Source organism: Sparus aurata, chromosome 8 (assembly GCF_900880675.1).
Source record: "Sparus aurata chromosome 8, fSpaAur1.1, whole genome shotgun sequence".
In the NCBI taxonomy this organism is placed as follows: Eukaryota; Metazoa; Chordata; class Actinopteri; order Spariformes; family Sparidae; genus Sparus; species Sparus aurata.
In genome coordinates this window covers 27,437,749-27,581,927 of record NC_044194.1, presented here as the reverse complement: position 1 = coordinate 27,581,927, position 144,179 = coordinate 27,437,749, and the positions used below count along the sequence as shown (strand labels likewise).

The 144,179-nt window shown below is 40.7% G+C and overlaps 2 protein-coding genes across 3 annotated transcripts in view; both read left to right on the top strand.

Moving 5' to 3' along the window:
• Nucleotides 1-4,731, top strand: part of hsf4 (heat shock transcription factor 4) — a 20,553-nt gene extending 15,822 nt beyond the window's left edge. Inside the window, exons 12-13 of the mRNA XM_030424987.1 lie at nucleotides 3,052-3,150; nucleotides 4,212-4,731. Of these exons, the coding sequence (XP_030280847.1) occupies nucleotides 3,052-3,111 (60 nt within the window). The 3' untranslated portion in view covers nucleotides 3,112-3,150; nucleotides 4,212-4,731. The remainder of the gene's footprint in view (nucleotides 1-3,051; nucleotides 3,151-4,211) is intronic.
• Nucleotides 4,732-28,314: 23,583 nt separating this feature from the next.
• Nucleotides 28,315-133,069, top strand: gnao1a (guanine nucleotide binding protein (G protein), alpha activating activity polypeptide O, a). Of its 2 annotated transcripts, none has more exons than XM_030425148.1 (8): nucleotides 28,315-29,156; nucleotides 30,056-30,098; nucleotides 53,734-53,875; nucleotides 97,311-97,471; nucleotides 110,090-110,218; nucleotides 112,821-112,950; nucleotides 119,938-120,091; nucleotides 121,413-128,207. In XM_030425148.1, the coding sequence occupies exons 1-8, from the start codon at nucleotides 29,039-29,041 to the stop codon at nucleotides 121,598-121,600; spliced, it is 1,065 nt and encodes a 354-aa protein (XP_030281008.1). In that variant the 5' UTR covers nucleotides 28,315-29,038; the 3' UTR covers nucleotides 121,601-128,207. The 2 variants fall into 2 exon arrangements, with proteins under 2 accessions (XP_030281008.1, XP_030281007.1); XM_030425147.1 differs by lacking the exons at nucleotides 119,938-120,091; nucleotides 121,413-128,207 and adding exons at nucleotides 128,934-129,087; nucleotides 132,592-133,069 and having other exon boundaries at nucleotides 28,329-29,156.
• The last annotated feature ends 11,110 nt before the right edge of the window (nucleotides 133,070-144,179 follow it).

Below are 144,179 nucleotides of genomic sequence, written 5' to 3'. Positions count from 1 at the left end.
GACTCACTGTGGATCTTATGTAGCCTGTATCGTGACTCCCCTTGTGCACAGCTCTCACCACCAGCAGCTGTTGTAGCAAGAGTACATAACAGCCTCATAGTAAACACAGTACCTCTCCAAAAATCTGTATTTTAAAGAATGCATTTAACAGCTGAAGCAGAGAGGAGTACTTGTCTGCATGATAAGCCGTGTAAAATCTGTCCTCATTAGTGACCTTGAACGTCAGACAGCAGCTAGTTCCTTATTAGTACTGTCCAAAGTACTGATTATATCGTTGCATCCTCGCGAGTGTTGCAGAAGACAATCGCTGAACTCTCTTGACCCTTTCATCATCATGAAAATGTTGTCACAAGAGTGGTTCCTTTTTAAAGACAAATGTTTGCCGATTGGAGAATATCTCTGTCAGTGCACTGCAGTGCCTCACTGTGAGTGTGCTTTACAGCAAATCTACCACTGTCATATCTTGCTGCACTTGTTTGTGTTCATGAGGAGCTTATGAAGCTGTTAACAGAAGGCAAGTATGTCAAAACGGCTGGAGTGGTCTGTGAGGGAGCGGGGATCCATCGCCGAGACTCGATTGAATAATCCATTCAAGAAGGAAAAGAATATAGACAATTCAGGGCGACGAAGAGGAATGTAAAAATCTATTTATGTGCATTTCAGATAAACAGTCAATATTCACTGAACAGCAGTGGGTAGAAACGTGCATTACTTCTCATTGTCTCTAAAAGATGCACACAGTTTGGACGGAAAGTTGACAAATTTTTTGACCTGTCGCAATGACTTCCTCTTTGCGACCAAGAAACAGTTGCATCACATACAACCACAATGCGAGGTTATGACTGAGGTTGCTCGCAGTCACATGTTAAGTTGTTGTGTCCCCCCTTTTCTGAAGAGGCAGCTGGATTTGCGATCATGAGATAGCTCTGCCCTTGTGTCCGACCCACAGTGGTTTGGATCAGTCAGTATTCTGTGAAGAAGTACTGTGGTTTAGGTGTCACGACATCAAGAGAAGTGACTGTCTATAGCAGAAAGAGGAAAGAGGCTCCTCTGCAGACCGGCTCTTCTGTCATATGGTTCGTTGATCTGATTGGTTGAAGTTAGCCCTTGTTGTACTGTGATAGACTGATGGTTCATCAGATTAGATTGCCTTTGCTTCCAGCCGTTATGCCAAACAACGGCAATTGTCTCCCGGCTTTAGATGCATAGTTCATAGTTCAATCAAACATAAGAATGGTGTCGATATTGTCTCAGCAAAAAAGTTTCCAAAATGTCAAACTAATACTTTAAGGATATGAGAGGCACAACTGCTGGAGGAGAATTACAACCACCAGAGAGATGTTTCACAACCTACAAATCCCAAATTGTTCTCAATAATTACTTCTTAATAGAACATTGGTAGATGTTTTATTAACTACAAGAACGTCCTAAGAGCCACTTCCTGTCGAATACCATGAATACTCACTCGCCTGATTTTCACTTGAATCTTAAAATTCATGAAACTGTTCATTGATCTCTCCTTTGTCCTTTTCCACGGGGCACATGTCTGACAGAGAGAACATTTCACTGTACAGCCACGCTGTTTTTAGAGTCTTCCTTGTAATTCCTCACTTTTTGTGGCTGCTTCTGTAAAGGTTGATGCATACCAAGAAATAAGTCATTATCCTCCCTCCTCCTGAAAGGCAAATTTCTTGATGCTTACTGCAGTATCTTATCTGAAGGAGATCACGTCGCTCCTTTATCTCTGTTTGGTTTTGTTTGTGCAGCTGACAGTCACCACTATTCCCAGTAATTAGAGAGTGCTGCATTTTTTTCCACCTCCGCTCACAGTCTGCGTGTGCCTTGTTTACCCCATGTTTTAGAAATTCGTCACACTTTCCGAGCTATTTACCCAAAGTTGTTCAGCAACCATCTTGAGGAGCGTCTGCACTACTTGAAGGTCTTTTTTGCTCATGAGGGAAAATATGATATGGGAGGCAAGCACTGCAGCACACTGGTGCTTTCACTAAATATATATCCGAGTCTCGTTAAATCTTCCTCCTTCCTTTGGCTGACTATATTCACATAATATTACTCAGACTTTTCTGTGTTTGGTCTCTCTCTCAAGTGGTTAATTCACAGGCAATTATTTCTTTCACCATCTTCTATTCTCTCTGTCCACAGTTCTTACTCGACAGTCTAATCCTAATGTACTTTCTTCCCCTCTTCCTCATGTTCCCTGCTTGTGCTGCCCTTCTCTCTCTGTTCTTCATTACCATTTCTCTTTCACGTTGACTTCCTCTCTGTTGCCTCACCGGGCTACACTTCCTTCAGAGAGAAGTAATACACACAGAGAACTGCTAACTTATTCATGTAGTTTAACAGAACTGACTTAATGCAAGAAGATGTTGTGGTTAGAACAGAGGAATTTCAAATGTGTTTTAAAGATGCAATATGTGAGAATTAATTCATTAAGCTGTCAAATTCATACTCAAAACAATAGGGGGCAGCAAATCACCAGCAGAACTGCTAACTGTTGCTAGCTCTAGCCATCAGCTGTAGCTGCAGTTAGCTAGTTAGCTTAGTTAGCAGCGGCTAGCAGTCTGGACTGAAAACTTGGAGCACTTGAGAAGTGTTGGTGTTTACACCGCTAGGAAAGGAGCCTTGGACCGAGACAGACTGGGGCTAGATGGTTAGCATGGCAACTTCGTGGACGTCATAATATCAAAACTGTTATTTCTTTGCATTCTGTTGATGATTTTAGTTACCGTTTGAATGTTTTCAACTTAGATTCTTACATATTGCACCTTTAATATCCTTTAAGAGAAAAGACCTCCGGGGTGTGGTTTGGAATCTCTGGTGAGCACATAGCCAGATGATCACAACCAGGGCTCAACTCCTATGTTAGCAACAAAACACAACTAAAGCGCTGAACCAGGGTCAGTTGTTGAACTTCATATTGTAACTCCTAACCCTAACATATAGAAAACAATAGATGCAAATGTTCTTCTTTTTGTTGTAAAATGAAGGCTTGGACATTAAAGTACTGCATGTGTGTTTTCTCCTTAACAGTACATGTTCCAGAATCAGGAAGCAGAGGCCTTTCCAGCTACTGGCTGTGAGGAACAGTGATCGACCACTATGCTGTGGACATACTCTCTGAAGTAGAAGGTAACAATCCTGTGTCTTCATGTTGTAGTGAAGTCATCAGTAGCTTTTCCAACAGTGGAGGCCACACTTGTCTTCCAGTGCTATGTCATTTAAGGATAAGGCTGGTATATATTTGTGTTAATATCAACAAATACCAATAACAACACAACAATTATTTAGTGTTGTCTTTAAATAGTACTAAATTCTAATGTCTCGCTTTAAATACATTCAGACTCCCACCTGCCTGTGGCACCCAGCCCATTACTTCTGACCAGAGACATACATCTATAAATAATCATTGGCAGAGAATCTAGCAAGGTCAAGGCCCTAATACAGATGCACAAAGTCAACAACAAAGGCAATAGTAACCACAAATCCACTGTGCAAAACTATAACATACATTGCCATTTCCATAAGATACAGAGATACAAAAATGTCATTGTAGAAAATCTTAACGATACTGTTCTATAGGATGACTTGGATATAGTCCGGTGTTCATGGTAACAAAAGAACTTGTCAGACATGACATCTTCTGGAGGACCTGTTATTGGATGATTATTATTTAGTCAGTAGCTACACAAACTGAGACAAAAAAGTTCTGCTTGCCACAGATATGAAGGTCATTTCAAAATGAGGTCCTTTTATTTTTCAAGGAAATAACAAAATAAAATCCACAATATTTACACAAGAACTTCATTTCATGACACATATTAGTCATGAAATCACCTATTTTATATTTGATTTGTAATTTATGTCTGCTGTTTTTTGGAGTGTAGAAGGGATCATTGCACTACCACTCTGTGGAAACAAATAACTATTGTATAAACACAAGTATCCGTAAAATGTAATCCTAAATCCTTAAACTGCACTTAACTTATACCAGTATGGGCTTTAATGAGTGTGCTATTTTGGTGCTTTATTGAAAATGTTATCCTCACTTATCCTTACTGATGAAAACGCATAGAAAAAGTTACAGGTGAATGAGTACACTGTTGTTTTCCTCAGCTCCAATCCCCCATGTGTAAATACCGAGGTGCTGTGTTTGCCTACAGACTGTCATCTCTTCTCATTTCTCTCCTCAGGCAACAGAAGCTGCTCTTCCCCTCATTATTCCACTCTGCATCAGTTTGATCCCACGGCACTGCCAGGCTGTATCTTACACATGCCTCTATTTTCTTTATTAACATCCATATACCTACAAATTGCAGCGATGACGAAGCCTGTATGCTTATATTACCTGGTCAGCTGACTGCCAGTGGGCCTTTGAGCGACCAGCGCTGTGGGCACGACCGCTGCCTGCGCAAAGAAAGACGCTGGTCTGAGCTTTTCATAGTTACCTAAACAAACAAGAGTGTTATGACATGATTACATCTAGACTCCAATATTAAGCCAGCTGGATGCAGACGGTGCATTCTTGGCTCCAGCACTTTAGTCTTTGTGTGAGAGGGAGTTCCTGCTTGTGGAAGTGACTTTTTCTTCCTGTATAAAGAAATCTATTACGGATGTACAGATGAATATTTTTATTATTTTAACCTTATAACAAATATACTGTATTTGTATCCAAGAGAAAACTTTGGCAAAAAAAAAAAAGAAGAAAAAAAAGGTCGCTGTGAAAAAAACACACATTTGGAGGCAATGTAGCATATTGTATATTAGCAGTTATGTGATTATTTTCATTCTGTGTACAAGGGTGTGGAAAATTCAAGGGCTCCTCATACACTTCAATGCATTATGTGTTGAGGTAGATCAGAGGTGAGTTAGCCTTCTGTGATATGAAAGCAAAGATATGGATTTAAGCCACTCGTAAAATCCATTAGGAAAGCTTTGGTTTTTTGAAGCACATCATGCTAGGAGGTTTCACACACCCATCTAATGTATCTTTGCACAGGCCTAATATGTAGCCAGAGACTTAGAGTTCCTTCTCTTCTGTCCATTTAAATGTGAAGTTTAAAGGAAATATTTAAGGATAGACTTCTCATTTGACAAGACCATGAACACCACTGCATTTTTGCACAATCTGTTCCACTAGTTATATATAGTTCTGACAGCAGGTCATTTATTTTCTGTTTGTAGATGACCAACACTTTGTTGCTCTACACATGCATGTCTAAAGAGATACTGGCCTCAATAACAGGGTTTTTTTTTTTCTTCTAAAACTCGAAGGCAAAATTTGACATGAGGTCTTTGAATGTCAATGCTGTTTTCATTTGGAAACGAAGGCCACATGTTGACTTAAGACTTGAGTGTGCATAGAACGTAGGAACCCTGATGAACAGTCAAGACAGTGGGATGCTGCTTTTAATACTTTGTAAAAAAAAAAAAAAAAAAAGACAGAAAAAAGAAGAAAAAAAAGAAAGAAAAAGGAAAACTCAACTGTCCAGGAGCCAGTCTTTAAAAAGATTTCAGTAAGGTTGGCTGCATTTTATTAAACGTATGGTGGGGTGGTTACTTGAGAATTGAATCTGTTATAGAACCATGAAAATCTGCTCAAAAATGCAGATTATTTCTCTGGATTACTAAAAGATAATTAAAAACTGATAATTGAGTTTAAAATTTGATGTCAGATATTAGTCTCCATCACTGGTTGCAGGCAACAGTTTAATGGTAAGTTTAGAGCTCAGTATTCTTCTGGGAAACTACCTGGAGATAAGTTGAATCGTGCAATACTGTACAGATCTGTGAGAACTCACAAAATTGCAATACATGGATGACCATAGGAATGTAGGAAACAGCAACTATGAGTGGTGGACTGGAAGACACCATAGTAAGATGCACTGCAGAAGACAATGTTAGCCTGGGAGTCTAAAAGCCGTGCTAGCTCTTTACACTGAGTCGGACAAAAGCCTCAACTTGTGGTATCAGTTTTTGGGGGGCACATGCTAGCAATCGCTACGGTGGCTGCGCACGTAGCTACAACATTACCCGTTAACACAAAACTATAAATGCAGCGATAAAGGAGCAACTAGTAGGATATGGCCAGAATTTATGACATTTAATTTCTGAACTGACATTAACAACGGGGTGTGAAGGAACCATGTTGACGTTGATATCGTGCTTCTTGTAAGTTAACAAAAATAGTCACAAACTGTCAAGAAAGGAAACGTTTTCCTCACCAAGTTTCTTTCTTTTACTGAGCTAAAAGGAGCGTATTCAGCATTAAATCATTAAACTCACATAATATAAAAACATTCTTGGTTTATCTTTCAACAGTCCACTCTGGTTTTGTTGAAATTCAACGGAGTAATGGGCCTTTCGGACACACTGCTGTTTGTGCAACTTGGTAATGTGAGTTAATTGCTACAGCCAAAGTTAGCTACAGCTATACTGAGGAGCAGTTACTGGTTATGCTGCCCCCTATAAGTTTGGAGCTAATGTGAAATTCTGGCCATTTCTTACAAATGACACCTTTACGAATGCAAGTCAGACTAAAAGGATTTGAACCAAAGACCAGCCAACCAGCAACTCCATCGTCAGAGCAAAGGCAAAAAATCAGGGCGGTTATTTGCAGTAGTTTTTTTATTTAAGGGCTAAGCATTGCATTTTCTTGATTATGCACTTGTGTAATTTTTTTGTGGACAGCCACTACTACTTACGTTGACTCCAACTACTATAACATTCTAATGATCAATATTTTATATTACCGACTACTGAGTTCATAATAACTTTGCATTTAGATTTGGAAGCGTGTGATTCTGCTAAAGTTGGAGAAGAAATTTCTCAGACAATGACGTGATTGCAATTAAGGTTTTCCCGTCTGCATCAAGAGGAAGAAAGTGAAATATCCAAAGAAAGACTAGCTCGAATGACTGACGGTTTGACAGTAAGTGTTATCGTGTAGGTTTACATCACATTTTATTGAATCTGCCCACTTAAAAAGCTACTGCAATCTACCCCCTGCCAGGCTGACATTGCTGCGACAGACTTTCCTTTCTCAGTGCATACTTCGGGAAGAAGGGAGAAAAAGCAAGCTGTGGTGTATAACAAGTGAAATTGCACTAAAAATCACAGTTGTATGATATTTGAGAGTATACAGTACATTTTAGACATAGCATTTATTCTTGTTCCTCATGATAATATGAGTGTTAATGATTTTTTTTTTTCAAGGAGTGATGAATACATACATTCAGTTGCTGTTGTGTTCTTAATTTATTCTGTTTTCCATTTTAATCATTTGCACTGGAAATGAACAGATGTGTGTTCAAATGACATTTATGCTTGTCAGGATTGCAAATAGATAAGGAAGTATTTTTGTTAACTGAGTGAAAAAAAAAATCTCTGCTGTAACAAAGCCTCGCATCCCAAAAGCACTTCTGCACTACGAGCGGACGGCAGCAGACCGACGCATGAATACATGTGTCACGTGCAAATCAACAAGAAACGGGCAGCAAAGCAGCCTTTCTTGTCACAACAAAGTGCACCTGCTGTCAGGGACGACACGCGAGCGATCATAGTGCTCAGATGCTTTTGAAAGTGGGCCACATCCTGCTAAAAATGTGAATTATTTTTAATGGTTTTTTGCAAAGACTAAAGTGTATTGTTACAGAGAGTCAAAGAATTGAGCATGTATTACATTACTGTGTATGAAATATTTAAGTTGTTAAACAAATAAAAGTGAAATAAAACACACTAACGGCCATTTTGGTTACTTTCTTTGAATGAGAACGTGAATCGCTGCACATTTACTGTCTGCAAATGCATGTCCTCATGCGACCAACTGACCAATAGCTAAACCGCTGCTTCGGACAACAATTTGTCCAGCTTAACACTGGCACAGCTTTTGATTTGTCCACATGATGAAGTGATGTACATGGGGCTGTAGTGTGCTACGATCTTAAACTGTCTTGTTGCTGTTGTTTCTGGAACATCATAATTAATGTTGCTCCAGGACCGTAACTGAAACTGACCAACATGTTTCTGCAATGTCATTCTGTAGCCTTGCCACTCAGGAAAAAGACTGTAAAAACAAGCACATAAGGGAAGTTGCCCCGAAAGCAGAATTGTTGTGGCCAAGATCCGTCCCACACTAAACTTGTCGTTCAGCCGGCCTACACACCACTACACTGCCTTGCATTTCGCTTACAGTATGTCACTAAACCAATATTTTTACCTCAGCCAGGTGTCAAACTTTCAGATTTAAAAAATAAAGGATTTTAAACATACATAAAAACAGGTGGATTGAAACCAACACGATGTCTTGTCTGTCTGTGTTTCATACTTTGCTTTGCTTTGTCCATCATTTTTTCATTCCGTTAATTGAGTTGTTATTTTATTTACTTTGCCTTTACTTAATGCTCCAATGTCCAAAACCCTTTTTGGAGTGGCACTGCAGAAATAAAACCATTATCTCCACATGACGTCTGAGGATGTATAAAAGATCCTGAACCCAAACACCCCAAACAACGGCTGAAAAGGAAAAAAAGCCTACACAAAATGTGGCTTTCATTTAGGAATGCCAAATATCTTTTGTCCTCCTTGTGGCAACGACTATAATTTAAAAACTGCCAACCTAGATGGAAGCTCGCTTTAGATTGATCTGCCAGAGTGTGTACGTGTGCTTCCTGAAATTCGGAGTGCTTATGCTCCGTGTTTAAATATGAATAATGTTATCAAATGTGTATGTGAGAGCTTTTCACACCGCATATTCTGAGTCCTGGTCTTAAGAGCTGACCCTGGGATTTATCTTAACACCTTTTTACACACACATCATTAACCCAGGGTTAACCTAAGCCCAGGGCTTTATGTTTCACACAGCACTTCTGCACGGATTCCACAGGACCTCTTCGCCACTGTGTTCAACCATCATGTTTGTGAGTTCTGGGTAGTGACCGAAAAGAATGAGACCGCAGATACAAGTGGCCAAAAACGCATTTTCTTGAAGGTTTTATGGGCCCGTCCAACTGGGAGGAGCCCCTGGGGTAGACAAAAAATGGCTTTAAATATTATATATAATGACACAGGACTTCATGGCAAAGACTTGAGAACTACTTGTGGCTTAGAAAGCAATCATTTTGCCCAACCTCTGATTGACAGTGACGGCAACAAGCTCATTTAAACATCTCTTCTGTGCCACCGTTCCCTCACGTATGGTTGCCATGTTGAGGTCTTGAATTAAAAAACACAAAATATGTGGAGGAACCTTCTGGTATATTTTTTAGAATGAATATTCCTTTCAACAAAATATGAAAAGACAGTGGCATTATGGTTTTATATGCCAGCCTCCCAACAAAGATTCTTAAGAGTTTTAAACCTTTGGAAAATTGGGCATTTCCACTTCTACTGTGGAATTTAATGTGCGATCCAAAACATTAAGGGCTGTATGTGTGCAAAGGCAAAACACACACACACACACACAGGAAGTATATTTGTTGTAAATCTTATTATCTCTCCTCTTAACTTGCGTATCTCTTCGTCTTGTCCTCTCCTCGCCTCGCAGTGGCTGAGCTGCGCTGCTCTCCAGTTACAGCTGCGATGTAACACATATTCCATTTGTGAAGCCTGCAAATTAGATTTCAGCCCTTTTAACCAGCCATCAACCTGAGAGTGTTGGCGTGGGAGGTCACCGTCTAACATTTTCTTACAAGGATGATGTCAGAGGAAATGTCTCTGAGGACTGGCCCGTCAGGTATGAAGCCAGATACAAGAAAGTTCGACTGAATATCACTTTTTAGACTGTTCCTTTTTTTCTCGTTCTTTTTAAATGCATCAATTTTTCAGATTTTTTTCAAACTGTTGTTGTTATCGGCAGCCTTGTTTTGAATGTTTTGAGTGTTTTTATTAAATCCACCTCTCATGAGGTCGACCCCATTACCTGTTATTATTGATGCTATTTATATTTCTTCTCTTAGAAAACCTTTTATCAATCGTACAGTAATGTCATTCATCTCCGCCTCTCCCGATGATTCACACAACAAAACCTTTGTTCTTTTCTGGCACTGAAATATTCCAACTAGTTTGTTGGAGCCAGAGTCTGCCGAGCAGCAGTGTGTTGGAGAATATTCGAGAAGTGTGACCTGGAAGATGCTTTAATATGTGTCTTAGATGTTTGACCTGAGCAGTTTGTTGCTCATAACATCTCTTGGTTTTACATTTGGATTTTATGTTGATGAAGGTTTGGAGTCATCCAGTTGCCTACGACGCAGCACTTCGATATTGATTTTATGTTGATTTTATTGATATTATTGATTTAGCCTTTCCTTTGTGTTTGAGTGTCGGTCAAGTGTAAGTCCTTCTCATGTATTGTAGCCTGCATGTCTTGCACTTTGTTGTTACATTTATGACCTTGATACCTCTTTTCCACTTCCACTTTTATCCCCCTTCAACTTGAAGGTGTTTAAATTGTGTGGCTGTTCTAGACTTTCAAAATTTAATTGGACCTAATAGCTCAATTTATGACAGTGAAAGTCGCTGGGTTTGTGATGCTCAAAAGCATTTGTCCACCGCTTTACAGCGGCTTCATTCACAATGGGTCTATTGTTGTTTTCTCCTCTGTTACATCAGTTTCCGGCGTTTGTGAAGTAAAGTCAGTGACGTGGCGCTTCAAATAAAAAAAAAGATCACAGGTGCAGGACACAAAAATGAAGGAAGTGGGATGAGAAAAGCGGTATAAGACTTGCTTAAGAATCTGTGGCACACACCAAAGCTGTGGTGGATATCAAACTGCTGAGCTGAGATCTGATTAGGCTGAGCATCTTTGGTTCCCAGAGAAAGTTCCCAATAAAAGTTGTTGTGATGTCATCTTTCTTTTTGGATGTCAGTGTTACCTTGACGGATCAGCTCTAGATAATTTACTTGTGATTCAACTGCAATAATGCAATCTAAAATGTGTTTAAAAAAAATTTAAATTTACACCAAATTACCACATTTGTCCTACATTATTTTATTATTTTTATCATTTTTTTGGCCACTTTGGGACAGCACAACAATCCAATGTGTAATGTGCTCTCTAACAGTTCCCGAGGGCAGTCGGACTGCGTAGCACAGGACCACATGAGGGGAACAGAACACTGGGAACACCAGGTGAACAGGTAGTAGACACAAGAGAATACAACTACAGAAAAAAAAAAAACTAAATTAATACAAATTAAATCAATTGACAACCAGAAACGAAAACCACCACGATTTGATGAGAAGTGTTAAAAAATGTATCACAGATTACTGATAATAATACAATAGTCTAAAAGCTTTCTTATTATATATCTTGATTATATACATGTACATGTATCATTGTATTTATATTTAGTAATCTGGTGAATTCTGACTGATGAAATTTGAATTCTGAATCCAAGAATTGCTTAAAATTTTTCTTCAGTCACGCCTGCATAGTGCCTGTACTCCAACATGCTCCGCTTCGTTTACTTGTTTTTATTGAGCATACTGTATCATAGGCGCTCGCAGTATAAATAACTGTTGTTTCACTTTAAGTCTAAAGTGCAGAGGGTGATATTTGCTAACCAACAGTTTCAGCTCTGCCACTAGCAGAGCAGGGCTGGATGTGAGGAGTTATTATTAGACCTTTAGAAAAAGCTTCTTAGCTTTCAGAAAGTGAGCTCTTTTCTGAAAATAAATAAATAAATTTTTTTTGGGGGGGGGGGGGGGGACTACAGCCAAGTGAGAAATGATAGTCACGTCTGAAAGTTTTCTATCTCATTGAGTAACTCTGTCTCATGGCCTCCTTTGTCGTTCCTCTCATCTCCTCTTTCCTCTCCTCATCCCTCAACTCCTTACATACAAATAGCTTTTTTTCCCTCTTCTTCCCTCCACAGCCATCTCCACTGATTTCCGTGCCCCCTTTTCTTATCCAGCCCCCTCTGCCACCCTCTTCCCTCCACCACTTCCTTGTCACTGTGGATCAGCCCTCCTCCCTATTTCCCCTCCAATTCCTTCTTTTCTCTGTTGTCGCCTTCACCTTTCACCGTGCTCGCTTCCCTTCGCAGCTCTTTTGCTCCCCACTCACTATACAATCCCTCCTGCACCCTCTCCTCTATTTCTTCATCCACTTCTTCTCTTCTTCTCTCCTCCTCCTCGGTCCTCCCTCCCACCTCCACACTGCTGCATTATTCAGACTGAGTGCTATCTGGAATGGCTTGTGTTTTCCCTGAGTACCTCTCCTCTCATCGCGCTCCATGGAGCATCACACTGGAGTTTATAACCCCCTCCCTGCGAAACCCCCGACTGCCCCAGACACACACACAAATAACACACACATGTACTGTACGATCTGTCAAACTCGTGAATTCACACACCTCCAGATTCTTTGCATTCGGGTGTTTTCCTGCACGTACCAAGAAGAATGTAAAGAAGTCGGCGCACTTGTCTTGTCACACATGCTCCTCACTTCTCTTCTCCTTTCTCTTTCTTCCCCAAATACCAGCCAGTGGTCCTCAGAGATCACTGAAGCAGCAGCTACAGGCAGATGCAGGGCCAGACTACAACAGAACAAGGCGTCTTTTATTCATAGCTACCAGCAGCACCACGCTGAAGCACATTAACTACAGGCGCCACAGTCTTACAACACAGAGCAGGGACAAGGTTCTGGACTGACCACAATAAAAAAAAGAAAATGGAGAAACATCCCTGCAAATTTAATCAGTGAAAAAAATAAAAAATAAAAAATAAAAACAGGGGGGACTGAATGGAAATACAAAGAGGTACAAAGAGTCGCTGAGGAGTTGCCTCAGTGGATATTCCTGCATCTTTAGTGATGTGTGCAGGTAAAGGAGGAGGAAGAGCAGATATGAGAGGGGGGAGAGATTAAAACAGTTTGTGAAATGAGCATGTGTGTGTGTGTGTGTGTGTGTGTGTGTGTGTGTGTTGTGTAACATTCCCCACGTTTTACGATGTATAATCAGAAGTGGGAGTAAGTCACAAGCAAGTCCCAAGTTACTGTGGTGAGACTCAAGCATGACATTACTTCATCTGTCACCACTGAGTCTCATCAGATAGATTTTCATCAGTAATAGTGATGGTTATGCAGCGTTTATCCGTCTCAAACAGCCACATTACTTCATTGCTCATTAGCCGTAAGCTAGCGCTAGCAGGCACTGACGCACACCAAGGCTTGTTTGCCTGCGTGTTAAAATTCAGGTCGACTCTGAGGGAATTCAGCACTCACCAGACACATCGGTACTCTCTCTTCTTTTTCAACTGTCCTCTCTGAATCTTATGCATTTCCCTTCCAGCTCCAGACGGCAGTCAACATCACAGAATATTAACATTAAGTTCACCTCTGTGGATTGTTGCCGCAGTCCGGTTGATATCTGGTTGATATTTATATCTGCCCAAAGCCAAAGTCAAGTCTTAAGTCATGAATGCCAGTCAAAGTCAAGTTTTTTAATAAATGTCAGTCAAGCAAGTCTCAACTCCTTAATTTGGCCTCCAACTCTGTGTCTAATATCAAGTGCAGAGATTGTTTTCAATGAAACATCCATAGTGATGAAGTGTCTAATTTTGAAATCACAAGTGTTATGGGAAAGACAGAAGGCCCTCTGTGCTGCTTTTAAATGTTTGCAAAATGTTTTGGCAGTCAGCTTTCTCTTTCCTCAGCAACGTGACCTCTGTGGCACCTCAACTATCTCTCTGTTCTGACAGGTATGCTTTTTTTCCTTCATAATTTTTGTCTAACAGCTGTGCAAATGACCTACATGGGACACAAATGAAAGATATGTGCTATGAATGTTCTTGGAAATAAAGTCAGGTTTAATGGTAGTCGTGGTGCTGATGATGCGACTGGGGCACCAGGGTTGAAACTCTTCTGCATTTTTCATGCAAAAAGCCTTTTTATAGCAGAGCTTGAGCTGTGAGGATGCAAGTTATAACTGCCAGTAAAGTGGAGTTACTGACGTCAAACAAGACTGGGATAATGATGGAATAAGAGAAAGGATTGGCCCCAAACTCTGAATTCATATACTGAGCTGTATTATTCTGATGTACGAACAATTTTACTATATATTTATTTTGCATTATTGTCACATGAAGTTGGAAATAAGCCATTTCACAGTGACTTTGTCATTGGATCATCAAATGGAGACGATGATACCGAAGCCCAATTTGTTTTTTAAAAGAGTCCACAGTGTGAGTCACTGTCAGCCACATGGCCATTGTCAATTTCAGCAACTGATAAAGATAAACAAAGTTAAAAGAATCACACAGAAGCCCTATTTTTGTAAACTCTCTCCACACAGATTGAAAAAGAGGCCATTACAGCAGCAAAAGGGACAAAGTGTGCGTTTATTATTCATCAGTCTCAATTTGAATGTGAAGCCCTAATCATATTTTTCCTGAGAAACTACCATTGGCTTAATGTGGTTATTTCTATACAGTAAGGATTCTGTGGGGGCAGCAATGGACCCCCCTTAGCATTACTTACAATTACAGAGCAGAAGTTTTTGCATTATCAAGTAAACAGACAAAACTTTTAATTTAACACACTGAGTCAAATTAGGACACAAGGAAACAGTTTACGGTTAACAAGTGGGCGGGTGTATGTACAGTATATGGTTGTATTTATATACATATAAATACACACACACATGCACACACACACACACACACACACACACACACACACACACACACACACAAACAATGAACATATTGACAGGAAAATTCCCAAACTCTTCACCAAAGAACAAAACATATAGTTTTATTTCACACATTTCTGTTTCCTCTGCTAGGTGTACCGTGCCTCTTGTCTATTGCCCAATGCAATCTGGGAAAGGCTCCAGTCCATGGGGTCCTGGACAGCGAAAGTGAATGAATAAATGAATGAATGAATGAAAGAATGTTTTTTTAAGTGATTTTAAGTTTAATGTCATAGAATAATGTAATATTCTATAGCAGTGTTTATTTATTTATTGGTGACTCAGATCCTAAATATGCATGTAACAGGCTCAACCCTACACCGTCCCACCCCATAGAGGTGGGAAATTGTACCTCTAATTGTAAGAATCTTCGCTCTGTCCGATATTTGGAGAGGAATTGATTGTCATGACAGTTCATGAAATGATTTTTTTAAATGCATGTAAGTGTTACATACATGTTTACTTCAACATACATGTTTTTAACACATAGTCATGACATAATTTGTTTTGTTTGTAGTTAGCACCTGACAAATTGTTACAGACCTGGGATCTGTAATTACCACAGTGGTGTTGCACTCTGACTGCCAATTTCTGCATGATGGTGCTTTAATCAAAATCTAAAAGGCTCTGACTACTCACTCCATGGATAGCTCACAGCTGTCTATTAAAGTGTAAAAATGAAAGCTCAGATTACGATATAGGAAGTTGCTGACTTAATAGACATACTCTTGAACATAAAGCTCTAGTTCTGTTCTGCATGTGTTTGCTGTGACTTTACTGCATGTTTATCACACAAATACTCTGCAAAGTCTCTTTGAATGAAATTTGTTTGAACTTGAGCTATACAGTATAGTCAAGCACGATAAACCACCCCATTATATCTTCACCCTTTTCTCCTTCCACACACACACACACACACACACACACACACACACACACACATACACACTTGTGCATACACATCATCGCCCATTGACTGTTTGCTGTTGGTGTGGATTAATAGGGATTACACTTCATGGACACATGCTTCAGTGCCTTTTGGGGGTTTATGTGTGAATGCGTGTGTGTTTTATCTTGTGTCAGTGTGAGTTCCAGCCTGTAGCTGTCTTACAGCTTGTATATGACTGCACACTGCTTGTATTTATATTTGGCAGCCTGCGTCATGTCTATAGGTTGGCAGTGAGGGGTCTGTAGATGACAGCGAGGTGCTAAACAAAGGCTAAAGTGCCTGTGACATTCTGCTCTGTCTCATCAGTTTGACAGTCACCATATTCGGAGAACATATCGCTGCTGTCATATGAAAAAAGTAAATATCTAATCCATAAGAAAACAGATTTGTTTTGAATTAGCTGCAAAGCATATCTGACTTTAACATGTAATCCTTCAATTTATTTCAAAGCATGAACATTGTCCCGGGCCTTGAAACAGCATTGATATATGAGTAGCAATGAAATTAATGAAATATGTGTGTGTGTATTTGTGTGTGTGTGTGTGTGTGTGTGTGTGTGTGTGCGTGCATGCGCGCGCATGTGTGTGTGTGTGTGTGCTCATGTTTACTTGTGTGTTTAAAGTCCACTGGAATTACCCCTGGAGCTTTTACTGTTCACTTTAGCATGTTCCATACTCTGAAAAACGCCCCCAAGTTCAGGGTTAAATACATTGAATAATATCTGCAGGAGTGAATGCACTTCTTTTTGCAGGGCATACTGTATAATAAATACTCCTGACATTGAGCCAGGCCACTATACGTAGGTTTCACTGAGTCTGCTAGAGACAAAAGGCCATGTTAGGCTATCTGGGCTCATACTAACATTTGTAGGCAGGCTCATCTTCATGTTTGACATGAGGGCTCTGGCTTTTGTCAAGTATTTTTATGGGATTTTATGGAGTGTGTGTCTTGCTGTCATATCTTTACACAGCCACAACTGCATGTTCAAGTTCCCCCTTTTTTTTTTTATCTGCCTTGATGTTATGGCTCTCCTTTGATACCATTTAATTGCTTTATTCTCAAAGTCTCTGCTTGTGCTTTTAATTCAGACCTTGAAAATTAAAGGAGAGTTCCAGTTATTTGTCATGAAAGCCATTTTGGTAATACTTAACACTGAACACACAACCATCATGAGTAAATGGCAAATCTTTAGTTAATCAAACTTGTTTTACCGTTTAAAATAAATATATATATATATACCATTTAGTAAGTACTTGCTTATTGTAAAGTTGCAAGTGATTTTTATAATACTGTGTAAATGGTTAACAAATACTAATGAATAATTAATAATAAAGTTTAATTAATTATACATTTACAGTTTATTAATGATCATTTTTACAAAGTGTTGCTGCCATCTTTATTGGAGCTATCTCTTATCCATCCAAATATAGTGTTACTTCATTTTGTGATGACATGAGGCTGTCATCTCTGATCGCTGTTGTTTTTATTGTGGACCACGGCTTGCTACCCTTGCGGACACGAACAGTGCTTTTTGGGCTGCTGCTCTTGTCAGTACACATTCTTTCCCATTTTATTGAGATCAATCCTCTCTTTCAGACAAGCAGAGCTTTTCCCCTTCATTTCTTACCTTGAGAATGTTTCTGTTTTTGACTCCATCATTTTTTCCCCCCCCAGCTATTCCCTGGAGGGCATCGTGCTGTGCATTGTCAGTCAGTGGCTCAGCCTTTCTGTCTTATCTGGGTCTGATGCAGAGTCAGGCTGTACTCCCTGGTAATGTCATGATCTGAATCTTGATGAATTTAGTAAAAAAACAGGAATATCAAACAGGATGTAAGCCAGTTTTAAATTCTATCTTTGAACATCTGTAATATAATATGACACTTTAACCACATGGTCTTTACTGTAGTCCATGCTATCTTCTCTTTCTTTTAACACTCTCTGAAGGTGTAGTCTTTATTATGAAGTTAGTTTTTAGAGTTTTCAAGCTGCCCTTTAAGTCCTTTTCCTCTTCCATATTTGAAATAAATATTGTCTTAATTTTAAATTAGAAAAAAGACCCTAAAATCAGCTACAGTAGATGGAAAGAATACTGTTTTAATGACGGATAAAAAAGGAAAGTAGTGATTGCTGAATAATTAAAGGTGGTTTTCCCAGTGCCCCATTTCTTTAGCCTTGTTTTCTAAAGAAATGAGGCTTTGTTTTTTGAGACAACAAGTGAATCAAGCTGTTATCATGAGAAAACAAAAGGTCCTTTCCTCTCGCTACTTACAGTTCATCAGGGAGGAGTTCCATGCCAGCTACATATATGCTGCCTTGACAGCTGTAGCAACTGAATTACAATACAAACATCAGAACATTATTGATCAGTGTATCAGATACTTCAATCCTACTTACTGTTTTAAACTTCTTTGAGAATCCTTTTAGTTGTAGCCTACTGGACAGTAAAACATCTGTTTACATCAGATCACAAGGGAAAACATTGTTACAACAACTGCCGGAAGTGCATACATAGTTCATATGGTTTGCATTGAAAGAAAAAAACGTGCAGAAACTGAGTCTTAAAACAAGCTGTCAGTCACCATCCTCAGCAATGATGAACCGACAGCGTGTTCAGAGTAGAGGTGAGAGTGATAAAAAAATATCATTTTTTAAACTTACAGCATGTAAAACATATAATGATACAATACGATACGATACGATACTATACGATACGACACGATACAATACAATACGATACGATACGATACGACATGATATACTCGTACATTGTCCCTGTATGGAAATATGTCTTGGACTCAGATGCTGTGCACATGGAGTTGCCTGTAAAGCAGCCTTTTCTAGCAAACCAAAGATACAAGTATAAACCTGAAAATGACCATAAGTAACCTTTTTTTATGGAAATGCAATTTTCAAAAGTACAATACTGTTAGATTCCAATATTATAGCTAACACAGTCATAATCAACTGTTTTTCTTGGTAGAGAGTTTTTACATACTGAATATATGTTTGACTATTTCTCATCTTATGCAGCATTGAAAATTCACATTGTTGTGTTGAAGTAGTTGTAGTTCTGATCTAAATGTACCTGTGACATTGCCAGACCATAAGGAACATGGCATTTTATGTGGATCTCTTTAAAAAGCAATTCCAGTGGTGTATTAGTGATGTCGTTAGAGCTTGAATGCCATGAGGGCAGCAGAGTGACTTACTCCCCCAAATGAAGTTGCTCTCTGGCTGCACTGCTGCAGCCTTTACACAATTAAGTTGTTAACCTTTAATCCTAAATGCTGACTCGTGAATATCACACCAAAGAAGGCCATTTTATACACAGAACAGCATTTGGTTACAATTACGTTTAAACATTTAACATAAACCACCTTAGTGTAGCATAGTATTTAGGTCACATGAGAAATCTTTTGCTGAAAACGGAAAACTGTGTGTCAATAATCTCCATCTGTTTAATTTGTAATGGCTGCTTTTGTAGCTGAGGCTGAGGCTCCTTCAGCAGTAACAGGCAAACATACAGTATCTTACTGCTTTTTCACAAAATGTGACCACGCAGCAGTGTTTGTTTTGCCAAGTAGCACTGCCAGATGTAAAGAAAGCAATCATTTCCAAATCCACACACCAAGTACCCCACATGCAAAAGGATTAATCGTGTGAATGAACAACAGATGATAATAGACATTGTTAACAACTACAGAAGAAACACACATTACATAATCAATATTGTTGTATTTCTTACGCAAGCCCAAACAAAACCAATACAATACAGTAGTGGTGGTTGTGTTGTAGGCAAAGACAAGCACTGTACATCACAACTATCCAATAGATCTGGTGTTATTTAAAGAAATGTCTGTAATAGCTCCACAACTTTCCACGCTGTCAAACCAGCTGCACTCAGGAAGCAGGAGTAGGCGTGTTGTTTTTGCAGGCCCACACAGTGCAGTGGCCCCACATCAGTCAGGCCTTTGGTGCTCCGTTTGATTGTTTACCACTGTAATAACTGCTTCTCTAAAATGGAAACACCTTTGTGGAGAGAGGAGTGACATTTTGCTCCGCTCAGCACCTTGTAATTTGAAATCCATAGTGCTGAGTGCCGAGTTGGCCACAGCCACAGTCAGAATACCCCGATACCTTCAACATGAACCAAACTTAAGAAGTGAACTTTTACTTCAAGCACAAAAAATTTTATTTTAGTTGACAGCAGACCAGAAAGTTCTCAGAGGCTGGTCATCTCTAACCCCAATGCCTATAATCAGTTGGAGTATGAAAGGACAAGTTCACCTAAAATAAAAAAGATACAGTCATTATCTACTTACCTCCATGCTGATTAGAAGTCGGGCCAAGTTTCATAGGCCACAAATCATTCCTTGAGCAAAACAGCATTGCAGCATTCTCCTAAACGACTGACAGAGATGGAGACTTGATTTAAAATGAAAAAAAAAAAAATACAACCAAAAAACATAACAACAAATAAAATGCAAGTAGTTGCTGAGATATTTGTTTTTTCCGCCCTTCTTTCAGGTCAATGGATCACTGAAAACATTAAGATTCGTCAATGGGGCATCATGAATGTCTGTACTAAATTTCACGGTAATCAATCCGTTGATTTAAAAAATCAGATAGCATCCAGTAGTCATTAAGAACAAAAGACAATCAACTGGTGACACTAAGGAAAAGATAAGGGGCTCACCACAGTTGGTAGGATTTGTTTAGGGACCATGTAAACCATTAATCTATTAACTGTTGAGTTATATCAGTTTGGACCAAAGTGTTGGACTTGGACTCTTGGATCCCAAGAGCCATGGTTAAAGATTGTCCAAATGTAGTTCCGCAAAAGTTCAATCAGAAAACCTTTATTCAAACAACTTTATTCAGATTTTTTTTGATTGCAGATCAATCAGCAGATTAAAGCCATTTACACTCCTTGCTCCACTGCCTTCAGCTGTCATTTCAGAGACACGTTGGTGTAACCCAAGTTCGCCCCATTCACCTTCAGTTTGATCAAATCTGGCCATCCCTGGGTTCTTTTAGTGAGTTAATCAGAAGCTCTACATGTCTCCAGACAAATTTCACTATTATTAGGAGGTTGTTCCTGTGTGGCTCATGGAGTTATTTAGGACATCACCGCGGGGTCTGTTCCCAAATGACTCTATACTCTATCTCCTTTAGGATCAGTGTTTGGTATCTGGGGGCATCTTTTGCAAATTGCAACCAATGGAATACCCCTCCCCTCAGCCTCAACCCTCCAAGTAGGTCATAGAACCTGCAGTGATTGCTAAAATCGTGAAAGGCACTCATTAGAGCAAGTGTTTGGTTTGTCCACTACCGCAGAAACAGGGTAGTGCATAATGGTGGACAAAGGTCACAAAAAGACAGTGATTCTTAGTCTCAGGTCTTTATACACTAAGGAAAACATAACAATGAATATATTCCAGTCCTGCCAAAACATCCCCCTAAATCCTACACAGTGGACCATAAACTTTTCCTGTTGTACTTCTTCCAGCCCTTTTTTCAGTCATCTCTCTGGGTTGAAAGAAAGATCCATTAATTAAAATGTATCAGTATAGAACTTTGGCTGCAGGTTTTCATTCTAACCAAGCAAGAACACACCTGACTAGACTTATTCAATCAACTGAATTGTCTTTACACAGTTGATTTGTTGAATCAGGGTCAGTTGATTGAGTCAGGTGTGTTCTTGCTTGGTTGGAATGAAAACCTGCAGCCACAGCGGCCCTTTACTGGATCAGTTTGAGACCACTGGTATAGAATATGTTTAATCACCTCTACATTTACAGAGCTGAACCACTGCAAAAACAACTGTTATCACAACCACATGTGTTGAGACCATTTTACTAACTGCCACCAAAAAGCAGTTACCATACAGAATATCTCATGAACAGCAAAATAAATAGCTTTGATAAGCAGATATACTCTAATAATAAAAGCTGTTGAGGTTATCATGAAAGCATGAATATGGTCATTTAATTTAAATTACAATGAAACTCAATTTAAAGATGATTAATTACAGCGCCTTATCTACTGTGGTTCTGGTTTGCCCTTATAATAAAATGGCAGCGCTCTGTGAAAGGAGTTATCTCACAACGTTTACATGTATTGTTTATTTCATTATTCAGTTTGCTTTAATAGAAACCGTCTGGCTTGCATCAGGGAACAAACCCCCAATAACGTCATTTCATTTATTTAATCGTGTTAAGATGATGAAATTATAATCCTTGGTCAGGTCATCAGGTTATTTTAGAAGCATTTAACACAAATTTGCCCCCACTGCTTGAGCAGCGCACACCCACACACAATCATCAGATGCATGGCTGGTGGATTATTTTTTCGTTTAAATTCAATCTAATCACTTTACATCACCTCATTTTACCGAACCTTTGAACTTTTTATGTAATGATTTCAAAAAATATTTTTTAGCCCAAGGTTTTAGGCGCATACACACTGCTCAAATTTAGTGACAAAGAAACAAAAGCTTTAATAATACAGTAAATTATCGGAAAATATGCGTGTTTGCTTTCTTACAAAGAGTTAGATGGGGATCCATAACACTGTCATGCCCGTACGGCTAACATGAACAAGCAGGTGGTTAATTTAGCATAGCCTGGCCTTAATAGAATGGCTCTGTGTGACTGTAACAAAATAAACCTACTGTACCATTACAACTAAATCTCAATATTCACGCATCACCTCTCATTTGTTTAGTTTGGACACAAACAGACGTGTAAAAAAAAAAGGGTTGGTGTTTAATATGTGAGGAACTATTTCATAGTGGGTAGCACTGACTTCCTTGAGTCTCTGCTGTTTCCCTGGCAACCTCACAGTGAGATAAAAAGCTGCTGTTAGATGGATTTCGCTACTCCTCAACAAAGCCAGGCTAGGGTGTTGCCGCTGTGTATATCCTTTCTGTTAAGCTAAGCTAACCAGCTGCTTTTCGACGGTTAGTATTTATCCAACAGCCATGGAAATGCAACCAATCTTCTCAGGACACATTCAAGTCATTCTTTATCTTCACCTCTTCTTTACTGTCTGTTGAGTTTATATACTCAGTACTGTCAGTGTATAAGATGTCATCACAAACAGCATTAGGACGTCTCTTCCCGCCTCTGCACTGCTCCATATCAGTTCCCTTTTTCCCACTCACCACTTCTTTAGCCCTGTCTTCACTCTGCCACTGTTGAATCCAGCTCTTTCCATCTTTGATGCTGTTTCTTTGAAAGCCGCAGAATGAGGAGTGCAAATTACATCCTAACACTTCCAGTTAGCTCTCACCCCACACTCTGCTTTCTGCTGGGTGCATCGGCCAAGAGCCTCTTTGCTTTCTGGGCGATTTAACACCTAACCTGTTTGGATTTTTGATAATAGATACGTGATTTTAACATGAAGCTGAGGAAGGAATCAATCTGTCACCAAGCTGTGTATTTACTGTAAGTAGAATAACTTCATGGTTACACATATATGCACGCCAGCACAGGTATTTTCCCTTAGTAACTGCGGTACTTAAGTTTTACTTAATTTTTTTTACTTATAGTTTAACTTTCCTTTTTCCTCACACAGAACACGTTAAGTTTACAATGCTGATGGAGGCAGACTTTTACTCCTACTTGATTTCAGACAGAGGTACACAATGAGCAGTTACTGTTACTGAAGCTACTGTTGTAGTACTGTGTATAATGTGATAATTAAGCTAACACTAGCTCCGTGAGTTGAGAAGGTATACTTTCTCTCAGAAAAGGACTTGATGGCTACATACATGGTAACAACTGACTGTGGCTAAAGCTAAGTGTCCCTGGTAAAAAGTCCCCTCTTGATAACCGACATAGAGGATAAGATAATAAAGAAGAAATTGTGAAGAAGAATTGTGTTGCAGTATAGAGCTACTTTGTCTTATTAGGTAGTATGTTTAGACTGTTCTTTTATCCTAACATAATCTCTGTTTGGCTACTTCACTTATTTTTTAAACAATTTTTCAGATTCATAATCAACCAGTGTGTTTGGCAGCACAGTTTTGTGTCCCGAATCAGGGGATCCCACCCCAAATCTGACTCAACACTGTAGTTCTTGAACTAAGTAGACTTGCAACACATCAATGATGTGTTGTGTTTGTGTATGTGTGTGGGTGTGGGTGTGCTGCTTGTGTAACAGTTACCACAGCCTGTGTTTTTTAACGGACTGACCAGATGTGACAAAAGGAAGGAAGAGAGAGAGCTGGTGCCCCCCCTTATATCAGTAAAAAGCAGTTGATGGATGATACATACTGAAGACACAAACCCCTTACATATTCTAGAGATGGGATGAATAGCTGCAGTTGGACTAACGAATGCTTCAGAACATTGTGAAGTTGTCATACATGGACCAATTAAAGCTCAGCTGGTGTAGACAGCGTCAAACTCCACAACTTTTCCGACAACGTGCTGGAGTCAACACAAATGTCACACAAATGTATGTTTTAAACTGAAATTTGGAAAATCTGTATGTAATGATTTGTTTGTTTTTTTCCTGAGGTTCTACCTTAGTTGCAACATAATGTTGCAGGATGTGGTACTGTACCAGTTAGCCAATGTTCAACGCTTGACTTCCTGCTCCAGTGTTTTGTTCACTTTGGCTCGCTGCTGTTTCATGCTGGGCAGGGCAACTACATTCAGCACACCCTACAGCAAATGTGTGGGCAGAAGACCAAAACAATGAAATAAAAGCAGATGGGGTTGTGGAGGTACATATTTATGATATTGCTTGCAGTAAAAACATAGCAATGTCTTTTCTTTTTCTTTTTTTATCAGAGAACACAATCCTGTCTGCTTGGATCCTCCACTATGTATGGCAAGTACCACTGGTGTTCGTGTGGTGACATGAAGAGAAGGCAGGCTATTACCAACTGCATAATGGACAGGAAGTTGGCTAAAATGACGAGAAATCTTTACGCTGATCTAAATCATTTTGAGATCAAAAACATGGCAGGCTGTTACAGAGCACTTCCATTTCAAACAAGATCTGATCTTTTGTGATGCCACAGATGTAATAAGTGAGATGGTGCTAATGCAAGTTTGGTGCCAGATATCGGCAAAAAGCATGAGTTTTAAATGTAGCTATTAAGAGAACGGTTCCCTGAAATCCATTTTATCCAGTTTGGACATGAAGTCATTAAAAAAACACACTAACTAAAGCATTGTTTTTTCATTTTATTTTTGATCATTAAGTCACATTTCACAGAAGAAAGCCATGGCCATATTAAGGAGTCAAATGCTGCGAAACTCAATTAGTGCACTACAAACATAAAGATCATTTATATTTGTGAATGCGATTTAGATTCAAAAGCAGAATCAAAAGTACTGAGCTTGAAGCTTTTGAAGCAACACTGAGTAGTTACATGTGGCATACTGTATGATTCACATTAACCAAACAACTCCGGAAAAGGGAAAGTAGCCAATTCAATTCAATCCGAAGGGGCTTTATTGGCAAAAAAGTTTCGACAACAATATTGCCAAACCATCTGTCCAAACACACGGACAGAACACAACAAATAACAACATGAACACCAACACATTTATATTAATGATATCTACAGTATATCTTGTGTGTGTGTGTGTGCACGTGTGAGGAAATATCTCAACCAATAAAAGTCTTGTGGCTATGTAATGGAAATGGAAGTGTTTGTCTGAGATTTTGGTAAGGACTCACAGGGTTGGTTAGAGATATTTCTGCAGAACATTAGCGGTAAGTGAAATATTTTCTGTGAAAGCCAATTAAAGCCAATTAAGATGATAGAGGAGCCTTCTAGTGCATATAGATAGATAGATAGATAGATAGATAGATAGATAGATATATATATAGATAGATAGATGTTGATTGTGATAATGGCCTTTTATTGGTATACTATCAAACTTTAATTGGGATAATCATAATTATTGGGACTCCCTTTGTACATATGCTGAGCCAAATGGATAGAGTGATTGTATATAGACAGCAACTCAATCAAAAGACATTATTGAACAGCTGTTCCAGTTACAGGCAAATTCAATGTCTTTGCAGAAGAAAAAGAAGATACTAAGAGTGTCCGATGTGGATTAGAGGATTCTGTTATATTGTATCTGGCTGCACTAGAGAGCCTATTCAGATGAGGGATGTCAGCATGATATGGCAACCTTACTGTACAACTCTAAACTAAGCTTGCTCCTCGGGTGCTGTCAATAATGGAACAGTGATTGGTTGGGGTTTGGCACGAGGTATATTTCAACATCATTGGTTAGTCGCCAACCGCAAGGGGAGATGGGATAACAATGGCAGCGCCAACAACACGAGCAGAACATGCTGCTGCATGCGACTTGCCTAAAGACCCCCCGCTGTGTAAAGCCACTTTTGATGGTTGGAGATACCAATGTTACAAGTAATGTAACTAGTAATGTAACTAATTACTTTCTTCAGGGAGTAATCATGTAATGTAAGGCATTACTATTTTTGAGAGTAATGTGTAATTTGTAATATATTACTTTTTTGAGTAACGAGCCCCAACACTGCTGAGGGTCTATCATGTCTACTATCACCCCTGAACCATGAACTACATTTTCAGTTACTGCAGGAGACATTTGACCCAAATAATCAATATACTGTGCGTCATCAACACCAACATGGCCATGACCTCGGCATAGAAAAAGTATTACCAAAGGTGAAAATCAACACAAGTCTGGCCATATTGACAGCTGCAATGATGTAATGTTGGAGTTAGTCAGTTCTGTGAGGTAGCTTATATATGAGACCAGCTCTACAAGGTTTTGGTTACAGGTTTTATTGAATGCTAAATAAGACAATGTCACTTAGCCAACTGTTTTGTAGCCTTTTTAATACTGTGCATTCATACTAGGACAAACTGCAACTCACTCCGTATAAAAAAATTATTTTAGATTGATAAACATCATGGATGTAATTCCTGGCGCAATTCAAACAGGATAAACAAATTATTTGTCTCTCGTCATTCATACATACAAATGGTTTTCTGAAATAAGGTCCAACAGTGGTTCACTGGAAGTTTTTTTTTTTTTTTTTTACATATTAATGAATGAATAAATGAATGAATGAATAATTCAAGACAAGATGATTCTGATTTCATGATCAATATACCTGCCTACAACTGCTGTGTCTGCCAGTGTTTGAGTCATACGCATAATCTAGACACTTCACGTGCACAGACAAGTTGCGCGCATAGACACTTCATCAAGTTCAATCATCTTATTAGAGTCAGTTGGAAGAGACGGTAATGTTAAACCATGTCACAAAAAAGGATGTATCCCTCTGGTGTCGAAAAGAGAAAGAAGAAAAGGACAGAGGAGGAGAAAAAAAAGGAAGACAAAGGTATGTTTGCATGATTATCTACAGTATGTTTTGTCAGTATGTTTTGTGCTCACTTTAGGTAGCAGCTAATCTGTCACTGTACAATTTAAAAAGTAACATTATAGTGTGACATTTGTGTCAATAATTGTCAAGTACAGATGACTCTGGAGCTGGGAGGAGGGGCCCCAAACCAAATTCTGCTTAGGGCTCCCAAAAGGCTTGGGCCGGCACTGCCTCTTCTCTATGGTTCCTTAGCACCATCTTGCTTTGCACATTCCACCTGCTGATGTAGGCCACATGCTGTGGCTGATAGTTTTTAAAAGTTTTGAGGAAGTGGACCTTTTAGAGTACTGAAGCTACTTCCTTCCGGTGTACCCCAAGGGACCTTAATTCGGAAAAGTTTTGCATAGTAGTGAATGGACAAAGACAAATACATTTTGAACCTGAGTTGTGCCATGAACTACACATATGATGCAAATTTTTCAATTTAAGAAAATCTATTCAATGTAGTTCACACTTTACCAACACCAACATGGCCACCAACTCGGCACAGAAAAGGTACCAGACGAGATGAAAATCAAAAACAAAACGTGTCATATTGATAGCTGCAATTATGTTGGTGTTGGTGAGAATCACTGAGCGGTTAACACAAAAATAAATGGTATTTTACTTTGCTTACAATGAACAGCAACTTTCTTGACCAGGAAAATCAAGTTTTAAATTGACAAAGACATCACATGTGTAGCTCATGGCACAATTCAAGCAGGATCCAAAATCATTTGACTCTCTCCAGTCACTACCATGCAAACTTTTTACGGAATAAGGTCCCGTGGATAAAACTTGAAGAGGATGACTTCAGCTCTCTATTGTAAAAACTATTTCTAAAGTCTGCGATATACTCTGAAGCTCTTAACATTGTGTTTGTGGATAAAACTAATATTTATACAATTAGTATTGTTAAGATTTATAAAAATTCATTCAGAACATTCATGGATGTAACTTCAGAGTTGGATTTCGGACTTGCTACTTAAATAGCTAACGATGCATTCGAGGCTGCCTGTTCGTGTTTTCTTCAGGTCTGATTGGCTAAACGCCTGCGACCGCATAACATTTCTAAAGTTGGTAATATTCATGCGCTAATAAAAAAAAAAAAACACGCACGCGAGTCACACATGTGTTCGCCAGAGGCTACACGTGTAGTTTTTGTGGCTCTTGACCCCAAATAAATTATTTTTGCAATATTCCTTTCTAATCTTTTAACAATGAGCCCAATGTTGGACTGTTGGGGTCCTATATAACAGTGTGCCACCAGGCTGCGCCACTGGGAAGCATGGACGCTCTCCCTCTCCCTTTTTTTCACTCTTCTGACGTCACCAACCTGCAATTGAACGAATGAACTACCGAAGGACCGAGTCCCCCACCGGAGCTACCGGGAGGCAGTGATATTACAGAGCGAGTCCCCGCCGCCCGGAGGAGCCAAACCGAGGAAGGTCCACTGTCAGCCGCTGAGAGAAAGCCGTGCTGGGATCAAACGATGCTCACCGCCGCCGCCCAGTAACACTGACTATCGACGACCGGTGAAGAGGAGAACCGTTACCGTGATTTACCGACAGAAAAACAGAAGACAGACGGAGCGCGGACGGACGGACGGACGGACGTAAGGACAGACCACCGAGAACCACGCTCGAGAAACAACTAATCTGCGGTGGCTCCATCGTGTCGTTTCTGCGCTGTGGATCAGACAGAGCGGATCCTTGATTTTAAATGCTGTAACGGTGCCGTGTCGCCGGCTTGAGAGCGAGAGAGAGGGAGCTGCCCAGAGAGCGAAAGAAAAGACACACAGGGATCGTAGAAGGATCGAAGGCACCGCTCAGAAAAAAAAGGAGGAAATTAACCAAGAGAGAGGGGAAAAAAAGGGAGTAGCGACCTGCGTTGTTTCCACGCACCAAGTTTTCATTGAAAAACCAACGGTTCCCTTTGCATTTCTGCCGTGGATCCCGGTATCGGTAACGCATTCAAGCTGTGTTCTCTAACCATGGGATGTACTCTGAGCGCAGAGGAGAGGGCGGCTCTGGACCGGAGCAAAGCCATCGAGAAAAACCTCAAGGAGGACGGTCTGACCGCGGCCAAAGATGTGAAACTGCTGCTGCTTGGTAAGAGAAGTCCCCACCGTAGGGCCTGTGGAGCCTCGGCAGAGACATGGGGAGGGGGTGTAAGGTGTGGTGTGTGTGTGTGTGTGTTTGAGGGAGGGGGTTGAAGATGATCATCAGTGAAGATAGTGGTGGCAATAAATGGAAAAATCGTGACGTCCAACCCAAGCAGTAAAACTTAACAATGTGAACAGAAATCCATTTGAATTTTTGAGCAGAAAAGGCGTTGATGAGCTTGATTTCTCTCTCTCCAAACACACCCTGCCCTTTTTATTACATCACTTGTGATGTGGCCACCTGCTACAGTATGATTTAATCCCTTTTTAAAGATGTGACAGGTGGGTGAAATGTTGTACAGCCTAATTAGATGTGCAGGATCAGTCAGTGTGTAGGTAAAAGGTGGGAATCAGAGATGATAGCTGCAGATGGATTTCAGGGAGAAAAAAAAAAAAAAAATGGCAGTATGCAGCAGTGGAGGGCCACAGGCAGCACAGGCAGTGTTGGTTCATTGGTTTTGGCCTGAGAGATTGATTCATTGACTTTGTGGGAAAGAAAGTAGCCTGTAAGTATTTAATCTGTCTGACTGCAAGCGAACAGATGGGGGGGGGGGGGGGGGCAGGAGGAATAGGTGGAGGGGAATGCTGAAGAAGAAAGGGTGCAGCCACTTTCCCCATCTATTTATCTCCACCCTGCTGCTGCTGCTGATGTTCTTGTTCACTGAAAAAGGCTGATTCTTTCTTTCTTTCTTTCTTTCTTTCTTTCTTTCTTTCACCTCCTCCTCCTCCTGTCTCTTTCTCTCTCTCTCTCTCTCTCACTCTCTCTCACTCCATCTCACACACACACACACACACACTCACACATACACCCTGTTAACATTGTCCTTCTTGTCTCTTCTCCCTCAGGGGCTGGAGAGTCAGGGAAAAGCACCATCGTCAAACAGATGAAGTAAGTCTCCGATACGCACGGCCTAATAATGCTATAGTGCATATGTGTGTCCCTCTCTCACTCCTCCTTCCTTTCTCCCGCTCTCTCTCACACACACATACACACACATATGGTAGATGTACAGCCTGATGTCAGAATGAGTCTACAGCTGTAGCTTGATATCACCTCGACTTTGTCATGTTTCTTTTCTTGGAAAATACCTGACTGTTGACCCCATAGTACCCCTAACCTCAACCCTAACAGGCCATGTCCAACATCTGCCCAAGCGTCAGTAATTCAATGTTTCTGATATCTGCCGCTGCTCTGTGTGGGTGGAGAGATGGAAGAGACCGGGTGTGGGAAGAAAAGTGTGCAGGTGCCGTGATTTCCCGCTGTTATTCATGGACGTTTTATAAAAAGGGGGCTATTTCATACAATGTGTGCTGTGGTGTCACTGTCATCTTCACAGTAGTCCAATTTTTTTTTTTTTTTTAAAGCTGCTCTTCCTGCATTAGTTAAACGGTTCAGATTTGAGGTGTGGCTGTGTCTCCAGACCTTGTTAAAATAGATGGTAATCCTGGTTTAGATGTTAGTAATCATGTTGGCGTCAATTTAAGATCACTTATTAGTTTTACTCGCGCGTTTTTGGTTTTAGTGTTACTATAGGGGGGCAGTAGGATACTGGATTAGGATACAGCCTCAGATCTACCCACACCCTTGTGCATTTGTTGTTCACTTTGACCCTGCTGATATGGTATATACTCATTTTAAATCAAAAGCCATAGTAATACTTTGTGGAGGGGTTAGTTTGTGTAGACAGCATGGAATTATTCAATATTTTCCACCTACCTTAACGAAAATGTGTGATGATATTCCCACATGAGTCACTACTACACTTAAGTGTATCATGCTAAGTGTAACTTCACCCTAAAATGAAAGTTTAGTCATTATCTACTCACGCCCATGCCGGTGAAAAGTCGAGTGAAGTTTCGTGGTCCACATTTCTGGAGCTTCACAGCAAAACAGTGAAACAACTGTAGTAGAAGTAGTAAATGTGGACTTGTTGTAGCTCTTCTGGCACAATCCAAGTCTTGTAATTCACACCTTTTTTTTTTTAAAGCCAAAATCTTCACAGTAGCTGCTAAGCTAAAATGATCAGTGGCTCCCTGTTTGCAGTGGGTGCTAGAGTTTGACTTCTTGACAAGGGTGTAAATAATGTCCTTTCAAATCAATTTGCGATCTCATGGCTTCCAGAAACCTGGCTTATACCAGAGCTATATGGAGCTATTTTAATTTCTTAACCCCTCTACTTTAGTTGTTTAGGACAATGCTCCAACAGTGTTTTGTTGTGATACTCCAGAAATGTTTTGACTATGAAACTTCATCCGACATTGCATCTGCATGGTGGTGAGTAGATAATGACTGAATTTTCATTTTTGGGTGAAGTTATCCTTCGAGCAACAGTTTTTGTGACCTTATCCTATTTCTATTTTGCTGCCGTGTAACTAATAGAACTCTATTTTTTAGAGCTGAAACAATTGCATTGATAAGTTGATCACCAGAAAATGTATCTGCAACTGTTAGTTATAGTTGTATAGTTGTTGTTACTCGTTTAGGGTTTTTTTTTTTTTTTTTTCCCCAAGAAAAAATTTAACATTTAGAAGATTTATTGGTGTCAGCTTCTCAAAGGTGAGGATGACCTCAATTTGACATAGCTGGAAATTGAATAACTTTGGGTTTTGGATTGTTGGTCAACCATAACAAGACGTAAAGTAACTGTGGGCTTTAGGAAATTAACATTACTCAAAATACCTTTAGCTGCGCCCCAAAATCTGAAAGAGAGAGTTTTTGTTACGACACCGTCAGCCTGTGATATCTTCATGTAAATACTACGTGGCCTGTTAGCTGTGTCAATGCTTACTGACTACCCAGTCCAATATAGCCCAGATAAAAATGCCTCCAAGTACTGCTGTTTTACTCCTGGAGGGACTAAGTTTTGTATTTAGCACCGAGTTCAGTGACTTCATTAACGCTGTCTGTTTTTTCCCCTCTTTTTGGTATCGTTATAATGTCATAATGATACTCCGATGGGGACTTATCTGTGGTGCTGGTCTGAATGATACTTTAATAGTATTTTATTATTTACTCTATCACTGCAGCAATCCTTTAATATATCTACAGGATTTAATGTCGGTTTCTTTTAAGGTCAGCTGCACATCAGCTGGTGCATCCATAGTACATACTCAGCCCCTCCCCCGTCATATTATCAGTAATCCTGTCCTGACACATGGTTTTTCGTCAATCTCTTCTGCTGTGTCATTTTACAGACGGCAGAGTGAGTTTTAGCTGATAATAGGCTTTGGTTGTGGACATATTGTGACATATCCAATAAGGACATGAATCAGTGGATCCAGATGAGCCTGTTTCTCAGCTGTTAATGGCCACTCCAGCAGCACAGAACATTGTGCACACTCGCTGACCAACACTCCCAGTGGGTTCATTAAATGTATACAGCAGGCCATAACCTTTCAAGCAACTGAATACACTGAATGCATTGGACCATTGTAAATCAGACGTTTATGTGACAGAGAGTGATGCTTTGAAAACGCGCTATAGAAATGCAAGTCCCTTTACCATTCACACGATGCAAATAAATGTTAAGTGACGGCAGTCCACACAGGTGTAGGCCTATTAAGCTAATATTACAGATATTATAGGAGGTGAACTGTAAGGTAATTGCTGCTTTCTGTTTTACTTTTCATACATTGTCACATGAAAGACACACATGTACAAGTTCACTTCTGTTAAATGAATTGTACAGAGAGAGCTTGTTTCCTTTCAGCCGGTTAATGGCACACTCACTTCTTTCAGTCATTCCAGCCAGGCCACCTCCACGTTTCTTTTGTCTGATAATAGTCTCCAAGCTCTTCTTGCTTATGCATATTAATGAGTTGATTGAACTGCATCTGACAGACAATACTGTCTTTTAATAGTCGCAAGGTTTTATTGGATAAACTCTTATCCTGGATCAAGGGTAATGTGAGTGAGACAGTGCGCCCCAACAAAAATCTCTGCGTGTTCACCATGTCTGACTCGTTGTGCCGATGTCAGAAGCTTCACACCAGGCAGAAGTTTATAGAGTGCCGTATAGTGTGACTGCAGGAGGGGCAGATTTGGCTTTAACAAAATATACTAGTGTGTTTCTTTTAAAAAGGACGTCTGACATTAAAGAGAGGGCAGCTGCTGCTCAAGTGGTGGACAGCGCCCTGCCAGGGAAGCCTTTACTTTCCTGTTCAGAGACGCTCTGCTATTTCCGGAACCGCATCAGAGGAGTGGAAAGCCCTTACTGCATTTTCTTTCACAGTGCTTTGAACATCTGGGGTGTGCTCAAGTGACCAATTGTGTGTGTGTGTGTGTGTGTGTGTGTGTGTGTGTGTGTGTGTGTGTGTGTGAGAGAGAGAGAGAGAGACAGAGATGAGTGGATTAGATTTAGATGTCATGGTGTGTGTATATGGAGCTGTGCCACAGCTGTGTATGGTATCTCAGTGAGTGGAAGTAAGGAGTCTATTAACACTCTGTACAATCCAGTGGAAAATAACTGCAACTGCACTCACCTTAAGTTATGAATCCGTTCTATAGGCTCCTTTCGCAAAGGAACCGTACAGATTGTAAAGCCCCTTGAGATGATGCAGCTTGGGATTTTAAATACAGCTGACTTGACTTGAATTAAGGAAACTAGTTTTGAATTGCACTGTGGCTAAAATATTTGAGCGGACAGTACACGTTGTGTCTCCTCAAACTTCTTTTCTTGGAAACACCGATTAGTTTCTGAGAGCATGAAACCACCGAGTAACAAGAACTCATGACAAAGCACATATGATATCTCTCTAGGGGCTACTACTTTGCTGTGTGTGCGAGGGACAGCAAGCGATGGGGAGACACAGGACTGAGAGTGGATTACAGTTGTGCATGGGTGATTGAAGTTTCAAGGTGTTAAGCCACAGCATAGGCTAACATAGAGCTACTTCCGTAAGACAAGAAAGGGGAAGGGATGACGAAGCGGAGAGGAAGACTCGTGACTGTGCAGAAATGGGGCATCTAAAGGATAAATGATTTGCAGGAGAAATGTGAAGGTTCGTTTGCACACGATACATATCAGTGAGTGTAGTATTTGGGCCAGCAAACCAAGGAGTCTCGGTCATGTGTGAACAGCATATATCTATCTCATGCATAGAGCTGTCTGTGTGTGACACCATCTGTTTATGGTGTGTGTGTGTGTGTGTTCAGACGTGTGCAAAGGTTATCTCATTGCCCAGCTGTCAAACTGACAATGAATCATATATTGCAGTGTTATTTTCATATATTTGAGCAGAAGCAAGGAAGCGCTGCCTGGCACAGTCACTGAAAAGTGGAGGAAAAGATTAGAGGTTGTAGCCAGTGCGACCACTTCCCCTTTGTACTCGTCTAATAATGTGTGAGTTGTTTGCTCTCTGCCCTTAAAGGCTTCGCCTCCAAGGAGTAGTTCTGTAAGGGCAAACTCCAGAGACTGGTGTAGTTTTACCAGCAAAGACATGAATGATTCCTGGTAGACATGCCCAGAAGTCATCATTTGTTTTATAGCTCATTCGCTCATTGGCATGTGAAAGCTTGCTTGATTTGTGACTAAACAAGCAATTAAACAAAGACGGAATATTATACAGTTTCAAACATCAACTCAGTAGTTGTACTAAATAAGGAATGAAATGTTTTTTTTCATGTCGTACTCATTCCCCTTTTTCGAAATAAGTAGCCTGTGTTGAACTCGATCGCGAAACGTAACTTAGCCTGGGTAGTTTTCAAGGTGTGCTGCCCTTAGCTATGTTCTTCCTTGCTGAGAGTCTAGCCTAACATTAAAAAAACATTAAAACTAATTTAGTTAGATAGTTATTTATTGCCATTTTGGTAAACAGATTACAAAGGCGCAACAGCGGTTTTTCCCCAGGAATTTAAATGAGACGCTGAAAATAGCTTAACAAGAAGATAAAATGAACTGAAAACCAAAGTGGGTCATACTTCATAATCTAATAACTTGCAACTAAACAAATGTTATATTCATAACTCCAGGTAATCATTCAAGCCCGTAGTCTTAGTAAACCATGTTGAATTGAAATAATGAACTAATGGATAACTTCAACTGAATGAAAATGTGGTGTTGCTTTCTTTGTGTTGATATTAGTGCATTTTGTTGCACAAATAATTGGTTATTTTTTGTGTGTAAACACAGCAGCATAAATGACACAATAAGTACTAATAAGGGTTTAAATGCAGTTGTGCATTAGCTCTGGACGGCGCTCTCAAGAGGTTGAAAAAATAACCCTTATAATGTCATCAGGCTTATCTCTACTTAAGCTTGGAGATAACAAATTTATACCAGGACGAAACTGGGGCATTATGTTTGAAAGACATGGGTGTTGAGCTGTTCAGTTGAGGGAAGGTGTAATGAGAAGTGCTCTGAAGTCGCCCTTTTGGAAACGCAAGATGTCGCTTTTTTGGAGTTTTATCCATACTAGGCCCAAAGTGTCAGGATATCCAGGCCTCTGCTTTAAATCTGACAATTCTTTTTGTAATCTGTGTCTCTTTTTATTCCCCTAATTAATGGAACAAGTTAAGCCTTAAAATCAATTGGATAGTCTTTCTGTCTAGGCCCCTTGATAGCCGGATGAGTTGTACCATGACATCTTTTCATACCCGATGAATCTCCAGGTAATACCTCTTGCAATCATTAACACTCTACAACCCTTATAAAACTATATAAACTGTGAACGTAAGACGTGATTGGATAATTGCAGTTTGCAGGTGGCCTCTATTGCTCACGGGGCAATGCTGATTTTAGTCTGATAACAGACTTATACTTTATAGCCAAAGAAGTTTCGTGTTTCCATCATCCTTGTTTATAGACGCTGTCAGGACTGTGTCAGGACTAAAGATACACACAAGCATTCATCAGTTCTGCATTAGAGCTCATAAAACAAAGCTGAAACAGCCTGCTAAAATTAGCAGTGGTCAGTATTATTTAAAACAAATTGCAGATGAAAACAGATTTGTATTTTGTATTATTTCTTTGTTTAACTGCGTTGGTCAGAAAGATGTTTCAAGTAGTTGTCACCCTCTAATCTAAACTCAAATGGCAGTTGTTTCTTGCCTTTTCGTTTTGTTTCTTGGTGACTGGTTTTATGATGTGATTAATCTGTCTTTGTCAGTTGTCTGTAGTATATTACATGGAGTGTTTACTAGATTATGATTTGACAGCATTTGCAAATACATGTTTGTTTAGACTGACTCTATCCACAGGGTTTTGGAAGGATTTTGTAAGCTGAAGAGGTCAAAAACCTATTAAAGGCAGCCTTCCAAGTCTATGACTATACACAGAAAATTAATCGACCCCGTCTTCACTGAAAAATATTTGTCAAATTACTCAGATTTGAGTGTGGCTGCACTGAAAAAGCGCATCCCGTTACGTGTCATGAGGATTTGAGCAGAAAGAAACTTCAAGCCCATTCACTCGCTCGGTCGCTGTATGTAGAATACACAGAGCTTCTCTCTCTATCCGTCTCCTTTTTCTTCTTCTCTGCCTTTCTGTTTTACAATGTATGTGTGTGTTTGTGCCACGCTGACATGATCGGAGGCGACTGGCTGAAGGGAGAACAAACGCTGTCCGTCCCTCACGGCTGCACTACTTCCCACAGGCCGTTCCCACCGTGTGTGTGTGTGTGTGTGTTTGTGTGTGGGTGTGTGGGTGTGTGTGTGTGTGTGTGGTTTCTCTAGCACAGGAGATAATTAGGTTTAAGCCTCAGAAGAGGAGAATAAAAGGGGGAAGGGGTAGAAGATGGAGGAAAAAAAGGTGGTGTTTTGTGCAGAGTGGCAGAGGGGGAGAGGTTGAGAGGGGGGTTGTAGACGGAGGGACACAGAGAGGGGAGTTTTAATGAAGGGAAGCAATGCCTAGTGGATAGAAAGAAAGGAATGAATGAGGGAAGGAGCGCTCTAGACAGGACCGGACTGGTCGAAGTAGAGGAGTGATGAAGAATGAAGTGAGGGATGAAGAGAGAAGTGAGACAACTCGGGGAGAAGAGAAAAAAACAAGAGTAGAGTTACACATGGACACCCGGCAAAAGCAACCAGGGAGGAAAATTCAATTGGTGAGGGAGTGTGAAAAGAAACAGGAGTGGCGAGAAGAGAAGAGGCTAAAGGGAGGATGAGTGTGAATGATGTAGAGGGAGGTAAGAGGAGAGAGCCGAAGCCATTTTGAGCAAGAGAGGAGAGAGAGAAAGAGAGAGAGAGAGAGAGAGAGAGAGAGAGAGAGTGGCAAGTTAAGGGAACACATTCTCACTTATTAAGCAAGCCAGAGGAAGTGACAAAGGGAGAGACGAGGACAGGGTTGTCAAGGAGAGAGTGCAAAGGCTACTCCTCCTGGACTATGTTCTCTCAGATAATTATTAGCCTCCCTTTCCTGGTGTGGTTAGACACGAGGAGAGAAAGTAGAGAGAGAGAGAGAGAGAGAGAAAAAAACGAAAGAAAGAGAGGGAAAGGAGGGAGGGAGGAGGACATGTTGGCACCACACTCAAGTCCTGCACGCAGAGACAGTCTGTAACTGGTCATCTAAGACAGTCCGTCAGCCACATAGTCAACCTCCATTGGTTAAATATAGCCGTGGGCGTGCTCATCGCCACAATGATTTGATTGGTCGCCTCAGTGAGCTGTGAAATAACAGAGAGGCAATGTTTCACGATAGCTGTTTTTGCGCGTGCACATGTGCTCGCTGGCACGTCCGACCAGGCTTCGATTACACTGTGTGCGTTTTACATTTAAATCCTATTTGCATAGACAGGCAGACAAACCTTATGAAAGCCTACATGCTCAGACACACACATTCGCTCCACTCTCCTTCTCTGTTTCCTCGCATTTTGTCAATTTTCTTGGACTCACCTCACTGCCGGCATTCTCTCCACATGATACAGTTGTCCACACTGTTTTTAATTTTTTTTTTAGTTCTTAGACGCACATTAGCACTGTCAAAGTGTGACGATTTTAGACAGTTCTTTCAAAATATTGCTGAAAGCAATACTGCAAACAAGCAAACAAGGCTACTACCAACTAAAGACATTCTTGGTTGACTAGTAGTTATTAGTTCAAGCTCTTAGTCACTATTCATCACATGTTTACGATACTAGGTATATTATTTTGATATCTACTTTTTGGGGCATGCACAAAGCAAGCTGCCTCATAAAGATCATACTGGAAAAGTGGTAATGTTAATTATTCTGAATGTGTTGGAAGACAAAACAGAAGGGTTAATATATCACACAGGTCTTGCTGTTCAAAACACTGCAATAACTAGGTTCCAACTCACTCCTCTTTTTCCTCACCCTTCGTGTCCCTAATTTAATTGTCCAAGGAGTCAGAAGTCCTAGCTGGAGCCGCTACAAATCACATCATTACTACAAGTATTCCCCGTCGTCAAACTGTCATCAGTCGATTGCTGCTGGACTTGGTTCGTTGCCTGCTCTTCCCAGAGGTCCACAGCCCTGTGCTGGTGTTGTAAACACACCAGCAATACTGCCGGAAAGCTACATGGATTACTGATCTAACCAGCGGCTACAATTAGCAGCCCTACTTTCATCATGTCCCAAAATAAAAAGTGCAACTCCCAAAAGGAGAAAGTTATCATCGACTAACAGTTTAGTTGGATCTTAGGGGACAGCCTCACTTATAGATGTGATTAAATGTTGTAGTGTAAGTGAAAGAAAGGTCATCAGCGCCTTTTTAAAGGTCACTATACAAACATTTAGAGATATAAGAGATGTGTGAGGATCTGTTATTTGAGAGAAAGTTACCACTAACGCCATGATAAAAGTTTGTGAAAATGGGGTATCTTGATAGCTTACCTAGAGCTCAAGCCCCCCCACGTACCACGCCTGAGTGCTCAGCAGCTGCTTCAGTTCGATTCCAGCCCTTTGCTGCGTGTCTTCCTCCCTCTCTTTTCCCTTTTCCTGCCTCAAACTTCAATTGTTCTATTGACTAAGGGCTAAAATAAAAGCTTAAAAAGTATTTTTTGTTGTATTTTTTAAAACTTTGTCATAGTTGACATAACAAGAAGGTTTTCATGTAACACACAGTTGGCTCTTTTGTATGTAAATGGGCATGGAGGCTGTAATGCTGCAGGATGGTACAGTTGTGACAGAAACCGAAAGCCTGACATCATATTGATCTCTCCAGACAGCTTGTTAGCCAGTTTGCTTCTTGGCTATATACAGTAGGGATAGTAGTGTTTTGTCAAATGAGCACAACTGAGAATTCAAATCAGTGCAGACCCCTCTCTAACTCTGTCTCGTTCTTTTGCTTCCAGATAGATAGCCAGCCAACCCTCTTGAGTTGCCAGCGGTAAACTGGGATCTGTGTGAATTTACTCATCACAGTTCCAGTTTATGGGACTGACATAGCTCAAGACAAGCAGTTATATCCGCTTTGATTGTACTATTTATGCAAGAATCACATTATTCAAAAATGTATGACAAATCTTATTCGACTCTCAGCCATAGATTTGCCTCAAAAATGATATATACACTTCAACAAAGAGTCAAAAGTTGTTGCTCCTACCAGGTGTAGAACAGGAACCATTTAATGATCGGTATCAGATCAGCTGATCCTTGTGATTATATCACCCCACAAAAACCTCACTTTCACCTTCCCACTCGGAAACTAATGAAGGCCCTTATGCAGTCATAACTATACTGCTAATGTGCTCTGACTGGAGAAATGCTGTATGATTATTGGCAGGTTGACTGAAACCCTCCACACCTGAGAATTTGGGAAAACTGTAGACTTGTAGAGGGCCATATCTACAGTTTTCCAAATTGTCTCCTGTCAGAACACATTAGCAGCATAGTTGGTGGTAGTAAAACATCAGTCACATTGAATACAGAGCAAATTTTTCCTGTTTCTCGCTCTCCTCTCCTTCCCATGCCATTCTCTTTTTGATTATATCATATTAAAGGGTGTTTTTGCTCTAAGCCATCTCTTTCTCTCTGTCTGCACAGTTATGCGACCAGGTCAGTGTGACTGTGTGTGTGGTCCGCGCTAATCAGGGCTCCTTACATAAAACAAAGCCCTTTTTGTCACAGGAAATTGCGTGTGTGTGCACGCTTGCACACTTATGCACGGTTGAGGGTCTGTACTTTTGTTTTTGCTCATATGTAGATGTAGCTGTGTGAGTGTGTTTTTTTGTGTTAGACATTTGGCAGATTTCACGTCAGTTGAGCACACTGCGAGACAAAGGAGTCTTGTTACAGTGACTGCACTCAGCTGATAGAAAGTCAGCTGACGGTCACTCTGGCTGGGTTTGTAGCTGGAAGAGTTTGTTTGAATGCATGTTTTTATATCTGTGTTTCTATTGACAACAGTGAGGACAAATATCTAATACCTTTTGGAGCTGTGTTTCTTATGTAGTGGATTGCATTATATTATAGGGGTTTCCCTCCATATATAGACTATGATGCCGTGTGATACACAGTCACAAAGTACACCCTAAGAATTGAGATAAAAACAGCAGCAGCCTAAGTTGTAGTTGAACAGAAACTGAACATTTTAGTAGCTCAGGCTATTGTTGCATTGCTTACATCATACAGATATTTTTTTCATTGTGTATATCCAGGAAAAAACCCTTCTTAGAATCAACAGAATTCTTAGATTGCATTTTGGTATTTTGTCAGTACAGAAAGTATATTAAGGTCTCTGTCATAGAAGAACAAGACTTGGTGTCCAGAACAGACTTATTCAACTGGTGGCCCATGGGCCAAATGTGTAACTCATTCTGGTCATTGATCATATTGTTAGAAATTAATGAGCCTATTCATTAGTTGTCTGTTGTTAAGCACAAAAATACTAGTATTTCATTAAAAACTTTTAATCTGGTCTGTTTGACCAAATGGAATGACAAGAATTAATCTGACAACCGACCTCCAAGATTAAAACAATTTTTTTGTACTTTCAATTGTAATGTGTATATACCCAAGAAATAAAGGTACATTGTTTTAACACATTAAAATTCCAGGCTTTACAGTTTAGACAAATTGAATGTTAAAGTCAGGCTACTTTGCACGCCACGTTTCATTTGTTGTCTTCATTTTTTTAAACCTGGCCACTCAGTTAAAAAATATTTAAAGAGTTGAATAGGCGTGGTCTATAACCATGTGTGTGGTTCTGGGCTAAAAATTCTAAAGCTAGTAGGCAAAAAATCTTACAATAACAGTGTTGACATTTAGCCCTGTTTAGTAAGTTTAGCAGGTTGGCATTCTAACATCTACCAAGGCAGAAATCCATGAATCCACAAATGTCAACCTCATTGTTGTGCTAAATGAAACGCCAGGATTGAAATCGCCCAAAATCAGGAGAATCCTTGTCTCGTAACCATAAATGTCTGGATTCAGATTATGTGCCAAACGATCGGAATAAAACTTTCACCTGCTGGAATTCATACCCTGGGCATCATGGATGTCTCTACCAAATGTCATGGCAGTTGTGGATTCATGAAATTCTGCCTCTGTAGATGTTAGCACGCCAACCATCTCTACTTGCAATAGAAAGTAAAGTGGTGGGCCAACTAAAAGGCTGACATTGGCATCCCTAGATCAGCTAGCATGGCCAATAAAAAAAAATAAATAATCAGGTATTTGTTAAAATTTTAATTTTAAAATTCAATTTAAAAATATGATTACAGATTCAGGAAGGCCCCACCCTTTCCACTGAATAAGTGGGCTTTCCTTGGTTTGAATCCCTCAAAGTACAGTAAGTAATTAATATTGATATTGGGAAACACAGGAAAACTGAATAATTACATTTCAACCTTGTATCTAGGACAACCTGAATATACCTCTGGCCTTCTATCTCCTTGTCTCTCTGCCTGTCATCTCTTCCAACAATCTTTCTGAGGGCTCCATCACTTTACCAATGACTTCAAATTGTCTGTAACCGAGCGCATGTTGATGACTGCTGGCTGTAATATTGTTGTTGTCAACTGCTCCTGGAACAACCACTTTGCACATATGTACTGACCACTGGGTCTAAGATCAGAGTCACCATATATTTTACTTTGTTCATTTCACTTCATTTATCACTTTATGCCTGCTTACCTTTCTGTAATACTAAAACAACTCATCTAAATTGTTTGTACTCGTTTGTAATGGCTGTTTGGTTTTCTGCAATTCACAAGGCACATTTATTGACACACCATGGTCCGTCAGTGCTGGCCATTATAAAACACCAAGTGATCTTGGCTTAACAATAGGCTTAAAATAACTGGAAAATTGAAACGAACAACCAGTATCAACTGTGCATGGTACAACATGTTGACACCATCCTCAGAAAACAGACCAAGGAAACTACCCATGTGTACTAAACAGTAGCAAGAAGAAAAAGTTGGTGCTCATGGTTGACTTTTCTTTATCACCTCTGCCAAAGAGGTCATGTTTACACCTGTGTCCGTTTGTGTGTTTGTTGATTTGTTGGCTGGCTGGATATACTGTGTATCATTTTAAAATTAGACATATGGCGATATGACATACATATTGTCCTTTACTGGTTTAAAGGCTGCATTACAGTAAAAATATGTAATTATCTAAACTTAGATAGGACTGTTCTACTTCTACTAATACTTGCCTTTAAACTCTTAACAATTAAGTCCCCTTTACAGATGATGGTGATATAAGCACTGCACTGTTGAAAATGTCTTCAATAAAAAGTGATTCCAATAAAATAAGAAAAATCCAGTAGGCATTACCCCTGAACTTTTATGGTCCCAGTTACATATTTAACTAGGATCTCTTCCGAATGAGCAGGAACAGACGCATTCGAGATCCATTCTGAAATATCACCTTGTCACAGTTCAAACCTGGTGGCATGATTGGATGAGCCAGTTAGCCAATAGTATTTTGGCATGGAAATATTTATAGAAAAACACAAATGAAAACAACTGAATTACAAGGCCTCATTGCAAGATATTTGGGTCGGTCTCTTTGTGCAGCTGTCGCTCCCTAGCTGTTAATTAGGTGACGATTATGACACTGCACTCTCTGCCTCTGTCATACTAATATTTGCCAGGTGAGCACCTGTGTGATGTGATGTGGTGTGATGTAATGTGTGTGTTTGTGTGTGTTTGCTCCCCTGTTGAAATGAGCCATTGGGGAGGAAGAAAGGGTGTGTCAACACTGCATTCTTTAATTAATAGTTAATTGCACATTGAAAAGGAAAGGAAGAAGGAGGAGAAAGAAATGATTAAGAATGAGGAGTGAGAAGGGGAAAGAGAAGATGGCAGTGAGTGGGAGAGACTGACAAGGAGCAAGTATGATGTTAAGTTGAGAAAATAAGGAGACGCAGAGAGAGAGAGGGCACAGGAATAAGGGATGAAAGAGGACTTGGCAGAGGAGAGAGGCCGATAGAGATAACATGTGACAGTGAAGCAGAGAGATAATGGCAGACAGATTTAATGAGGTCTTCCCAGATGTAATACTGAACTGTAATTATTCTGCTTCTCTGTCTGCCTGTATTTATATGCATGTGTGTGCAGCTACTAACATCCCAGCTGAACTAGTGCAAGGCAGACTGTGTCCCCTTGGCACAAGAACTGTCCATTAGCACATGACCAGACCTGGGCCAGGGCTCCTCCCCAGCACAGGATACACTGCTAGAATCAACAACTGAACAAGGGTGGAAACCACTAATCTTCCCATCACAGTGGAAATATTGTGGCGCTCCACATTGGACTGACTGTGGATTAGATGTACATGACATTTAAGAAGGTGCACAGTGAACACAGACATTTTATTTTATTTTTATTTTTTTACTTGTAGTCGAAAATGTGACTAGTCACAAATGTGGAGGTGAATCAGTTGTAAAAAAATGTATTAAACCTTTAAGTGTTTCACATGGTATCATTGATCCAGTGTTGGAGAATATAGTGGAGGATACCAACTGTGATTGTGGTACATCCTTTACTGTATCCAATCCATTTATTTGGTGTATTGACAGGACAGAATAAGCTCTGTGAGACAGTACTCAGAGCGGCAGTGCTTTGAGCTTAATGCGAATATTAGTATGCTATCATGCTCACATGATGGTGCCAAAATGTTTATGTTTACCAGGTAAACAGTGCTGCAGGAATGAGTCGTAAAACCCAGGAATAAGTCTGCATTTCTCAGTGTGAGTTTTGTCAATAGGTGTTTGGTTAGATGCCTGAAATAAGGTCTTTGGTCAACACAAGCACAAGAGATTTTTCCTGTCTTGTGTTATGACATAACATATGTCAGTAAAAACCCTATTTGTGGATTTCTTTATGAATGCTGTCACTAACAAGTGGCTAAATGAGTCTACAGAGGTTGACAGAGATATTGAACATCATTACGCCAAACATGGACACTCATCCACTCGCTAGTCTGTCTTTAGAGGCGGACTTTAGTTGCAAACTATTGTTTAATGTTGTGTTTGTGAGGTTTATCTTCCTCAGCAAAACCTGTAAGTATTTTATCTTGTGTTCACCACAGAGCTTTATTTTTTGCAGTGAACCAAAATCCAATTGAAAAATCTCAGGCTTTTAGTCATCAGGAACCAGCGTGATGCTACCTCCCGGGTTAGCCTAACCAAAAATGTCGACCCTTAGCTCTATATAATGTTTCACCTGTTCACCATTATAGTTAATGGTGTTAGCATGCTAACATGCTTATGTTTGTTGCTATTTAGCACAAATCACAAAGGCTGATAGTCATGGCATTTTAGGGCTGCAGCTATCGAATATTTTTAGAATCGAGTGTTCTACCGATTATCCCATCAATTAATTTGTGTGTGTGAGGAAAGGAGTTATTTGGTGTAGGCTATTACTCCCTTGCAACACAAATTAGTTTTCACATCTTAACATGATATCTAGTCATACCGACATCGGGCTACAGCCTCTACAAATACCATACGTTCTAACTAGCGATGGTAGGCTACATTAAATAATCTAACATCAATATTTACATTAGCTTGTGTTGGCGACGCTTGGTGAGCTGGTGTTAACAACTGGATGCTTTCGGTTCAGATGTTGAATCATTGTTGACGTGCTGTTGTGATATGCCAGTCCTGCTTCGCGGTAGACACATTGCACTTTGTTATCTTCTTTTTTTAAGTGTGACATGACCCCAAACTTTGGACATTCTGTGTTTTACGGACGGTTTCTTGGCTCTCCGCCATCGCGCCAACTGAATGTAGTGGTGTGTGTCCGCAATAACAGTCCGTGTGGACAAATGACGCGGGTGACAGGAATTAAACGAAGCCTCGAGGCAGAGATTTTGCTTTGATAATTTTTTGTAATCGAATTATTCAGGTTACTCGAGTAATTGTTTCAGCTCTATGGCATTCGACTCTGACTTGTGGGGTGAGAGGTGGGCATGATATTGCTTTGTAGGTTAGAGGTGGAATATCCAAGGATGCATCATAGATTAGAAAAGACAACATTTATTTATATATTTTTTACAGATTTTTGGGGTGATTGTATTATTTTCAGTTACAACTTCTGTTGTAATAAGCATGATAGAATGGGACCAGGATCAGTTCATAATGTCGTAAAATGACTGTACTTTACTGTAACATGCTAACTCAAGAAAGTGGATTGAGTATTTATTTACTCTTTAAGGGACCCCTTCTGTGCTACAACTCATCGTGATTTGATAACATCAAATTTCATGGCAATCCATCCAGCATTTAATTTAAATACTATACTCAATTTCACACATTTCAAACAGTGTAGTTTACAAACCAAAGTAAAGTGGATACATCCTTTGTGAACCAAGAATGTACAGATGTTTGCACCATTTCATCTATTAGACATGGAGATAGAGAAAACGTTTATGACCAGTCAGTAGGATACATCCTCAATAAAGATGTGCACCAAAATTCATGGCAGTCAACCTGATGGGGGCTGGACCAAAGTGGTGGAGCAGCCAGCTATCATAACCATCCCTGGAGCATGGCCACTAGCTAGGCTAACAAATGGGTGTCAAGGAAAAAAAAAAGAGCTCAGAGCTCGGAGGTGTGTGAGAGTCTGTGTGCTCAGGATGCTGCTGCGTGACCTCAAGGTGTGATGGCAAGTTAGTGGAGCCAAATGACAGAGCAGCTGGTGCCTACACTGTCTGTGTGTGTTTGTGTGTGTGTGTGTGCCTGTCTTTGTGTGTATATGTGGGTGTCATTCGGGATGGGGACTCTATTACTGACACCATTGGTTATTTATAGCTTCTTTTTCCTGATTATCTCCCTCTTCTTTCATGCTGTCTCTCATACTCATTCACACCCATCACATTTTTGTCCCCTCTTTCCCCTTCACTCTTTGCACTTGTTCTAATGCTCCCCTAAGCGCTCACAGCCACGTAGTGCACTGATACACACGCACATGGTGTGGTGTGTCACTAACTCCAGCAGTGATGACAGGAGTTGGTTAGTGTGCACTCGGTCACGACTAAGAGCTCTGTCAACAAAGACCACATAGTGATAAAAAAAAAAAAAACAATCACGCAGGATCTTGAGTGTTTTTGTGTGTGCGTGTGGATGTGTGTGTGTGTGTGGATGTGTCAGGACAAACAGTGGTAGAAACAATGCAGAACAGAGATAAAGACCTAATTGCACAGTGCGGTTTGTAAGCTTTGTGTTTGTGTGTGTTCACATGAGTAGGTGTGAGGATAAAAATATGAGTGTGGGGGATAATGGGAGACAGAAAGGAGAGAGGCAGGCATTTTGTGTTTGATACAATGTGTGTTTGTGTATGTGAGCGTAATGCACATACAGCAGAAGTCTTCCATGAACTACAAAGTCTTTTCTTTGAGTACGGTTGTTGCTTGTTGTTGCTTGTTGTCACTTATCTAGCAGTTTGTGTTTATGGTAGGCAGAGACGCTGCCCTTCAGCACTGCTGCATATTATAATTCACTTAGTATGTAAAGTGTTTGGCTTTAGAGTAGCTAGAATGTCACAGCCCAAACCATCTGTCTGTCTTTCATCTGATGACAGACGTCTCAGAGTCACCTTCACACAGAGGGAACTATTTCCACATTTTAGGGGAACTGAGGACACTTCTTCTTTTTTAACATACATCTTTAGTATGTTGTCATTTTGTTGTAAAATACAACTTATCAAACGACTGACTCTGAATCTGTGACATCACAAATGCAGTCCTCAAGGGAGATTTTGACAGTCGCTTTGATTCACACCAGACCCCATGGGGTGATGGTACCGAGGAGTGGTTGTCAATACTTAATTGCCTACAGCGTGACCATTCTGCGTCGCTGGTTTATCTTGAAGGCTGATACTGACATCTGCTTAGATACATTTCCCCCCACAGTGCTCTCCGTGAAAGCAAATGCATTGCTGAAAAAAAAAACTATTCTGACCTTTTTATAGTGTTAAAAAACACATTCATCAACTTAGAAGGATGTCATGTGCATAATCAAATAGCTAGTGGATCCACATGGGCCGGACTGACTGACTGACATCAGCTGCTTGGAAGGGGGGCCCTCCTCACCCATTATGCCTTTGTTAAAAACACTATCCTTGATCAGTGAATTGATGCATGCTGCTCTTTCATGAGGGTTTTATTAGGGTGTCTGGGACTTTATACACGGGTGTCAAAGAGTCGACTGTATTGGTTACTGTTTACTGTATTTCTAAAATTTAACTTTTTGTATTACTTGAACTGATTATCAAAATAGGTTGCTATTCATTCAATAGTTGACAACAAATCTACTGATCAATTAATGGCTGTAGCTTTAAAGGTGCAGGATGTTAACGTTGTCCACCTGTTGAGTTTATGCTCTCAACAAATGAGGGGCAGCATATCATCAGAGAAACTGCTCACTGCAGCTAAATGTTTTCTGTTTATACATCCTCAACTGCAGCTTTGTTTAGCCTGTTAGCTCAGTTAGCCGTGCAGCTCGCCAGAATCCCAGCGATACCCCATATTGTCAGTGTCTATACAACTAGGACAAAGAGGTTTTTCAGACTTCAGTAGATACCTCTGGACAATCACTTCAAAATCTGTTTATAATTTTAGTTTTTTTAAACACTGTTTATACTAAATCTAACATATTGCACCTTTTTAATGTTGAGTGTTTTTCTGTGGGGATGTGACAAAACGAAGCTCACTCAAACTAGACAGAATGCATACTAAATATGTCCGATCTCTGAGTGTGCTGCTGATGTACACTATTCTCTCACAGTGAGACGCTCAAAGGAAATGGAGGAGCGTCTCAGACAATCGCTGTCTCTTTATGAAGTTAAATTGGAAGCAACTTTCCAAAGCCGCAGTTTGATTGACGCACACACTTACTGTATCACTTCCTGTTGGTGGAGAGCACCTGGCCTCACAGGTGTTTGACAAACACAAAACAAACTTGACTTGCACTTGTTATGTGACATGTCATGTTTATTACATTTCAAAGGCCATTTTGGTTGAGAAGCACAAACGGCAATCATTTAATGTGATTATTGATTGCTTACTGACATCTGCCATCACACTAAACACCTGCTATTTGGCTTCTAACACGGCAACACGTAATGATATCATGGAATATTATGGTGGTTAAATTGCCCATATGTCTGTCTCTGTGTCCATCTGTCTAGCACGGTGTGAAATTAAACTATGTTTCAGGTCACTGTGCAGACTGTGCCAAAGCTACAGGAAATTACACACACAAACACACACACACACACACACACACACACACACATACGTACTCTCTCTCACACACTTTCCCTCACACACACACAAAGTGCTCTGTCTTTGCTGACAGAAGGCCTTGGAGAGTGGGTAATGAGAAAAGGTCCTCATGCATGAAAGCTCACGTCAGCAGGCCAGCCAGCTCAAAAACACACACACACACACACACACACACACACACACACACACACACACACACACACACACACACACACACACACACACACATCCAAGTCCTTGATACACCTAAAACTAATCTTGCTACAACACTTATCTTGAATAATTTTCTTCTTTTTCAATTGTGGTCTCACTCTTTTTTTTTTGACCATCCTTTCTTTAAAGCTCCGTTACGCGAACTCTCTCTCATTTCCCAGGTTAATAAAGTTTTCTAGGAAGACAGTAATGAATCCTCTGAGTTAAATTGCCCTCCCATTTTAGAAAAGCATCTCACATGCATATTGCTCATCTTTCAAATATGTATTGCACACAGATGTTATTGTCGTGACACAAAACAGGTTGATGTATACCATATGACTTGTGCATCATGTTGGAGAACTACACTCCTGATATACCTCTATATTTCTGCTTTCAGGAGTCTCAAATTCAATTTTTCAGGGTTCTCATTGATTTATGTTTCATGGAACTGTGAAACATGCATCACCCTGGCATCAGCTCAGCTCACTGTTTTCCGCAGAGACTGCAGCATCTAATTAAGAGTTTGTACTCGTTTCACCTCTCTGGTGTAAGGGAAGATGGAAGAAAAGACAGAATTTCAGAAGAAGTTGGCAAGTCATTAAGACAGAGTGAGAGACGAGAGGAAAGACTAAAAAACAGCGAGTGTATATAGAGCTACAAAGAAAGAGTCTGTTTTCTGCTGCGGTGCAGTTTTATATTTATGTGCGTGATGCAATCTTTTGGCTCTGTATGTAATTTCGTTGGACACGTGGGCTGATGTGCACATCAGACACGTAAGAATAAAGAAAATTATTCGTCCTTGATCCAGTGTACAGATCTGTGCCCTGTCCCTCTGCGTGAAAGTCAACGATGTAAACAGGAGCTGGGTGTATTTATATAGGACTGGCAGGCTGCCTGATTGATCTGAAACATTACACTGCTCAGGCCGTGCTGTCCTCAAGACCACAAACACACAGTCTCACACGATATAAACATGCACACACACACACACACATGCGCGCGCGCATACATACAGTACAGAGATATAGTGGCACTTGTTTGTCAGATGTTCAGTGTTTGGAAGACGGATCTTTATCAGTGCGTGTGTGTGTCATGGATGGAATCCCCCTTAACTATGCAGGAGAATGTTGTTGCTTTGCAATTTCAACGATACACTGTATTATTATAAAAATGAAATATATTCATCAGCAGTGGTTTATCCTCTGTGGTCGCCATATTTGCAGTTTAAATGGAACCTTTCAAATCTTTTAAATATATTTTATTTAGTAATTAATGTAAGTCGTCATCTTGAAGGGGCATGGGAACACAGTGAGTGATGCTTTGTGTGCACCTTTTTGTCCTTCAGTTGTACACTGCAAGTCTTTAAAGGGTCACTTCACCATGTCACATATCAGAGTGTGTTAACAGTCTTAAGGAGTATGTGAGAAAAGTTGTACAAAGTTTTGTGTGCCCTGGCCAAAATCTGATGAATCTTGATGTCTCAAGTAATGTCGCTCAAGTCAGCCCCTCTTCCGCATCTCTGCTGGACGCAAGGGGCTTAAGGCTGTTAGCCACTCCTACCTTAACACACCTAAATCACCGGGTGAATCGCAGGCATTGTTGCAAATACATTGCAAGGTTTTGACAACCAGGAATTCATCGAATAAAAAAGACCATGTCTCTATCGAATTTGAGCAAAGACAACAATATAAGTATTACAATGTTAGAAGACTGTAATGCTAAATTAAATTTGATGAGATAGTTATTACCACTCCCATATTTGTTTGATGAAAAATAAAGCTTGGGTCAGTGTACAGCTTAACAAACACTCATACTTGGAATGACTAGCCTGATCTGACCAAAAGTAACCATATCTGCCAAGTTATTCTTAAACTCAATCATTAGCATATTTTTACTCATCTGGCAGGGAGCACCAACTTTTTGCAGTTCCCCACAACTGCTAACAAAAAAGATGGCCCATAGCTCCCTGTAAAAAGACAAATGGTCGTCTTTTATGTGTTTTTTTTTTTTTACGAATTAAACAAACAAGATACAGTTTCATAATTTAGTTGCTTTCCATGCTTCCATGTTTTTAGACTTAATATTAAACCAGGCTTAACTCGAGCTATATAATCGTCACATAGTTATGTGTGAGTGCTATTGATATTGTCATTTAACTTGGAAAGAAAGCAAGTAAGCCTATAACACAAATGTTCAACTATTCCTTTAATTCAGCCATCAGGCATTCACACTACAGCTGTATTTCACAGAATTTTACTCAGCAGAACCAATGAAATCCCCATGCTTCTCATCAAGTTGTTAGAAATGGTTCTTTGTTACTTCTCAAAGGAAAACTAATCTAGATTTTCTGAACAGTTGCTCCTGGGCTCAACAGACTGAAAGGTCCCTGTAACCACAAAAAAACACAGGCTGCTAAACGGAACTAGTGACATGATCCATTTCTGTGTCTTTCGATCATTCTTCTCAGCACTTTCCATACTGTGGACAGCTTGCACATGCACCCCCCTATTTAGCCACAACCTGCTCACAACACAAATGCCCACTTGCTCATGGGGCTTACAGTAATCATACTCCAAAATAATTGACACCAAAAAGCATTAAATCACATGCCAGCGCTCACATGACGTGCTTAGACCCTCACTGGCAATAACGTTCACATGCTCTCTCTTTTTTAGATCAGTTTTAAAATGCACCCAAAATAAGCATACAAGTGATATACAAGTAACTTAAATTGGAAATATAAAGAGGGAAATAATAGATATAAATTGACATTAGGGATTTACACAGTGCATTTACAGATTTTGAAACGTAGTGATAGATTCAATCAAATGGGTGCCTGTCACAATCTGGGAGGTCCCAGATTTGTTTTTGTTCTGGCAGGACTCAGCATAAATTAACCTCTGGACTTGGCACAGGTTCAAAATTGTCCACACACATTTGCAGACATAATTTTACCCTTGTGGATTTGGTAGGCAACTTCTGTGCCTGATGGTGTTTCCGGTGGTCTCTGAATGAGCATTTTGCTTCCTCTGAGTTCTTCCACTCTCATCAGGAACCTCTTTTTGAATGTCAGTTTTATGGAGGATTTTGAATTTGTGACACTTTCATCTGTTCAAAAGTAAAGCTGAGCTGTAAAAAGTATACATTTATGGTACAGACGAGTGAACTTTGACATCATCGTCAGCATAAGTAAGAAAGCTTGTTTCGGGATGTTGACTAGTGATGGTCTATGTTGCATACATGTGGTAGACAAGACGGTGAAACAGTATTTCCCCTCATCATGGAGATTAGTGGGTGATCTGCCCATTGGCTCATCTCTGTGGTGTGTCAGGAGGTGTCAGGAGGGCAGAACCTCAATTATAGCCGCTTACTATGGGTGAGAGTAACAGATACCAGACTAGACAACCACACTGTAAGTTGATAGACATGTTTCAAGGCGTCATCCTCAGTCCCTTCTGTAAAGAGATCTTGTTCAGCCCAACTCATGTCTTTGTGGAGACGTTGTCCATCTGAATGGCTTCACAATGTTGCCCCAACCTGTGTCTGTCTGTCTGTATCAGTCAGTTGTTTTCTCTCTGTGTCCTCTCTGTAGTTCTTGGCTGCCCATCTCTCTGTCATCTCCCTCTGTTTGACTTTGTCTGATCCGTCCATCTGTACAGTCTTACCTCCTGTCTGCCTGGCTAACTGTCTAACTGCCTATGAGTCTGTCTGTCGGCGCAGCCGTGTTTTAACTGCAGTGAAAGACACCATGACATTTAAAGCAGCAGTGTCTAAATGTCAGCTTAGCCTACTGGTTAGGGACCCTCCCCATGCTGCCCCCCAGTCCAGCTCGCTCTTTCTTTTGTGTTTTTGTTGCAACTCTCCCCCAACCACCTGTGTTTCTCTCTGACCCTTCACCCCTATTCTTCAAAACCTTCTCCTTGCTTTATGTATCTAAACCTTCTACTATATCCCAGGAACACCTACTGTTCACACGGTCTTATATGATAACTGTAATGGAGATGTATTATCATCATTTTTAGGTTCATAATTATGTTTTAGGTCACCACTAGAATAGGATTACATGTTTTAATGCACAAAAAAACACAGCATCAGTTTTTTGCTGCAGCACTATATTCCCCCCTCTGTCTGAAACACTCTGTTTTAGCTCCTTTAGCTCCCAAATACCTACTCTTCTCTGATTGGTCAGCTCACACGTGCCTGAGCTAGCACTGCAAAACAACAACAACAGAGCAGCTGTGCCAAATTAATGCTCATGTGCCGAACTGGCCCCTCAGCTTTGATATATATGTACTCATATATATTTAATATTTGATATAGTTAGGTTACATGGTGAGGTAGTGTGATGTCACAAAGTCTACTGACAAGATGTTTCAGGAGCAGTGTTTTCTGTGAGAGAGGAGCTCCCTTTGATGCGGGTTTGGGGCTTTTAACTTAAAAAGTCTTAGTCCTTTAAATTGTCCTTTTTGTAGTTTATGTATGTATACATCAATCTGTCTATCAATGTATCTGCACACTAGTACACCTGCCTATCAATGCACACATTAATTCTTATTTTCCTCTTTTCAACATTCTGGTAACTGATTAAGGATTATGTAAGGGGCTGTTGTTCCTGTGTCTGTGCACAAAAGAAATTCCGAACCTATTGTTCTGTCCCCATCGACTAATGTGTGTGTGCATTTGTGTGCGTTTAGGATCATCCACGAGGACGGTTTCTCTGGCGACGATGTAAAGCAGTACAAGCCTGTCGTTTACAGCAACACCATCCAATCTCTGGCTGCCATCGTGCGTGCCATGGATACACTGGGCCTGGAGTACGGAGACAAAGAACGGAAGGTCAGCTCTCATCCCCCACGCTTGCACACACTTTCCAAGCACGTCCATCAGACACATTCAGCGGATACACACACACACACGCAGCAGCATATGCGCATTTCAAATCCATGATTTTAGTGCATGATGTCATACAATCACACTGAAATGTAGCACAGACACAGGACCATCACAGATTGTTTATATTCTCAAGTCCATAACTGTGAACTGAATAAGGCTGAATGATGTCAATCAACATCCTTCAAATGCTGAGCTCCCAGTCCTGAACACAGCGAGTAGCCACTGGATGAAAAAGAAGTGCTGCAGTTCAGGGCGAGGACACAGTGTGCCGTACACAGAGTTACTGTCTTTCAACCAAAGCACCAGGAGTCCAGCTCCAACTTCAGGTCCTTGCTCCGACCTCTTGGAAAAATACATCTCTGTATGTGGACGGAAAGAGTATCACATTATGTCCGTTGGGTCACCATAATTGCAGGTAGTCTGTCAGGGTCACGGCAAGAGAATACTGTAGTTACCATGCACTTTAACTCCCCCCTGTGTGTGCGGACTGTGTGCGTTGTAAAAGTGTACATTAACCACGCAGTGTACTGTAGGTGGAACTTGTTGTTAATGTCACAGCTTATTAAAGCCGCTGTTACAGTACTTTTGTTTTGGAGAGCCGATGTCCTCACAGGAGTGGCATTTTCCACCCACAGTGAGAACGAATTGTACAGGCTGTTATTTATACATTATTTATGCTTACTTCTTTTATAAAGCGAGTGTCCATAAATGTAAAGGTAAAAGTATTCATCAAAATTAGAGCCCGATATATTGGTCAGCCAATATTACTGTCCAATATTGGCCTGTCACGGATATATTGTATCAGTGGATATGTTGTCTGTATATGCTGATATATAACCTTTTTCTTTTTAAAGAGCATATTGCATAACTCAACACTGCTCCTGAAACACCATACATCTCCTTTAAGATATCCTGCCTCAGTTACATACTTGTCTTGTGCTTGATTTACTCAGTATGTTTATACAGTACATATGAAATAATACTGACTTATGTATCGTCAATTGTTGTTTTTCTTACTCCCTAATATTAGTATTAACCTCGGCCCGATAAATCCTGCGCCAACCGGGCTCTCGTAAAAAGATCTTCGAAAGCAGCGGTGTAGCAAGGTGGAGGGCAGAACCCCACAGTCACCATGCCATAGGCTCGCAAGCAGCACATAATCTCAGGACTATGACAGATCTGTTACAGATCGAGTTAAACAAGTAAATTCAGCAGCGTCTGTTTCAGCAGCACAGCACATTTTATGTTGTCAGCTGGAGGTGGCTGAGCGGAGGTGAAATCTCAGCTGCTCTTGTTTTTCCTTGTTTGGGTATCATACTTAAGTGCTTACCATCATATTGCAGGCAGAAAACTACAGTCACACAGCAGTAACAGCAACATATTGATCATTTGCCTAGTAGATTTTTACGCGAAATAAAGTCGAGATGGTTAAGAAATGCTATGACGATGGTTATTTCTTTCAGTTTGTTTTGTATTTGAGATGTTTAAAGGGGTGAAACCACGACAGTTGTATTTTTAAATCCCACAGTATGAGGACAAACTCTGACTGTGACTTTGTTATTGAATGTCAGCTCTTCATCGCGCCGGGTCTTTCATTTGTTAAACTGTCAACACTAGCATCGACTTGATGGCTAATGGGAAAGGCTGCCAACAAACTCTGTCATGCTTGTGCCAAAATTCCTTCATGCCAGTCTAAGTTAGTCCTGCTTCTAAGTTCTCTAAATCCTAAAGCACACAAGTTCAATATATGATAGGCTAATTGAGGATTAGTCTAATCCACAGAAGAGCATCAGTCCTATCTCAGTACAGAGCAATGGTAAGAGGTTAATTAGAGATGTAAGGATCATGAAGACGCAGTGTTACATTATACCAACCTCTCCTGGCCTCTGTCTCAGTTTTAGGTCCCAAAATTCTCATAATTCCGGCCATTAGAGTTGTCAGGATTGGAATTAGCTGTACCTTTGTACCATGTCGTCAATGTTGGGCCTGAAGGGAGTTCCAAATGGATTACAGCGTTTCCCGTCTGGAATTTATAAGCCCATACAAATGGACACGGCCAAAAACTGCACACTGGCTGAGAAGCCTGGAACGGTGCGTTTAAATGCAATGATATCCGCCCTTTCTAATTAAATGGATGCAATACATCGGATATAAGCTCATATGTTGGCTCTAGAATGCAGTGTGTCAGAGCTTTTCACTCTGTGGGGGAATTGGCACAACAACAGATTCTGAAATTATTTATAGCGATATACTGTTTTAGTCTCATGTGACCCTGTCTACATATCAAACAACCTCACATGGCCTGTGTGGAGACTTTAACTGCTGTTGTTTGTTTGAAGTTATATGCAAGGAAACTGGGCATTTAAAGGTCATGAAAGGGCCGCAAAGTAGTTTTGGAGAAGAAATTCAAACTCAGAATATTAATATATACAATATTAATGAGGTAATAACACATAATCAGAAATATTTTATTCAGCCATAACTGAATAAACAAGCTGTTCTGGGGACCTTATTTCCCTCTGAGAACATTGTTTGAAGCTAGAAATGTGTCAGGGTCCACCAAAACAGTATGAAATTATGTTGTCCTTTAAGGTCAGTTTGTTTATTCAGTTTATTCATGAATGAAGCGAGTTTGTTACTTTAGGTTGTTTAGACATACAAGATCAGTCAATGGTAATCTAAAGACATAGAATGTGTCTGTATCTGTACAGGGTGACAGTGACATGGGCAATGATGTGTCATTGTGGATCGGAATGAGGTGATGGTGACGTTTGTAATGACTAATAATGCCTCAGTGAATGCAGCGTTGCCTGTAGATCAGTCTCGTACAAGCTGGCCTCTTATGTCAGACTGTTAGCGGTCACAGGTTTGTCTTTGGTAACAAGTTTTATTGAATAGTTGAGTAAAAGAGGCTCTGGATTTCCTGTGCGCTCTCTCTCTCTCTCACTCTCGCTCTTTCTCTCTCTCTCTCACTCACACACACACACAGACACGTGTCATTGGTCTTAACCTTACCCAAAGGCACAGTATATTTTTAATCACAATGAAGCTATTGATACACAGACTAGAGAGCTGAAATAACAATACACCTATTGATCAGGATATGATATGGTGTGTGTGTGTGTGTGTGTGTGTGTGTGTGTGTGTGTGTGTGTGTGTGTGTGTGTGTGTGTGTGTGTGTGTGTGTGTGTGTGTGTTCCGTTGAGGTGTTTATTAGTGTGTGTGTGTGTGTGTTCTGTTGAGGTGTTTATTAGTGTGTGTGTGTGTGTGTGTGTGTGTGTGTGTGCGCTGTTTAGGTGGTAATAAATGATGTGCCAAATTGTGCGACCCCCAAGAAAACTTCCTCTTCCTTATGAACAGCTGATGGGAGTGGCCCACATGGAGATGCAGCGATGGGTCTTACTGTATAAAGGACAGGATATTGTTTAATTATTGACAGTTGAGAGGGTGAGATGGCAGTCAAGCGAGAAAAGATGGATCGATTCCTGATCACAGCTTTGAATAACGGATTGGATTATTTTTCGGATCGGCAAAAGGTATTTGATTATAAGCTCTTTTACATCCATGGTCTCCACTCTGTTGTCTCGCTTAACGTCCTAATGCAGAACTATCTGATTGGGTACACATCATGGGTAAAAGCATATCAACAATGAAGGCTACTGTGCTTGACAGACAAAGAGAGACCGGAACTGCTCTTGTGAGCGCGGAGCTGTGTGTGGAAGGGAAGGCAGCACATCTTGTCGAAGTTGCAATAAACGTCACAATCTCATGGTCTAAGGCACAGTCACACAGGTCACACAGCTTTTTCTATGTGTTTTGCTCTGGTTTACGGTGAGGGATGACAGAAGGTTATGAGAGAACTGTAAAATGAAGTATAACAGAAGAGAGACATATTTTAGTTGTTTTAAAAGCCCAAAAGCTGAAAGGGAAGGAGGAAGGACAGGAGATTATTTAAAAGAAAATGGAGAGAATGTGACAGTGGACAAGAAACAGATACGGACCAGACCGAGCTTTGTTTAAACTACGCCTCCACATCTGACTTCCCCTCAAAGTAACCAGAGGACACCACTCAATCCATAAAGGATTAGGAGGATAGCTCACATCTGGGACACCTACTCGTACATAAAAGTGAAAGTCTTGTCAGTGAACATCTGAGAAAACTGGTGTTAGCTGTAAAAATGTGTTCTGCGTTATTTTTCCGGTGTTATTTTTCTCCTTATCCCCTCCCTTTGTTTCTCTTTCACAGTACAGTGAATTATAATCACAAATATTTAACCCCACCTGTGCCACCCAATTTTCCCTTTGCTTGATCTCACCATGTCTTATGATAGGACCACCCTTATCTGTTTCTCCGGCCCTGGCTAGTTGCTGTGGCAACCCAGTGTTTTGCTTCGCTCTTAACACATTCCGCAAGCCTATGTCCAAGGGCGGCGTGACACATACACTTAGACACACACACACACACACACACACACACACACAAACATGCACACACAAAGTCACACAATGATAGCGCGCTTGAAATAGACTGAGTGTTATCACTGCCGTATGAATCTTCAAGCAGTTTTCACCCAGGTTTCAAAGAAGCTACTGCTGCCATACAGATTATGAATAACTGTTAAAACCTCCTCAGGTATTTGGTCATAAAAGAAAGAAAAGACATTTTAGATTTTGATATCTGTTGTTTTATAATATAATATGATAAGATTTCTAAGATTTTGAGTTCTTTTTAAAAGAAATTGTTTTGGTCAGATTCTGAATGACTTCCATTATTACAAATTTACCATTAAAATTACTATTTTACCGTTACAGTGGCAACCCAAAGTAGTTACAACATGTTGGTTGGGTTTTGGATATCTACACACACAGTTGTCTGCACTAAGATTTGTACTTTGCCGAGATCGTGGTGATTTGGACAGACCTGAGCAGTCGCTCATTTTGATGAATTTATTTTTTTTCTAATCAGTGAGTGCCTCCATATCCTCATTGACAGTGTCAAACCGATAACAATCTAATATAAATAAAGCTATATTGAACATTTTTTATCAATTATGTACGGTAACTTAGTTTACATACCAGTCAGTTTTTGCTCAAAAGCCAGAACTCTATATTGTTTATAAGGGAATTCAGCCTGCTAACAAATCTATACATCATAATCTTTACACACGAGTGAATTGTCGCAGCAGATCCTTGGGCTTCATTTTCTATAGGCTAATTGCTTCAATGCATCCGCACAGTTCTTTTGGTGAAAATTCCCTGGCATTACATCATGTGTGTGCATGCATGCTCAATCTTATTTGTTCAATGTCGCTAGATCTGCTTGTTGAATAAATGAAGGCGGAGGCTGAATGGTGCCGGTGGTATACAAACGCATTCACACTACATACAGCAGAAGCTGGAGATGGAGATCCACTTCCATTTCATCATCATTTTGTCATTGTCGTCGTTCTCATTATAACAGATAAAATGAGTGTTTTCATTACAGCTTTCAATAATATTAAAGTCAGACTGATCCATAGCCCTCAGATCTCTCCTCTCATCATTACAGCTGTTTATTGTGGCATCCATTGCACAATTTGAAGATAGAAAGACTGATGAAGAGAAGGAAATTAAGGACACAGCTGCTGTTCAACTGCAGCACATATGCGCACACACGCACACAACAATTGTCACGAGGAAAACACTTTGTGTCTCAATGGACTCTTGAAGGGAGAGAGGGGAAGAAGATGAGGGGGGAGATGGGATGAGATAAAGGGATATATAGAGTGAGAGAAAACTGGAGAGAGAGAGGGAGCTGGCAGACTGGTGGCTGCCTGTTGTTTTGGAAACCAGCTAGTTACCCTTGCATGTGCATGCGTGCGTGTGTGTGTGTTGAGGGGTGGGGGGGTCGTCGCCAACGCCCCTCTGATAAAAATGTTCCCTCTGCTCGTTAAAGAATAAAACCACCTGCACATGGCCACAGAGTAGTGTCAAGTGGAGGTAAGCATAGTTTCCTTTACTTTACTTATTTAGGCTTTTTGAAGTATCCAGACCTTTTTATAGAAGCACATCAATCAAGCTTTCAAGAACACTTTTTTCTTTTGTTCAAATGTCACAAATGTTTTTAGCCAAATAGTGCAGTCTAATGGCAGGACCATGCAAAATCATTTCTGTCATAGGGAAACAAAGTCCCTCAGAGCACATTGTTGGACGCAGTCATTGAACCAGAGAACATCGCTGTGAGAAACATTCATTCATGGGGCTTCGTGCTTGCTCTCGGCAAATCCGATTGAATGAAACTTAACAATTATTTGATCAAACTGGAAATGATTGTCTGTGTACCCAAAGTCTAACACAGAGTACATTATTTGTCTGTGCCATTGAGCTCCAAAACTATTTAGGACATAATCCGTCACTGTTGCACTGGGTGACAACTTCCTTTGTCACAGTGAGCAGAAATGAAATTGATCGTCAGCTGCAGTTGTGGTATATTCATGGTATTTGTTGGCAATACAAAAAAGTCAAAGCTAGGGTTGCGCGATGTTAACCAAATTGGCATAGGAAGATATCTGCAGTGAGACGTTATGATGGAGAACAGTGAAGGGGCTAGTGTGTCCCACGTGCCACTTATGCTAACGTGTTTCACTTTTCTCAGTTGGTCCAAAAGATCATAGAAGTCACCAGGAGTCTTCAAGGCTGAGTGCAGTTGGACTTTATTTGCCGGCAAAAAAGAACAGACACAGACAAAATCCGTGAGAAAACCAAATTGACCCAAGGTTTCAAAGCCCTGAGCATCCTCTTTTAAACACAGAAAACTGGGAGTGTCCGTTCGGGCGTCATGGCCTCAACCAATCCCTGCTATTTCTCTATGGAAAATCCCCGTTCTACCTTCTGCAACTGCGCGAAGATTGGCGTACGTGCAGAACTGCACGTTGACCAGTTGCTCTTCGCCTTGCTTTGGTTTTTTTAAGTAGGTGCTCTCCCTGTGTCCCTATCACTGGCTCTTAGAAACTCTGGCCTTCGGGCCTTCAGGCTTTCTGATAACTCAGTCCCTTTCTTGATACATCCCATTATATCTGATCACTCTCTGCACTGTATTTTTGAACATACTGAAAGTGTTACATCTTTGGTTATATGATTTAATTCTTAGATTTGTGGTTACATTTTCATACTTCACATCATCTGACTATAGCAGCTTTAATCAGTAGATACACTTTACAGTCAGCTGGTGCCCAGTAGTACGTTTCAGCAACTCTTTCACACTTATTAGCCTTAATCTCTAACTTTTATCATTATAACAGTTGTTATCAGTTACCATTAGTCACTATTTACTAACTGTGGTTGTTTTATACTGAACACTATCTACCTACTATGGTTATTTTATACTTCAGATGAAGAAGGTCTCAACTACACACCTAAACAAGGTTTTGTCACTGTAGTACACAAAATTGTGGCATACGTTGCAACAAAAAGACCATATTTTCCATTAATGAACTTCTGCTGATGGTTAACTATGGTGAGACAAAACTTTAATGTCTTTGACCCATCCTTGTATATATTCTACAACTGGAATACATCCATAGTTGGAATAATTTGGGATCAATAAGGCAAATGCTGCATGGTGTAAAACATCTATTTAACGGCTTGCTTGTCTCTCACGGCTCAGTTAAGGCCATTTAACAAACTGTATAATTTTTCAGCTTCAAAATCAATATGTTCCTTTAACTCAGGAGGCTAGTGGCTATTGAGGTTGTTGTTTACGGAGTTAAGTAAAAAATGTAAATGCAACTTTATAGTGTTGTGAATAAATCCAGGACCTGTCACTCTTCCTAATCTGCTGCTGACGAAAAAACACGTGACCTTTTTTTTTTTTTTTTTGAAAGTACTCATGCACAGTTTGAGAAGCGTGAGAAAAAGTGACACCTCCTTTCTGTGATACTGATTTAAACATTTAGAAAACTGCTATGAGCCAACTCTAACAGGATGGGCATCGACCTCGGCTGTGAACGGAGGAGGCATTCATGATGCCATCAGTGTACCTGCATGTGACTTCTAGTCTCAGCCCAGCTTGTCGTCGGTGAAGAGCCCGACTGTTCTGCACTGTGTGTGTGTGTGTGTGTGTGTGTGTGTGTGTGTGTGTGTGTGTGTGTGTGTGGTGTTTGTGTGTGTGTGTGATTATAGATTCCTTCCAGCCAGGTTAAGAAGGTCATTGTATGGACAGAGCCTCCACACACTCACATTCAGATGTTTGAAGTTTCTGTGTGTTGTTGAGAGTGTGAGCGTGTGTGTTTGAAGTGTGTGTGTCAGTCTGCCACCTTCCTGCAGTGCTGAGCTCCCTTTGATTTCTGTATCCTCCCTCTCTCCCCCCCGTCCCCTCCCTCCCTCTTGTTATTTTCAACATCTCTCCCCCTTTACGCACCCTCTCTCCATTATTCCTCTCTTCCCCCTTTCTCCTTTTTTCTTTCTTTTCTGCCCGTCTCTTCTCATCACGTTCTAGCTTTTACCTCCCTCGCCCTTCCTCCTCCACTCAATCACCCTCCTCTCTTCCTCTTTCCCATAACTTTAATCTCTTCTTATCATCTTTCCTTCACCTTCTTTCATTTAATCCTGCAACTGGAGCAGTCTCTGCTATTTCCCTATACTGTTACGGTCATCCATCCATTCTGTCCGTATCGTCATATCCGACGGATCAGTAAGCTAAGCACCCTAAAAGACACTTGATTGGCTCGTTCAATCAATTCATCTGGCCACTCAATCATTAATCCTACACCCTAGTGATGAGAGGTCATTAGTCTGTGGGTTTATTGCAGCTGGCTTAACACACACACACGCAAACTGAGGATTTGTGTGTGTGTGCGTGTGCATGTGTGTGCAGAGAGAGAGATAAATATAGTAAACCAGGGAGAGGGAGAACAGAGAGAAAGAGTCTGCTTCATGAAAGTGAGATTGTCACAGCAGAGAAGTGAACCGTATCCTAGCAACAGAAAGGACCACGATCCCACACCTGAGATTTGGGGAGTGTGCATGTTTTTGTTTCCATGTGTGTTATAGGTTAAGTGTTGAGAGATCGCAGTTTATCGTAGTTTATAGTTTTAAAAAAAAAAAAGATCCTTTATTCGCGTATTCGCCGTTTCACTTGGATCACTTCACTGAAAGCTGCCCAGTTCAGTGGCCGTAGCCCACGGTTGGCTGCACCAAAGCATCAGGGCCTGGTTCACTAGCTTGTTTCACCGTCACCCTGTGGTTTGAGTCGGGACCAGCTGGGACCTTCCTGTGTACAGTTGGCATGTTCTCACAATCCAAACACACGCAGGTTTGCTGATTTGGACGCTCTGACTTGCCTGTAGGTGTGAATGTGAGTATGAATGTGTCTGCTGGTGTCTGCCAGCCCCTGTGTGACAGACTGGCAACCGATGCACACTGGGATGGGCTCCAGCGTCCTGAGACCTTGAACAGGCTAAGCGGTTTAGAAATGGATGGATGCCTGACTCAGTAACATCTCAGTGATACTTAGTGAGGGGGAAACAAGCATTTCCCCAAGAGTGGGATACCTGCGGATCAGCTCCTCTAATTATTTCAGACACACTGTTAGGGCCACAACTAATGTTTTTTCGAGTTAATCTACTGTTTATCTTCTTGATTATAATCATTAATCAAAATAACTAAAATTGCCTGTTATATTTTCAAAAGGCTTGTTTTTGTCCTGACTCTTGGGATGGAGATTTCCATCTGTCGATTGCAGAGATCCACATGGAAATATTTCAACAACTTTGCACACACAGACAGACACAGACTAACCCATGAGGACAAATTGCCGTGACATTTTCTACAGACATTTACGGAATCTGAATGACTTTTTGAAATTCTCTTCTAGTGCCACAACGAGGTTAATGGTGTACTAATTTGGGATAGATATATAAACTCCCTCCAAATGAATTAGAATAACTGGTAATCCCTTCACGTTTCATCCAGCTCCACCATCAGCTCAGTTGACTATTCGGTTAAGCTAAGACATCAACCTGAGCTGTTAAGGGCTAATTAGCCTATGTCTGCATGCTAAAACACAAAGCTTAGATGGTTAACATGGTAAACATCACAACATGTTATCATCAGCATCAAGACCTCAGACCTGCCACAGATGCACTGGGGCCCACAAGTTTTATTTATTTTTTCCAATGACCTCACAATGTGAAAGAAGTCTTGAGATCTTGGTTGGTAGAAGTCTCCAATGTCCATGCACTATGGGCCCCAGAACTCGGAATATTTATTAAACACCCAGGAAGTCACACTTTTGTGTCATCACGCCACTGAGCAGCTTTCACTGGAATGAGTGGGTCTTCACCTCCAAAGCTGTATCCAGATTTGAATTGCTATATCCGCAATCAGCATGTTAGCATTAATATTTTGAGCATGTTGGCGTTCTATTGTTAGCATTTAGCTCAAACAACCAATGTGCTTACATGCATGTTAGTGTGGCTGTAGACTTTTTTACTCATTATTTGTTCAACAGTCCAAATCCCAAAGACGTTGGGTCCAACATCTCATATCATATGTTTGCATACAAGAAAGCATCAAGTATGCATGTTAAAGTGGCTGGAAGAAGTGCCATTCTAGTAGTTTTGCTTAAAAATGATTGGAATTCTCCAATTGCTATTTGGTTAATCCACTCATGAGCTCTACAAACTGAATGGATAGATTGCGCCTCATTTGTCTCATTTGTCTGAGGGCGTTCAGGATTCAGAGTAATGAAAGGAAGCATCAGAGACTGAAGTTGTGTTTGTGACAAAAGGATGCTTGTTATTTCTGCTATCATCAGCCATAAAGGGCAAGATTGGTTCACAGAAGAAGAGGGTGTGTGTGAGTCTGCGTGTCTGTATGATTGTTACCTGCTCAGTGTGTTTTTGACTGCACTGAGCCACACCATCTAATTTCATTGCCAACTGTGTCTGTGACCCAGCAGTGTCTTTTAGATGGAATAATGTCTGCAGAAAACGTCATAGTGCATAACATCAGGAAGGCTCAGTTTAGGGCCCTTAGGGAAGGCAACATGCTTGCACCCACCCACAACTGGGTCTGCGCCAGAGCTCCATAAGTTGCCCTGCAGCCTCTCTCAACCCACAGTTAACACACACACACACGCATACGCAACCTCTCTCCTACCAACCTCCTCAGTGTGTAAGCCAGACTGGTGCTGCCAGCATCATTTGACAGGCACATGGACCCGTCGCGCCACGCCAAGCCACAACATTGCACCGCTAAGAACAGGACCATGATGCCTCGCTACTGTCGCCCTTGGTTACCAGGGCCGCCAATCATCAGCGCTGGTTTGCCAAGCACTGCCTTCAGAGAAAAATCCTTCCAAAAAGCAAATGCACACAGATTCAGTGACTTCATGGAATGACTCCAGACCTTGAATGTCTGTAAGCTGACTTCTCGGTGATTGCAGGGGAATTTTAGTCGTTAAGAGCAGCTAAGATTGATGTTATCACCAGTTTCTACAAATGGGTAAGGGGGGAAAGGAAAAAATGACTGCCATGTCTAAAATGTTATAACATCAGTCCTGCGGTATATTGTTAGATAAACATAGCATAGAGTGAAGAAATGTATTTGCTCATGCATGAGGCTGCCATGCCTCTGCACAACAGAACACCATAGAGCAGTTCAGAAGGTTTTTTTATGATGAAATAGATGGTTGTATGTCAGCGAGTCACTTAGAGAAGGCTTGTGATCAGTCAGTCATGAAGGCAACTGGCATTTATGTGTGTGTGTTTGTGTGTGTATGTGTGTGTCCAGGACTAGAGTTTTCTCAAGGGCTGTGTGTTACTTACCTCAGGGATTGGGTTCTCAGGTGCTGAGAGAGCCAGAACATGGACTGCACACCCCCCTGAGAGGGAGGGGGTGAGAGCGGGACGGAGAGGGATGAAAGATTCTCCCTCAGGTGTAAAGCATGATGAATAGAGCGATGGAGGAGAGGAAAAAAAAGCACACATGGAGAGAGGGAGGGAGCATTGGAGACGGTCCGTGGGGGTTTAGCACATGCCACCCACACAAAAACAGTATGCCATTACATGCCTGTGTGTGTGTGTGTGTGTGTGGATCAGGTTCATAAAGCACCATGTTTTAATGTTATCACATTTCCATGCGTCTGCAAAACAGCCAAATGTCACCAATTGCTTTGTCAGTTCAGTTCGAACCAAAGATACTATGTCCTTCTGTTCTGTATACAGTTAGTAATGTTTGCCAACACACAGAAATGCACACTCTGGTGGACTGATAGGATGGTATACACTGCGAAATAAAACAGATTTGTGTGCATGGAGAGATTTTGCTTTGCAGTTTATACAAAAGTGTCACTAAACTAGCTCTGGCTGTATTACACCATTGTGAGAAAATGTACAAATTGACATGCTTAACTTTATACAGCAACATTGGATTTGTACGATTTGTGTTGCACCTGGATTTGTCAGATCATCTTTACCCAAGGGAACACATAAAACAAATCACCACTTATATAGAATTCATAATTGTCCATTGCTTTACAATAGAGATATAATGTGTCATGACAAGCACAAAAGAAACTAAATGTTCCCCTAAGTGTTTTCCCTGATGTTTGTCTTTTGACATATTTTATAAACATGACTTCCCACACCAAATGTGAAAATTGTAATAAAATCCTTTTATCTTCTTCCATCATCCAAATTAGTTGCCAATATCCTGTTTTCAAAGTGTTCAGTGTTCCTGCCATTATTTGGCGACCTGAGAAAGAGACTCAAAAGCAGATCTCTTCTCAGCCTGAAAACAAAAAAAAACAAACAAAAAGAAAAAAAGATAAAATGGGTCACTTACTGAGCTTAGGCAGCTGCTAATACACCTGGGTAGCCCACTCGAGTACTCAAGTCTATGTGTGGGAAATGCTGCTGTGTTGCTTTATTTCACTGTTACTTCGGATGCAGTCTTGATGGACCCAGAGTGTTCTTTCACGTTTAAGTCTGAACGATTCCCGCTATCACAAAACAAACAGGAAAAAAAGAAATGTAGATGGCTACAGTTTCTGCATGCCGTGCTATTAAGACTTCTGTTTACTGACATTCTTTCATATCGCTGTGCTTGAATTCTTCTCTGTTCTGTGTTCAATCTGTCAGCCAACTGCTGGTGCAGCTAATTAGGCCAGGCTAAAAATAGACAACTACCTATAAGATTTATATATCTTCTCTGTCATACAAAGCTTCAGATGTGTAAATATCCTGCCCGCTGTTGTTATCTGGCTGCCAGTATTTTTTACAAAGTATGCCTTGTAGAGCCTGGTGAAGCGGACCAGAATACATTTGTGTCAAATTAAAAATAGATCAATTTATGTAAAATTCTGTTTCGTCAGTGGTGAGAGTGGACCTAACATGTGTTCCCTATTTGGATCAAAATGTATTTAAAAAATCTCTTCCATTAATCATCACACAGTTGTAAGCTTTGACTAGACGAGCTTTGGTGAGTTAGCTAACTTAGTGACAGTGTGACTTTAACATGTACTGGAGTCTGCTTGGCTAGTATCCCTTATATAGCACTGTACTGTTGAAAACGTAGTTAGCCTGTTAATTATAACTGTCTGAAAATAGGCACTAATGTAATTAAAGTATGGCTCTGTGCTCTGCGCGCTGGTAGAAACTGCGGTATGAACCATTTTCTGAACTGGGCCGGGGCAAGGCTCAGTCTGCCGCGGCTGGTAATTAAGCCTGGCTAAAAATAGACAGCAGGGTATATGATTAACATACAAGGATGAGTGGATCTGATGGTCATTTTCAGGATGGTCCAATACTAGCCAAGAACATCTTGTAAAATATATAAAGGTACCCTGGAAGCTCAGGAAGTAGTTATGTTGCAAGAAAACACCTCATGATGGCAAGAGTAGAGTTTGAAAAGCTTCAACAGCATTTGGAGAAGCTTCACGCAAATAAAAATTGAGGAAGGCAAGTAACTATAACCATGCTAGTGGCTCTGTGAGGCTATACTGAGGAGATTCTACTTGCTAACATTAGCATAGTATTATGCTCAAAATGACAACCTTAACTTTATGTAATTCATCTTTTTAAAACTGGCACTATGTAAGAATTTTCATTCAAAACGTCACTAAAATTACCAATAGAATGGGAAGGAATAAGAGTTTTGATGTTATGACATCAATGTAGTGTTACAAAGCATGTTAAGCTTGTTAAACAGCTAGCCCCAGCCCATCCCAGTCCAAAGCTCCTGTGCCAGAATTGTTAACACCCGTTGCCTCAAGCTACTAGTCCGGACTGATAGCTGCATGGCTAACTAAGCTAACTAGCAACTGGCTTCTACAATTGGCAGCAGTAAACTGGAACTCTGTTGATATCTTGCCTGCTGCTTCTTGAGTGTGAATTCAACAGATGGGCAATTCTTACATATTTCTCCTTTAATTTCCCATTTTTCTTTAAAAATGGTCGACACCTTTCTGAAACCTGCAACCCTAAGCAGATGTTTCAACAGTCTAACCTGTTCTCTCTACCCCCCATTCCCATCCTCTCCCTCCCCCCTCACACTGTGAAAGTAGAGTTATGTCCGCTCCGCTACTGCAGCTATCAGCCTATCCATCATGATTATGTGCTTATAATTCCACTGCAAATATTAAGACAGACAGTGGTTACGTACGTTGTTGCCCTCACTAAGCATTAGCCCAGTTAGCCAGCCATCACACACACACGTTGTGGCGAGATCTTTAAACCTCAGCCTCACTGACAAAGCACACCTGTAATTACAGAGCAACAAGCTGCTGACTTCCAGCAATAAATGAAAAGCGACTCCCCACTTTGACTTGATAGGAGAGAAGTGACTGTACCTGAGAGCAGTGAGGGAGCTGTTTTTTTTTCCATATCTTTCTTTTTCTTTCCTTTTTCCTTTGTATTCTGTGTCCCAGTTTTCCTACAATACCCTGTACACGTATGCAGCATACACATACTCACATAGTACATACACAGAGAGAGGGAAATAAGTGTGTGTCTGCTGAGCCGTGTTGATGTAAATTATGAAGGACATTTGAATCTATATTTGATGACTGCCTCTTATTAAGAAACCAGGATTTGGCAGAGCGGGAAGGCTGCAGCAGCTGTGTGTATGTGTGTCTGTCTATATGGGGTAAAGGGTTGCTGCTATTGTATTTCTCACCATTGTTGCTGTGCAATTGTGTATTTTTGTACTGTGAAGTCAGCATGGAGACTTGCCTCTTCATGTTGTTCTCACGTGGAGCTCTTTTCAGTATCATTGAAATTGACAGTAGACTTGGTGCACTTGTTTAGTCCCAGCCAACTCTGACAAAGAGTTTGTATGAGGTTATTAAAGTATTTATGAAAACGAAGTGAAAGTCAAATATTTATTAAAGTAACATTTTATGTCTCCAACATTAATTGGGGTTGATGGCTTGAAGACAGATTGCGACGGACACATTTTGCATAAATGGATAGGTTGGTTGAGTACAGCTTGTTCACTCCGTCTCCCAAAATGCACTTTCTGGAGGTTGAGGGGTGATTCTGGAGCCCCTCTGTCTTGAGTTGTTGCAAGTCAGAACTGATGCTTTGTCGACCTCACTGACCTTGTCATTCTCGCCAGCCCGCGAAGGAGAGAGCTCATCTCTCTTTCTGTCACCTTCCCTCACAGCAAGACTGCTGCTGTTGATTGTCCGAGGCAGCAAAGTTGGATCATAGGTGGATGATGTGGCAGGGACAAGCCGAGCAGGGGGAACATCTGTTCACTCGTTATCAACAAGCTGACTCTGAGTGTGTGGTTGATGCGTGTTTGTGTGTGTATATTAGAGTTTTTCCCGCAGTAGAGTTTTTGGCGCCCCCAAAAATGTTTTGGTCAGGGCAAATGACAAAACAACAGCGGCTCAATATTAGGACTTAATAATAAAAATAGCTCTTTAAATCCTCTCTGAATGTTGTTTAACAGCTTTTTTACAGCTGTTAAACAAGCAGAACATAAACTTCAATACAACATAATTGACTTCCAGCAGTCGACTCTCCCCTCACTCACAGCTGCTGTATTTTTCACATGCAGCTGGCACAGGATAAGACAGTTCAGCTGCATTGTTTTGTTTAGCTGCATTGTTTTTGACTGAGCCTGAAGGCTCCACTCTTAAGCAAAACTTAGCAATTTGGGTTTGAACATTGTTAGAAACATTATGGATAAGTGCAAAACGCAAGAAAAAATATTACAACCGTCTAGTTGTTTTAGACATTTGAATTCAGAAATGTTGCATAACGTGTTTGATATTAATAAACATTGAGTCTTTATTGAAAATATCCATTGAGAATTCTTAATAACTGACGATGAAGTGAAATAAAACCTTTAGTTATGTTGCCTGGCCTTAAGTGTTCAATGTCCAATCATGCTTACTATCATAATCACCTCCCACAGGCCCATTCTAGGCGGGGGAAAGTGCTCTCAGTAGTATGATTCTAGATAAGGTGGAGGCCGTTTACCCTTAAATGGTGACAGCATGCTCTAAATACACTGAATGTATCATTTCCTATGTATTTAAAGGATGTGGAGTGGTGTTCCATTTGACATCCGACCGGCATGAGTCACTAGGAGATTGTCATTGAGTTGAGAGGTCTCCTTCAGTTCAGATGTTCTTGTTTGAAGCGCAGTGATCCCCTCTAATGATTTCTGACGTTTGAATCTGCGTCGTTTTGATGAGCACAGGCATACTGCTGTCAGGAGTCTGATAAGTTACTCTGCAGGGCTCCGCACGGCTTGTGTAACTGGCTCAGGTCACGGTCATGCAGTAAAGGTCTTAATACAGTTTAATGTAGAGAGTATGTATATGTAGAGTACAGAGAGACTGACAAAAAAAAACAACTTCCAGTTTGAAATGAAAGCAATGCAGGAACCAAGAGCGCAGAGCATCTGCACTGCAGCCTTGGCCTAGCAGGAAGAGCTGCTTTGTAATTCAAAACATCATTTAAAATCACTTTTTTGCAGCCTTCACACTTTCATTTCTGGATCAAAGCTTATCCCAAATATAAGATGAAAAAGCGCCACAGCAGGGCACACACAAATCGGGAAGGAATATCCAATCACTGCAGCAGCTATTGATGACATGAATGAAAGTGACTCTGTACGAAAAACATCATCGTCCGTGGATGAAATCCTCTCTCATCTCTTCATCAGATAGGTGAGATTATGAATTACAATTTTTGCTATGTTTTTCCTGTTTCCTCTGATGGGGGGATGGTTTAGCCCGTACTGTCAGCGCTCTGTTAAAGCTGAATGGGTCAATCCAAATTAGAGGGGTTGTTCTTGTGCTGTCAGATATGAGTAATGATTCAACCTTTTCTCTACACACGAGCCTTGAATCTCAGTGTGCCTTTTAAATGCCTGTGACCTGTGAACTGTGTGTGTGTGTGTGTGTGTGTGTGTGTGTGTGTGTGTGGGTGTGTGGGTGTGTGTGTGTGTGCATGTGTGTGTGTGCGTGCCGTGTGTGTGTGTGTGTGTGTGTTAGAGAGAGCGAGAGAGAGAGAGAGAGAGAGAGAGGTTAATGAATGATTGCCTCGTCTTGGCGCTGTGTCTGACCAGGTAATGAAACACTGACTCAGTTGTTTTCCGGCTAGGCTCTGTCTACCCTAATCTATTGCTGACACACGCACACGCACACAGTCAGAGATGACCCAGTCCTCAGACACAAGGACAGGCAAATATCTGTATATGACATGCGATGCTGATGTACTGCTACAGGCTTGCGCATCCTGCAGGCAGCCACATTCACACACAGTTTATCTCTCACTCACACACAGCAAGCAACACAGTCAGAATGCTGTTAATTCTGTTCGTCGAAGGACACATTTTTGCTCTTGTCTTGCTTTTGTAGAAGCCAGGCAGATGGAGAGCTGCAGCGGAGAGAAAAACACAGTCAGAGACCAATACAGCATGTCTTATGGCTGCAAAATCAATAAACTGAACAGGGAGCCAGTAAAGATTTGTTTCTCTCTGGTGTATGGAAATGGAGTCAGTCAGATGAAAAGTAATGAATGGACAAAAAAATGTGGTTTAGATGTCTTTATGATCAGTGATAATGATCTTCAGATTATTTCTGCCTATTATCAGATCTTCCTGCATATCATCTAGGACATAAGCTCTGGTTCAGATAATGGTCACAGAGTCTCGTGGCCATTGATGGAAACAAATGGGGATAGTTCTGTACAAGAGCCTCAGATTTCCAAATCTTTTTTGACATATATTAAACTAAAATGGTACAGAGACAATAGATTTAATGTTTTACCTAATAAACATCATTCATTTTTTTAAAATATATGCTTATTCTGAACTTGATGGCAGCAACACATTTGAAACAAGTTGTGACAGGAGCAACGGAAGACTGGGGAAGTTGTGATAGTATCATGACCGGGTGTGAAAGGGGCATCCTTGAAAGGCTCGGCCGTTCACAAGCAACTTTGTGAAACATGTGATCGTATAAGGGATATTACTACACGGTTTCAGGCAGATGTGGCATAAGAACACACATCCTTTACTCGAGTGGAAGTACAGATACTTCTGTAAAACAAAAAAAGGCTGGTAAATGTAGAAGTACAAATTCAGCTTCTATATCATTTCTGAAATGTAAAAAGTATCCCTCTCAAGGACATTTCTATCTACCATTTCTGTGCAAAGGTAACTGAACCTCACGTCATATTAATATATTTCAAAGACTTATTCTAAGGACATCAAACACCAACAAATAAGCTTCCCCATAAATCCTGTTTTAAGAATGCAAGGAGTAGAAAATACAGATATTTTTGTTAAAATTATTAGTATAAGATTAAACAGTTCTCAGAAAAATAGATACTTGAATTTTTCTAATTTACGTTTTACATAGCATCCCAGCGTAATTGGATTAAGGTTCCTTATGGGTCAACTTCATGCATGATAATCTTAAAACACTCAATGTTCTGTAATGTCAGAGTAAAACCAAGACAGACTACAGATGTCTGCTCACTAATTAATATATAAGACCAGTGATCAGTGGTTTCAGAGTTGGCACAAAGGTTAAAGAGGGCTAAAATTGATCATGTCTGATGGATGGAGACAGGAAGACCATGAGGTACCATGAGGAGAGAAGTGCTTTTACATGAATCCTGACTGAAATTGCTCAGAAAGAAGATTTTGCACTCAGGAAATTGTTCACTCAGCAACATGTCATGGAAGGTAAAAGGCAGTCTGTTGTTGTAGTAAAATTAGCGAGGGTTGTGTCAAGCAGGGGATGGCATTACAGTATCTTTCGAGCAGACTGAGAGGAAGCTACCTTTAACAGTCTACAAAACAGTAATACCAGTCTACCTCGACACCCTCTGACATATTTAAAGAACATGACGTCCCAGTGCAGTTGATAAAAGTTATGCATCTTTTTTTTCGATTTCCTGCAGAGTAAAGCTGCTGTCACTCACATCCTCATGCAGGATTGATAGAGACTTGTTTTATGGCTAAAGCTGCAACAGTATTTCATTTATCATTTTTAATCCTCACTTCGTCGCTTGTATAATGAACATGTTAAAGCTTTTGATATGACTTCTGCCTTTTTTTTTTTTGCACCTGTGCATGCGAGCGTATGTGGACCTCTGTGTGAGTGTGTCTTTGGATGTGGATGTGGGTGTTTGCACAGTGCTCTGGCATTTAGAGGCTAATCAATGCCCTGCTGACTACCGCTGCTAATTGAAGGTTAGCAGATACCATCAGCGTGAAGCGCTCTCTCTCCCCTTGCCCTTCTCTCTTCCTGTCTTTGGTCAATAGACCTGTATTTATGTCAACCTCAAGAACAGAAATATCACACACACACACACGCACGCACACACACACACACACACTGCTCACATGAGGACACACACTGACACATCAGAGTGCTATCAAAGGCACATTTCCCTGTGAATACGTTATACTTGCATACACGCACACAAACAAACACATAGGAATCACACAGGTTTCATGTAGTTACATTAGTCGATGGCTGCAGCACTCCACACAGAAGGTATAAATGGAGTGTCTTTGCATTGTTACCTGTAAAAAGACAATATTATAAACACAACATGACAATAAAGAATTACTCTCCCGTGTCAGACATAATCCGACAACTCCCGGAACTCCAGCATCATAAATAAGGGTTACTTAAAGGGTAACGCCACCAGTTTTAGGCAACCAAGTTGTTTATAGATCTTGGGGAGTACTACTGCATGTCTGAAAAAGGTAGTATAAAGCGTTTTATAGCTCCAGAAGAAGCTACATTTAATCTGATACATTCTTTCCAGTGATGTAACTCAGTGACTGTCAATTTGTGGATAATAGGCACCAGGTTTTGAAAAGCAGCCCACTGGTCTAGCATTGCACAGCTACAACACTGTTGGAGTCACGGACAGTTTAAAAAGAAACCATCGGAATTGATACAGCAGAACCAGAGATATCGCCCTTTTTTATGCCTCACATTCTTCTTCCTCTTCAAAACTGCGTGCCTCCATTTACCCACAGTGCAACTGAGTCACTGATTGACATCACTGGACACAATTGATCAGATTACATGCAGCTTCCTCTGGAGCCACAAAAGATTTTATACTACTTTTCCCACATATGCAGTAGCACTACCCAAGACCCGTAAACACCATTTAATGATTTTGAATAATGGTTAGAAGTTTTGTGACGTGAAATGCAAAAATATTTGTCATTTTTGCTTTGGTCGAACAGGATTTATAGGCTGGGGACTGTAAGCACCACAGTGTTTCATTTGTAATGTTTGTTCTGACTTTTTTCAACTTTATCAAACCATGACACATTGTGTGTGTGTGTGTGTGTGTGTGTGTGTGTGTGTGTGTGTGTGTGTGTGTGTGTGTGTGTGTGTGTGTGTGTGTGTGTGTGTGTGTGTGCCTATGATGCCAGGACGACGGTAAAGAAATGTTGCAGTTCTGTCGAGTCAGCTGCATTGAGGACAGTGTCCCGTCAACTTGACGCGTATGCATTCGTATGTTTGTTCTCACCGTAGCTGCAAGAGACGGGAGTGCTCTAGATGATTCATTCTGATGTCTGCTGTTGCCATGGTAACAAGGACACCTGAGAGGGAGGGGGGAGATAAAGAGCAGAATGAACAGTAAATGAAGTAACCATTGTTGATGTGGAAAAAGCTGAGGAAAAGGAGAGGAAGGTCGAGGGAAAGTGAGATGAATGAAAACAGAAGAGGGTGAGGAGCCCAGCCCTCCACTGGTCAGCTGGTTTATGGTTAACTATTCTGTAAGAAAAAAAACATCTCTTTGTCTCTGCCTTCTTTCCCTGTATCTCTTCAGTCCTTTCCCCCACTCCCTCTCCCTCCCCCTCCCCCTTCGGATTCATTTTTCTTCAATTATTAACTTCATAAAAAGCTGCATCTGTCTGTTCATAAATAATTGAGCTTCAAATGGGGTGTCCCCCGTGCTTGGTGGGGGGGGGGGAATAAAACCCATTCCCCTGTGCACATGTGAGATGGAAAAGACAACATTGATCCATCAATCCCTTCAACCTGTCCAGTTGTCCTGCTCTCCTTCTTCCCTCTTATATTCCTCTCTTCTCTCTAACTGTCCCTCATTATCTTTGCTTCATACTTTCACCCATTCATCCAAGCATCAATATGTTTATGCCTAGTTACTGCTTTGCTAAACACATTTTTGCCCCCATTTAGCCAAAAGGCGAAAATGAAAGAGAACATTTAAAGTGATTGAAAATGTCACCAAAATCTTGTGGTTTCAACACAGTTAAAAAAAATGTCAAACATTTGCAGGTTCGAGCTTCTTGAATGTTAAGATTTGCTGCTTTCCATCTCATGTGTGAAGCTGGTCAGACAGAACAAACAATCTGTTACTTTGGGCATTGGGAAATAGTTTTGAGCATTTATCAGCATTTTTTTAAAAGATTCTAGACTAAACCATCGATCAGATAATCTGTAAATAATCGGCAGATTAATTGATAATGAACATAATTGGTCATCATATGCAAAAAAATAGTTAAGGAGCAAACTGAAAGGTGAAGCATTCTTGAAAAAACGTTTTTCAGCAGTTTTAAAATTGTGTTTTTAGTTGCCACACTAAATGAAAACATGAAACTTTTAATATACAAGCTAAAATGACACCAGAACCACATTCATTCACTCAGCTGTAACAATGACTATCAGCTGTGCTAATTCATGTTAATTATATGAGCAATAAGGGTTCTGTATGTCCATTTAAGCTTGGCAGTAGATGGCTTTATAGTTTTTCCTGTTTGAGAAAATGTTTTTGGGCTGTATATCAGAAATCAACCGAGTGTGAATTCTCGCTTTACTTGTGTTTCAGAAAGCTAGCCAGCAGCTAGCCTTTTAATTGTCTGGTGTAAATAATGAAATATAGCCAATATTGTCAGATTATGTACCACTGTCAATTTCAGTTTACCACCTTAAATTTTCTTGAACTGAGTGCTTCCGGATTGGGAGGCAGTGAGGCCCTCTGTCTTCACAGTATGTGAAGGTGTTTGTCAGCATCATTTGCAGCATCATCCGCTTCAGTTGTTAGTTGCAGTTTGTCTAGTTTTCAGGACCAACTTGAAAAAGACTCGGTACTGAAATACTCCAAGGATGCACACAAGGACAAGTCATTCGAACATTTTATTTATTTTTCCTTCAGTTGGTTGGTCATCAGTTTGAAAACCTTCAGAGAGCGAAGTATACAAAGTATTATTTTCTAACTAATTTCAAACCAACTAAATCTTTAAACTAAACATCTCCACTGGTAAGTTTAACACATATTTTATATGTACATTTAAAAGTGATTCAAAATTCCTCTGTCTTTTCATCTCAACATTGTCATCAGTACCTTCAATTAAGTGCCAACTTTACAATAGAGGTAGCAGAATGCTATGAATACATTATGGAAGAATAGAAGTTTGTGATTATGTGTGATACAATCACACACTCAATTTTTGTTGCGTAGTTAAGCACAAATACAGGCCTGTATATTAATTGATAAGAAAGAATTGTAATTTTTACAACATTGGTATAAAAAAAACATCACAATAAGATGTTTTCATCATTGTTATGCCCTTTGTTCTAAATTGTGCATAGGTGGAGATTTACAATACCATTGGTCATATACAGGACGTGTAGACATAGACACTTGAACAGAAGATTAAAGCTGCACTCAGTGTAGACCTTAGAGCCTTAGTGTTTTCCAACAACCGATTCAATAGACACAAAAGATCAATTCTTTGTTGATTATGTTGGATTTTCAGCCCAGATGTTGGCCCATCCTATAACCCTGTATGATTAGTCCTACTTCCTCTTCCAAGGCCTACTTCAGTCTCCTTCTCCAGCTCTTTTTGTGCTGCAATCCTAAGTGCTGCTTCTATTGATTAGCTGAGGGAGAAAAGATTCAAGTGTGTGTGTGTGTGTGTGTGTGTGTGTGTGTGTGCCTGTGTGTGTGTATGTGTGTGTTTGTGCCTGTGTGTGTGTGTGTGTGTGTGTGTGTGTGTGTGTGTGTGTGTGTGTGTGTGTGTTTGTGTGTTGGGCAATGACATAACATGGGCCCCAACGTGTCTAGATTTTTAATGAAAGCTGGTTAGAGTCTCTTTCTCTCCCCCTCTCAACCATTCTCATTGGCGCTCGCCCCCACCCCCTTCTCGCTGTCACTTCTCTCCTCTTCTCTTTCATCCTCATCCTCTCTGTCTCCTTTCCCCTCCTCCTTGCCATCTTCAGTCCTCCTTTCCTGCCTCCTTCAGTGCAACCAGTGGGCGTATTTAAGGTGCGTTAGCATATCCTTGCAGATCTGCTTCAACATGCAGCCACGACATATTTAATTATAAATATGTCTAAATCTTTTCCCCGCCTATCAGTATAGCAGTAGTTACATTGATTGCTTGCTATCTTTGTGCCATTTGTCACTATCAGCCAGTGGGCTCATCATTTGTCCTACAATGACATATCTTTCATACTCCAGAGTCAAATCTGTTCTTTATCCTCACATCCTCCTCATATTTCAGCTCTTAAATTCAAGCTTTTTTTTTTATATTTCCATTATTCCTTGAAAAAAATGGCAGCTATCGGCTATTTTATGACAACCCAAGGGAAAGAGATGTAAAGGGACTCAGTAAAGATGTACTACAGCTGAATGCATGGTCTATTTTTTCTTTTTTAAATTTGGGGGGGGGGGGGTTATCATAAATTCAATACATTTATGATACATCGACCCAATTGCCTCGATACTAGTAGGTATCTTGAAAATGTTCAAGGAGTTCATCTCATCAGCATCAGTGAGCCAGTAAGTAGGTAGCATACTTACCCTACAGTCCTGCATGTTGCGCCCTTGTCACCATATTTCTACAACCAAAGTTGCGTATATGGATTTCCCTGTGCCACTTTGTGATGTGACCAGGACCGTGCACTATCTATGTCATATAAACCCTACTCTTCCTTTTGCTGATAGTTTTCACTGAAGTTGGTTCAGTTTAATGCTTTTTTCCCCCAGCACATGTACAGTATGTGAACCCTCACACGGCTTGTGACAACCGCTGGGCAGCTTGTTAGTTAAGATGAAGGCTCTTGTGATGAAGAGGGTGACACAGAAAGTGCTGCAGGATAGAGACGGAGCGAGACTTTATGTGTCTATGGTCCAATGTGTACTTTATGAGTTATCTGCTTTACTGGGTCTTGTATGAGTTCTGTGATGCATACAGTAATATGTCGTGTGTGCCCCCCCCCCCCCCCCCCCCCCAGCACACACACACACACACACACACACACACACATACATCCTCTCTCTCTCTGTGTGAGGCTGTGTGTGTGATGGAGCTGTTCTCTGTCCATAGCTGCTTCTGTTCACTGTTCTTCAGTCTTCTCACAGAGAGAATGGAGAGGGGGCAGCTTGAATAGATCAGAGTAATGGGCTGAGTGAGAGGGGAGAAAAGAGAAGAGAAAGAGGGAAATGAGGGGAAAAAAAGATGGAAGACGCTGTGTTGTGGTGTGTGTGTGTGTGTGTGTGTGTGTGTGTGTGTGTGTGTGTGTGTGTGTTGTTAAAGCGCCCAGTCAGTCAGGCAGCTTTTGCATCACTGCTGCTTTCTAGACTTGTACTGCAGAAAGTTCTGCCCACAGGGTGCTGACACACACTCATGTACACATACACACACACTGCACAGTTTTATCATGGTTGGGTGAGTGTTAGAGCCAGACAAGTGCCAGCATTTTTGCACCAGCATAGGGTGTCATTCACTCACTCACTCACACATACATACACACACATGCTGGGAACCACAACCACCTCAGTGACCACATACTTGCGCACACAACACATGGTCAAGCGAAAACGCTACCTTTGCGCACAGACATTCATGAGCTTAGATAATCATGAATAATGTGATCTCAGTTTTGTTTTCAAGCCTGGTTAAAGAAAGTATAAATAACGTTCCCGATTCATACAAGGTAAATCTGCATAATTCTTGAGTTCAACTTCGGTGAAACTTGACACGTAATTTGCACCGTTGACCAAAAGCAAATTGTCTCAACAACGGAGAACCACATTGTCCAAAATAAAGGAAGCTGTCGTAACTCATCATCTGTGTTACACTATCAACTTTTATTTAACCTCCTCTGTCTCTCAGATAACTGCTTCATAATTGTAGCCTACCCTTGTCGACTCATTAGCGGGCTAGTGAGCTTGCTAGCAAACTAGCTGACTCAGAGGGCTTTTTTCCCTTTTCAGTAGCTCTTGATTGAGTCAAAGGATGCATCTTCCTGGAAATCAAATGAAAGGTAAGAGTAAATGTCTGGTAGTAAATAAAAGGGAATGCCAGCATACTAGCTGTTAGCTCCTCAATCCTACACACTGGACCGTCGATAAAGAAGTGGCCATCTGTGATATGAATTGAAATACCATCATAGACTTAAATCCTCTAGCCAGTGCTTCTACCTGTTTTACAGTTAACATTCGTTCTCAAACAGAGGGGATGTGGTTAATAGTAGCGACATACATTACCATCACAACCAGACTGCTGTTCTCACCAGATCAACAGCAGTTGCATGGATAGCAATTGTGATCGTTTTTTAACATAAGGCCTTCTTGGATATTGAGGAGTTGCTGGGTTTTCTCTCGGGCAAACTGTAACACACACTACACACTGTCCTGTTCCTCATATGAGCCACACTACTCATATAAGCCATAAAACTGAGCCAGTGGCACGTAGTATGGGGGACATTGTTAGGGCTACCTCTTTCCAGACTGTCTTATCAGTGCATCTGTGCAAGCTTTCAGACATCATAATTCCATTTTAGCAACAGCTTAAATATGTGTTTGTTTTGTTTTTTGAGTTTGAGTACCAAAATTAAGTTATTTGTCAAGAAATATTTGGTGTAAATAAAGTGTGACTAATCAACATTGGCAGGAAAGGACTCTGAAATAGGATATTGAAAAAAAAAAATGAAAAAAATACCAAATCACACTGGAGTGGAGCTTTAAACTTCTAGAAGGAGCTTGCTGAAGTGAATTCTGCCTTTGTCATCCACACTTTCTATGCTAATGTTTTAATAATCACATAAATATTTCAATATGAAATGTTTTAAATTTTCCAAACAAACAGTACATGTGTACAAAATCAACCTTGGAGATGTGGTCACAATAAGCAGCTGTTGAACGTTATATATGGCAGAACTGGCACATACATAATGCTGTACAGTGTGTTGGCAATATGAGATGACACTCACTAACACACACATATACAGACACACATTCTGCATAACTCTTTTCACTGACAGATGATTCACAGACATACACAGGCGTATCAAGGCTGGGCTCATCAAGTACCGCTCTTTGAGTGTTTGGTAGCATGGACATTATTTATAGTTCAGTGAAGCATCTGGCCGGGCTAGTAGTACTCCCAGCTCTCTCTGCTGCTTGTGTGTGGACATATGTGTGTGTTTTTGTAGCTGTGAATATAAGATAATCTGATTCAACAGCTATTATCTGTAATGGACACAACACCCTAAATGCATACACAGATTGTGTGTGCTTGTGTGTAAGATATGGGGTGAGGTTTCTTCTTCTTCCCTCTCTCTATGGGTGTCTTACCATTCAGTTTTCTATAAGCCCCTTTGCCAGTCTCTAGGATACCAACTAGTTACCGTAGCAACCAGTCTAGTCGGCCACCTCCATGAAAGACGCAGCCATGCAGTCACCTGACCAGCCATCTTCCACATGATTGGGCGCAGAGTTTTGGCCACGTCTATTGACATGCTATTGGTTGGAAATTGGGGCCCCGACAAATTCTCTCTCGACTCATTTTCATAGCCCTCCTCTGTTTTCTCTCTTCTCCTCCTCGCCATCTCTCCTGCTCCTCTGTATCTCTCTATCCCCTCCCCCTCTCCTTCTGTCTCAGTCTTGCTCAACAAACACGGGGATTGCATTACATCAGCATACTGCTACAGTCACTGCATGGATTCACATTTGATACTTCTGCTTTGATGGACTGTATGTAAGGAAAACCCACATTCTGTAGTGGGATCCTGCTGATTGGAATTAGCTGAAAAAAGGGCTAGAAAATGTAGCCTTTCCAAACTGAGACCAAAGAGAATCATTGGAATGTAACAGTCCCCTAATCTAAATGTACTGAGACACATTGTTCATACATTACATACATTATTAATTTCATCGAAATTGTGGGTAAAGTCAGCTACTCTGAGCAACCTTTTAAGGTTATTCCTCAATGTTGCTTTTGACTCCCCACCAAAACCACAAATTATCTCATGACTCTCTGGTGTTCATGACCTGCAGGTGTAAATCACTAGAGTTACTGTATGAAAGGACCCAGATACCACAGTTATGAATTGTGCATTGTGTTGGTTTTTTTTGTTTGTTTGTTTGTTTGTTTTTTCAAGTCTAGCCCTGCAACTTACACTTTCCGGACTGATCCTTATTTTTAGTAAATATGTCTGTTGAATTACAGAAATAACCCAACATGGCAGCTCCATTACTCTAAAAAATTATTATTACCAATACAGAGAAGCAATAAATCCTCACATTTGATAAAACTGAAATCTGTTGATCATCAGAATAATTTCCATGGATTAAATGTTGAATACTCAATTTATTGACTTATTGTTTAGGACTCTTCTTTTGTCTGATATAATTATATATTATATAATTTTATCGATCGATATCTTGTTGAAAACTGAGCCAGAAATCTAACAAGCTTCAGAATCAAACATATTTGTATTTTTGATTATTTCTTTAAATCATAATCAGATCTTAAATCTGTTGTCTGAAAGACATGTAGAACACAATCATTTATTGACATTTGCTTTATACCACAAGCGAGTAGATAGATTTTCTTAAAGGTACAATATGTTAGAATTGCCACCTCTCAAAATCATCTGCATAACAAATAGGGGGTAGCATATCACCAGAGTAACTCCTAACTAGTTCCTTACTGTAGCTGCCCTTGGCTAGTTTGTTCATTTAGTCATGCAGCTACTGGTTCTGACTAAGAGCTTGGGGGAGCTTGGGTTGATAACTTTATGAATTCCGGAACATTTTAAACTAAAAAGCTTACATATTGACCCTTTAGGAAATAAAACTGAACATATTATGATAACTGCAATTTATTCCATCAACCTCTAGCAAAATGTTAGCAGCAGATGCAGAGCAGCCAAGACTTCCTGAACAGCTTCTTCCTACTACTCCTGTAATCCCCAAGCTCTCCATGGCCTGCTGGGAGTTGTAGTCCTCTAACAGTACGTCATGGATTTTTCCTTAAGTCTGCTCCCAAGTGGATCATGCCTAGAATATCTCTGAAGGGAAATGCCTAGGAGGCATTCTTAACCTTATACAATCTCAGCCATTTTCAGCCACTATGAAGTGTTTATTTACATCCTGTTGAATCACTAAACTCCTTACTCTTTGAATGAGCATTGAGTGGTAAATTAAATAGCAACCAGGGAATCTAGATAATGGCTGATCTGACAAAGCCTGTTATACTCAGTAAAGGAATAAAAAAGGAAAAATAATTCTACATGGGTCAGCTGATTCCTCCTTATCTGGATCATCTTTTCCAGGAGAGAATCTTGGCCTGAGACCTGAGTTTCTAATCCTAGTTCCATCTTCATTACACTCAGTTATGACAGTACACAAATACATCAGTGATCACTGTCTGATCAACAACAGAGATGTCTGGTTAATGTCGCCAAACAGATCTCTATGGAAAGACCTCTGCTCAACTTTGATATCTTGCCCATAAATATCCAAAACAAGCACACCCCAGTTTTTCCGTGTCATGCCGGGAATATGCAGTCAGTGTACTGGAACCAAATGGCTTGTAGCACTTGCCAACTCTGGCACAACCCAAGTGATAAACATCATTATTAAGGAATCCACACTATGGATGGTGGGCATGGATGACAGCAGGGTGCAACTATGCACACACAGGCAGCAATACACACATCTATAATGTGTATAATTAGCCTGCTAAACTGCCAGAGAGCCAACACCCAAACATAGGAGCTACCTGTTATGATACAGCTCTTCTTCACGTGTTTGTCTTTGCTTTATATAACAGAACTCAAATTCTCGCAATTGCCAACAGAAATATGAGAACCTATTACTACACATATGAGTATTACATTATTGGGTATATTGCAAGCTTTCCTCAAGCAGTATTCTCTCAAAGGAGACATAATGTGTTTACATTATTTTCCATTTATTTAATTTTGTTAAATTCTTATGCATGTAAAATGTCTTGAAAATGAAAAAGACCAAAGTCCACACCAACAAGAGATCCATGCTTGAATCACTGCTCCTGAAGTGCCTGAAACGCCTCGTTAGAAGCCCTGCCTTTAATTCCATAACTTTGGGGCCTCACATTACGACACCATGTCGAGTTTGTGTAATGTATGTCTATATTCATGTTAAAGTGAAGCTAACTGGAAGCTAAAAATGGGAAAGAGCCGTCTGGACAATGGTGAGCAGTTCTTGCTCAGGTGTGTGTGAGCTGACCAATCAGAGCAGACCGAGTGTTCAGGAGGAGGGGCCGTAAAGGGACAGGAGATAAAACAGAGCGTTTCAGATACAGTACAGCAGCACTGGACAGTGTAACAAAACTGATTTTTATTCAAGCATCCAGCATGTAAACCTATTGTAGTAGTAATCCGAAATGAAGTCATGAACCTGTCTGTCTGTATTAGGGCTGGATGATATGGCCTTGAAATAATACTGAAATCTCATAAATCTCAACTTCATAAATGCTAGAACTGGTTGACAAAAATCAAATATGATATCTTTGATCAAATACCTCCATATTGATATTGCGACATTATAGGGATGACTATTTGTGCTTTGACAAAATATTAACACAATGAGATTTTTGATCAATAATCATCAGTAATGTGGATATAATGACTTAGTGGGTAAAGGCATGTGTTAGAACAAGTAGAACATTGACAGTGACATCACTTTACTGTAGACTGCTGTAGACTCGTATCACCAAATACCGATAATCCAAAAAGCTGAGAGGTATTTAGTGTCATATCATTGTTTAGATTTGATATCGATATATTGCCCAGCCCTGGTGCATGTGTGTCCATGATACCAGTAAACGCATAGGACAAGGTGTGTTTGGAAAGAGAAGAGATGACAGCCCATTCTTGGATCTAAGTATAGATGAAGTGTGAGAAAAAAGAGACAGTGAGTGACAGAGAGGCAGATTGGACGAGAGACTGTTACTCCAAAGGCACAACAAGAGAGAAACTGAGAGAAGGAGAGGGAGAGCTCAGAGCATGAAGGGTGACAGTTAAAGAGAGGGAAAGAGGGAGGGGAGTTTGTTTGAAGATCCCAGGTGGGAAAAAACAGAAACAGATATGAAGAGTGAAACTTAAGATTTATTGATCCCTCTGGAGAAATTGGGTTGTTTCGGCACAATAGAATTACTGGAAGGGGGGGGGGGGACAGAATAAGTAAGCAATGCCAGCTATAAAAGAGGTAAGGTAAAATAAAAGTATTATTCAACCCATCATAAGAGACTTGAAAGGATAGGACACAGCTCAGCAGCCGAAGGTTCTTTAATAAGGAGTAGCGAGCCGGCACAGGTAGGAACAGAAGGTGAGAGACAGAAGTGGCCTTTTTTAAGAATGGGTGTTGACAAAGACAGATGGAGGCCCTGGTGTGTGTGTGTGTGTGTGTGTGTGTGTGTGTGTGTGTGTGTGTGTGTGTGTGTGTGTGTGTGTGTGTGTGTGTGTGTTTTCCCAGGGAGTGTATTCATGCCACCTATAAGTTTTGCCTTAAAGTCCTTAGTACAAAGCCATTTCCCACTATCAACCACTAATTATGGTGAGTGTTGCCCGAGTGATCCTGAGACACAGGTCATTTGATATTCTCAGTTAATGTTTGATTGTGTGTGTATACATGACTGCCACAGATGTGATTTCTTGGTGTCTGGGATGCAGCTTGGATCTTGGCGAGTGTTGTTCATCTAGGTGTGTGGATGGACAGACAGACACAGACACATGCACATTTAAGCTGAATTAAATGATGCATTGCACACCTATTTTTAAACTTGATGAATGATGGCGTTTTGGTGTGTGTGTGTGTGTGTGTGTGTGTGTGTGTGTGTGTGTGTGTGTGTGTGTAGTTTAGCGCCTCTTTATCAAACACTGACTGCAACTTGTCCATGTGGGCCATCATTCCAATGTAGAATAGCCATAAACTGTCAAAAGGCCTGAGAGCTACCAGAAAAACAGAAGATAAAGTCAAAGTTAAGTTGTGGCTCATCAGGGAATCTTCTTAGAGCACCTGAATGTTTTGATAAAAGGTCAGTATTTGTCGCAGTGGGAGGGGATATAATATATTGCCGTATTAATATTGTGTCTCACCCCTTCTGATCACCTTTCTCAAACCCTGCTCTGCCCACTTGACACAACAGGGAAGACGGCAAACCAAAACACAAACAACGAAATATAAATAATAGATATATTCTGTATGCACATTAATTATTCACGTTCAGCTTTAATTTAAACAGTCTGATAATCTTTTTAGATATTTAGTACAGCTATTGCTGGAAGCTGAGTATAGACCCCTTACCCTGAGCAGCCTATAGACTGAATGAATAAATAAACACAAGTTGACTGGTAGCTTAGACTCTCGAATGAAATATACAGTGACAAAATACAGGCCGCAGAGATGGCGCCTCTCAAATTAAAGATCTGAGATTTCAGAACAGACACCACAGCCCAAATGGTGTGAACACATGCTCGCGGAGCTCATCACACATCCACCATTTGCTGCTGCGATTTTTTCCAGTTTTAGACCTTTCATTGCAATATTGTACTCCAGAGTAGGTGGAGACTGATTGTACCCTTGTGTGCATCTCTGTGCACGAGCGAGACAAAGGTTTTTGCATACATGATGTTTTGTAACACACTCATGTACGTGCTTTATGATTTACATGCAAAGCCGTGCCTGCTCTTCCTCCTCTCCTTCTCTCCAGCTCTATCTCTCTCGGGGTTAAGGTGGGGACAGGGGGATTGATTTTTTTTTCGCCGCTCTCTGACTGCTATTGACAGGATTGCCCCATATCCGCCACCTCCTGCCTCTGTGTGCATGCATGTGTGGGTGCTGTCTTGGGTGTGGTTGCAGGATGCCCCATGAGGGTTGCAACGGAAGCTCCACCAGAGCAAAGCATGGGACCACACACAGACATATCTAAACATATGTGTGTGTCTGTGTTATGTGTGTGTAAGGGCTCCATTGGGGCAGTCTACAGGAGGGCTGAACAACAATTTAATATTTCATCACTTCTATTATTCAGCAACTGCTAGAGGGGGGGGGAGGCGGTGCATGGACCTCAAGCTATTGGCAGTGCGTCTGCATCAGTAACATGAGCGGAATGTAATTGATTGAAATCGAGAAGTGAAGCAGACAATTATGTAAACTATTTGTGTATTGAGAGGAAATTAGAAGAGATGAAGACGGGTTGAGGTGGAGAGGAAAGGAGAGATAGAGAGGATGGACAGATGAAGGAGAGGATGATGCTGATGGAAGAGGAGAAGGAGGAGGGTGCGGCAGCATGGATGCGAAGGACGAGAGAGAGAAGGAGAGAATCAGACAAGATTGCATTCCTGGGAAATGAGGATGGTCACCATGGCAACTGCAGCTGAGAGTCACATGATGCAGAGGAGTGAGAGAGATGGAGAGGTGAGAAAGAGTGAAAAAAAAACAACGGAGCGAGAGGGTGGGGCGTGCCAGCAGACGACAGAGGAAGAGAGGAGAGGAAAGAGATGGTAATGAGGTGAAATAATAGAGGAGGTGTGTGTGTGTGAGAGAGAGAGAGGAAGGAGGGAGAGGGAAGAGAGGAGGTTTGATTGACAAGGAGATGATTGAACGAGAGAACTGGAGCCCCAAAATAGAAGAGAGAAAAGCAGAGGGGTGGGAGAGCAAAGAGAGACAGAGAAAGAGGAGAGAGAACAGATTGATGATAGAGATGCCAACCATGTTTTTGTTTTTTTCTCCGAGATATCTGATGGCTGATGCTCGCTGTGACGTCAGCACACACACACACACACACACACACACACACACACACACACACACACACACACACACACGAACACACTCTTACATGAACATTTTGTATCATCTGTTGAGACATTGTTTCTCTTCTACCAGTGGTTTATTCATGCAGTTGCATACATGCTGTTTGCGTTCTTTAAACATGTTAACTATATAATATGATTGAATGTATGTTGCCTATAACAACTGGCCAGTACGGAGGCCTTAATCTGCTGAAATTTAAAAAAAAAATGAATACGTAAATGACAAAAATAGATAATTCTGCTTTAACTTACATTTGTATTAATATATTTACTTTCCCATTTCATTTTCCATATTTCTTAATTTATTTATTGGCATGTTGATTTATCATTCAGCCACATTTATTTATTTATTTATTTATTTATTTATTATTATTATTATTTATTTATTTATTTATTTATTTCTGGATTGGGCAGGTTCAGTCGTCCATAGGCCAGGGCCACCTGATGAAATTTAACATTTGTTTACCTATTAATCAAAAGTCGTTATAAGATATAATATATTAACTAACCCACAACCACACAGAGCAAGCATAGTGTACAGTGTGTGCATGATCGTGTCAGCCGTGTATTGTACTTTAGTGCGCCAGCCTTTGTGGATCTGAAATTGACTGCTCCGTAGATCTTAAATTGATGTCATTACCCAGTATTGAAATCTCTGGACAATCTAAATTGAGCACACAGTATCTTGAAACTCATAGTTTGGTCACATGCTGTTGTTGGCCTGGTCAATTTATGAGCCTAGCTCTATGATGTACCCATTGTACCTTCTATGATATACCAGAAACACTCTTTCTGTTTTTTCCACGTTTTCCTCTCGACTCTGTATGTTTAAGAAGAATCATTAAGATAGACGGGATAATAAATGAAGACCTTTTGAACTTGTGGTCACCATCAAGTTCACCGTATGCTGTCCCTCCTGTCAGAACACACACTGTTCTAGGTTAAAAAAAATCACGAGATGGAGTGAAACAAATCATTATCTTAAAAGCTACGCAATACACACACTTACTGCACAGCTGCACACAGTGACAGCAATATGAACATGTGAATGAGAGTGAGAAGAGATAATGACAAGTTGCATGACATTGTTGAGTTTTTGATCGTAACTGGCAGGTAAAGTCATCCTTAGGCCTGTTATTTCATAAAGCAGACTGTATTGACCTGTTTCATATGTAATTATATCACTCAGTGCTCGTTTTGTTGATTAATAATTAGATTAGTGTGCCATACCTTGTGCCAAACCCATTACTCATTTGGTACTTCAGATGTCTGTAAATTACTCAAGCTTGTAGGAAAATAATTAAAAGTCAATTTTTCATGTCAGATGATTAATGCTGCTGACAAATGGCTGCACAGCGAATGAGAGAATGCATAAAAACCTGACTGCTATTGTAAAATCAGCTCCCAAAGGGGGTAGATGGATACAAGATAAGATGCCTCTGCTTTACAGCTGCTTTGCTAACAAAAATGTAAGACAAAAGGTCTGCATGAGGGGAAGCACTCTGGGTACAGCAGCAACTCCATTTCCAAAACGTTACTTTCAACATCCTTAAAATAATGATACTGATTTCCTGATTGTGTACATCGTCGTGCATGCAGATGTAGTCCGTGCTACTTGACATTTGTGATAACTAAAAATATGTTTTGTACCTTGGTAGTGGTTTTTTCTTACAGTGTTTTATACACTTATTACAGATGGCGGATGATCCCTAGATAAGAGTCCCTATTTTAATTGGGCAAAGGTTAAAAGGTAATTACTTGCCCTGTTTCCTTGACAACTGCAGCGTGACTGTGTGTGTGTGTGCATGCGCGATAGTTTTGGTTGAGTACAAGGGAGGCTGCGTAGGAATAAAGGAGCATTTTTACTATAACACAAGCAATGAAACGAGCTCACACACACACACACACACATACTGACCCTGTGTCTTACAATATGTATGTTTAGACAGGATCCTTGGCTTGTTCTGTGGGTTTGAAGTGTGTCTATGGCCCACTGCCCAACTGGAACACACTCTGGACACACATACACACACACAGTTTATTCTCACATTGTTCCTTATTCATACCCACACTCACACCCAGATGAACAAACACTCTGTCATTCCATATGAGGCATTGTGTGGCTGCTGACAGACAGGACGGAGCGTCAGTAGCAAAGAGGGAACTGGAACAGCACTTTACCCGCCACTGAAACACATTTACATCAAATCAAATCTCTTTAAGTGGGATCGGCGCCTGCTAGAAGACGACAGATGGAGCGAGCTGTGGTTGTTCGCCGGGCCAAGTAGCAGACCATGGACTTGGGCTTGAATGAGTGACCGCAGTGTCAGAGGGCAAATGAATCACAACTAGCCCCTTTCATGTTTGTCACAAAGTGTTTGCATAAAAGACACACTTAGGCTAAAACACATGTTGGGCTCCATTTTTGAAAGCTACTTTTCCAGGGACACATACAAAATGTTTGCCATTCTTCAGTTTCAGAATCAGCAGGTGGAGTTGGGGTGAATAATCACGTAAGCCCTTCTCAGCCCCTTAAGAATCAGCAACAGGTGAAATGGAGGTCTGTGCTAATTAAGGCATTTATGTGCCCGTGCGGTGGAGTTGGTTCTGAGCAGAAGCATAAACATGATAACGTAACCCCCCTGAAAACTTGAAGGGTCTGCAGGAATCGGTATGTTAATATTTATTTATAATTTCTTGCCATTGTGCCCCCTAACAGTATCCTACGCCCTGAGCTTTTGTTGTCACTCCCCAGCAGCAGCATTGAGCGTATATTTAATTATGGGCAAGGTCAGGATTTCAATCAACAGTGGAGGTTTGATAATTGAGATAATTGAAGGTAACACATGGGTTCATGTTGAGCTTCGACAGTGCAGTTAGCAAACTGGAGCTGTGCAGGTGTCTGCTATGGAGTAAAGACATTTAATGCATACACTTGTTATATTTGTTTGTTGCATGCAGGGTTGATGATGCTGTAGCGCTTCTGATTATGTGTACACAAGCCACAGCTGCAAATGTCACGGTTAGAAGTGGCAAAACAGAAACGCCCTGTAATCCTCGTCTTGACGTGAGAGTGAACATGTTTCCACTCTGATTTTAGACTTTTCCTTTTAATCAAAATGTCCCGACAAATAAGACGAAGCTTAAGAAAGACAGCTGTGTTACCACAAGTGATTTTGCTATTAAACTTGGAATTTGTTCTTGATAAACGATGAGTTAATAATGATGTCATGCCCTGTATAGAATTACACACAGCTCTTCTCTCAAATCAGACTGTATAGATGACTCACACAATATCGTTCCTGCTGCTGTGTGAGAACTACAGGAGTTTAATCAGCCACACATATGGGAATTTGATAAGTAATATCTTAATAGTCTCAAGTATTAAATGAAAGGGGAGTCTGTGAAACAGATCATCATTGTGTAATCCCACTCCTGCAGTGGTCTAAATGATATTGTGGATTAAATATAATGTTTACAGAATCTGAGGACCTGTGCCTTAACAGTAGTACCACCTGACTCCAGGTCTGGTGAAATAAAAGAAGAGATTTAACAGGATGTTAAGTGTCATCAGTGTTTAAGGAGGATAGAGGAGTGTGCAGCTCTGTAGGTGATACAAATGTGCAAGTCTTGAAATGCTTTCAAGTTGTTCCCTGTTATTACAGGTGTGGTGTATTCACTTCAGCCAATAAATCAAGTAACACACACATGGGTGAATGAATAGATGAATGCATGTTTGGAGAATGCTTGTTTGTTTGGTGAAGATGCTCACTGTGATTATATCTGTGTGATGTGCAGAGGGATGACTAGCTACAGATGAGAGAAAATGACAGGGATATGAATGATCAGTACCTACCAAAGTGCTTATATTAAACTGAATTGAGGGAGAGAGGTGAGGAAGCAGAGTAAGAAACAGATGATGATGATGGCACCACTGATTTCCTATTCAGTGTCCAAGCTCAGCTGTAGAGCAGGCAAATAAATAGCAGGGCTGTCATTAGACTTAAATGACAGGAACACACACACACCTGCATACATTCATCAAGGCTCTCATCACCAACTTAAAGTAAAACTAAGACAAAAGCAAGATACTAGAAATCACAAACTGAAATACACTGTTTGAGATGTTGATATGTAAGAGAACAAAGTATCACTTCAACTATATTTAATAATATAAAAAATGTATAAAATAATACCAAAACTAAAAATAGCATAAAAAAAACATGCACAGAACATATTCAAATTTAAATAAAAAATGAAGTTGCTGATGCAAGAATAGCAAAATTGAATTCTTCAAAATGAATATTCACACACAAACACCTTTGTACTGTGTCTGTGTGTGTGTGAGCGTGCGTGCGCATGTGTGTGTGTGTGTGTGTGTGTGTCTAAAAGGTCACTGTGCCTCAGACAACCCCTGTACTGCAGCTACCAGCCTACTTCATGTCTTACACTGAGACAGACAAACATCATTCTCACTTGAGCAACAGAAATAACTGCATGTGACAGAACAGCGTGGTAGACGTGACCTTTTGTTAGGTTTGTGTGTGACGGTGTTTATTTCTGCTTTCATTTGTACCTCAGCTCACCAAGACAATACAACACCTTCGAAACCTGAATCTGCAATAACGAAACCATTCTTATACACCCCCTATAAATCAATTGTGAGGTGTGTGTGTATAAATGTGATGAATAAATATCATCTCTCAGCTCATCTGTATCCTCTGGCAGAAAATGAATCATGATTAAACCCGTTATCATTGGTTATGAGACTTTTCAGCCTTTAGTCATGTCTTCAGTCTTTCTCACAAGCTACATACAGCTCCTGCAACCTCCACCGACAAGGTAGGGCAGCTTGTATGTTGACTGAGAGGCAAATTCTTAGGCTAAAAAAAGTGCTCAGATCACTTGCTACTGCTTGTATGGATGTCACGATTTTCTAGATCCACAACTTGATTTGTCCTTCAATTTAAAGGTCACACTTAACAGCAATTTTAATTTTAAACATTATTTTCCTTGATGGCATGTAAAGTTATGCTGGACATGGTAATAAATGACTCAGATTGACCTCTCAACATTCTGATCAACTGAACTTAGCCCATCCAGATTTTGGCCATTGGACAGTCAGATGACACAGTTAACAGTCTTTTGGTGAATTAGTCAAACTGTAACTACAAAAGCATGGGGGATACAAAAAGAGAATATCTATCTGCTGATCCCATACTTTGGAAGGGGATGGAGAAATGTGATATGGATGTATAAACACAACCATTAGAATAAATCAATCCAAGCAGATCTATAGGACCAAGGTAGAAACACACATGTCATCTGTTGCACACACACACACACACACACACACACACACACACACACACACACACACACACTTGGAATGATTAGAGTTATGATAGGAAAAGAGATTGCTGATTGAAAGAGAGGAGAGACTAAGATGGAGGAGAAACAAAAGTAGAGAAAGAGAGAAGAGAGGACAGGTAACCGACCAAAGGACGGTGAGAGAGGCAGATGTGATGTATGAAAGGGATAGGATGGACAGAAGTACAGAGGAGAAAAAAGAAGGGGAAAGAAAGATGAAAGAAAAACGAAAGATGATGCCAGGGAGGGAGAAAGGGAGACAAACCAAACATGATCATGAGCGCAGATGGAAGGAGAGGTGAAGGACAGACAATAAAAAAAGAGATGAGTGCAGTTAGAGGTTGGATAGAATGAGACTATGCCAGCGATGATTATGATGGAGGGGTGGCTAATGGCTGAGAGGAAGACTGGCTGACTGCATGAGGTCAAGCAGCTGGAGAGTTGCTTAGATGCAGAGTGTAATAGACAGGAAGGAGCAAACTGCCCACCATACAGAGAGTGAAGGAATAATGAATAAAATGACAGTTCCAGTTCACATGATTATGATCTGCTGTTATTTACAGTGCACAGCCACTGTGTACACAAACAATGCCAGCTGAAGAGGAAGTCCATCATCACAGATGTAGTTAAGCTCATTAAGCGGCCTGAGGTTCTGGTAAAGTTTCTGTTCACACTTATTTTGTTAAAAAGCAACTAATTAATTATCCATGTATCCATGATACATTATTGTAATCCTTAAGTTTTAAGATTGCCATCTCAACAACTATTTGATATATTTGACTATTTAGATTGTTTTGACTTTTGGTGCACATATTCATGGTCCTCAGAGGATGAAGTCGAAGAACTTTCTTCCCTTGACCTTTCATCTAGCACAATCATTAGGACAATTATTAATGCCTTCCAATACTTTTGATTCAGTGTTATCATTTAAACATGTTAAACTAAGAAGTTGACCATGGTAAATGTCGTATCTACTGAACATCTGCATGTTATTGTGAGGAAGTTGTGATACTCACATTAGCAGTAAGCCCAATGCACTTTTGTACAGCTTCAGAGCGGCTAACATGGCCGTAAGATCCTAGACCTGTTAATGAGCGAGACCACTGCAGCAGGATATTGCAAAACCTGCAAGGTAATCACTGTGGGCAATTACTCACCTTCTAAATGCATCCACTTCAAAAGTACTTGTTTTTGCCACTGACAGTCAGATTATTATTCTTAATGCCTACAGAGATAGATCTGTTTGTTAAAGAATACGATCATTTTTGTTTAACTAGAAACTACCGCTTGCCACAGCCGCCAGACTCCATTTGCAGAAAAAAAGTAATTTTATCGTCATAAAACTCACTTACCATTACTTACTACACAGTCTTGGGTTTGTTTGGTCCACTTTTATCCCAAATGAACCCGAACTAATTCTGCATGGAAGAGCTGAGAAGAAGGATCCCTGTCCACATGAATGGTACTCACCTGATTTTGATTGACAGCTCTCACATCAGGGGCATATAATGAATTTGTACTGTCTACAGAAGCACTGCTACTGTATATGAAGGGAATCTTTGACTTTGGTCCAGATGGGTGACGAGGCAGGGAAAGAGATAGAATGCAAAAAGGACAGGAATCAAAAATAGGAAGAATCAGTGAAGAGAACAGAGGCCTAATTGAAAAAAGAAGGAACACGATAGCGAAAGATTTCCCATTCTTTAGTGATCATATCAAAGTCTGAATCTTTTAAATTTGGATAAATGAATTGAGCCATTTTTAAGCTGAGTAGCATTTCAGCATTAAGCTTCATTGTGAAATCATCCTCTGCCCGACAGAGACGTCTTTGTTGACATGATTAGCTTTTTGAGCTGTCGAGGTGGATGAGGGGTCAGCCTAGAACCTTGGCGAAATCCTCCAGTAAATGTAATGTATTGAGGCTACGCTGATTGCATCAGGCGATTCCCAGGTGGGAGAGTTTCTCACTGTGTGAGTTTTAATGAGGTTGCTGCTGAGCATATGCATACTGTCAAATCTCCAAACTCCTGTAAATCTGTTATTATCTCTTCCTGATCGCATGGCATGCTATGAATTTTAGGGAGATGTGGATGCCTCAAACAGATCTTGTCTTCAGTTATTGTACTTTCATAGAGTGCTGTGCAATCTGATTATGATGTCTGGATACAATTACATTACATTAATAACAACACTCATCCTGACGCTATTCTGTTTCAGCTGTGAAGAGAAAATGTAATTTGTTGGGACACAAGAACTGATTTGCTGATTATTTGATTTCAGTGCTATTTAGTATCATAGTTTCTAAAGTCTGTCCATTGTGGTTCATATTTCATTTTGCTGACTCAGAGATATCTGAGGCCACAGTAATACTAACATCCCATTTATAGAATTGCCTATATGTTGAAGCTGTATATAACAGTGGAGTATATTTAGATCCATGATCTATTATTTATGTTTGATTCGTTTGATTCTTGCGTAACATACCAGTGACGGGGTTATATTCCAAGCTTGCTGAATGAGCAATTTAAGAATCTTGGAATCTGGATCATCATTGAGTCTCTACCACATAATGCATTTGAAAGCATAGGGTATAACATTCTCTGATGGGATTTAGTCAGGGTATTTCTTAACTACCAATTAAGCTATAACAGATTTATTATCATGTTTTGTTATCTTGTAAGTTATGTTAACCATCATTTTCACCACAAAAGGGCGTTTGACTCAATTAAATACTACCAGTTTTACCATTAACACTTAAAGAAAGCTGTAGTGAAAGCTGAGGAATATTGTTAGATACAAGGATTTTCTTGGCGCTAAACCTGTTTTGATTCCAACAGCAATCATTTCTTTCAATCTTTTATATCCTCAATTTCTGTAATTGAAGTAATTTCTACAAGAATAATTGAACTAATGTGTTATGCAGGTTATCAAAATTCATTTATTCATCTGTATTTATTTTATGTCAGGTTTAAGCATCTCTAGTTATTCGGACCTCCCAGAGCTTCATGGTGATGCACTTAAATCTAGTCAGAGCTCTAAGGGAATGTCTCTAATGTCTATAAAAATATTTGAATATTTATTCCTGTCACTAATGGGAGTGAAGATGACTGTTGTTGTTTTCTTTTAATTAAAGGTAAAATATATGTCAATGGCATAAACTGTTAACATAAAATGTAATGAACAAAACGGTATATGTCTGCTGTAAATGGAGTGACTGTGGAGATTGGCTTGGATCCTGGCCTGATGTATTACATGTCTGTTGACATTATTCAATAAGAATAAAGATTGAGTCTATAATTTTGCCACCTAGTTCAGTTTAAGGTTACAGATGTAGAACTCTTTCATTTCTAGTTTAATAGCTTATGAAGCTACCAAGCATTGGCAGTGCAAAGGTCAGGGCCCCAGTGTCCTGGCATTATGACTGTAATCAAGAATGACCATGTAGGAGGTGAGTGCTAGGAAAAGAAATCAATAAGAACGAAGAGGAAAGGAGAGAAGGGGGGTGGGGATCAGCTGCTGGATCCAGATAAGAAGCTGCTAATGGCAGCAGAGTCCAAGCGAAATCTCTGCAGCTGGTTTATTCATAGCTAAGTGGCTAGCGAGATTTTCCATAAACACATACCAGCTCATATAAATTAAACAAAAGAAAAGTAATGTTTCAAAATGTAATCCTGTTATATCCACGCATGCATTCAAAAGAACTGAAGCAAAAACATGTATGAATAGCCTGATGTGAGCCAGCACTGGTAGCTTACTGACAGGTCTGTTATGTCAGTTACCAGGAGCTGATTTATCTGCCTCTTTGTCTGGAAGCAGCTCGGTGCAGACAAACCGTCTCTGAAGGAACCAGAGCCAGATCACTGCTGCACGACAACAGCGTCCTCTTTGGCCTTTATGCGGCTAACAAAAAGTCAAAACGGCTTTACCTATGGCACTGTTTTTAGAGCATCGTCCTGAGGGGTTGCCCACTTTGCAATATGATGACAGTATCCGGCCCAGAAGCTGCAGTAGCTTTGTTTTTTATGTGTCTGCTTCTGCACTGACACAGTGTTTGTAATGACACGTGTCCCAGAGGGAGCTGAAAATGCTTGATTTCGTTCTTCTCTCCTAATCTTGTTCTATTCTTCTGTCCCCTGCCTGTATCACCTTCTGTAATTGTTTTAATTGCTGTTACTTAACATACATCATTTATCATGGTGAAGCATTCTTGAAGAACCACTTTCTGACTGTTAATCCGTGTGGCACATTGTTTCAAATGTGCTAAGCGGACTGACCTCTCTCTGTGATGGTTGTGTTACTTTATAATTACCATGCTAATGTTTCAGTCTGAGTGGTAATGTGATTACAACTCCCTGCTCCTCCTCAGGCCTCTAAGAGAACTAACCTCCTGCTGCTCCTCTCATGTGTTCCCTCTAGGCGGATGCTAAGATGGTGTGTGATGTGGTCAGTCGCATGGAGGACACAGAGCCTTACTCCGCCGAGCTGCTCTCCGCCATGATCCGTCTGTGGTCCGACTCAGGCATCCAGGAGTGTTTCAGCCGCGCCCGAGAGTACCAGCTCAACGATTCAGCGCAGTAGTACGTACAGTACTTGTGATCATATGTATGTGTGTATGTGTCACCAAATGAATGCTGCAGCTCCTCAAGAGCAAGGTGGAGTTTGCCACAAACAGAGGCCATGAATATATTATCAGAATATTTTCTTATGCCCCCGCGCTCGCTGCAGATTGGGCTGGAAGTAATATGTTTTTAGGTTATCCATTCGCTCTTCTGTACAACCATCCCATTCTTGAACGCCTTGACCCTGTTGTCTTCGAGTCAAAAATGACCCAAAACTGTGTTTAACAGCAGAAAAAAATGACTTAAATGTGACCCCAACATTAGAAAAAGGAAAATATCGCCTTTATTCATATTTCCATGGAATCTGTACACCACTTGGGTACAAAGATTATCTTCGGGTCATTTTTGACCCGGAAGTTAATATCACAGTCACAGAGTCAGTTACAGACTACAAAAACACACACACACACTGTGCTGACTGATCTCAGACAGAACTAAAACTTTCTTGTGCAGGTGTACCGTCACCTTTCCTTGACCCATACACAACTTTCAAAGATCAAACTGTTTCAGACACAACCATCAAGGCCCTGTTTACTGACACTTGTACATTCAAAGTGTAAACGTGCTGCAGATGACAGAACCCTCAGTTCTCTCTGTGCTGCATTAGAGAGGTCTGGGACACGTGGGTGAAGCGGCTGCTTGTTCTCCGGTAGTGGTCGTGGTCACCCTCTCAGATTGCCTTGTTGGTTTATGTTGTTTGCATTTGAATATTATTGGAAGCGCCTGCATTCAAAACTACTTTATGCGCCTTTGTGATACTTTCTTGGGCTATACAAGTACTATCTCTTGATTAAAAAAAATTGAAATGTTGGTTACCACCTTTGAAGTACCTTAAGCAATAATAATAATACAAATAAATCTACTTTAGTAAAGAAACATATATGACAGCTGTGTTACAATAAAAATGCTAAATGCTAAATAGATTTGGCATTTAAAATGAAATGAAATTGCTTCATTTTAGATCTTCAGTGAGGGTGGGTCATTTTTGACCCGGAGGGCGTGTACAGAATGTTAAGACATCAGGAGTGTTAAGGGAATTTTGTCAAAACTGGTATAAATGTTCAATACGACTCAAAGTCACTGCGACCTCACAAAACACATTTTTAATCATAGCTCAAGAATTCATACATGTACTGCAATAAAATTTGACATACACATGTCTAATAGGATAAAATTATGAATTAATAACGTTTGATGTCCAAAAGGTCACAGGTTAATTACACTGTGACATCATAATCTGCCATTACTCAACACCACAGCTCACAACCACAATGCAGTAATTGTAGTTTAACATGACTTACCTTGGTAGTTGCAATAGATGTAAAATAGCGCCTGTTTACATTTACTATAGTGTTCTTAGTTAGTGAATATATCATATTAATCACGCAGAATCAATAGGCAGTCCACTGTATGGGCGGAGACTCTCCTGCACATCTAATCAGATATTAGATCAAAACAGATAATTGCAATATTGATTTCATGTGATGTCACTACCTGAACACATGTGTATATGCACTTGTCTGTGAAATAAAGTAAGAAATTAATGTTATGAGGGATTTGTGATCTCCCACTGGAGAAAATTGTAACAATTACATTTTTAGAAAAGTACTGATTTTGACTGCTCTTTATCTCCCTGTTGGTCTCCACTTATAATTTACATGTAATTGGCACCATCATCGCAGAAAATGGATAAACTGAGTTTGTTCATATTTGGCTGTGAGCTTGTGTAGGTGTGTGTTTATAGTGAAAGACGGGACAAAACTGTCTGAGTGTGTGTGTGTGTGTGTGTGTGTGTGTGTGTGTGTGACGTGTGTGACATGCGTGCGTGCGTGTTCGACGTGCGTGCGTGCGTGCGTGTTCATGTTCGTGTTCCACCTGTCCAGCTGAGATTTGAGATTTTCTAAATCCGGATCAATACATCCCGAACTAGCCCTCCTTAATCCATCCCACCATCTCAAACACACACACACACACACACACACACACACACACACACACACACACACTATTGCATTATAGTCTTCTAAATCATACACTAGCTATTTCAACACACAATCACCATTACAAGTACTGAGCCTGATTTATGCTGAGTGCCAGTGTGTGGGTGGAAAAGAGAGAGGGACAGCTGAAGGGAGGGTGGCTGGGGAGGGTCATTTCCCTCAAGTGCCATGTTTGTACATGTCGCCCTTGTTTAATTGTACAACATGCATCCAATGCAGATTACACGGTGACATGACGAGAAATTGAAGCAGATGACAGATGGAGTCATATATGGATGTTGCTGTGTTCAGTACATGCACTGTACGTGCACCACTTAACCACAGATGTAGTGAACACGCTGACAGTTTGATAACATGAATTCATATTAAACATCATTCTTAGCTGTGCCAAACCAATATATAATGCTGTCTAAATCATACGACAGCAGGCGATAGGATATTTTAATGAGATTTTAATGAGATGCTTATCTGGAAATATGTTCAGGTCAGCTAGTCATTTTGTCATGATACCCATCCAGGAAAAATCCTAATAAAGCTCACCTGCACATGGATTTCTTTATAGTAGTTGCTTCAGTTAACTGGCTGTAATTTTTTGTTGGTCAGGTAATAATGGGGTTCATACCACAATCAGGGAAGTTGATTGTTTCAGAAACACTTTATTACAATCATCATTTATAATGGGTACATTTATAGTTAATTAAACTTGAGTTAACAGTTATTTCACTGTTAAACAATTAAATCATTTAAAAAACTATTTATCAAGCAACTTTTAATTTGTTTATAAAGCATGTCATTGTTTGTTAACACTGAAATAACTATCAACTCAAGTTAAATTAACTTTAACCATTTATTAATGATGGTTATCATAAAGTGTGACTGAAACAATTATTAAGTGAAAGTGTCGCCATTGTTTCTGAATGGCTATATCAGGACACGTCAGCAGTTTCCCAACCATTCAGAATGAGTGTGTAGCCATAGCATCAATACCTTTGTTCCATGTTGTGTTATGTCTGGTTCAACAAACTCTTACCAAGAGTGCAACTGGCTGCAGAAAAGCCTTGTCGATGCTTTTGTCACAGAATGGCTCATTAATGTACTGAATGTATTATTTTTTACTCCTTGATTAGAGGGAATAGTAAAATCCCTAACATTATAAATTAGAAGAAACCACATCTATGCACCATATGGATGGTAATCTATCAGTCAAGATGAGCAGCTCAGCAAAGATAGAGGCGTAAAATAAAACTGAATAAATTGCAGAAGAGAGCACTGAATATTAGAAAAGACAGTGAGAGAAACAGCATGGAAAAATAGAGAGATAAGAGAGAGAAAGTCAAAGGTGGTGAATTCAAACAGAGGCCTAGATAAAGAAAGCACATTAAAATGATTGAATGACACAGGCAGCGAGACAAATGAGACAAAGTCAAGGAAAGGGGGCGAGTCAATATCAAGAGTGATGAGAGAGCAAGAAAAGATTGCTAGAAATAGAGGCACAGCACTTTATTACTTCTCACCATAAGCAGAATCTGGGAAGGAAACATGAAAATATGTTCCCCTCAACTCATACATGTGATCAATTAACTCCAACAACATCCACTGTGTGTGTGTGTGTGTGTGTGTGTGTGTGTGTGTGTGTGTGTGTGTGTGTGTGTGTGTGTGTGACGCACTTGCATATGCATGTCCATTTGTGTGTCTGCGTTAAATGTCACATTAAAGATTGATGCACACTTCCTATTATGTTGTGGCCTGTGGAGCAGAACAGGCCAACCAGCCAATAAACTGATAGGACAGATATCACATGATCAGACCACACTCAGTTTGACTGTGTGTGTGTGCATGTGTGTGTGTCTGTGTGGGTGTGTCTCTCTTTCTCTAAAATCTGTCAATGATACATAGTCCAAAGTGATGATACATACATTTTTTGCTCTGGGGAGGCTTTTTCAGTTATCAGGTGTTGCAGTATGGTTAAAGGTTAGGCTTGGAGAAGGTTATGGTACGAGTAGGGAGTGTTTTTGTGGGTGTGGGTGTATTCACACATGCATGTAATGTGTGTTTGTATTACATAGAAAGCATAAAGCTCTATTCTGCGAGGAGCGAGTACTGCCAGGAGCCACCTCTCTCCCTCTTTCTCTATCTCTCTGTGCAAATGCCCTGCATGTACTGACCTATTTACCACTACACACATGCTTTCTGTTTATGATTTACAGCCCCTGTCTTTGTGGCATAGTGTTATGCATATACCCACTTGGCCTAACAGTCACGTAGTCTATGATGGCAGATGAAGTGTCTGATTTTAGACTGGATCTGAGCGTTTCTTTCGTGTTTTGGTTTCTTACAAAAAAAGCATAATCGAATAGATCAAGTGGATTGTGATAGTACCCACTAATAGCAAGGCAGTCTGATTTGTAGACTTGAAGCTAGATACTGCCAGACCAAATTGCTTCCTTCTCCACATTTACCATGGATATTGATTCTGCATCCTGCATTGTATTGGATTATTTAGCATCATTGGACTTTGTACCAGGTAATAATGTAAATCTACTTCAGCCATATTGATTTTGATAGATATAGTTCACCCTGGTGCACATGGATACCGTCCTTTGCTGGCATTAGAATTTTTTTTTTCTGATATTTTGAGTTCTGCGTGTTTATTTTCATGAAACGCTAAAAAACATAATAGATGGACTACACTTTGGTTAATTATAAAAAATGATTAAAGTCAAACTCTCACCAAAATGCAACCTAGGCTTTTTTTAGTGAATGTATATGAGTCCTTCGTGTAAAAGCAAAATTACGACGAAGGAGGCACTTATAAGTTTTACCATATTTTCGTTTTCGGGTCAAGCTCATTTTCAATGGGAGTGCGCGGGGCAAATTCTATGTTGCTATTTTTAAAACACTAAGAAGGCTCGACACAACATGAAACTTTGCTCGTAGTATCACCAGGGTCTCTACACATGAACTTTAGCATTGAGGACATTGTTTGTGTACACAGAGTTTACTAAAGAGAAAGTTTTTGAACAACTCACGTTAGCAGTAGCTTGTTTGCTCGCAGCTGTCATTGCAGCCGAGAAGTATCGATCTCAGAATGCGACGTAACCTGGAGGAGCAGTCCACCTTAACTCTCATCCAAGTTACGTCGCATTCTGAGATCGACACACACATCGAGGTTGCATTTTGGCAAGAGTTTCACTTTAAGTTAATAGTTTAAGTTTTTTAAGTTTAAGCGAAGACTTCAATTGTTTATTGTTATTGTTTATTATTATCTGTTTATTTATTTACAAGGATACATACTGATATTAGCATGGTAACCAGCTAGCCCTAGCCCATTCAGGTCCAAGGCATTCGTGTTAGCGGTGTAAAAAACAGTACTCCCCTGGTCCCCAGTCCATACCACTAGCTGCATTGCTAACTGAGCTAATTAGCTAACGCCATCTATAGCGAGCAGCAGATAGCAAGTTTTGTAAAGTGTTGGAAATAGATGTGGTGTTCTGATCAGTGTGGATTTGAATTTGAGACAAGCCTTGAGGTGAGTGCAAATTTTACAGTCCATGTTGTTCTCTGGGCTAAACAAATGAAAGGGCTGCTTCCTCTATCGATCCAGAGCGTTTTTATGTTGTGGCCAGGTTGTATCATGTTGCATCATGCAGCTGCAGCTTCTGTAAAAGTCACAAGTGCCGCTTGTAAATATGTGTCGCAACATCACTGTGGGGTAGACGTCTAACCATGAAACAACAATGACAGCTATGAGGCAGGACGGTGGAGCTGACCTCCCTTTGGCCGATGCTGTCAAAAACATACATGCAGCTCAGGCATGTTTTAAGTTTCAAAGGATGTAATTTCTGCCTTCATATGAATTGGCGTAATTGAAGTGTTTTTGCCGGCAGCTCCTTATGTTTGAAGCAACTGCATTTTGTATTCCCTACTTATCCTTGTATGATGACTTTATTTCTCTAGTAACCACATGCTGATGTAAATTACTAATGTGAGGTGTGTTAACAGCAACGGATCAATATGTGTGTGCTATAACTTGGCTCCCACTTGCCTGCTTACTTGCACACTTATCTGCACCACTCTCAATTTGTGTTGGCCTTTAAAAGGCTATGTGTCCTCTTAAGCCCCAAGCCACAGTCTTAAAGACACTAGTGTCTTAGTGTATGTGAGTTAGTGGTCAGTGTGGTAACCCTTGTTGCCCAATACATGCAGCAGTATTGTAAGTTACTGACAACAGGAGGAGGGATGGAGTGTGTTAACAGTAATGAGAGTGATGCTGAATATTGCAGGTTGTGGGTAGGGAAGAGGAAACACGTATTCTCTTCAGTATCCTGATTCTTTCTGTTTTTTTTTACGATTCAAGAATCAATTCTTTGATTCCTGAATTAATTTGGTAAAACTAGAGTTTAGTCACATAATGTATATTACAATTATCTGGTTAATAGAAATTAGCGTTGCATCCACAGTATTATCTCTTCAAACTATCTTTTTACCTTTTTAACATAAACAACATGTGTGCTCATACTTGCAGGCACATACAGTATCTCATTTGATCAGTGGAAAGAAACTATGACCTCTGACTTAACATTGCTTGCTCAAAGGGTCAAAACTCCAACTCATCATTCGGGCTTGAATAAGCAGCCACCACTAGGTTTTGTGCCAGGAGAGGACAGCACGTATCCAATATATGTATTTGCATGTTCTATTTCTTTAACTCTTAAAACATAAGAACAGCTAAATTAAACAATTTACTTTAGCTTTTATTTACCACTTTAATATGCAGCATAGCAATGATGCTGCTGAAACAAGTTTTACACTGACTGATGTGTGATGAGCATTGTTTTTGGAACTGTGACTCACGATCTAAAGTATCCAGAGGCGTATGAGTCAATGTTTTTCCCATGGTCCAGTGACAAACGAGCTAATAAAAATACAACGTAATATGGGTGCGCAATACTTAAGAATCAAAATAGATCGTAAGTGTGGAATCTGGAATTAAGTGTATTCTGCCAACCTATCGTCAAGAGAACTCTTCAGTTTTCTATGCTGGAAACACACACACAAGCACACTCATCCTTGTCATTATCAGCACACAGCCAACATTCTCTCTGCTTGTCTCTCTTTTGTGCCGAACACTGTTTCAGCGATAATCTATAATACTGTGCATCACCAGGGAAATGAGAGAACTATACTCTGGGGTCTGGTGTTAATCGACTTGGTGCACCCTGAAGAGTAATATCAGGATGAGGAAAAAGACTAATGTTGTGATGGTCTACATTCTCCATGCTACCTAAAAACCTACGTAAGCATGCAAAAGTCATTAGCCTGCCCAGGCGTGATTCAATGTTATTTACATTGCTGTGTGCATAACAGCCTTAGGGGACAGCAGTTCTATATGTGACACAATGTTAGCATTCATGTTAGTGTAAGCTCATGTCAAAAGTACTTTTCTGGATAGGTACTACAGGGTGGAAACGGTGAACAGGGGGAGCAGACTGCTCCTATTTAGAGAAGTTTCAACCTGCTGTGGTGGTAAATGTCATAAAAGTCACAATAAAAGTAGCACATTTGACTGACCTTTATTACTCAATAGTCAGATACCTAAGTGCAGCCTAGTTTTATCATCATTTCTTTACAGCTAAGGTAGTCTGACAAGAAAGAGAAGAAGGAGAGGAGAGAGCACTGAAGATGCATTTTGTATTGCATAGTAGGACTGCAATAGCAATGTTGTCATGTATTAGTTATTCTGCTGTTGATCTTGGTGACACTCAGTTTATTGTTTAGTCTGTAAATTAATGAAAAATGTTAACCATGATTTCCTAAAGCCCAACAACATGCCGTTGTGTATCTGACTCATAATCCACAACACTTTGCGGGAATCAGTGAATGTAATGCTTAATCAGTTACTAAAAAGTTTGTGTTAAATATACTGTCAAGCGATTGTCGACATAATGACTCATTCTGTTGTGTATGGACCGAAACCACAACAATCTGTAAACCAAGGACCTTGGTCCAAAAATGCTGACCATTTAGAAATGAGTTGGATCCACGTGACAGTTTTCAAGTAGTTTCCGAAGAGCTTTCTAACCACACTCATACATAAAAGCTAAATTGGCTTTCAATGGTAAAACATTTATTTTACTTGGCAGACAATAAAAGTGTGCATCTGGTACGCAGCTCTCAGTCGATTTAACCTTCGTTCCGTTATCTCCATCTCTACATAATCTTTGTAAGACGCTGTGATTCAGTGTTATCCAAACAGACAGTCATACAGGGTCTTATAGAGCACAACAGTGAGGTTCTGTAAGGGAAAATCCCATTCATATTCTGATTCGAGTATCTTGATTAGTAGCCACACTACTGTAACCATCCAAGAGAGAAGAAGCCACAAGGCCATATGATATCAGGCTCAGTTTAAGAAAAACATTTTCTATCTACCATGTCAAGGAGATGAACTACACTACCCACAATCCTACAGTGTAAGAGCAAAGTTGTTTTATGTTATGTTTACCACAGAGCAACCATGATTTCATTTTCTGACCCACTGCATTGTTTTAGAGGAAAATTGTGAAACTAATTACAAGGCTATGTATTGGTTTTTGTGAGTTGGAAGTCATTGGAAAGGAATTATTTGCAGTAATTTAAGGGATGAATGAATCAAATCAAATGAAATAAATGTTATTTATATAGCCCACAATCCCATTGTCTCAGCGGGCTTTACAATTTGTACAGCGAACAACATCCTCTGTCCTTTGACCCTCGATTTGAGCGAGGAAAACTTTGCAATATTGAGGAAAGAAAAAAACATCCCCCACCAAGGAGGGATCCCTCTCCCAGGACGGACAGACATTAATTAGATGTCGCATGTACAGAAAACAACAACAAATTCACAATTTAAAAGTTGCATTGACAGAATATCTGATACAAATTATATAATATATGTAAAGAGTGTGGATCCAGGAGACGACTGAGCAACCGAGGTATCGCCAAGTGGTGCCTGAGCCACACGACCTCCTCTCCACTGTGGTGACCTGGAAGAGGGCAGGATACGCAAGATAATTAGCAGTAAAACAGAGAGGATCAGAGTGAAGAGGCATCAGATTTTACAGAATTACAGATAAAAGGAGATAGTAAAACAGAGCAGAGCAGTGATCCAGCAGAGCCGAGGGTATGACGATCCATATGCATTAACATGTGAGGCAGCAGGAGCCAGGAGAGGTAGAGGGTCCCAGGGGCCCATCAGAAGGGAGCCTGAATGAAAGGAGAGCAGGAGGAGGAGGAAGCTATAGAGAGACAGAGAGAGAGAGAGAGAGAGAGAGGGAGTGACACAGCTTGCAGCTTGTGGGGACAGAGAAACAAAAACAAAAGTTAGAGAAATCAGAATAAACAGATTGTTTCTCGTCGGCAGGACAATGTGAATTCAGAGCAGAGAGTGGTCCTCCTGTCTTTAATTAATGATGTACACAGACTTCGTAGCTTTGCCGTTTTCTTATTTCTCTGTGTTTCATTCATCTCTTAGTTGGCTGGCATCATTCCAACTCTTTAAATAAGGATTTCTGAAACATCGGTTTAATAAATGAATGGGGAAGTCTCTCGGGGGACTGGTGGTCACTGTTGAGCATTATTCAGGAAATTATACAAGATGACAACTGCAGGCGGATAGGAGCTACGAGAAAAGGGGAGAATCAGGTTTTGAGGTTGGGGTTAGATCAAGTTTATGTCTGTTAAAGCAACATTCTTCGGCTTTTACACAGAGATCTTGCTTATGTATGAGCTCCATGTAGATTGTGTTTAATGTGACAAAGAATGAGCTAGAATGCATTTTGTTTAAGCAGCTGTTATTGTGCTTCAAGCACCATACTGTAGAATAGTATACTGGCCTTTGTGCTCATTATTTTGTTTTTTTACCATGTTTGTTTGCTCTTGAAGTCTCAGCAGAGACTATTTATTATTCAAAACTGAAAAATGACCTAATCACAATAATTTTCGTTACAGTGATAACATTATTAAGTCAGAATCTAAGGTCCGTCAGATCACTTGATCTCCCTGCTGTCTGAAAATAGTCCTCTCACGTTGTCTTCGTCTCACACATACATCCTCTCCAAACGCCCATATTCCCAACCCATATTCTTTTCTGTGTGATCAATAGCTCTCATCTCTGAAGCTGTGTGAGTATGCGGTGTGTGAGTTTATGTGCCTGTTTGTTTGTGTGTGTGTGTGTGTGTGTGTGTGTGTGTGTGTATGTGTGTGCGCGGGCGCGGACGCGGGCGCATGCGCGCACCATCCACTTCTTGTTATCATCAACCCAATATCTCCTTGCTCGCTCGTCTTTATCTTTTTCTCTCATTCTCTTGGAAGTAACTCAGCATCCATTTAGAAGCTCTGAACCTACACTCTCACCGATCTATAAATCAAAACTTTACACTATTACGCTAAAAGGCTGTATAGTGTCTGCATATGTTCAGCTCGTCGCTCCTGCTCATCTGTCGTTCCGTATTATTTTCAGTCAGCCCGTCTCTGTTGGCTCAGAATACCAATAATGTCTGAATAGATGTGTGGAAAAAGTAATCGGCATTGCTGATCCCTCACTCTCCGCTCGGTTTTTAGAAGAGAAGCTGTCTTTCAGAAGAGAATAAGTGAGAGATGATACCCTCCAAGGTTGGCATTATGTTGTAAGGTAGAGGCAAAGAATGCAGCATTAGATGTAGATGGACACCTGCCAGCCAATGAGAATCAAAGACTCTCAGGGCCATGGTGTAAAGTGAATATGTAATCAGTTTTCCTCACTTCCACCCTTTTCCTTACTTGATGGTAGGGTTATTAATGTTGTGTGCTGGCAGAGTGATCATCCCTCAGCATCGGCTCTGAGATAAGTCTCCAAACCTTAATATTCAGAATTATTTGATATTATACTCATCCATTAAAAAAACAAAGGTTTATCAGGGATATTCCATTACATAACTGGGCAGCGCATAACACCCACCACTTTACTTTCTTGCTCCTTACCCAGTGGTTATTCAGCATGCTACTTTTAATGTTTAACTTATAGGCTAGGGCAGATTTCTTATCTGTTATGGCAGTATTGATCTATCAGTATTGACAGCCAACCTTGACCTCTGACCTCTAAAAGCGTTAGTGGGTAGATAAAAAAAAAAAACTACCCTACTGCAGTCAGTAAAGCAGCATGTTCAGTATCATTATTGATGATGGTAATCCAGTGGGCAGGAGGATGCACAGAGCTGCTAATGGATTTATGGGAGACTTCAAAGAAAGAGACACACAATTATATATCTACAATAATTAGTAATTAAAAATCCCATTGTGTTGATATTTTGTGGAAATAACAATAGTCATCCTTGCAGTATTGTCACAATCTCAAAAATGCTGTGATATTTGAGTTTGATGCTCAGTCCTAGCATTTATGAAGTTTATTTGAAGAGATATCACATGTTGTGTATCACGATAAAGTTCAAAGTGTTATTTTAAGGCCATAATACTATTAGATAGCTAACTATCAAATTAAGGACATTTCAGACCAAAAGGTTGGTTGAATTACTCTCTCTGTCTGACTGTCTTATGTTTGCACCTGATTTGTATTAAAACAGATGGCTACAGACGTGATATTGTGCAAAAAGACTGAGCCTTAAGCGGCATGAAGTAGGTTGAAGAACTGGAAATAAAAAAATCATTGTTCTTGTATAACAGTGGGAACCTTGTCCTAGTCCCTATATTAAGGAAAGAAAAATGTAACAGCTAAGGTCAGACATTTATTTAGTTTGAACATAATCGTGTTGAGCCGCTTGGCTTACAAACCTGGTCTTATTTTCAAAAAGGGTGTTTCAACTCAAATTCTTACATATTGGCTCCTAAAAAGTGAATCAGTCAAAAAAATGTACATGTTATTGACAGACTGTGAAGTCATAGCAGTTTTAACATCTGTCATCGATCTGTGTATTGACAGTGATATCAACTGAAATAACCATGCTAACCTGCTAGCCCAAGCCTGTCCTGGTCCCCGAGCTCCCGGTACAAATTGCCAGCCAATGGCAGCTAAAGTTAGCTCATGGTCAGTCACTCTGTTGATACGCTGCCCCTTAATTGTTTTGACTGTGAATCTGACAGGTGACCATTACTTACACACTTGCACCTTTAATGAACAAATTCATTTTGGCTGTTAAAGGCATCATTGCTGGGGTTGCAGAAGTAAGTATTGTCAAATCCAGTTCAGAGCTGGATGCCAATGTTAGCCTCAACTCCAGGACTGCTACCACATAGTGGGGAGCAGTCAAAGAGATAACATGTTACCGTACACAGTAGTTAGTTATTGGAAAGCCCATTTGCCTTATAACACTGTAAGTATATTTTATGTTAGAGCAGATCAGTTCTCTTAATCTATTCCCTGCCATTCACTGTTCTTGTGTGTTTGGTTTTGGAAAGGCCAAAAGGGAGACAATTGTCCAGAGTATTTTAATGAGCATTGAGCATTGAGTACACCCATTGAGCTTTAGAATCCAAAGCTTGACCCTTTGTAGATTGCTGCTTATTTACAGTCCTTGTCTTTGCCCTGTGTGTCTATGTGCAGCTACCTAGACAGCCTAGATCGGATTGGTGCGGCAGACTACCAGCCCACAGAGCAGGACATCCTGAGGACCCGAGTGAAGACCACAGGAATTGTCGAGACACACTTTACCTTCAAAAACCTCCACTTCAGGTCGGTATTGACTCATGACAGTGACATTTGTAATTTCTGATTAGTCTTTAACTGCCTTTTACTCATGGTTCTGCCTGCTCCTCTATCCATGCATACAGCAGGAAATCCAGTCAGTAATTAATAAGATTAAATGCCTTAAACAAGTGTCTATATTTATGATTGTCTGCCTTTTTAATGAGACCTGATTCAATTAGAGCGAGGAGCTGTGGGAATGATGACAGACCGTTGGGGCATGTTGGGTTGGTAGGAGGAAAGGAAAGAGAAGGAGAGAAAAGAGGGGAGGAGTCTTTCTCTGAACTAATTTAATTCCCCCCCCATTTCTGGCCCTCTTGTGTGCGTGTGCACGCACACACACTCACACATAAAGGTATTGACAGGCACTGTAGGCACAAGTTATTTTTCTGGATGGATGCACCATCACACTTCAACTTTGTTTCACTTGTTTGTCTCAATCTCTCCCAGACCCACACAGCACATGATTGTGTGTTCAGATACAGACACATTTTATACACAATTATACGTGCACAGAAATGTTCATTCTGCTGAATGATGCTCAATATACGGTGTCTCTTACAGTTGAGTAGGTGGTCTGCTGTGTGTGTTTTGTTGAGCAGCTCTAAATATTGTCAGCTCGATTGCTATTACTGGCAGTCAGGCAGTGTGTGGGAGTCTACAGTGTGCCTGTACTAGGTGTAAACCATCAACTCTCCTGCCATTATACCCATCACATGTAGGACTGGGTTCATGTCACTTAGAATTCCCTTCTCTCAGGTAGTGTATCTTTAAGTGCACAAAAATACAACGAATATAGGAGAAAGTGGACATCCAATTTCATGATGAACACTCTAATGAGGATAGGATTGTACACATTTTTGCCAGAGAGGACAGATGATTTGAAAGAGGAGTGAAAGAAGCCATTTTGGACAAACTGGAACAACCACCACTAAACAGAGGTCTACCACATGACTTATTAGCCACTTACAATGTAGTCCTGGGATACGTCCCCAGGCAGTGTCGAACCTTGAGGCGTGTAAGCCCCCGGTTCAGTTCCGGTTGGCATCCACTCATTCTTCATAAAGGGAAAAAGCCCCCCAAAAAATATATTAAAGCAGCAGAAAGAAACAGGTTAGTTTTTGCCATAGGCTTTCCTCAGCGTTACCAGTTAAGTAGTTCTGAGGAAAGCTTAGGGTCGAAATGGGTCAGTTTCTTCCACCTTCTTCTCTGGTGTGCATTATTAAGAAGTTAAAACGACTTGCATGAGATCTCTCCAACGACGTTAACAACATGGAGGTTCTCATGGTCAGTGGTTCTAACGGTCACTCCTAATAGACTCCTTACCAGTCAGTTAGAACTGTAGGAGAATCTTAGGTGAGGTGAAAGGTCCTAAAGAATCACAAGCAAGTCTAGTTGCATTCTTTTATACCTAGATATACCGTGACCTGTAAGACCGAGAACCTTCCAAGACAACTACATGGAGAAGCTTAATCTAGTTTCAGATAAACAGTTAATTACCTATTTTTTCTTGAGTAACAGGTGTACTTGTTAAGTTGCTTGACTCTTTCAGCCCTGCCGTATTCCTCAGAAAGTCACAGGTTGTGGTTCTTCCACCATTCTGCATGGAATATAAAAACAAAGATCTCTAGGGCCCAGTACCCTCTATCTAAACATCAGGTACCCTAAGAACTGTTACACTGTCGGATTAAGGAAGTTTAATTACAGAAGCCTGGAGGGACAGGTAACTCATTCTCATTATCCCAAACAGGCCCCCGTGTGCCCAAATGTCCTGCTGGCAAACAGTTTGTTCTGATAAGTTGGTTAGTGGGTAACAGCCGCAGTCAAACAACATAACTGACACTGTCAGAATCTTTCAATCTTCAATCACCAGAGATCCTAATTTGAATGTGTGGACGTGTCTCACAGTGCAATCACAGACTACTGTTGTGATTGATTACAGAGGACTTCACCACGTTTCTCTCACGTTTGTCGACTTTCGTCTCTGACAGCCGATAATAGCAAAGTAAAAACCTTCTTGAGATGGCCAGAAAACAACCATTGGTAACACTCTTGTATTGAAGACATTAGTCATGTCCACTGATATAACACCAAATCCAAGGATAAATTTACAGCAAGACGAAAAGTGACAGAGTTTATGAGATCGTCGTTCTGTCGTATGTACTTCAGAGAGTCTGACTGAGTGAGGAAAGGGTACTTATGGAGCACACAGTGGGGTATGGAAAAAAGAAGTCGGATAATAAAAGCTAAAATTGAGAATATCAGATCATTGCGGGAAACTTTATGAACCACTTTATGGACTGGGAAGAGGGCCAGAATTGTCTAGTCTGAATGTAATGGGCCACAGCTGGAGGGATGAGTCAACAGACAAACAGAAACAGGCATGTTACGAATGGACCTACCAACTGAGCATGCCGTCACTGTGGTATGTAGCTATACTGTATCCAATATGTAGTTTGCATATCTGAGGTTAATTGTTTCATTTGTTTAAATTTGACTGACCAGGAAGTAACGAGTGATCGAGGAATGACTTGTGCAAAAAAAGGTTTTTGTGTATGTGTTTACCCATGTCCATCTCTCTGTCCATCAGGCTGTTTGATGTGGGAGGTCAGAGGTCGGAGAGGAAGAAATGGATCCACTGTTTCGAGGACGTCACAGCCATCATTTTCTGTGTGGCGCTCAGCGGATACGACCAGGTGCTGCATGAGGACGAGACCACGGTAAGGACAGATGCTCCCTCTCCCTCTCTCACTGACGCTTTTTTCTGGCACTTTAGTGGCCTTGTCACCCATTTTCAAATATCTGAACGCACGTGACAACATGGGTTGTTGTCCACTGTTGCCTTCTGACACAGGCTATATAACAGCTAGAGTAAAGATAGAGCGTAAGCTTGTTCCAAATGTAGAAACAACGTGTAAGCTGACATTAAACACTTGGTCTGTGTAAATGCTCCAGACAGTAAGGGATACATGTCTGCTCTGCTCTTTGATGAGCTGCTAAATGAATTAAAGCATGAAAGTCTAGAAATGTTTATATTGCTCTTTTATATATACACATTTAAGAATGATTTAGGAATGACAGGCGCAGACAGACTGATCTGCTGTCTTCATTTCTCTCCTCCTGTATCTAAATATCTAGTGTTATGTAGTAGCACTGGCGCGTCAGCAGTGGTTTGCCGTCATACTTTGCCTACAATCAGAATATATAATAATTTCTATGGTGTTTCCACGATCCTCTCTTCTCGCTCAGCTCTGATATCATAGTGGAATATGTAAATAAACCAGCAGAATACGACTGTTGACCAGAGACGGAGCATTGTTGGCACAAGTCCAACAAGTACTTTGAATGTGATCCCGACACTGTTGGATGGTTTCAGTGCAAACACGGGGACACTGTTCTACGAGACTAATTTTTTCTCCATGCAAATCTGCTGAAGCAAATGTCTGTTTTAAACAACAGGACAGACATCTGCGGTAACTTATGTGTATGAGGTTTCTGTTAAGGCAAATTAGGTAGATTCTGAGATATACAGTAGATACAGTTTAGATGTCTCTCATGAAGTAGTTATGATGCCTGTATTCAAGTTTTAGACATTAAGAATTTAATTCTCTCAACGAGTTATCACTGAATAGACACTAAATTAAAATAAGTTTGAGAGAAATTACATATACAGTGAGCAAAGACCATTATAGGTAAATAAAAACCGCACACAGTACTATTTCTGTATAGTTTATTTTTTTAAAAACAATGCTTCAACACTTTGTTTTAATTTCTAACAACCGTCAATGTATGTGTATCTTGAGAAAACTGCAACCTGAAAAGAACCATTGTACACCCATTTGATATTTTTGGGAAAATAAGGTTCCTGAAATAGTAAGACACATCTACAATGTAGTAGTTGTGTGTTTCTTCAACAAAAGGCCACAACGTGCCATGTGGTAGTAAAGACGATGCCGTGTAACCTAAAACAAATAAGCTGATTTGAATGCATGGCGCTCACTGCTATTTATAAGCCTGGAGTGTATCCTCTGAGAATTTCAAGCTGGGAAATTGTGTTCAGTAGCTGCTCTATTTATGCAGATGTCGTCAAGCCTCCCTCTGAGCTGGGAGCACCAGGAGAACGTCACAAGAGGGGAAGAAATATCCATCATAAAGGCGCTAACAAACAGATTGTAGTGCTGCATATCCCAGGCCAGATACTCAGCACATGGTGTCTTTTGTCCCCACACGTATCCGTTCAACTGTAGGCAATGTAAGGTCAAGGCAATGTTTTGAGCACAGCTGCTACATACATCATTGATAGTAAAGTATTTCCCAGGGAGAAATCCATTGTTAAAAATACAATTGTCTCTGACTACACCTCAATCGATCAGACATTGGACTGTGCAGCGAGGAGATAAAGGGGGCCGATTCGCTGTGATACTTCGTCCACTATCAACTTTTCACCACCACAACCCGCCATTAAATCAGAAGTTCGGATAGACCAACACGAGGAAATCTTTGGCGACGTTGGTGTAACAAAAACGAAAAAGCAACATCCAAGATTCATATCTCTGTAGACGGCATTAATGGCAGGTCTGTTATTATTTTTCTTCATCTGTGAGACAGCGTTCTGATCAACATTGTGTCATCGGGTGTTATTATTAAAGAGCAAACATTAGTGTGGGAGTTGTATTTACAAGGCAAATAACCAAATGTTATTTGGCAAGCGCCCACGTCCTCAGCTATCAGACACACTAGCAGGCATGTAATTCAGAAATTACTCGTACTGCGCACAGTAAAAAAATATTCCACAATCTGACAGGAAAGATCACACCCCCTCTACATTTATTGGAGTGATTAAGTAATAGATATGTATCACTTTAGAGCAGATCGTTAAAGTCACATACACAACATGAACGTAATTAGATTGACAGCTTTTCCCTGTACTACTGATCCTGTCTGAAATTCTCAGTATGCCATGTATCTACATTTATTGTTTGCTTATGAGGCTTCATTTTACATAAAATATTGCCCACATACAGTATACATGTAACAGTGTTTGGTCCTCCCAATGGCAGTGTTGTGGTCAAGACCACCTAAACAGAGGCAGAGTCATGACCGAGACCAGAGTGTCATGAGACCAAGTCAAGACCAAGACCACTGCGAGTCCCACTTTGCATGACACATGCACAATAAAATCATAAAGCCATAAGCATTCATAAAATTGATCTGACAGTTCTACATTTGCATTAAGCACCCACAGAGGACACATGAACATTTTATATTTGTATTTATATTTTAATATTCTATGAGCAAACAAATACAAACACATGGAAAAGAACTCAAATCAACCGTCTTCATGCTACAATACTTTTCCATTTTTTACCATTGACCTAACAGAGTACAATTTTTGTGCAAGCAAAAGGTTTTTCTGGGTGCCTCTCGTCTTCCCATAGAAGCCATTTTCAGCATGTAGACTGAGACGAGACTGAGTGAGAATGTGGTCAATTCCAAGATGAGACTGAGACATTCAAAAAGACCCATCTCAGGCACTACAACACTATCTGATGGTTAGTTCCTGTATGCATAGTTTTGAATTAGTGGACTTTTCTAAAATCATGTGACTAATTATATGTACAGTGTATTAACCACTGTGTAGTAAAACAATTCATATTTTTGCTGAAACGATTATTGTATTAATATGACTATAATTTAACAGTTGCCCTGAAGAATAGACATTTTCTTTGCTGTTCTCTCATTTCATGATTTCTGAAGTATTCACTAATTGAAAGACTTAAAAAAAAAAACCTTATTAATACACATGGAATGCAATTTAATACTTTATTTATGATCACACTATCCAACGTATGAAAGTATGATGGAATCCTGTAGGGACTATATGGCCATGATTATATCACAGTTTTTGTTCCTACTCCCCTGGAGCATATTGGAATAATCTGTTACGATATGATTATTTGGATTGATGTGACCAGGACCTGGAACAGTGACAGACAATAGACGGATGGATTAAGTAATGTTAAATGAACAGTTCGTTCCATTGTAGTTTTTGATCAAATTGACACTTGCCAATCATGTAATGATGCCGCTGTAGTTGGCAGGAGCTTGAGTAGTGTGACATTGATGACTATAATGCTACACAAAAGGGCTCAGCCACCTCTTGCAGCACAATCCACTGTCATAACAATCCCACTTTTGGTTTAGAAGTGGATTACGCCTTAAACTGCCCACAATCTGATGCAAAGAAAAAAACTGCTAATATAAAGTAAATATTTTAGACTTTTGTCATTGTAATTTCAGACTTTTTGATACCTCCTGGGGCCTTTTTTAGGAAACTGAATTAAACAACTAAACAACAGAGTAACCCTGTCTTTTGCTGTACCTGTACAGTATGAGATGGTGTAGTTTTGCCAGGTCAATGAGATGACAGGACAGGTTGTCTGTTATGTACAGGGAGTTGTTTTTGTCCCTCTGAGAGGACACACAGAGGTAATAGACTAGCTCACTAGCCCAGTGAAATGCATCTATATAAATATTTGTGTACACACGCACACACATGCAATACAGCACACTACTTTTGCTTTGAAATTCCCTTCTTTCTATTGATGAACTGCTTGCGTTGTGTTTTTTCTCTGCCTCTCCTTGTCCTGTTTCTGTGAACGCACACACACTAGCACACAGACTATGCTCTGAAATGACAAATGCTCTGGGTGAACTGAAGTCCTGTCCTGCCTCTAAACACCATCTTAGTGTATGTGTATCTGGGGCATCTGGGGCAGTGTCGTTTAAAAGGAAGTGGGACGTAGCTGGGTGGGCGGGTCCCTTGCATTTTCTGTTCCTGCTCTAAGCTCCACCCTGCAGCACCTCTGGCTCCTTCCGCTCCTCCTGTCACTCTCGCCATCGACTCTCTCTAACCAATCAGCAGTCAGATCTTCTACAGATGCTCCAACCACAGACAGGTATGAAACCTCTCAATAGGTTGATACACTCACCATGAGTTGAAAGCAGTACCTCTATCTGTTTGTGAACCAAGGAATTGAGTGTGTGAATCTTTGCCCATCTTTTTTCAATTTATCAAATATCTTTATTGCATGCTGTCTATCTATGTCTATGTTTGACTGTCTGATCACGTCTTTATATCTCTTAATTATTGCACTAGCTATCTAACCTCCTCTCTACTAGCATTCATTCATTGCCATAATTGGCAGTAATTTATCTGCATTCTACTTTCCTGTAATCTGATTGAGCTAGAAACTCACCATTTCTCCCCTCCCCCTTCCTAAACTAGGCAATAAAGGATCATAACCAAAGAGAAACTGCTTTCAACTCATTCTTTGAAAAGAACCAGAGCCTGTTTTCATCACTAGGCACTTTCAGATGCAGTTTGAACTGATGAGTTTTTTGCATGAGCTTTAAAAGTGGTGCCAACAGTTAGTTCATTAGCAAACAGAGCAGTGGCTTATGGTGAGAATAAGCCAGCATGGACTTATTTATGAAGAACTTTTGCAAACCAAGCAGTATACCAGTGCTAACGACTGACAAAATTCCTCTGATCAACTAACACGAAAAAGTGCCTATTGATGAAAAATATAAAATACTAAAATTAGTCTAACCTTTAATGTATTGATTATTTTAAGGTAATCATAAAGTTTCCATGCATTGTTACCATTTTAGATGCTATATATATATATATATATATTCTCAATATACCCTGTGGAGTTTTATTTATTTATTTTTATTTTGTTATCATTTAACTCTTCTGACCAAAATCCATTTGTTGTATTGGGCCTATAAAGCACATTCAAATTTGCACTTCAGAAAACCTTTTTAATGCTTTTAATTTGAATGCGCAATGTGTGCATAAGCTTGTGTCATCTTATTCTCCTCTATCATTGGTACACTGCTACCTTTTATCATTTATTACCATCACAAGCTGTTCAGAAATGTCAGTTATGTAAATCCCTGCTCAGCTGTTGCTGTGCAGCACCCCTAGTGGTGAAAAACTCCACAGGGTAGCTTTAATCTATCATTTATTCATGGCTACTACAGTTAAAGTGGGCAGTGACTCACAGCTTAAAAGCTAAAAGTGCATGGCTTTGTTTAACTCTGCTGCAACAACCAGCATACTAATAACTTCTATTACTGATGTGTTGATGCACACATGCACACACAAATACACACTGACCATACAGAAGGACATGCTGTGTTCATGTACAAGAGGAACGCCTCAGTACTTCCACCGCCTCGATATGTATTTACTCAATTCCTCTTTGTCTATGCAGTGTGTTTGTGTGTTCTTGATTTGGCTACTTGTGTGCATGTGTCTTATGAACACATGTGTATTAATTCTGTAAGCCCGTCTGGTTGTTTTTTTTTTTTCCCTTTTTCTTTTGGAGGGGGGCCATTTATCTGCTCATGTGTACAGTGATCGACAAGGGCAAACGCACTTCAACTTGAGAAAAACAAATGCAAATAGGAAAAAAAATGAAAACATTAAGAAAACCTGTTCATCAATTTGCACCACATGCACAGCATTTAGGAAATGCGCTGCAACTATACACAACACAAACAACCGATACATGAACATGCTTCCCAAAACACTTCCATGAAGAAAAGCGTGTTTATATGGAAACAATGCAAAGTCCATATCAAATGCCAACAACAAATGCATCATAATCATTGTTTAACATTTAGTCGCTACAACAGAAGCGTTTCAGGCCTCTAAGGGGAGCACCGACTGCATGAACCAGGGCTTCATTTGTTGTGTGGCTCATGGTGACGTTTCGTAAATGTATTTCAGTACATTTAATGACTGTACACTTGCCACATTAAACTGCTTTGAAATGTTCTAATGCTTGATGATACTCCAAAGAGAATCTCTCAGTCCTGCTGTGTGTTTAGCTCCACTGTTAGCTATTAGCTCTGTTAGCATTTGGTTCCCTTACACAAACACGCTCAATTCTGCCGCTGTCCAGCTGCTAAAAGCTAACTAGCATGCGGTGCCCTCTTGGTTTAACTAGAATAACATCTTTGCGAGGTCCTGCCAGCAAGATGTGTGTATGTTGGGGGATAACTGGATTCTTCTTAGGTCTCACACTAGTAGCTAGCCAGTGGAGAGGGATAACTATGGTAACAGCATAAGAAGATGAGCTCCATTGTAGTCAGAATAGTCTGTAAATGTCATTTCAATTTGTCACAATCTGTTTGTCCTAAGCACATTTTCTGTTCAGCTCCCCTGATTGGACTAAATAGACCTCTGATCAAACTATTTAAAATGAATATCGGCCAATCATTCAGAGCCCTCCTAAATGTATTTATTCTCTCTGACTACCAAATGTCAACATCAGCCACACAACATGGGTTCTGTTAACAGAATTAAGTCCTGGTTCTTGCAGTCTGTGGAGGGCGCTCCGCCTAGAGGCCGGGAGAACTTCTGTTAAGGCGTCTGAATATGATGCGTTTTTTCGTTTCACTTGACTTTGCATCATTTCTGTATTTGTATTAAGTTTTTCTCAACTTTTCTAAATGCTTGTGTTGGGATATTACACTTGATGAAGATGTTTGTTTAATTTTTTTTTACTTTTGTCTGTTTGCATGTATTGTCTGAAGTTGCAGCACATTTGACATTTTCAACAACCGTACATATGCTTGAAACTTTGAGTATCGTTTTAAAGCCTGTTAAAACCTCGCTGATGTCTCTTCTACAGAACCGCATGCACGAGTCTCTGAAGCTGTTTGACTCCATCTGTAACAACAAGTGGTTTAATGACACCTCCATCATCCTCTTCCTGAACAAGAAGGACATTTTTGAAAACAAGATCACCAAGTCACCACTGGCCATCTGCTTTCCCGAGTACACAGGTACATATCCATACACATGATATTTACATTCCAAGACAAGTTCATACTGTATAAAGTACTGTATGATGGTATAGACACCGGGAGGCACTGTGGCTGCTGATTATGATCATTTAAGGAGTACAAAAGAAAAAAAATCCTAATTTTGAATGTTGAATTAACGGACACAAACCAGCTTGCTCAATCTTAGGCTAAGGTTTAAGATAAATAAATACCTAAGAGTTCAGCCGTCTGTTAAAAGTACTACTTCTCTTAATCAAGTGTCCAAAAAGTTGTCAGACAAAAGACGAACGGAGGAAAAACAGACAGAATGGGAAATACAAGATTGAAGGCAAAAGAAAAATAGTAGACCGGCTCAGATTGTGGAACAAAACGAAGATGAGAGTCAAGGAAGTAAAAGGAGTGTGCTAGATACAAGAGAATATGAGAGATACTGTAAGACAACACAGCAAGCAACTGAATATGAGAGACGGAGGGAGCAGTGTGTGAGGAAATTAGAAAAAGAATGGACAAAGCGCGAGTGTGGGAAAGCAAGATGGAAAGAGACCAAAACTGCGAGACTGTGAGAAAGAGAGAATTAGGATTCCAAACCTGTTTCCTCTCCTCTTCTTCTCCTCTCTTCATCCTTTTTACATGGCCAGACCTCGGGCCTATTCTGATGACACCGCCGCTGAATGAGACAGACGAATCACAGTGCTGCTGATGGCTGAGAGCCAGAGAGACGTTAGTGACACTCTGAGCAAGAAATTACTCCAGTCACTGAGATCTGACTCACCCCAAACTCATTATAACAAATTAAAGCTCTCGATTAAATCCAGTGCATGCAAAATGCTTATGTCACAAGCAGAACTAACGCTCACTGTTGATAATGGACTAAAATGAATCAATGTACAATGTGAACAATGGTTCCATCCTTTTGGCTCTAGGACCTCAAATCTGTCACACTCTTGTATAAAGACTATGATACACTGGCAATAGAGACAAAACTGGCAGACCTTTTCCAACAAAAGCCAGACATAACATTTTCCATTAGATTCCATTTGTAAGCGCCAAATCACCTTTTTATTTCGACTGAAAAAGGAGTCCATCTATCATATTTCTTCCAGCTCGGCCAGCAGTAAGCTCAGCCCTCTGTACACCTCAGCAAAATGTGTGCTGAGCTAGAAAGTCAAAGGTCATGTTTTTTAGAAAAATATCAGAAAATAGTGCTGATATGGAAAATATTGGATAGCACACTGATATAAAGGCTTAGATAACCACAGCGTTTACGTCTTTATCTCCCTCCAACTGAAAGTCATTTCTCTCTGTGTGTCTCTCTCCTCAGGTCCAGACACATACTTGGAGGGAATAGCCTACATTAAGTGTCAGTACGAGTGCAAGAACAAGTCGCCCAACAAAGAGGTCTACTCCCATGTGACCTGCGCCACCGACACCAACAACATCCAGTTTGTGTTTGATGCTGTCACTGATGTCATTATAGCTAATAACCTGCGGGGGTGTGGCCTGTATTGATGTTAGCCAACAGATGAAGGATGCTTGACTCGTGTTTACCTTTGCTTGCAACCACATGGGTTATGTGGCCCTTATTGGTGATGTCATCACTCACATGTGAGGCGTGGCCTGTGTTCATTCTGTCTCCATTATGCTTTGCTGTAAGACTGGCCATTGATCCAACGTGACTCTTAGTTAATGTATTGGTTGGTTGAGTGGCTGCTTGGTTGGTGGACTCAGTTGTTGGTTGAGACTTTTTTTAATATATTTGTCTTTTTTTTTTTTTTTACCTCGCCCTGTACTTTGTAGGACCCCAACACTTGTTCGTACATACAGTAGTACTATGTTACAGGACTGATTGCATATCCAATCAAGTGCCTCCGTCTTAGGGGATCATCAGCAGTCCCTAAAGCTGGTATAACAGCAATCCATCGATGATGAAGTATTTCTAATCATTTTAATTTAATTTTGAGTTGTCATTCATCGATTTTAGAACTGAAAATCCCAGTCACTCTCAGTTTTACGTCACACCGATGTTCTCCAGACTCTCCACCATGTGCGCAAGATATTAAACGGTTGACGAGATCATGTTCAGCCAACTAAGAAGAAGCAATGAAACAGTATTTATGGATTTTGCCTTAATTATTTTGATATGTTGTATACATCGTTCTGTTTTTATTTCTGATGACACTCGCTCTAATGGATGCGTTGCGCTTTATAGTGTCCGACTACATCGTTGCACTAAGTCACGCTCTGTTAATTATGGAGCTTCAGCTACCCATAATGTGTCAATGAATAAGACATTATGAACTGAATCATCATATAAATAAATACAGAAAAAAAAAACAATGATTGTAAAATAGCTTATCATAATTATGAAGTGTGTGTAATATGATATCACAGCAGCTGCTGAGCCTAATAAGAGGCTTAGATGTGTTTAATGTGAGCGAGGTCAGCAGAATGATAGCAGTAACACTGACTTTACAAACTGTTACTGACATTTGCTTTAATTGCTTTAAAGAATAGAAATGAACCGTGATGGAATGTCAAAATAAGAATATATAAGAAGTTTTAATTATGTATAAGATCATTTAAAATGTTATTAGTTTATATATTTTTCTGTACTTTTTTATGATGATAATTGATGATTTAGTGAAAATAATGTCTCATTATGAAAATGTCTTATTCATCAATTTAATATTGTCCATTTTGTAGTTCCATATCAAACAGTTACTTAACACAGTGATTCAGAAAGTTCTGTAGGACAGATTAATAAACCAGAGTCCGTTCATCTCGTCCCGTCCTCCCCAAAGAAACACACAGACTCTGAACAGCCTCACACCAGCTTCAGTAAAGCAAAGCCTCGCTCACTGAAAGCCTGTGAGTGGAGAGGGATTATCAGAGTGGACTGTTCACAATATTAAATGTAATGAACTTATGTTGACTACTTCAGCAATCATATCCAGCGGAATCCCCTTATGTGTATGATTTGAACCGTTCTGATTTTTATTTTTTATTATTTCGAAAATTATTCCACAAATTATTTATTTTATATTTTTGGTGTCCATTCACTCGAGCATAGACGTGGTCGTTGGCAGTTCGGTCATTTTGTTGAATGTTAGTGTGTTTTACAGTAATTATCATTTTCGGTAAAAAAAAAAAAACAACCCAGCAGGACTTCATACAGCTGAACTGAATGTGTTTCTACAGCATCATTATCACGAAGCCGTGGTGTTTTGGCCTTGAGATCATTTCATTTGGGAGTAAATTTGTATTTGTTCCCTGGTGAGGAATGTAATCAAAAGTGTGCTGTGATCAGATTTAGAGGAGGTATACGGTATGATTTCTTGTTTTCTCAAATGTGTTGCATATATTTAAATGTATGGTCTTTCAGTCGTTATCTTTGCTATTTATTCTGCTATCTTTCTTCATCCCTGTGGGTGTCAGCCTGGTCATATTTTAGGATTGATTTTCTCATGTTGCGGAGTACATGGGTCCACTCTCTAAAATCACTATAAAAATGAGCTATAAGAGGTAGTGTGCTGACTCAACTGCACATTCCCAGAGTATGCTTCAGAGGAAGCATTGATTTTATGGGGCCCTGGGGACGAATCCATTGTGTTGGGCTGCACAGTGTAATATCCCTATTGTCCACCACTCTGGCTTAATAAGCCAGAGGTGAGCTTTGAAAGATTGTGTGCTGGTGAGTACATATGTTCCTCTGGGACTAGAATGTCAACCATGTTTTAGCCCTGATGTTTTTGCTCTCTGCTGAGCGACTCGTCCCCAAGCTGCTGCAGGATTGAGGTCTGATGTAGCGAGCAGCTTCGGTGAAATGAAAGAAGTGATGTGTGCGATCTGTGTGAAGGGCTCCAGTTTGGTCCTCAATGTGTAAGCCTAAGAGATTTGTATGATGCCAGCAAAATATCACCAGCTTGTCCCTTCTCTCTTTGTAAGCAACAGTTTACATCCCCACATAGAAACTGAGCTTTGTTTGTCCGACTGAGCTGAGTGTGTTTGCAAGCGTTACTGTTGTTAGTGCTCCCTGGCAAACAGAGGCAGAGAGCTTCTTTATTTATTTATGAGCAGAGCATTTTATATATTCCGCTCTTCCCTCGGCTCTCGAACAGCGACGGCGTGTCTCCACGCTCCGCTCAAGCTGACATTTTGGAGAGAGAGAAAAAAAAAAGGCAGGTAGATGACGTCATCGGCTCCTCCTATCACATCTGTGCCAACTTTTCCCAATTAGAGATCGAGAGCTGCCTACGGCTGCTGATCAGCCTGCTCCGTGTGTGTGTGTGTCTGTGTGTGTGTGCGTGTGCCTGTTTGTGTGCACACATTTGTCTGTGTCTGTGTATCCCCTGTGTATTCTGTTTCTTCCCATTATATAGAGTTACCTACATGTGTGTCTGTTGATAGTACAGAAAAGGTCAGTGTTTGTGTGTGTCTGTGTGTGTGTGTTTGTGTGTGTCTGTGTGGGTGTGTATATGTGTGTGTGTCAGTTTGTGTGCATGCTTATTAACATATGTATTTGTGAAGCGAGAGATAACATCAGCCCATGGGTGTTGTGGTACAGTCAGTAACTGTGGATTAATTACCCAGAAGGCATCTGTCTACCCTTTCCACACACACACACACACACACACACACACACACACACACACACACACATAGACACACACACACTTAAGGCAAAAACACACCCGTGGGACTTCAAAATGTCACAGCACCTTGTTTGCTGGTGCCATATAATACCACCGTATTGAGCCGAAGAGCCTCGCATGATTTTGGTTCTTTTGCCAAATGAAGCCAGCTGCTGAATGCTTTTAGTTTATGATCGTGTCCTCTGGCATAATACAGCCATGACATGATGTGAGAGTAAAGTGATCTTACTGCATCAGCTCTGTGATTGTTAGTTGCAGGAAGTGCATCGCTGACGGTGACATAACTCGAAGTGTACATAAAACATCAAAAGCGTTGGTGCTGGAGTGATGTGAAAAGAAGTCCACATAAAAGATTTCTATTAATTCACTTCTTGACATCAGTGTGCATAGAAGCTACCCAGTTTTTTTAGAATACCTATCAAAGTGCCTACGCGTCCAGTTTTGTTTTATAATTTGCATAAAAGCAAAATATTTCAAAGAAATGTATTTGATGACAAGCTGCTCTAATTGTAACTTGTCGACTAGTGCAGACTCATGCCTCGGCACAATAACATTAAAGATTCTTCTGTTCACCGGCACACCCTGTCAAAATTGTCATAACAAGTTTAATTGTCTGAATGAGGTATATTTTAGCATCCTTCTCACTTAAAGCAGGGTGGCGCGCCGGTGGAGACATTTTTGTTTTTAATCAAACGAAGACACCCTTCTCCTCTTTTGATACATTTGTGCCTTTATTTTTGTGCCTGAAAGCCCGAGGAGCAGCCAACAGTAGACATGAGCTGTGGAACATGGGCTGGTGAAATTTCCCTCCCTAATGAGTTAACAAGCTCCAATTCACACTCAGATGAAAGGAAATGCCTACATTTATGTTTACCCTCAGGATGGTAATGGCAGCATACTGTTTGAGCTTTGTCTTCCAACTTCCTTCATGCCAGTGTTAACCTCGGGCAGCGCACAGACCGGGATGTCTCCAAGATTCAGTTGTGTGGCTTCATCAGGGCACACTTAATCAGTCAGAGTTTAAAAGTGTATTATCCCTCAATTTATTCATAAATAAATCATGTATCACTACATTAGCAGGGGACTGAATTTAAAGGACCATAGCTGTGTTTTTTGCACATTTACATCATATGCAAATCACATATAGTCTACTTACTGTGTAGGGTTTTTTCTGCTTTTTAAGCAATTTTGAGGAATTGAAATTGCCTTGCAGACAATATTGTTGTGTGAAAATGCAGCTCCTGGCGCAGATTGACTTTGTATCTATTGCATCATCACCCTAAAATATTGCAACTATAGCAACACAGACATGGTAATGGGGATCTCAAGCAAATAATAAAGTTTGCAAGTTGAGTGAAACGAAGTGGAAGTGAGCAGTGACAGGTTGATGAGGTTATAAAGCAGGGGAGCCCAAAGTTTTTCCATTGGAGTGCCAGAACTAACACTTAATGAGGTCAGTGGGCCAAACGCAATCACCTTCTGTATTGTGTCGTTATAATGCAGAAATGGTATGACGAGCCATAGTTCCCTCAAATGGCTGACTTTCTGCACAGTGTCGCTCTGCTGCAATATGCAGATCATAAATAATTATTAGAAATTAGGGATCCTACATAGTTAAACAACATTTTTCTTGAAGTAATTGAAATTAAACATCTGGTTGGCCAAGTCAAACCTTGTGGCGGGCCGTATCAGGCAGCCCTGTTCTAGAGGCTTGGTGACATTTGGACTACGTGTAGGACTGGTTAGAAAACTACCCCTTTACGCCAGCCAACATGCAACATGTCAGTTAAAGAATAAGCTTTCCTTGCAGGCTACCTAGCTGTCTATCTTCGTTGCAAACAGGACAATTCAAAAGACATATTTTTTATACCATCAACTTTGTTTCTCCTTTTTTTTTCGCTGTTGTTGTTAGGTTTTTTGGGGTGGAGCAGTTAATATTCCAGCAGAAGAGGTTAACCATGACACAGTAGCTTCTTCCATATCTGAGTTTCATTCCCTTAAAGGTCAGCACTGTCAAGACAGCTTGTTATTGGTCAAAGGCTCCAGTTGGTGTGTTCACCTGACTTTAGACTAAAATACTCCTGCGAGCAAGTCCACTTATTGTGGTGACTCCATCCAAATGAATTGATATTTCTACAAAGCATGCCTTTACAAATTTAAAACACACAATGCAAAAACAGTGTAGTGTATGGGATGTGTAGCAAAAGGACACAAAAGATGCCCACTGTGTAAAATTGAAAGCTTTGACTTTTTCTTTAAGGTGGTACCAACAACAGTGGGAAAAAAAGTCTTGCATCACATATGACTGGTTAGTTTCCCCTCTCGTGTATTATACTTACATTTCTCCTCATTAGTACGTGGAGACGGGCTTCAGGCTTCCTTTGAGTGGAACTACCAGCAGAACTGTGTGTGTGTGTGTGCGCTTCTCACAACCTGTCCTTACTCCTGATGACCTGCCAATAAACCCCAGACAACCAGAGCAAAATGACAGTAGCAGGCGAGGCAGAGAGGATAGTGGGTAACGAAGTTTATGTGCTGCTTCAGCCCCAGCAATAAATAATGGACTCCTTAAGGCTGCAGTGAAGGAGAGATTTGTGGGTTATGTAGTCTGAGGCTATGGTAGAGAGGGTTTATGGCCAAAAGTGGGGATTTTTTTGTCTGTGTGTTTGTGTGTGAGTGTGTCTGGCTCTGATTTGAATAATACAATCAGTGGTTCATTCAGGTAACAAAGGTTCTAGTTCATGTGGCAGCAGGTGGCGGCACAAAAGAAATGTTAGCACCTTGTGTCAGTTAGCATAAACAATTTCCCACAGTGGCAGCCAAACGAAGAAGCATTCTGACTGAAGTTTGATCCTGGAGTTCAGTGCCAAATGATGTTTGCCAAGCACAATCTAAACGAGCTTCTGTGGTGCCTTTTTCGCTGACCTATTTATGCTTCAGATTTAGAAAGTAGAGTTTTGCCTGTAAATGCTTTCTGGTGGTCTTATAACATTTTCACTTCCCACTCAATCTTGCCAATTGATGAAATGAGCACTTAAGCCCGTGCAGAGCCAGGGAGGTGGTGCTCCACTGCTGGACCGAGTTAGGATTCAGAAAGCTGCAGGGAGCTGATGAACTCTGTAGAATCAAGGAGGTATAGTGTAAAGTGTTACGTGTCCCCGCGCTCTTCATGTTCTCAACCATCAACTGCTGCAGCGTTTTCAGGCTTTGACCCTCTTACCCCCTCTGCAGATGCCAATCAAGGTCCGACTAATACTGTACAGATCACCGACAGCAAAATCTGCGGAGCTGTTTTGTGTGCATTTGCTTGTACAGTACATGTGTATGAGTGTGCGTGTATGTGTGTTGTATTTTACTGAGCACTGTAAGTAAAATATGTCTGCTGTATCTCCCTCACTGCTGTGATAATTTATTGAAAGTTGTATTTATACAAGACAAATGATAATAAAGCACCACCTGAGTAACTTGAGTTGTGTGATTATTTGCTCCCGATCCCAGTTATTTGTGTCTGTTGTGTGTGTTTGTGTATATTTGCAGGATATATAATAAATGAGGATGTTTGTAAATGCGTTCATATTTTCTGTGCGAGTTGCCTGAGCACGCCCACTCTGTAAACTAACACTAGCTACTGGATGTGGTTGTGACTGTATGTTGGTGTGAGACGAGGAAATCACTGCGTAGTATGCATTCAGAGTGTTGCATTTGATTAAATTGAAGATGAACATGCAATAATTGTGCAGAAAAAGTGTTATTCCCCTTGATGTCTTTTTTTCCCCCTTTGTTTCTTCTCTCTCTCTTTAGTTTTAATTATAGATAATAGATATTTCTTTCTCAAAATACTTTTGTCGAGTTTGAGCTCTGGTCTGTTAATAAAACTGAAAGTGTTTCCTCAGTCTGGTCCCGGTGCAAAGGTCATAGATTGGTGGTAACTTTACCTTTCCCCTTCTTTCCTCCTCTCTCTTCATCATCGCCCATTCACGTTTTCTCCCTTTCCATCCTCTGCCTTTTCATTTTCTCCTCTCTGCTCATCTCATTCCCCCTACTTCTAATCCTCTTCTCTTCCTTTCACCTGTCCCCTTAATCTCCTCTAATCCCATCCATCTTTTTTCCTCCTCATCGTCTGATTTATTTTCTCACCTCTCCCCATCCATTTCTTTCTCCCCTCTCTCATCTCTGTTCCTCCTCCGCAGAATCGCATGCACGAGTCTCTGATGCTGTTCGACTCGATCTGCAACAACAAGTTCTTCATCGACACTTCCATCATCCTCTTCCTCAACAAGAAGGATCTGTTCGCAGAGAAGATCAAGAAGTCTGCACTCAGCATCTGCTTCCCCGAATACACAGGTAGGAAAGAAAGAAAAGGGCAAATTGCTTCTGAGTGTGAGAAATAGCACATCTCCAAACACGTAAGCAGCAACAACACTTGACAGGTGCAAAACATTGATTTCTTCGAGAACACAAAAAGATGTGAACCAGTGAAACTGAATCCAATTACACAGGACAGGAAAGGAGATCCTGATGTATCATAAATTGTTTGGCAGATTCGCTAGGCTATAAAATGAGAAAAGCATGTCCTAAACACGGCTAAACCATTTTAACTTCGCCCACATTGCTGAGGAAGAGGTTCACAGGGCTGCTCATCTGAAGACTAGTGAAAAATGTAACGAGCATTAAAGCTGTGGTTGGTCAGGTTGCAGAAACCAGATAGAGCAAGCTAAATTTCGCAAGTAACTTCACAAAGAAATCCACAGTCCAGCAGCTTTAAAGAACTTCGACCAAAGGCAGAGAAACGGGGGAGGTCTCATTTTTCATGTTGATGAATACATGTACATCTCTACAGGTTATTACATAGTTTGTTTAATAGATTTCCTACAAGCATAACAGAGCTTCCAGAGTCACCAACCAGTCCTAGCTTTGAGCACAAGTCAGTCTTTAAAATGTAACTTGAGTACAGTTTTGACGTTGGAAAATACACTGATTTGCTGTCATTAGATGAGGAGGTAATCTCTCATGCCTGTATGTTAAATATGTAGCTGGAACAAGCAGCCATTCAGGTATCCTTAGCATAAAGACTGGAACTGGGGGGGGGGGGAACAGCTACAGTATACTGGCTCCATCTAAAGGTAATAAAGTCAGGCTATGAGCAATTCTAAAGCTCACTGATTTATAAGTTTAATCTTATCTGTTTAATTGGCGCACAAACATAAGTGTAAATATGTCAAATAAAAAAAAAAAAAGCACATAAACCCCTGTAGAGTGGGGGATTTACATTTCTAGGCTTGGCCCATAATTAATGGGCTGTAATGGTGCTTGTAGGCAGGTTTTGAACAGAACCAGGCTTGCTGTTTCCCCATGTCTGTTTTTTTTATGCTAAGCTACACTAAACAGCGGCTTGCTGAAGCCTCAAATTTCCTGTACAGACATGAGAGTGGTATCAATCCTTCACATCTTCACACATTTCCCAAACTTACAAACTATCCTTGACCTTAAGATATGTTGTAAAACTGCCTGACAGCCTTTATGAAGCTGGAGCTGAGCTGATACTATATGAGGGAGGGGTAAAGAGAGTTAAAAAAGAGCTGATCTAAAAGTCTGAATGACAGCTGTCTTATCTTAAATTGATTCCCAGAAGTGAAAAAGCTTTCTGAAATCCCTCCCGTGTTTCTGGCCCCTGATTAATTGTTGCCTGATCCAGCAGATTAGTTAGTTTGTTCTGCATTGTACCTCCCGAGCTGCGAGCACCAACCTTGACATTTACTGTCACTGAACCGTAAAACATTTGGAGAAATGCGGCCCTTTAAATCAAAGCAGCTGTTTACAGCGTTGAGTCGGGGTTTGAATTATCAGGTGTCAGCAGGAGGGAAACAAAATAACCAAATGTTTGATGTGGCCCATTTGAAGAAGTGCGTAACCTTGGATAGAATAGACCAATATACATGAAGATTTACTTCATCGCGTTTAAATGGATAGCAGTGAAGGAGTCAGAGATAAAGGAAGGAGAGAGGGCAGCAGCCGAGAGGCTGAAATCAAAGCTGTGAGGAGGAGAACAGGAGACGGATCTCTACATGTGGAGGTGAGAGTCAGATGTAGTCGTTGCAGTGAAAAGGAAGGGGTCAGGAGTCAGAGAGCGGGAGACAGTCATGCTTGGTCGGCCACGAAGAGAGGAGAGAGGTGATGGCAAGTGAGAGCTGTCTCCCTCTGCCTTCACACAAACACAGCCCTGCTAGTCGATCCTATTCATTTCTGTCTCTCAGGCTTTCTGCTAACTGCCTTGATAATCACAGTAAGCCTGTCTGACATGTTGCAGCTCTTTCCTGCTCCCCTGTCACATCCTCTGCTACCTTCCCCGCGAGAAGCCTCTTAGAATAGCATACTGTTTTTAAAACCCTCACTTCTTGTTCCGTGCAACAAAATTAACCTGGGAAAACGTTAACTACCATGCATGAATAAGAATTTCACAAGTAAAGAACAAGGAGAAAAATTATCTTGAGGCAAAATATGTATAACCTTTCAACTCCCCCCCCCCCCCCCCCCCCCTGTTTTACTGTTTTTCACTGTGGTATTGCTGTCACAAAGACAGGGTAAGGAACAGAACTACCGCTAACAACCGTAGACAACCATGAGAATACACTTTATGAGAGAATCTTGTAGAAAGACTGCCAGATTTGAAACATCTTAAATCCCAGTGGTAAGAGGGAACATAAATCAATGGGGGGACAGACTTTGACACAACACTGGAGCACCCTCCATGAGTTAACTCTTGCTTTCCCTCAGTTTCTATCACTCTCCTTCCTCATTTTATGTGCCTCCTCCATCAGCGGGGTTCGCTTTCTGTTGCAGTGTAGTTTCCACAGTTGTTCCACCATTGCCTGGGAAAAGCTGTCCAAGGAACTTAAAAAAGAAGGAAAGGGTCATTACGTCACTGAATTTTGCTGTGGTGCCAGACCGTGGTGTCAGCTGTACTGAAGTCTGTGAGAGATGCACGGAGTAACGCACTTATAACTCACAGAAAGTTTCTATCAACGCATAGTTCACAGTGTAATCACAGTCTCATCAGTGGTATTTGGACTAACCCGCCCTGTTCGGCCACAACATTAATAGCTTTGTCAATCATTTGGAGAGAATAAAAAAGTGTTTAAACTCCTCTCTAAAGTGTGTTCTTTTATTTTCTAGGGGCATTTCTTCTTCATAAGTCATATGAGGGCGATATGTTGCGCTTTAGCATCTCTCTCAATGCATCTCCTATTGAACCCTTATACAGCCGTCACCACAGTCTGACACCAAAGCAAGATTCTGTGATGTAATGACCCTTCCTTCTTTTTTAGGTTCCTTGTACCAGGGAACACAGTGCCTCTTCCTGTTTTGGTTGCACAGTGGCAGATGTGCTTCCTTTGTGCTGTAATTCACCCAACCCGGGTGGCATGCCAGATTGCACAATAAAAGAGTGGTTTATAGGGAACCAATCTTGCGGATGGTGTCGTTCTTACTGCAGCTATCACACAGTGTAGACTGTATTTACTTCAGAATGAGAGCTGTGTATTGTAGGTTTAAGATACAATAATCAGCACAACACAAGATTGGAACAAAACTGCAAGTTAGTTCTCTATTGTAGGACATAAAACTATACAAATGAAGGAGTAAATAGGTCACAAAAATAAACTCTTTATGTTGGAGGATGAATTTAGGAGTCTCTCGCTCCACAGGCTGGTGTTACGGCAGCGGATACTTCTGTATCTTTTGCCGGACAGCATCAGGGTGAATTGCGGCTGGGGTACACATGGATCTCATGGGGATCCCTCATTTAACAAATATATTGTATAAATGCATCATGTGTTTCTCTCCCTTCAGGACCCAACACCTACGACGACGCAGCAGCCTACATCCAAGCACAGTTCGAGAGCAAGAACCGCTCTCCAAATAAGGAAATCTACTGTCACATGACCTGCGCCACGGATACAGGAAACATCCAGGTGGTGTTCGACGCCGTCACCGACATCATCATCGCCAACAACCTCCGAGGGTGTGGCTTGTACTGAGCCCGCCCACACAACCCTGTAATGTCTTCCCCCCCCCTTCTGTCCCCTCTTCCCCCTCACCCTTCCTGGCTTCCTCCTCCCCCCATCCCCCATCCCCCCACCCCCACCCCGTTCCTGTTCCTTTGACACTGCTGTGGAAATGATGACGTTGATGATGACGGTGATGATTCTGCTGATTATTTAAAGAAAAAAGAAAGAAAAATGCAACTAGGTACATATTAATAATGAGGATAATTTAAAAAAAAAAAAAAAATAGGCATACGTATATATAAATATATATATATATAATGTTTTTAGTTCTTGTCTCTTCTCTTCTTGCTTCGACTTCTCCTCCTGACGTTCTTTGGCCTGCTGCCAAGCAAACAAATTTGTTTAAGTGGAAAACACGAAAAACCCTGCAGCCGTGAAAACTTCTTGAACAAAGTCAATGAAAGCCTCTGTTTCCTGTTCTCCTCTTCTTTTTCTTTCTCAGCTGTGTCTTTTTCGTTGTTAACAAATTCAAATCCTGAACGTTTTTTGCAGATTTTTTTTTTGTATCATTACTATGAATATGACTGCTGTTTTATTTTTGTTGATCGTGTGTATATTTATTACATGAGTATCAGTCTGTACACTGATTTTTATTCACATTTTGCCTCACCTTGACACCTTTATTTGTGTATGATTTTGTTTTGTTTGGGGTTTTTTTTTGTCATAGTAGTGATGATGTAATAAAACTTTTTGTGAAAATGTCGATAGCACCTAAAAAACACACCGGGCAGGTTGGAGACAAACCCTTAAAACAAAAACTCTAATGACCTGCTGAAACTGACAACACTGATTTTAACTTTAGTCTTTTGTTTACATTAGTCAAGACATTTTTAAGATGTTTGTTGTCAATTTCCTTTTTCTTGTCTTTTTTTAGAGTAACTTGTATCCTTTACTTCCCTCAATTGGGTTTTTTTTATCGACAGGAAGTGAGGCTTCCCGTCTCCCTAACCTGGCCTTAGCTATTAGCCAACCACAGGTCATGGCCGAGCCTGAGAGCCAATAGGAAATGTGCTAAAATGTCCCATCAGTGCCATGTAACAGAGGTACTGTTCTGTAGATAGCTACGCTAAGACGTTAGTACACAACGTTATAACTCTACCCTCCTCACTGTTATAACCTCTAGACCTACTAACATCCTCCATGTAAGGAAACTCACTCCTGGTTTGATAACGGTTGATTAATTTATTAATTTATTTATTGATTGATCACCTGTCCTACACCTCTCTCTCTCTCTCTCTCTCTCTCTCTCTCTCTCTCTCTCTCTTCATTTACACACCTCCATCCTTCTCTTTTTCTCTTTTGCACGGTGCCCCGCCGTCCTGATTTCCGGCGCCACAGGGGCCCGTCCCTTTTTTCCCGCCCTTCTCTTCCCGCCACCTCCTCCTCCTCCACCTCCTCCTCCTCCTCCGCCTCCTCCTCCCTCCTCCTCCTCCTCCTCCTCCTCCTCCTCCTCTTCCACTTAACGACCTGACACAGATAGCATGAGATACTGAAGCCTTTGTATAAAGAGACAAGTTAATTAATAAAACTTAACAAAAAAAAAAAGCGCTTCACGTAGATACCGTTGACATAATGATTTTTAAAATAAAATCCTTTTCATAAAAATCGCAAAAGATGCTTAAAAAATACGGAAAAAAAATACAAAAAAAAAACTCTGAGAAGACGGATAGCAGTGACAGCAGGAGAGATGATTGGCTCCTGAATGGGACGGGGTGGGGTTTGAAGAAAATACAATTCGAAAAAAGTTTCGAATGGTCGAAAGGTCATGTGGGAGGCTTGGAAGAAGAAGTGTAGATTTTGGGATTCTTACAGTGACAAGTAGAATTCAAACCGTCAGAAAAAAGGACAAAAACTCTACACCTGTAAGTACAATAATGAATACAACCAATGAAACGTGGGTATTACAACAGCGATCAAGGCGACCCTATAACATTCTCAAAAGATGATCTTTCTTGTGCTTTGTAGCTACAAAACGTTTTCCTTTTCTCTATATCTCCCCTTTTTTAAAAATCAAAAGATGTTTTGCAAAAGGGTTCCAGTTTGGCAGCGAGCTGATTTGGAACCGCGACGATCTCAGACTGGCCCCGTGTTGTTGTAATGCTCTGAACTGTGGCCCGACCCCCTCTCCTTTTACCGTTTTGCCTGTTTCCCTGCATTAGAACAGTGTCCTCACTTTAGCCTGACTCAGAACGATTAAATATAATATTATAACAGTATCTATTTTTTATTATTTCAGAAAAGAAAAAAAGACAAACCACGTTTTTTGGGGAGAGCACGTTTCTCGCTGCGTCTGCTAGTTAGAGACGCCGCATGTTCACACATCGACGCTGTATAAAGTCATGCTCCTTTCTTCTTCTACTTCCTCTTCTTCTTCTTCTTCTTCTGTCTCTTTTCAGTTCGACACACAACTTCCAGGTCTACAAATGAAAAGCACAGTTCTCACGTCTCTCACACACACGCACACGTTTTTCGCACTCACACACATACACACACAATAAGTAGATTTGGAGATTTGATATCTATTCATACCTAATCTATGTTACCCCTCATCGATCTATCTATCCATCTATCTATATAGACCTCTCTTTCTTGCTCTCCTTATTTCTAGTTTTTAAAAGAGAAAACAACTGTGTATAATGACATGATATACCTGTTTCTTTTGCATTCTGTTCCTGTTACCTTCATTAATTTCGTTTTGTTATTTTGTTTTTACCTCCTCTATGTTCTGTTCTTTACCCAGTGAATGCTTTTTTTCTGTGCAGCTTTTTTTCTTTCTCTCTCTCTCTCTCTCTCTCCCTCTACTCCTCTTTAGTGAATGGTTGTTATTTCATGTGGGATGTCCGTGCTGGAAAAACCAATCGAATGTAGTGTTTACATTAAAAAGCCACTGTTTTCATGACTTCAAAAAAGCCATTCAGTATCACTGTGTCTGTGTTTTTGAGTCTCCAGTTAGTTTCCATGTAGGAAGAGTGTAAGTGAAACACAAAATTAAAAAAAAAAGAAATAAAAAAACATTGTAGATGCTAGGGCCCCGAATGCTACATTTAATTCAAACACCTTGTAAACCGTGTCGGCTTGCCGGCACCAAAACCGTTAAAACACCTGAGTGAAGAGCTTGCCAGCGGAACTATAAATACAGATTAAGTAAAACGCAGTACCGTAGCTGAAACAAAACCAGCATCAGGATTATTGTTGGCACACAATGTGACACCTGGTGAGACAGCACAGATGATCACTTTTAATTGCATTTTAATAAGCTCTCGCTGTTTACAGCTGGGTGTCTCATGGCCAGCAGCAGGGAACCTGATTTCGCTGCCGTCACAGAGGAAGAAAATTAATTATCTGGAGAGAGGAAACTTACAGTCGAGTCTGTAAAACATACCGGGCTGACCCAGCTCTGCAGCGAGCACAAGTTAATCCCCTGAACGCCTCTACACAGATAATATGGCCTATTGTTTCATCTCAGCTCATGCATCAGCTTGAATATGCACTAGGATTTTTCAAAGGGAAAATACCACTTTTTGTCTTGACAGTGACTGATTACTTCTCCTTTTTGATTCACATATTAAAGTCAACGGCTGATTTGACGTCATCTGCAATAAAGTGAGGCTAAATGAGCCTGGGAGGTTTGACCACGTGGATTGTTCTACAGTCATGTAAACTGCATCATTCCCATCAGCTGTGACAGCATTTAACTCATCATTTCTGGTTGAACATTTCTGACTGTAAAGTGGCCCGGCTGGATATGCATTTCTTATTTTCATCATTGTTTACTGTAAATGACTCGCACCTAATAAAAACATCAGTATCAAAAAAATATATATAAGCAAATTGTATCAGGGTGGCTGCCTCCACACACAGTATCTTCCCACCGGCTCCCCTCCTTGGGCTAGACTGAAGTATCTAAAGCACTGTTGGATGGCTCTCTGTGGAATTTGGTGGATGCGTTACTCTCCAGACTTTCTTCATCCGGCACCATCAGCAGGTCAGCGATTTAATTGGCCCAATACTTTGGTGTTCGACCAAATACCATGGCTGTATTAAGAGAGTTGGACGCAGTGCTGCCACTCAGCCCAGCTGCCAGTGTGTCCTAGTTACCACTCGCTATATTGCAACAAATAAATCCCCCTGTGGCCAAAAAAGAGTTTTCCCCCTTAGACCGTCATTATACAAGAGCTGTGTGCAGAAGTGTTGACGGGACACGCTGAACTGCAGCCAAGCACCGGGCGCCATCCTTGAGTCCTGTGTCCATCTCTTACAATACATACATTCCCACCAGTCTGTGCTTTGTGAGTAAAGGCTAATGCTAGTAACCAACATGCTGATGTTATCATTTAGCCTAAAGCACCGCTGTGCCTAAATTGGCCTAGAATGCAGCAGCCGTCAGGGCTTTCTGCCAGGAAACCACCGAGGAGACTGCAGTTTGTGTCCTACGTGACAGAAAGGTGAGAAAAGAAATAAAGTAAAATGTTTTAGACTAGGGAATAGTTTTTTTCATTGTATTGCCTGTACCGGGGATATCATTTCCCTGAAAACGGATTCCCTTCAGTGTGTTTGTGAGTGTGAGTGCACATGAGCTCTGATTGGACATGGTCGAGGGTGGTGAACGCCAACAACTTTTCCTGGGAAGGTCTGATGCCCAAGGGAAAAGTGTGTTTGACACATCCATCCATTCTTTTTTTTTCACTCTTCATAAGACCATGACTTCCTAAAGGCACTGTCCGTCAGAAAGCCCCTGCGCCAGTTGCACCAGCTGGTCTTTACAAAGCCTGGTCCTAACTGCTGAATCGATCTAGAATGGATTCTTAGTTTCTTAGGTTGTACCAACTGAACGTAAGTCCAGTCCTGAAGACTAAGACGAAGGCCTATCCTTAACAACGCCTGTCCACGTTTGCTAATAATAGTGTGCGTTACAAGGATACATAGATAAAATAGTAGTGTTGCACCTTTAAGGAACAGGGAGAATGCGGGTAATGAGTGTGTGGTGGAGCGAGAGGGAGGGAGAATGGCTGAATACAGGCTGAACAGAGCAGAAAGCTGAGCAGCACATTTACAGTTTGTCAGTCAGTAAAGGAGGCAGCCTCTCAAGTACTGAAGTAAATCTTGCATGTGTTGTTTCACAGCTGCTGGAAAAGTGAAGGACCCATCGTCTATAGTCTCCCACTGTCCTGCTCACTGTGCAGCTCATCATCTCTAATTGGCCGCTGCGTTGTGGAGTGTCAAAGAAAAGAAAAGGCAATTTCACAGAGATTGAGATGAGAAAACGAAAGATCTGTGTAGCCACAATAAAACGTTGACTGCCAATAAGTCCAAACGTAATTAAAGACTTCCTCAAGAGGTTTGTGAGCTGGTGAGATCGAGGAAACTTGATAAACTGAAAAGTCGCCTGTAACGAACTTTAATTATTTGTCCGCTCGTGTGAATTCAGCAAATGAAACGCATTGGGTAATTCCTCGCATAAAAACCCTTGGTCTGTCACAGTACTAGCAGTGTAGGCTCCATGTGCCTTGTTGCCAGCTGATTAGCTTCAAAGATGAGCGCACCACATGGCCTACACTTTGACTTTACGGGTGCCACTGACTAGGTGTAAGATTTACGGCCGGTCTCCATGAGAGGAAGGCGTAAAGGTCCTATTTGCAAGAAAAACATTAGTCTCACTCCCGACTCGTTTGGCCGGCCGCCATCCCAAAGCGTCAGTTTGTGAGGAGTTTGTAAACCCAGTGCGTCATTGTTTGACAAGTTGGGAATGAGACTCAAACGGACTTAGCTCGAGACCAGACATAAAGTCCTGTTGGTGCATCCGGTGCCAGGAGGCTAGCTCCCCACAGAGCTGCTGTAGACTCGTCTTATTCACAAATCACCAGTTGAAACCATATTATCTCTCAGCTGCAGGGATAGCACGTGAAATGTTATAATTATCCACGACAAGCACGCACACACACACACACACACACACACACACACACACACACACATACATACATACAGGTGGAAAAGTTTTCACGTTGAATCTGCAGAAGTGTAGTGTGTTTTAAGTGCTCAGTTTTGTTTTGTTTTTTTAAGTATATTATTGATGTTTTTATTTACAATGTTAAAGGTGCTTTAGAGAAGAAATTGTAATCAAAAAGAGAAGGATCTTCACTGACTGATTAAAAAAGAAATAAATAAATAAACAAACTGACCTTGAAGGACAACACAATTCCATACTGGTTTACTTTGTTTATGTGTGGCGGACCCTGCCACCTCTCTAGCTTCAAACTCAGTTCTGGGACCTTATTTTCCTCTGAGCTTGATTATCACTTGTGGAAAATATATTTCTGAGTTTGTATTATTACCTCAGTAATATTGTAACTATTACATTTGTGAGTTTGAATTTCCTTTCCAAAACCACTCAGTTCCCCTTTAAGAAGTGTTCTTGTAATATCCTGTATGTGCTCATGTGGTTGACCGGTGCATTACCTTGTACAGCTCTATTAAGGTCCTCACTGTTTCCCTGGACTTCTGTAATGAAATGAGTGAACAATGATTGAATTACAAGGATGACGAAGGCCATGAAGACCCAGGTCATAAAGAATGGGGGGGAGGGGGGGTTCTCCCTCTAAACGCCATCCTGTCCTCAGTTGACCCCCCAGTGGGAGGAAGTTGTGGCGTGTGTTGACATATTTCAGCGGGACAAACACAAACACATTTTTTCCATCATGATCACACACACAAACACAAACACACACACACACACACACACACACACACACACACACAGTAGATGCCTACTTTTACCTTCAATCTGTTGTGAACTTCTTCACCCTCTATTGGTATTGGCTGCGTTGTTAATGTATATACGGTGTGTCTGTGTGTCTCCGCAGTGCAAACACATCCTGTCAGTGCCCTGACATATAGCAGGGGAGTAATCCTGCACCTACTGTACACACACTTCACCAGATAACACACACTCTGGCCTCTTATAGAGGTGTCTTTCAACTCCACTGCAGGTGCTATTGACTGGAAACATCATAGACACACACGGAGATCAGAAAGAATCCCTGTCAGAGCAGATAGAATAGTAAATGTGAACTGGAGTGATAGCAGGCAGAGAGAGAGAGAGAGAGAGAGAGAGTGTGAAAGAGAGAGAGAGAGTAGTGTCGGACAGGATTCATTCACACATGAAGACAGAGAGAGGGAGAGAGAGCGGAGGGAGAAGAGGAGTCTTTCATCCTCGCTGCCGTGGCAGTAGCTGCGAGGAAACGGCAAGTTCACCGGGTTCAAGCATAACAGAGAGAGAGAGGAGGAGAGAGGCCGGGCAGATGGAGAGAGCCATCAAACAGCAACAGAGAAGGAGGGAGGAGGTGTGAGGAAAGAGAGCTCTGAATCTTATCGACTCACTCGCCTTAATTGCTTTTAAAAAAAAGAAATCCTTCAGTCCCCCTCCTTGCCTCTTAATTCCTTCTCTGTGGCTCTTTCACAGCTACGCTGACAGTTTTGAATATCTGGTTTGTTTATTTGGATGCCTGTTAGCTGTTGTAACACAGTAGCTTCTGTTTCCACCATACACATGATTTAATAATGGAATATAATTTTAGACACTGACAGTACAATTCAACATTTACATAATGATAATCAGAGTGGGTGGTTTTTTTATTATAACAGTCATCACTGTCAGTTTTCATCTATTCAAGTTTTGATTTTAGGGCAATGTCAGTAGCTACTGTAGCTGTCAGCGGTGTGTAACTACCATCCAACAAGGTTCTTATCTCATGAAAGTGGTGGCAACATAGTGCAGTGTCATCCAGCAAGGGGTTGCATGCTGGTCAAATACGGGCAAGCGCACAGTCCGCCGGGCAGATTGCTTTTAAGTGAACGCCTTTTACCAGGGAAACAAAATGATGACTTTTATATTTTTCCACAGTCGAGTAAAAGTGTGTACACAGTGTTTTAAACAAACCGGTAATGTGCGAGGTAGAGCTATGTCAACACATACTCGCACCTACACGATTTAATAGGTCGATTCCCAAAACTTCCCATATCACTCTTCCCAAAAAACAACATCACCATTGCAGCGTACCAGCGACAGACAAACCAGACTGTGGTTGTACACTCACAGTTCGGTCGGCCCTTTCTCTCAAATGAATAACACTTGTAATAGGAGAGCAGGGAGGTGGAGAGAGTCTGTGTAACTATAACTTTACAAAAAAAATAAAAAATCAGCCACACTCGGTGAATAGTGAACAGATAAAGAGCCAGAACCCCTAACATCTGCCATAAATTCTGTTTCAACTGAGACAAACTAACTTGCGGGGAGCAGAGGACAGAGAGTCACAGAGTGACAGCTAACCACTGTGATGTGCGGTGATGAGCTGACATTAGCCGTGTCTGCTTGGTTGGTGGTATTTCCCCCCTTTTGCAGTTACTGTTGATCTGCATGTGCAGCAGACTGGGGTGTCTACCAACATGCTGTCTCTTTTGGGAATCCAAAAAACTCCCACTGGCGGGCACGCTCTTTCCAGTTATGGGTCTCGCTCTCACCTGTCGGCTTTGACGTGGTTTTGCACGGCAGTGACAAATCAATGAGCAGCAGCCACACAGTGAGGTCGTAACTAGCTAGCTACCATGTTTTATACCTTCTAAATTGTAACTGGCCAACAGTTACGACAGCTTCTTCTTTTTCTATTTATGGCAGATGGCAACTAGTGTTAAGGTGCATTTTGGCAAACCCACTTTAACACAGCAAGTACGGGGAAAAAAGAATTGATTTAAGAGGCATAGGGATATTTGCACAATCTTATCATATGTGTGTTATTTATAGAAAATCAATACTCATCTTTAAAAGTCAGGGTTATTATAAATACCAGTTCCACCCCTATACCTCCTATACCTACACCTTGACTTCGCTCTCAAACGATGCTGTTTGTTGGACCGAACCATCCGTCCCTGACTTCCACCCTCCCCTATGCAGACTTTGTTGCTCTTTATACTGCTTTGCCTGACTTCCTCATTTGCTGCCTTAGTATTGACTAGGGCCACTAAAGGTCACGGCGGAACAAGAAAAGTAAATATGGGTTGTAATGAGTCGATCAGTTTACCTATAAGTTTACCTTTATTCTTCCAATGAACCGTCCAAAACCCAGATTCTTTATTCACTGTCGTAAATGACAAGAAGAAGGAAAAGCAGCAAAACTCACTTTTGAGAAACTGTAAACAGCAGAAAAACAGAAAAATGATTGACATAATGACTCTCTTATCAAGATAGTTGGCAACGGATTTTCTTCCCTTCGCCTCATCAATTAATCGACCAATCGCTGACCAGTTCTTCAGGGACGGAAAAAAGGAAATAGACAAGCAAGTTTGATTAAAAACACCCAAAGAAATGAGAAGCAGGACAGAGGCCACAGCAGGAGAGAGGCAGGTATTGATTTTCCGATTTATCAGTGTGCAGACTGACAGAACGGGATTGACTGAGGAGCCGAGTGACTGACAGCTGCATTGGACGGTCGACTGTCAGGAATCTTAAATCCTAACCCCCGGGTGGCCTCACCTCCTCGCTGCACGGGGGATATTTTTAAATCCCGGAGAAAACATCAATGAATCATCAAGTGAAACAGAAGATAACAGCACTCACATCAGCTCTCGGCTTAACTAGCTGAAACAGACACGGTGCCTTCTTCACACATGGAAGTCATATTTAACAGGACTGCGAAGTGGCGAAGACTTTGATCATTTCTTACTGAATAACAAGCCAGGCTGGGACTGTGGAGAGGCTGCACGGAACAGGCTCCTCCTAACTAGGCTTTATCTGCTTTAGAAAAAGAAGAGGCAAATGGCATTCTACCACACAGCGCTCTGTGTTTATTATCCTGTGTCATGCCGCCTCGCATGCACAACTCTTTAGCTGCCAGCACGCAAGTAAAAGATCAACCTACACTGATAATGAGTTCCAATACAAAATGTTTTTCTATTTTTCACTGGGTAGAGGGGAATTAACATTTAGTTCTGCGTGATATTGTCGGCGTGCATGAGTCAGTGCTGGTTCTTTACAACGGCTGCCACTTTAATAGCCAACAGTACAAAGTAATACTTGAAATGCGGAGTTCATTGCCAGCCTGAAAGCTATTATGATCAATAAAAGAAGATGGGTTGTATATGGAAATGGGATCCCTGTCAGGTTTAATTCAGTGTACTTTGTGGTTTAATATCCCATTTGGTCAGGAGTTGTCGAGCTTTTCCCCACACAGTTAAAAAGACTTTTCCGGTCCTGCCGACAGCAAAGCCAACACTGAAAAGTACGTTTGAATGAGCCTTTCAGCAGCAAAATATACTTGGACACATTTTTTTTTTTAGTCCTGGAGACTATTGAATTTGAATTTAAACTATAATTATGAGGATTAAAGTGCTCGCCCTCAGCTTTGATTAGAGGGTGTTTACCACTGAGGCAATGTCATGAGTTTCCGAGTCACAAGGAGTCCTCACTTTCCAGAAAACTTTCCCCTCCCTAAGATCTCTGCTATTACAGCCTAAAGGCAGGCAGACTGGAGACGTGTATGACACCCCACGCAACTGTTGGGAACATTATAGGGTGAAACAACGAGAGGCAACAGTCAATACGATTTAAATCGAGTCAATATGAAATGTGTTCATTTATTAGCTCTAGTGCTGGTACGCCCTGGCCCAGAGCCATGCTAGCTGTTTCCCCCTGCTTTTTAGCCCCTATTCTCCCAAGCTAAGCTAACTTGTTTCTGGCCGCGGCTTCAAAATAATAACCAAAATAAATGAGTCGCATTGATCCTAACATCTTACTCTCTGCAACAAAGCAAATAAACCTATTCTCCCAAAATACACCCATAAATCAGTGCTCGAGTAGCACAGAGCTAAGATTTTATGTCAGACCGGCGCCGCTGGAGCCTCAGCCTCACTGATTACTGTACAAAAACACATATTCATAACTTTATCCAGTGATTTGTGTGAAACTGCATCATACTTTATGGAGACAACGCTTCCTGTTTTTCCCTCTGATGTCCTCCGGCTGCTCTGCCAGTGATTGACATTAGTGGCTCAGTGATTTACAGAGTTTCCTGATGAACAGATGGCATCTCTTGTTGCTAAAGTCACTGCCAACAGTGGCTAACTGTACTAAGCTCCAAGTGAACAGGGCTAGATCCAAGGACAAACAAAAAATCAGACACCAACTGCGGCCAGTTTGACAGGAAATCCGGAGAGGCTTAATGAGGTGGTTTACGGAGTTTAGTTGCTGTTAGACTGTTATCGCTTGCTTTTTTAGTCATGCAGCTAAAGTTAGAGGCTGGATTAGCTGACTTACATTAGGCCCTGGGCTTCCAGGGGCCTGACCTGGAAGGAAAACCATCTTGGTACAGTATAGAT

Excerpts from the sequence above, each read along its gene's own strand:
- gnao1a (XM_030425147.1), top strand. The coding sequence starts at position 29,039 with ATGGGATGTACTCTGAGCGCAGAGGAGAGGGCGGCTCTGGACCGGAGC. Across the intron at positions 29,157-30,055 it reads TGTGAAACTGCTGCTGCTTG|GGGCTGGAGAGTCAGGGAAA; the intron begins GTAAGAGAAGTC and ends CTTCTCCCTCAG. Across the intron at positions 30,099-53,733 it reads ACCATCGTCAAACAGATGAA|GATCATCCACGAGGACGGTT; the intron begins GTAAGTCTCCGA and ends GTGTGCGTTTAG.